General features: G+C 40.4%; 1 protein-coding gene across 1 annotated transcript; it reads left to right on the forward strand.

The window, feature by feature from the left end:
- The first annotated feature begins 1363 nt into the window (after window positions 1–1363).
- Window positions 1364–117465, forward strand: LOC126474541 (serine/threonine-protein kinase 33-like). The gene is made up of 7 exons (XM_050102014.1): window positions 1364–1564; window positions 34064–34258; window positions 53920–54024; window positions 81546–81681; window positions 93314–93484; window positions 113540–113698; window positions 117368–117465. Exons 1-7 carry the CDS (start codon window positions 1364–1366, stop codon window positions 117463–117465), a joined length of 1065 nt encoding a protein of 354 aa, XP_049957971.1.
- Window positions 117466–144179: the final 26714 nt, after the last annotated feature.

Here is a 144179-nt window from a genome sequence, read left to right on the forward strand (position 1 = left end):
ATTCACATGTTTCTGTAACAATATTTGAATTGGGACACTGTGGGATGTAAGTATCATATTTCAGGCTGAAATAGCCTCCAGCTTAAACAAAAAATCTTATTGTAATCATGAAATTACCTTTAACTGAAATAGTATTTCTTAAATGAATATCTTATTTGTAAATCCAAGGATCAACTTTCATAAGGGCTAACTAAAATATTTTCTTTGTCATTCTCAAATAATTTTTGTAGCTCTTTATGTTCTTGCACTATTGCTCTGGTGAACATTTCAAGTTTCTCTTCTCCCTGTCCATGGTTTCACTCACAATGTTTTCTATTTCTCTTTATTTTCAAGCACTGCACTACCCGTCAACATTACATTAAATGTTGCTGCACAGGCAGTTAACTGTTCAGCATCCATTTCTGAGCAATTAGGACAAAAAATTTATGATAGTGTAATGGCTCCACTAGTTGGATCAAAGATGTTTAACAAAGTCTTCAGCAAAGATTTTTTATAGTGTAATATGGGCCTAAGGATTGGAGCAGCAGTTGTGAAGATCATTGTTATAGTTAATGTGAGGAATATTACTCACAGATATGCATTATGGGAGGGTGCTTGTTGTGACAGTCTCCTACCTGGTTTGCACAACTGGCTCTTGTCAGCCATAATGTTCTTTGTAGCATAGTTCTAGCTGAAAACAGTTCATGTTGGTGGTTCTATTGATGAGCCCTACCAAGTATTAGCTTTTAAGAGGGTTCCTTCATGTTTATTGCCACTTTAAATGTTGCAGTCATGAAGTACAGGAGTCTGATTATGCAGCCTGTGAAACTCAAGTTTTTCTCCACTTCATTGTTCAAACAACACATATCAGTGACAGAATAGCACTCAGACACAGTCCTCATAGTTAGCAGTAGTATGAAAACACAAACTGAACACTCTTGGAAAACTATTAATACTATCAGGTTCAATGATGGTACTTAACAAACACTTCAAAGTTATAGTCCCAAAATTAAGAATCAATTTCCTGTTTCTATCCAAAGTTTGGGCACTAGACATTACAAATTTGATAACCAACCATGCAGACTCAGTTAATACTCTGCACAATACCTTTTAAATTTGATAACCCTGGAGAAAGCTATATGGTATTTGAGATGAACAAATATTTAATGAAGAGAGCTGAAGTGACAAACCATATCAATGTAATTGATGTAAGCAGGTTTCTTAAATGAAAAGATTTTTCATGACATGGATTTCACATGGCAAAGTTTGGCAAATTTATTGAAGCTGCTGACAAATAGTAATCCTACTATCAAATGCCTGATCCCTTCCCATCAATTTTTTTCTATCTCCTTGTGCCAATAAGTGGAAAAATAATCCAAACAAGATGGGAGCCTCAACAGTTGCTGTAAAACCAACACAAGCTGCAGAAGTTGAAATACAGGCTGCACTCTCCAAGAAGACACCACTACCACATACAGAAAAGAAGAAAGTAGCCTCAGGAAGTACAGAATCTATGTCATCTCCTGCTGAAGTGGTACCAAGTACTTCAAAACAGCGAGGTCGCATAAATTCTGCAGAAGGTCATGTAAAGCACGTGTGTCTGTGTCTCAGGCAGGCTCAAAAAATGCTCAGAGGAGTGAAGATTTTTTTATGGGCTGCATCAAGGAAGTCCAATTGCAAACTCAGTTAGGACCTACTGCCACACAGACAATTCTGTGTTCTACCCAATTTCCCCATAACACAATAAATCTTCCTTCCTGAAATAACTGTTCTGTTTTATTTTTACACTTAAATATCAGATCCTAAAATATAAGACTGATGAACTTGGTATTCTTTTGAAAGATAATAGAAGAATGACATTATGCTTAAATGAACAATGGCTGACAGAAGAAGACATAAAACTTAATGCTCCACCACATTTTCATCTAATAACAAGTTACTGTAGCCCCAGTGCAAGTTGTGGGTGTGCCTCCACACACACACACACACACACACATGAAAGTGATACAGAAATTTACTGAATGCTTAGAAAAGTTTGTTAACCATCTGCAGAAACATACCAAATACAGCATACTAATTTTTGGAGACTTAAACACTGATGTTAGAAAAAATACAGGTTAAACTGTTAGCTTAGTATAAGTAAAGATTATATAATTTTTTCTTTACAAATGATAGTCCTACAAGGCTTCAATTCTGCTTTGATAACTTCATAACAAATGTACATAAAATCAAATATGAACAAGGACTGTTTAATGTTGATCACTTATCAGACCATAAAGGTATAAGGGTGGAAATAATTACTGAGAAAATAAATGCAGATCAAAAACAAATTAAGTATCAGAATGTTAGATTATTAACTGACAATAATGCAGAGGGAGCCTTCAACAGATTCATGAATACTATCTCTAAAAGTTTTAATATCTGTTGCCCAAAGACCAAAAAACAATATAGTAATAAAGTCAGAAGACCCAGGCACCAAACCAAAACAAATGGTTTACACCTGACTTACAGAAACTAAGGCTCTTGGGAATTATTTTCTGTGAAAAAGTAAAAAGTGGTAACGTGGACAAAGCCTCATATAACAACCCCAAAGAATATTATTGATCACAAATTAGAACAGCTTAATGTAGGTCAAAACTCAAATAGATGTAAGACTGTATGGAGGATTATAAAAGCAGAGTCGATGTAAGACTGCATGTAGGATTATAAAACCAGAGTCAAGTGTAGAAATAAATTGTAAAGAAATCACAAGTACTGACAGTTTCATAGCATATTAATTTAATCAATTCTTCAACAAGGCAACAAATCCTTTTACTATCCCAACTTCTGGCTGTCATATTTTCAACTCAATGTACACCCCTAATCTAGACCCCCCTTCTGGCAATCAGTTTCTTCAAAATTGGGCAAATACTGTGTCAACTCTCACGTGGACATAAATACAAGTAGGTGACATGGTTAAATCAATAACAAAACTAGGAAAACCAAAATCTGAGGTCATTTATAGCTTATCAAATTCTGCAACTAAATAAATAGTGGACCTCATATCAAACCCTCTTTGCACACTAGTCAACTGGATCTATACTAGCGTCAATTTTCCAGAGTATCTAAAAAGAACAGTTGTCATCCCTATTCATAAAAATGGTAACAAGTTATGCACAAACAATTATCAGCCAACTGGTAGTTATTCTCTCTGGAATAATAGAATACTTCATACAATAGAATACTTGCAGACATTTATCTGAAAACAATATTCTGACTCAGTCTCAGCATGGTTCTAGGTCCAAATTATCAACAGTGAAAGCAGTTGAAGACATCATTTCTTTTACACAAACCTCATTTGAATCAGAGTTATCTGCTGAAGCCATTCTTGTAGACCTAAGCAAGGCATTTCATTTGGTGAAGCATACAATACAACTGGAGAAACTTTGGTGTTATGGACTCAGTTTTAACTCTGCCTCATATGCTCCTATCTGAGTGACAGGAAATAAGTTGTAATTTACAATAACCAAAAGTCGCAATACTTAGATGTAACTTGATGCATTCCTCAGTGTTCCAAGCTTGCTAAATAATGATAATGATTATTTACTCTAACCCAAGTTTTTATCAATATGCACTAATATCCCTACTGTCTGTGAAGAAGCTCAAGCAATGGTGCACACTATTAGAACAATGCTGTTGTTATTCTATATCACAGGTAAAGATATTGACAAGCAGACAAGACATAAATAAATTACATAGGGTTGGCAGCTTCTTCTCCAAAATGTTCAAGATATTCACTAAATATATGACCAGCTGCATTGAAAAACATTGGATTTTAGTCAGGTAAATGAACAAGTTAATTTTAGAAGTGGATATTGCATATGGTATAGCATTTTCAGATTTTGAAAGAAATGAATGCTTTTCATTCAGTTCTAACAAAATCAATACTAAACAGATCTTAGGAATCATGGGATTGATTCAAAATATTTTAATATACTGAATAGTATTAGGGTAAGCAATGCTACAGCATCAGGGTTACAGAAAATTCAAAAATGGAAGCTAAGTCTTGCAACAAAATTCCATATCTCAAACATTAGTCTCACTAGCACAAGAGGAAGTCATCAGATCCTGCAATAGGGAAAATGAAGACATATTTGACCACCTCAATTTTTCTATTACATTTTACTGTTTGCCTTTATTAGGGATAAACTTGACAAAGGGCCAGAAGAACACAAAAGAGTGAGTCTGGAGTATGGCATGAAAACCAGTTACAACAAGATTACAATAATATATAATCAATATACTCAAAAGAAGACAGTGAAAAATTAAAATCTAAATAAGTTGCTCATGAGTTTTTGTATTCAGTGATACTAAAGATAATGAGTGGATGGACAGGTAAAAAAATTGGCAGAATAGTGGATTTTGACTGGAGTGCTTCTGACAAGCTAAGTACTGATAGAGTTTACAAAACTTACCTTTTGACCAGTCTGAAATGGAAAGTTTAGTATCAGTGAATATAAGAGCAGTCTCAAATTATGGCTGTCAGAAGTAATCATTTAATCAGCTGATTGTTAAAAAAAAAAAAAGGGGACTGATCAGTAGATATGCTTGCTGGAAATTGTGGTACTAAGAGGCATAAGAAAAGAAACACATGAACCACAGAATGATGTCATACAAAAGAGAGCAATTATGACTTAAATGAAATTGAAATGGAGGAGAGTGTGACATGTAACTAGGTGGCTGGATTATGTATAGATCATGGAAGTTCTTTGTTTGATTCCAGGATATGAGGAAGGGTGGAGATGATGATGTCACAGAAAGAGAGTAGATGATGATAGAAATCAAACAGGAGAAATGCAGATCTATAGAGGGGAAGGCCATAAAAAGACAGCTAAAGATAATGATTTACACTCAAAAAATATTTTAATATCTTTGCCATTCATTGATTCCTGTTCATTATTTACCATTATCATCAGTGTTATTCTATTTATTATACTGCACTGAGTATACTGTGTTTTAGAACCAGTCAATAAGTCTTTAAAAAACATTATTGACCAAAATTTTTCTGCTGCTGCTTGTCTTAAACACCACTCATGACACTTCTATCGCCTGCAAAATGTACTATTCTGTTGATATATATATATGTTAACAGGAAAATCATTCATGTGCAAGATGACGCTGCTATGACAAAAGCAAAGGAAAGTTCAGCCATTTTGGCCAAACCTGGGGCCACTGGGACTTACTGATGGCTACATCTTAATCGGCCAATGGCCAGCACACTGCTCACCTGGCCTTTTATCATCTTTGCAGACCTTGTAGATTCTACTTCTTAAAATATGGTATCTTTTCAATTGGCATCATGAGGATGAGTTGAATCCATCCTTCTACCAAGGAAAAATTTCTGGCAACACCAGCAATTGAACCTAGGTTCCAAAATGACAGTGAGACACTCCGACCAACTAGGCCACCTCAAATATATCCACAATGAGTAAATCTAAGACAGCGCACTCCATATAGATCCAAAATGAGTAAATATGTGGAGGTGCAGCACTTTTTAAGTTATTTTGCTGAATTTTCTAATGTACATGAGAAATTCCTAATGCTTAAAGGTACTAATTTATCAACTAAATTTTTTTATGGAACGTTATATTGTGGCATTGCAAAAAGCTTTTGAAGAGGACTTCGGTGAGCAAATATTTGTGTACATTGATCAAATAATAAATAGATTAACAGTGCCACAAACCAGTCCCCTACCATCAGGAACGGTATCGAAAGTGAGTGATATTTTGACACGTAAATTAGTCTACTTTGCTTCTTTTCATTCACTTATGTCGTATGGTGTTATGTTTTGGGGTAACTCTTCCCATTCTGTAAGGATATTTGTGGCTCAGAAACGGGCGGTTCGGGCAATAAGTGGTGTGAGTTCACGAACCTCTTGTCGACCTCTTTTCACGAGTCTGAGTATTTTGACATTGGCCTCTCAATATGTATATTCCTTATTGTCGTTTCTTGTTACCAATATTAGTTTATTTCCAACAATAAGCAGCTTTCACTCGATTAATATTCAGCAGAAATCAAACCTCCTTTTGGATCGGACTTCCTTAACTCTTGTGCAAAAAGGTGTGCAGTATACTGCTGCATCCATTTTCAATAAGCTGCCACTCGAATTCAAAAATCTTAGCAGTAATCCACGCACTTTCAAATCGAAACTGAAGAGTTTCCTCATGGGTCACTCCTTCTATTCCGTCGGGGAGTTCCTTGAAAAATTAAGATGATTCTCATTGTATTGCTGATAGCGTTTGCTTAAACTTATAGACTGATTTTCTTTCAGGTTCATGAACATTTACTTTCATCTGTTATTACTTTTTATGTTGTAAGTTCATGTACTGACACGTTCCATGACCTTGGAGATTTGCTCCTCAATTTGGTCCTACGGAACTTGACATTTAAATAATTAAATAATTTTAAAAAAACAAAAAATAACAAATGTCTGTCCTATGGTGCCAAATGTAGACATACACTTAACCTACATAAAGGAACCTGTGGCAAATTGGGGTACTTAATTTTCAAAGTGATTATGAGGAACAAAAAGAATTGTATTAAGCTATTAAATTTGGTTCAGATGTCTTCAGTATAATGTTAACTTTATAAAATCACAGATATTATACTGTATTCAGTCATCTAACATCATGTTTTATTGAAAAATTTGGCCCATGGGTGAGGTGAAACAGGGAATAATTTCCCCCAGAAATTGGTCATAAATGAAAATCAACATATTATATACACTACACAGTATTTCACATTCAACAATTAGCTGCAAATGCCTTACACGCTATAAAATTTTAAGCTTCGGAAAAAGTGCATAGGCTACAGGGATAATATCCTCACTGTTGACACCCCACCGCCCTGCATATGGATTGTGAGCCCACTTGAGACACACACTACATCTGATCCAAATCTCTTCAGAATAATTTAGATAAGACAGGCGTTCATTATTTTCTTCTAATTTACCTCTGTCATTGAACAAAGTCAGCTGCTTTAGTTCTGAAGATGTTTTGGAGTTTCAACTACTCTTGTTATAGAGTTTCTGACTTTTCTGTGCTGGATGAGGGTAGCAGCCCTGATAAAGTTTCTTTCAGAGTTTGCAGCTCAATATTGATGGTTGATGATGGTAGGACATTTTCAGTTGTAAAGACATACCAGTCAACAGCCAAAATCCAGATTTTCAAAAGCCATTAACAGTATTTAGAATCACTGAGGATGGAAAATTTGCATTGCCAAACATGGTCACAATTTCAGACATTGTGATAACTTTTCTATGATTTAATCACAGCCATTTACAAATTACATCCTGATAATATTTACTGAGGGGTTTCAATAGACTAAAGCCAATTGCTCGAGCCTATGAGAGGTGTATGCTGGCAAATACAAAACTACAACCGACCAGCTATTTCTTGATAGATCAATTAGTTTTCATTTACTTTTATTTATTTATTTCATCTCTGAGCATTTTGCATGCTATTGATGTTAATAGTTTGTACAAATTGAATAGTATACAATGGAAGATATGAAAATAAAGAAAACATTTAAATCATGAAGATCTGCATACAACATACAACAAGTATAAGTTAAAATTTTAGATCTTCCTTGCACAATCAAAAAATTCCTCTATGGCATAGAAGGCTTTCTTGTTAAGCCAGTTCTGTAGAACATTTCTAAATGATTTTAATGAGGCAGTGTGTGTTTCGGGTGGCAGTGCACTGACTACTTTTTACTCTAAGGTACATATAGCTATTGTGAGACTTACTTAGACTTGTAAACGTCTGGTTAATCTTTTCTTTGTAATGTGCATTGTAACAATGAAAAGATTGCCTTAACCTGTGGCTGTCTTGGTTTTCTTTTGTGCAGATTAGGCAACTACGTATGAATATTGATGGGACTGTCATGACACATAGTTTCTTGAAAGTGGCCTACAAGATACATTGTTACTGAAAATGCCCACTAAACATCTAATAAACCTCTTCTGCCACAAAAGGGGGAAAAAAAATCACAACACTTTTTGTCCCAGTGGAGCCGCCCCAAAGCGATATGCAGTATATTACATAATAGGAGCTGAGCATCATGTTTTCATTCACACATACTCTAAGTTTATGTAACAGGTACATGAATCTTGATAATTTACTGGATATAGACTCTGTGAGGAGGTTGCAAGTTAATCTGGAATCCAAGCGTACACCAAAAAGTTTAACTGACATACAATCATTGTTGGTATTGCATAAACTAAAAATTACAATTTTGGTTTACAGTTAATTCATTGTCTTCAAAGCAGGTACTAGAAATTCTTAGGACAGCTGCACTTTGTTCCTTTTGACCATCTACGTCATTTTCAGACTGTTTCTATTTGATTAAAATACCTCTCCATTTAGCTTTCGAAGGCTTAAAGTAGGCTACATCGCGGAGCAGTGCCAAATGTGAGGAGTTCGGTGGCAGGCACACAAATTGTATATTGTGCTCTTCACACAGCTTAACAACATTGCAGCTGAGATGGGATGACAAATTATCTCCAATTACAATATGGCTTCTTGTTTCTTGAGCACAGGCAAAAGGTGGGTGATAAAGCCCAAGAGTCAAATATTGCTTGATCAATCCAACCATGCTTACTTCAGTGTACCTAGCACCACTGGTCCATTGTCTGTCTACGTAGTCCAAAGGTGTTCCGCTTTATATATTATGTATGGCAGAAGAGATGATCCAGCTGAATTACCACAAAACATGGCAGTCACATTAGTCGGTGTAGAATTTATTATCCTCTCTGGATATCTGCAACCTCAGCAGCAAATTACCTGCTTCCTACCATGGTCGTCAGACATGCTGGTTTCATTTTAATTGTAATGTTGTCTCGCGGAATGTCTTTAGTCAAAGCACTCATGTTTTCAGTCTAGTCTGTAATTACTGATTCAGTGAAGGCAGCAGTTGCTATTTTTGACTTTACCATAAATTTAAATTCTACTTCATCCACAGGGAATCTGAAATCACAAATTTTACCACTGTGACTGGTGAAGACCAGCTCCTCTTCAGTGGCCAGATGCCCAGGTTTATTCAAACATTCATTCACCATTCTCCTTTTTATTATAGATGTACTACTTTTGAAGTATGCTCAGGCCACTCTTTGGGGCATTTCTCCAGACCTTACAGCATTTAAACATTCTTGCAATTATTCTGTTGTGAAATCTGCATACATTCTGCTCCCATGATATATTTTGTAATTTTGAGTCTTTTTTTACTACAGATTTGCAAATAAATAAACATGAATAGTGTATGAATCATTTGATGAAATAAATTTACAGAAGTTAATGATATACATTGTTTTGCTGTAAAATCTAAGAATGTGTAACTGAAATACAGCGCTAGGGGCTCCTTGAATCCACTTCTGAGCTATGTCCATCTTAACCAATTTTTAGGTTATAAGCACATTATTCACCAAATATATCAATTTCAATGGGCCTTCGTTATCTATATAATTCGAACAGTTGCTATTTTGTTGGTAATTTAGATAAAATGTAAATTTCACTTTACATTGCATGTAAATGAAGTGTGGAGAACGCTGAAAGTGGAAGTTTTCTGGCAGCGACAATCGCTATTATTTAACATTAGCTGTGAGAAGATGGAAAAACAGAGACACTGTGGGGTGCATTGGACGCTAGCTAGTGCTGCCACATGTCGAGTGAATTTTTTAAACAGATGTATACGTGCATTACAGCAGATCCTGGAGTGATTTTTTGCTGTTGGGTCCAAGTTACATCCAAGGGCTCAAGTAACCTCAGCTTGTGGTATAACGGAATTCTTGATTCGAGTCACAAAATAACGGAAAATATCAATAGCGACTTTCAAGTTCACCTGAACCGATTGGCATAGGTTACTTATATTGTTCACACATACTAAAATCTTGTTCATTGCAATAATAAACTCAAAAGTTAACATTTCGTTCCAGACTGCTTCACAATCGTTAATAGTTTCGAAATCATCATTTTCCCTTTTTCGACTCATTCAAACTTTAGATGACATCATCAGATTGCAAAAGTATCGCTTTTACTGCTCCGATCCTACTTTCCAATCCTGTTTCAGATAGAGGTTATAATGTAAATTTTAATTTAGTTTGTGTAAGATCCTAACGCTTGCTTAACTTTCCAAACACCACATACACTTCTCTGATGAAGCCGAAAAATGTTTTAGCTGTTGCAGAATTGTTAGCTGCATTATCAAAAGCAAATTTCAACAATGGCATCCACATGGCATGAACAATGTTCGTGGATTAGCCTAATACTGAGTATTCTCGTTCTGATATCTTCATTAATGCCAATCATACTGACGTTGCTATCATGTCCCTGTTCTCGATAGTTTTGGATAACTAGGCCATTATTTTCTAGTCCCTTTAAAATGGCATTTGTTAAATACCCTCCCATTGTTTCTGCGAAGGCAATAAATCCAGCAAAATGTCCCTGTATCTCTCCAGTTGAGGAATTCCACAAACTCAACCCTCCATCGCTCGCGCGGATGGTACTCGTAATTCACATGACTTTCCCACTCAATTTTGTCTGACAGGGCAGGATTGAGATCGCGCCATTTTCAGTACCTTTCTGTTAACTCTCCAGCAGTTAGCTCCAATCATTGTTGGCTTTCAGTTACGAAAGATACATTGTCTATGAAACATTATTATAGTCTGGAGGACACCAGTCACACGCGCGAGCTCTGCTGCCACAATCTGAAGCAAAGTAAGTCTGTATTACTTTATTGGTTTCCTAGATTCAATCGATCTTTCATGTGCATAAATTTGGACTTACTGGAACTGACTGCAATTACCTTTCATGTTACCTAGTATTCTCTTTATTTTTAGATTGTGGAAGAAATGCCAACAGCAAAAAATCTTGAACAGAGTTTAGTAGAGATCCTAATGCATGGTTGAAATGGTTCAATGAGCTGAGCGATGAAGATGCTCACAGTGATCACACTGACTCAGAAACTGAGGACAATGTTCACGAAAGCGGTCATGATTCAGGAACAGAACAAGAAGAGCCAGAGAATGATGAATATGAGTCACAGGAAATATCCTACCATTGGTAGAAGCAGATCTTGTAATATTATTACGCATTTGCCTGGACCAAAAAGTCAAGCTCGTATGAAAAAAGAAATTCTGAATTTGTTCTTGGATGAAAACATAATAAGCATTATCGCAATATGCACTAATATATTCAGCAGTGAAGTTCGTGGTAACTTCTCTATGGAAACGGATGCTAAAGAAACAGATGCAATACAGATCAGAACTTTCATTGGTTTGTTATATCTGTGTGGATGTTTGAGATGTTCTAGGAAGAGTATATCGAAATTGTGGGATAATTCAAAGGGAAACAGACTTGAATCATGTTATTTATGCATAAGTGAAAACCGATTCGGGTTTCTGTTGAGATGTCTTAGGTTTGATAATATCTGTGATAGAGATGTCCAGAGAGTGACTGACAAGTGGGCTCCTATCAGAGAGGTACTTGATCTATTCACGAGCTGGCCTGAGTGGTCGAGCTGGTCTAGGCGCTTCGGTCTGGAACCGCGCGACCGCTACGGTCGCAGGTTAGAATCCTGCCTCGGACATGGATGTTGTGATGTCCTTAGGTTAGTTAGCTTTAAGTAGTTCTAGAGGACTGATGACAACAGCAGCTAAGTCCCATAGTACTCAGAGCCATTTGAACTATTAACGAACAGTTGCTAAAAGTATTTTTCACCTAGTGAATGTCTTACTGTTGACGAACAGCTTTTGGCATTTAGAGGAAATTGCCCATTCCACTCATGCAATATATTCCTCGCAAACCAGCGAAGTATGAGTTAAAAGTGTTTGCTTTGGTTGATGTAAAAACAGCTTACACTTTGAATTTAGAACCGTACGTCGGTAAGCAACCAGAGGGACCATGTAATTCCAGTAATTTAGCTGAAGATATTGTTCTTCGAATGGTCGAACTGTTTCAAACGTTAGAATATATTATACAGTGCATGAATATTAACTGTATTATATATATATTTAATAAAAAAACACAAAATCAGTCATAGAAACCGTTCAAAGTATACAAATAGAGCGCTTGCTTTGTGGATGACACCTGTCATCTGCGCGAGTGACCATGTCACAAATTTTCGCACGAGAACGGAGGTTTAATATTACTGATGTTTCTTCCACACAGCTTACATCTCTGGTACGGTCGAACATGAAGGCATACTATTTTGCTTGTCTGGCTCTGTTTACAATTTCGTTAATAACAGATTTGTATATTAACATAATTAACTCATTTTGGATGCCATGGCTCAGCTAATGTTGACAAAGTTGCTTTTCATCAATGCGCTGCAAGTGCTCTTTTTGTGTTACATAATATTTGGATAACAATTTAAACAAGCCTATAAAATTTCCACTGTTTCCGATATCAATCGGTTAATGGACTCTCGATGAGTGAAATGCCAGATAGTATGAGGCTAAGTAGTTGGCAATATCGATCAAACTTTCAAAGAAAATACACCAATACTTTTTTGATTTCCTAATCAGTCTCTCGTTTTCCTTGTCTATTGTTTTTCCGTATTTAATTCCTTTACAGTCATTTAATGATGCACCCCATGTTTCCTTGACTTTGTTCATGTCTTTGTAATACCCTACTCAGACTTTCCAGTTACAACATTCCTCTTTTACCTTTTGCGTCTGCAAATGTGAAAAAACTCTACATGCAAAGCAATAAATTTTACAAAGAGATATGGAATAAACTAACCATGTGCAATGTTGCTTTTCCCAGTTAGGGTAGACCAGGGCAATGCCGACACCTTAAGACATTTTTAATTTTTAAATTTTTACTGATTTAGATACGTTTTTTATTGAGGTACCTAAAGTTTAATTGGGGATTTCTACTTTCATTAAAAATATAGTTTTGTTACAGTAATTACATTTATAAAGTGAAAAACGTGTATATAGCAATGTCTACTGAATGTCGGTATTTCCCCGGTCGCCGGGGCAATTTCGACACCACTTTGGGTTAATGCCGACATTAGTGAGAAATAATAATATGAATGTATATCAATAAAATGTATATTGTTACAAAGTTATATATGATACTTATAATAGTATGTCATGACTATAGATAAAGAAATATGACAAATAAGTCTGAAAAGAAAACAAATCATTTTAAGAAGTAGAGGTAAAGTCACAAATGTAGTTTTCAGAAGAATCATAGCCACTACAGTCTGTGTGTGGCCGCTTCCCACAAAAAACACACTGATACAACAGTTCAGTTTTAATACCATATTCCCCACAGACTAAACACATTTCTCTGGTTTTGGAAAATAAATCTATTCCATCGTCCATTTCATCGTTGTCGCATAACGTTGACTCATCTATTTCTTCTTCAGAAGATGTTTCTTCAAAAGAAATCTGTCTGCTGCAACTTTTCTCCTTTTTTTTGCCTTTTGATGTGGCCTTGCATTTGGTAGTGCTTGATTTTATTTTGGGTTTACCCTTGTCTTGACCTGACTTCTTCAAAAGCCTAAGTTTAAGTTTTGGAACAATTTTTTGGATCATCAGTTACCTTTTCTAATCCACGCATAGCTTTCATATCTTTAATGACTCTTTTCATGTGTGCTTCCTCCAATACAATTTTCATGGGTGTGGGCGTCATAATAATGGAATGTTGCTTCCTGTCAACTTTTTGTTTGACACCATGGTGAGGTTGTTGTTGCTTTTGTTGCATAGGCGATTAAGCTTCTTAGGCTTCTCTGAAGTGAGTTGAATCCTGAGAGGCTTTTGGAGAAGGTGTTGTTCCAGGATCCGACCTTGATGAGCAAGCTACTGGATTAGCATAAGGTCCAGTCAAATTCAAGTTGGTGGTTTTCCAGGAATGCTATGAATTTTCAGCCCTTGCCCAATTTGTGTTTGCAGGCTCCTCAGCAACTGCATTATTCCCATCCTGAACACCATCGCCATTCGTTGGTTCGTCAACATTTTCTGGGTCAATGATGACCGAAGTTTGGATTCTGTACTCAGAGATAAAATCCAAGTCACTGAACTTTTCTGGCTTATACAGGAAGATCCCTGCTGCACCAAATCCTGATACGTCCTTCTCCATGGTTGTGATGTTCATGTAAGCTTCATTGAAGATTGAAGCAATATCATAAACTGATATCTTCTTGAAGCGATTAGCCCTTAAGAACCTGTCACACTGAATGTTGAATGCTTTCTTGAGAGGACCGTAAAAAGCCAAACCTAAAGCCTGCAATTTGTGTGACGTATGTGGTGGTATAGAAACCTTGTGAATATATTTAGCTCTACAAAACTCATAGCTATCTAGAGAGATGTGACTTCCATGGTTGTCCATAATTAATAACAAGGGGTCTTTCTTGGTTGGTTAGGCGTTCTCTTTGAAGTGCTTAAGCCAATCACTGAAAAGATCTTCATTTGACCATCCGTTACGTGAACATCTACATATGGCCCCAGCTGGCCCTCCTTTTTTCCAACTGAGGAGACATCCACTTCTGGGGATAGATGAACATGGGTGGGATGTAAATCCCAGAAGCTCTTAGTGCAGACCACCGTAATATTCCTCCCTCGTTCCCAACTTGTCGCAGAGCCTACCTGATGTTGGCCTTTAGGGGCTAAAACCTTTCCTGGCTTTTCTCTCATTCTTCCAAAGCATAATAACCTATGGTATCATTTTATGGGGAAACTCCAGTTGTGTGCATGACATCCTTCTACTGTAGAAGAAAGCTATTAGGGTAATTACAGGCTCGTCATATAAGGCACACCATAAACCTTTGTTTTCTGAGCAAAAAATTACGACTGTAGTAAACATATATATATATATATATATATACTATGTTTAATCTACACGAAAAAGAAGCTACCCAAAGCTAAACGCAGAGAAAATATACATTGCTACTACACTAGGATGAATAGATGTATTTAGACTCCATTCCACAGACTCGCAAAATCACTGAACAGTTAAGAACTAATAGGGCACAAATTATTTAATAAACTTTCACTAGCTATACAAGATTTACCAGAGCAACAATTCAAACAAGCACTGTATGACTGGTTAGTTGCCCACCCATTCTATAACATAACGAATTTCATCAATTGTAAAATTATATTGTAATGACAAACCAATTACTCTTTTGCAACAGGAATTATATAGTAATATAAGTATGAATTTGTAGGATTTCACCAATCGTAATATAACCATGTACTAGCAAACCTATTGTTCTTTTGCAACATGAATTATATTGTACTATATGTATGACCTTGTCAATTGCAATATTATACAGTAATAACAAATATATTGCTCTTTTGCAACAGGAATTAGATTGTGTTATAAGTATGTCTTAGTAGGATTTCATCAATTGGAATATTACACTGTAAAAACACACCTGCTGTTCCATTGCAACTTGAATTTTATTGTATTATATGTATGACTTTATCTATTGTCTTAATGGCCTAACGACAGTAAAATTATTCTACTCTAATCTATTCTATCCCCATAGTGGGATGTTAGCATTACCCCGGAGGGACAAGATGGTGGATACCTAACCCTACAGACTACTACACACTTTGAAATATTAAAACTACTATACCAAAATGTTTGTTAAAATATGTAATATCTAGCTGTATATGTTGTATTTTAGTGACACGAATGACTGGAGTATTATCATAACTTGTTCAGAAGTCCTTCTTTACACCAAAAACTATACAATTTTAAGATAAAATACCATAAAACTACTGACATTCGTAGAAGACAGAAACACACTGAGCGCTAGTTGTGGTGTCGTCCGCAAGGGCGCAGCACTATGCAGCGGCGCTCCGCTGTCAAAATACAACTAAAACCTATCGTGTCGGTATTGCCCCAGGTGTCGGCATTGCCCCGGTCGACCCTATGCAATTTTCTTGTAAAATGAAATTTCCTAAAATCTCATTTACTTGTTTCTTTGGGGTCATTTTCACCAGATTTCTCTAGGATTTGTTGGGGACCATTTGAATTAAGACAAGACGCTGCGAATTTGTTACTGGAAATACCCACTTCCCCAGATCTAATGACTAAAACTGACTCTCTTATATCAACAATTTGCTCTTGATTATCTAAGTCACAAATCTCTTCCTTTTTTTAACTCTTTATTCTGCTCATAATTTACGACAGGAAAATAGATAACGTTTTACAGATCAAACACAGTCAAACAAATCCATCTTTCTCACTCTTTTATAAAAGGTATAGGAAAACATACAGGAAAGTGTTGTGTGTTGCTAAGAGGGCTCACAACTCCAAACTGGTGCTGAGTGCTGAAAACAAAAACAAAGCAGTCTGGAAGATTGTAAAACAGTAAACCAGCAATAGAAAGATGAATGTGTCAAACATAAAAATAAAAAAAAGAAGGGATTCTAATAAAAGATCCAAAATATTTGGCCAACTATATAAGTAATTATTTCAGCAGTATAGGTACAAAATTACAGCAGAAATTGCAAAAAGCTCCTCAGATCGCAAATCTAAACAAAAGTGTACCACATTCAATGGTATTACTGCCCATAGCAAAGGAAGAAGTCTACAAAGTAGTCTGCAAACTGAAAAATAAAAATTCAGCTGGTTTAGATGAAGTTCCAGTTTTTCTAACTAAAGACTGTATAGAAGCCTGTTATCACCATTAGTTAATATTATAAACCAATCATTCAAGCAGGGTTACTTTCCTGACTACTTGAAATATGCTAAAGTACTGCCTCTCTTCAAGAAAGGAGACACAGGAAATATAGAAAATTATAAGCCACTCTCACTGCTCTCATGCTTTGCAAAAATAATATAAACTATTCTGAAAGACAGACTTATGAGCTACTTAAATAAGCACAACCTCCTAGCCAAGGACCAGTTTGGATTCCGAACAGGGAAAGGCACAGAAGCAGCAACAGCATATCTCACTAAATATATCCTAGAAGCACTCGATATAGGAAACTATACAACAGGTATCTTTCTAGATCTAACCAAAGCTTTTGACACAGTAGATCACAAAACACTGTTGGTTAAGCTAGATGAAGTGGGAATAAGGGGGATTGTAAAAAAAAAATGGTTCCAGTCATATCTAGAAAATAGAATACAGATGACTGAAATCGTGTAACTCCAACTGTATTGAAAACATATTTTTCTGACCACAAACATATAAATATAGGTGTACCACATGAGCATACAATATTGTTTGCAGATGACTCCAATGTGCTAATCAGTGACAAATCACATGTAGACCTAAGAGAGAAAGCTGAAGAAACACTAAAAAGTATATATGAGTGGGGAGCTAACAACAAAGTCACGCTTAATAATAAGAAAACAAGCGCTATGAACTTTTACATAAACAAAACACCATATTATAATAACCTGAAGTTAGGTACTGAACCATACAATGGGTGTAAAGCACAAAATTTCTTGGCACGCAAGTTGATAGTCAGTTGAAGTGGGAAGACCACGTAAAAATACTTTGTAACAGAATCTCTACAGCATGCTATGCCTTCAGAGATCTTACTTCAGCATGTTATATTTCATGTATTAGAACAGTATATTTTGAATATATCCATTCTGTTATTAGTTATGGGATAATATTCTGGGGAGTGAACAGGAAAAATATCGAAGCTATATTCAAATTGCACAAAAGAGCGGTATGTATAATGACCAAGAGTGGCAGCATGGCTCACTGCTTTGAACTTTTTAAAATTGCTTGAAATCTTATCTGTCCCATGTGAATATATTTTTCAGAATGTTACGTACATTTAAAAAAATATTGGACACTATGCTAGCAATGGTTCTGTACATGGTTACGAAACTAGGAATTGCAATAATTTGCAAATGGATAGAAAAAATAAAGTTAAAATGCAACAGAGTTGTCTACTGTACAATGTCATCAAATTATATAATAAATTACCGCAAAACATAAAAGACATAGAGACAATCTCCGCCTTCAAAGAAAAACTAAAAAAAATTTACAAAATAAAAGTTACTATACAGTAATGGAGTACTTGAATTAAGAAAAGTTACTTAAAATCTGAAAGTTCTGTGTTAAACTATATGGAGAAATAATAATTATATAAGACTGAAAAATGTGAATTAGATTATAATAAAATTTCACTGTCAGCTATTGTGTAAGAAACAAATTTAAACTGTTAAATTGTCTATTATTCAATGACGAAATTCATACAATGTAAATTGTTTCACGGATTAATAAAGAAATCAAATCAGATCCAATGAATACGCTAAGAAATATATATGGATACTGATTTAACCCTACAGGTATGAAATGAATCACAACACTATGATAAATGTATCAGAATATAAGTAATAACTTATTTGCAAATAATCAGTTTTTCACTTAGTAATGAATAGAAACTTACCCAGAAGTTTTGCACATGCGAGTCTCTGACACTGACTTTCGAGCGGTATTGCCATTTAGTGCGCATGCGCGGATTAGCGACAAGCGCGAGGCCGTCAGTTGTTGCCGACATCGCCGATGCCTAACGCCGACACTGTCTTTAGTCAGTCTGTTCCTGGCCACGTTAGAATAAAGTTCAATTGTTAAGAAACGAGTTAACATAACAGCCAAACTAATATTAACGTGCCTAAATCTACTTTTTATGCGCTACTTTTACAAGAAAATTGCTTTTCTGTCGACTGCATAGTGCTGGGAAATTTATAATATCATAGTGCATGGGTGGCTCTCATCATCCACATTAGAGTTGTCCAGCTCCACACCTCACGAGACAATACAACAAACTAGCATATTATTTTCAAATTATGCACAATGAAAATGTCAGTAGAATAGTGCGAGCTGCGCTGTAACGCCGCATAAAGGTAAGTCTGAAGCCCACAAACTTAGGTGACTCTGCTCAGTATGACGCTGCGTGGCACATCAGTACACAGTCAAATGCACTCACTAACGCATTCGACATTTCATTTCTCCAAATTTATACCAATATGCTAGATTCCTCATGAATACAAATTACTATCTAAGTGCAATAAATACATACTAATAACTATCACATGCAGTATACACAAAGTAATGAGTAATAGCAACCTTTGCAACTATATGGATGTAGACGTTAAATACCTCAAAATCGCGCTCATCAGCATACGTAGTACAGGCATCTGGCGCCATCAGCTTACTGTAGAACTGCGTATGGGCCCTCGTACAGGTGGAAGAACAGTGTGATCCTTTTCCTTTTGGTGTCCTGTGGGTCTACTCATTCTTAACGAGATCTCAGTCCTTCCTAGTTTTCCAGAAGTACGTTTGGAAAAACTGTTAGGAACAATATCTTGTGTCTTTAGAAAATCACCAATAAAAAAATCAGTCTACTGATTTTGCGATTTTTGAAAAGCATGCGTCACACCTTGACAGAACAAGGTCGTTATTTCGTCTTTTCTTTCAACCTAGATGGATTTTTTATTGGCCAGTTACACGCATTGAAAAGACTGAATTACCCATGACTCGTATATGATGCTTCTTCTGTAAACAAAATCTTGCAAACATTGCATTGCTTTGCTTGCTTTTATCTACACTGTTCGGAAAAGCTGTTGGAGCGAAATCTGGAAGGAATGAAATTCTCTGGAAAACAGAACTCGCAGAACACTTCTTTGGCTGATCCCACGTACACACTCAAGCTACCTTTTAGCGACATATGTTAACTGCTGCTGAGATATTCGTTGCAGTTCTACAATCAGTTTCTGTTCTGTTCCATTGGCGTATTTTGTATTTGACACATCCAATTCTTGAATTCTTAACGATGTTTGCAAAGACAGAACGTGATTGCTAGTATAGAGGAGCACAGGGGCTTCAGACACACACGTTAACACACTAACTGTGGGGAACCTGAGACAGAACGGTTGAGGCGAGGCAGAACGGGGTAATTGTGTTTTTTGCCTTGAATGTGCTGCTATCTCTCGGATATTGCTAGAATTATAACGATAGACCGACTCAAAACATTTTAACAACGCGTCGACGCCACTGCGAGCTTTATTCTTTCTTGTGAATCGATGCATTTTTGCTACACGTTTCAACCATATTCAGGTGTTAATTCACTGAGATGACAAAAGTCTTGAGATAGCCATGTCCATATACACAGATGGCGATAGTATTGTGAACACAAGGTAAAAAAGGGCAGTGCATTGGTAGAGCTGTAATTTGTACTCAGGTGATCCGTATAAAAAGGTTTCCGACGTGATTGTGGCCACATGTTGGGAATCAACGGATTTAGAACGCGGAGCTAGACCCACGGAACATTCTGCAGTATTTTGGAAATTGTAAGGGAATTCAATATTCCGAGATCCACAGTGTCAAGAGTGTGCCGAGAACACAAAATTTCGGGCATTGACTCTCACCACGGAAAATGAAGTGGCCAACGGCCTTCACTTAATGACCGGGAGCAGCGGCATCTGCGTAGAGATGTCAGTGCTAAAGAACAAGCAGCACTGCTTGAAATAACCGCAGAAATCAATGTGGGATGTACCATGAACGTATCCATTAGGACAATGGAGCGAAATTCTGTCGTTAATTGGCTATGGCTGCAGACGACCGGCGCAAGTGCCTTTGCTAACAGCGCCACATCGCCTGCAGCGCTTCTGCTGGGCTCGTGACCATTTATCGTTTGGGCTCTAGACGATTGGGAGCCCGTAGCTTGGTCAGCTGGGTTCCGATTTCACTTGGTAAGAGCTGATGGTAGGATACTGCCCTGTTCTGCCTCGTGTTCATTATTTCGGATTTTTTTATGTTTTGTACACAAATTATTTTTTTTTTTTTTTTGTTTTCTATACAGAATATTTCGAATCTATAACAGAAAAACTAAAAGGTAAAGTTGTTTCATTATATCCATGCAAAAGGCTGAAAAAGCTGTAATAACTGGAAGAATGGGCTATAAGAAAGCGGCAACTCAATTCAGCATTATTCAGATATTTGACCAAAAATGCAAGCTTGACTATTTGTATTAACAATTAATGAACTTCAAGAATTCGCCAAGGAGTAAAGTGGGTAAGAGGATTTTTGAGGTGGCGTCAAACACTGAGTTTACAGAAGCCAATAAATACATCAGGACTCAAGCTATGGGCTATAATAAACCGGCAGTTGACTGTGACTTGTTGGGCAGTGTTGTCGGCGTGCACAAGCTTACTGGGGATACAACATTTACTAGTGATGAACTGGAATGTCAATAAACCCTAAAGGCCAAACAGGACTAATTGCTCTGGAAGGGCATAAGCAAGTAGTGACTCTCACTTAATCTGAATGAGGTGATACTGTGACAATGGAGATCTGCTTTTCCACATCTGGTATGTACATCCATCAAATGCCGATTTCCCCAAGGAAAAGGATGAGGCAGGAGTTTCAGACTCCCAGACGTTCAAGAAACAGGGTGGATGACTTAAGAGCTCTTTTTAGAATGATTCAAACTGTTCGAACCATTTACAATGGTTAATGAACAAAATCCATGTCCTCTCATTCTGGTCGGACACTCGACTCACACAATAAGTTTGGTAAGTAATGGCGGCCAGTGTGAAATATTCTCAAAACAGCAAATTTTGTTAGTAAAATGAAAGCGTGTGTTAAATGAAAAAGGTAAAATATGAAACCTAAATGAACGTGTTTCTAGTTTGCAACATTGATCAGTGTATTTAAAGTGGACATAAGTAAACTTACATTAGAAAATCGTGAGCGGATGTCGAAGCAAAATATGACGAAATTCAATCAACAAAACGCGAAGTCTTCGGATATGTGGACAAATGTATATAAAAATAGCCCTCAACCCACGGGCGTGATAATAGCACGGGAAGTGATCAAGACTATAGGACGGGTGCTCTTGTGGTCTCCGACATTAGTTGGCGTAACTTCCGCGCTACGACGTTTGCGATAAGGGGATGTGCGTCATCATGAAGCAACAGCACCCCTTCTCACACCATTCCACAACGGATGTTTTCGACAGATATGCTGCTCTATACACATTCTTCATCTTCCGATGGATGTGTCCAGGTTTTTGCCCTTCATCAGTCGAGAACAGAATAACAGCACGTTGGTCTTATTTGGACGCATTTGGTGGTAACGTCGCCATAGTTCACGTTTGACTAGATTTCCTATCAGCCCAACTCGAAAAGTTCTCTGACTGAACACTATGAGAAGGAAAGATGCTTATCTTTTACTTTACATTATCTACTATCGAGGTTACTCATTTAATTACATTTTATTAAAAATTTACAACATAATTTCTACCCACAGTGGATGGCGGAAAGCATACGAGATGTTACATAATGTCAGAGATGTTAGAAAAAAATGAACCCTAATGCACTCAAAGCATAACACCCTGTCTTGCATAAGGAAGTTTCCGGGATTGCTACCACAGCGACGTACGTCGGGAACGTGGTCTTCTTGCACGCAACCAATTCGAGCCCTGTAATATATTTATCTATCCGTGGTAGTGCTGAAAAAGTTTTCATCTCCGAAGGATGCGTGACGTATTGCATGGAAATCGTCCTGTTCACCTTCATCGAAAGGGTGAAATTTGTTTAGCCTGCACGTAAGCAGAAAGAGGGACAGAAGACCATTTTAACAATCTGTCAACGGTGAGGTCATTAGCAACAGAACACAACCTCATACTGATAAAGTTAGTAGGCCATATTCATTTCAAAGAAACCATCCCGATGTTTACCTAAGAGATTTATGGAAACCAGTGATCTTTATAGCAAGAAGGGCTAACTGAATCTCGGTCTTCGTGATTTTTAAGTCCTGCATTTTAACCTGTGTGCTGTCTCCGTCGGTTCTTGTGTACGGTGAAATGGTTCAAATGACTCTGAGCACTATGGGACTTAACTTCTGAGGTCATCAGTCCCCTATATCTTAGAACTACTTAAACCTAACTAACCTAAGGACATCACACACATCCATGCCCGAGGCAGGATTCGAGCTTTCGACCGAAGCGGTCGCGCGGTTCCAGGCTGAAGCGCCTAAAACCGCTCGGCCACCACGGCCGGCCCTGTGTACGGTGACGACGATTTGATTCTTTGACTGCCGTAGAATGGTTGTCAGCATCAAAATCTCAAATACAACGATTATGTGTAAGCTAAACGAGGATAACGGAATGTAGTCAAATTAAGTCGGGTGATACTGAGGGAATTAGATTAGGAAATGAGACACTTAAAGTAGGAAAGGAGTTTTGCTATTTAGGGAGTAAAATAACCGATGATGGTCGAAGCAGAGAGGATATAAAATGTAGACTGGCAATGGCAAGGAAAGCGTTTCTCAAGAAGAGAAATTTGTTAACATCGAGTATAGATTTAAGTGTCAGGAAGTCGTTTCTGAAAGTATTTGTATGGAGTGTAGCCATGTATGGAAGTGAAACATGGACGATAACTAGTTTGGACAAGAAGAGAATAGAAACTTTCGAAATGTGGTGCTACAGAAGAATGCTGAAGATAAGGTGGGTAGATCACGTAACTAATGAGGAGCTATTGAATAGGATTGGGGAGAAGAGAAGTTTGTGGCACAACTTGACTAGAAGAAGGGATCGGTTGGTAGGACATGTTTTGAGGCATCAAGGGATCACAAATTTAGCATTGGAGGGCAGCGTGGAGGGTAAAAATCGTAGGGGGAGACCAAGAGATGAATACACTAAGCAGAATCAGAAGGATGTAGCTTGCAGTAGGTACTGGGAGATGAAGAAGCTTGCACAGGATAGAGTAGCATGGAGAGCTGCATCAAACCAGTCTCAGGACTGAAGACCACAACAACAACAACATGTGTAAGCCTATATCGTATTTATTTTGAAGCTACCAGCTGATCGCATACGACGAAAGTACCACGAAATACAATCGTATGTTTAATAAACGTAAACATGGTCCTCAGTAGGTTGTAATGTGATTTTTATTTAATCGTGCGATTAGCTAATTTCGACTATGTCTCATTGTCAGGCACCTGTAATGTAGCCCAGTTACCATGTGGTTGTAAGAAATTTGTGCAGTAATGTCTTATAACATGAGGTGCGTAAAGAGTTCTTTATACATGACGATGTATGCAGTAAGATAGTGTTTTTCCATGTTGGTGTTACAGGTGCATAACAATGACACGGAGTCTAACTTAGCTAACCGCACGATTAAATAATTAGCATTACAGCGTACTAGGGACCACGTTTATGGTTGTTTGTGGATCCCCACAAGTACAAAACCTTAACAATCGTGTGTTTGGTGGTCTTGCAACGACTGCTTCGTTTATGTCATTGTTATACTGAAAATAACTGAAAAGTGTACCGCGATTACAGTAGCTCTCCAGATCACGCATTTCCAGTCTGTTGTTGTGATGGTTTTTTCCTCTGATAAAACCAGAGTTACGTGGCAGATATTTTGAATTATCGGAGACCGTTTCGTAGGCGAAGGCCAAGCAAGGAATTACCTCAATCAATCTTGCTCTAAGTCATTTCATCAATATAATTGTTTTTCAGGCCTTTTCTAACACGCCCTTCTGGTATTCAAATACGGTTCACAATAATATCAGAGAAATTGTAAGAAGTTAAGAAAGATTTAGGGTCGTTTACTAATTTTTGGTTTTGGTCTTTAATGTGCAATGCTAATGACTAAATAAATAAATAATACGGGATCCACTTAGTTACTGGTGCAACCTTAGCGATTTGAATACTGGCCGTTCATTGCACGTAGGTCTCCATGGTTCTTTGTGAAGAAACATCATTGCTTACTGATAGATATATACATAAACATTATCGCAAAGCTATCTCTGACCAAAGTATCAGTTACTTTGGCGGCTATATTATTAGGGCAGTGTTTCTACTGTCGAATCATTCGGGCATGCTTTATAATACATTTTGTAATTTTTTTTTGAAGCACCGATTGTTTTTGTGTAATAGTACTACGCTCCATAATATATTTCGTATTTTTGAGACAACGGTTATCTTCCTGTAATAGGATTACAAAATACCTGTATCTGTTGTGGCCTTGGCAATGAGTAAATGCTTGACGTGTATTAACGGCGCGTCAGTGAACCAAGCAGTCCGTCAGTTTCATTATAATTTTTACAAACTTTACTTAATAAGTTGGGTGTCGTAATGAACACTCTTCTCTATGACAATGAAGAGGAGACGGTAAGAATCATAAATACTTTTGTATAACTTAAATTGTACTTTAGCCCTTAATACATCGTTCTATGGCACCAGGTTTATGTTTTAAGTTGTTGGTTAAATGTTCACCTAAACACAGCAAAATATTACAGTGTTTCTCGTCCACAAACGTATTTGATGCCGTTCAGAAGTGCCACTAAGCAAACAGTTCCTCGAGTTAATTTCCTTGATGTGTTAATAATAATGCAGACGTCATATGTTACAGAAAGCAAAGACCGAAAGTTGTAGTACAGTAATCAGCTTTTTCCTACTTCTTGTTGCTCTGTAAGTTCATGTCCTATCATTGCTTCCGTAATAAGAAAACTCATATCTGTGAAGTAGTTGAATTTAGAAGAGTTGTGACTCGTGGCAAGCACAGAGTGCACGGTAGCCTGATTATGAATAGACTTTTTTTACCGAAGAATTGACATATTTGTGAACGAGCTCGTCATAGTTTTGCGTACAAACATAATTCAGTTATGGCACAGTTCAGTTGCGGCATGATTAGAGTTCTTGTAAGGTTTCTCTCGATGGTTTGCTCAGTATGTCGTTCGTCAAATGTAGTCTAATCAGGGTGGCCTATACGCAAAATAAACGATTACTCTTCATGTATACGTGGGTGTAACAATTACACTTCACAATGAATTCAAGCAAAACATGTATTACTTTCGGCAGGTAGGCTGATATCGTTAATTATATCGCTTGGGTGCTGCACGGCAGGTAGGCTGATATTGTTAATTATATCGTTTGGGTGCTACAATGTACGTGTAATTTGTTGTTCAGTTTTCCGGAATAATTGCATGTAAATTTTAGTGGTGACTAATTTCGAACGCTGTCGTTCATTTTCAAACCATTAATTTAATTTCTAATACGTAACTGCAACATAATTCCAGTGTAATATTCGAAAGGTTTGTTCATACAACATATCATCATAACAGCTATTTGTTATTTTGCCCTGGTGCATGAACAAGTTTTTCGGTTGTTCCACTAGAATTATATTACAATGAAGTATTATAGATGCAGTCAATAGTTTGGGAAATGAGCGCAAGCGTTCGAAACTAGTCACCAGTAAAGTTTTTACCTGCAACTGTCACCGAAAACTAAATAAGCAGTAACTTAATTGAGTTACTGATCCTTTACGCCATGGCAGTGTTGGAATTCTGTAAGTGTAATTCTTGATACGTTCTGATTGCATCTCACATGGCAATGGAATTCAGTCTCTTTTGGAATTTGGATTCCTGTTTTTCTTCATATTTTACCATCTTAAGGTATGAGACAGTTGCGCTGCTCCTACATCATTTTATGGCCGAAAATTTTCTTGTATCAATAATTATTGTAAAAGAAGAAACCTGCAACGAGCTCGTAAATGGATAAATGTTAGAAATGCACACTGTGTATGTTAAGCTCTCAAATCTTAAGAATTGATTCAAAGCTTGAAATACTTGTGTCTTGGAAACTATTGAGAACAGTGAATACCTACATTTCTATGACGGTTTTCCTTCATAATTGTCTACTAGAGGGTTGTCCACAGTGTGGCTAGCGAGCCGCGTGCGGCTCTTGCCTCAATCTAGTCACCAGTGTCGACTGCTCAAATCGACTTTAAGCCCTGTACAAGGGCACGATGTGATGTACATGTAGAGACCAACAAATGATCACAATTTCAGAGAAATTCGATGATTTATTGAAGATAAAGAAATTCACAAATTGAGCACGTTAATAACGCATTGGTCCACCTCTAGCCATTATGCAAGCAGTTGTTCGGCTTGGCGTTGATTGATAGAGTTGTTGGATGCCCTGCTGTGAGGTACCGTGCCAAATTCTGTCCAATTGGCGGGTTAGATCGTCAAAATCCCGAACTGGTTGAAAGGCCCTTCCCATAGAGCTCCAAATGTTCTCAATTGGGGAGAGATTGGCTACCTTGCTGGCCAAGGTAGTGTTTGGCAAACACGAAGTCTAGCAGAAGAAACTCTCGCCGTGTGCGAGCAGGCTTTATCTTGTTGAAATGTAGACCTAGGATGGCTTGCCATGAAGGGAAACAAAACGAGGCGTAGAATGTCGTCAACGTACCGTTGTGTTGTAAGGGTCCCGCGGACGAAAATCAGATGGCTCCTTCTATGAAGAGAAGTGTCGCCTCAGATCATGACTCATGGTTGTCTGGCCGACAGTCAGGTTGGAATCCGACTGCTGTCCGGGGCGTCTCCTGACATGTCTTCGGCCTGGAATCTCATTGACTGGAGTAGAATTGTCTTCAGTGATGAGTCCCCTCTTCGAACTGAACACCGATGACCAGAAAAGATGTGTCTGGAGACGCCCTGGACAGCAGTGGGATACAAACCTGTCGCCTGCCATACTGCCCGACAACACGGAGTGATGAGCTAGAGCGTCATTTCTTTTCATACTAGGACTTCTTTGGTTGCCTTCTGTGGTATCCTTACAGCACAGCGTTACATCGACTGTATTCTACGCCCCATTTTGTTGCCCTTTATAGCAAGCCATCCTGGGCTTACAGTTAAGCAGGATAATGCCTGCCCTAACACGGCGACAGTTTCTAATGCTTGTCTTCGTACTTGCCAAACCCTACCTTGGGCAGGAAGGTCCCCAGAGATCTCCACAACTGAGAACGTTGGAACATTATGGGTAGGGTCCCCGACCACCTCGGTATTTTGACGATCTAAGGCGCCAATTGGACAGAATTTGGCTCGATATCCCTAAGGACGGCATCCAACAGCTTTATCAATCAGTGCTTGGAATAAATTCTTGCACAAGGGCCAGAGGTGGAACAAAGCGTTATCAATTTGCTCAGTTTGAGATGCATTTTCTCTTGAATAAACTATCGAATTTTTCTGAAATGGTAACATTTGTTTATTTGTACATGTACATTACGTCTACCGATTCCCAAATTTGAAGCCATCAAAAACTTTACATGCCGATTCCCGACCCATTCGGATAACTCCTTCGTGGTGTGTCACGTATTTTTTTCCCTTAGGGCATATTTAAAGTCTGACTTGACTGAATAAACGAATAGCAGATTTAATCATTGAACACACTTAAATCTTGCTTTACATTTCTGGATAGTCTGTTTGTGGTTGATGTAGGGAATGGTTATCCCGTTTCTCCAACATTTATAAAGGGTTCAGTATCTCTAAAGATTGAGCTACTGGAACTACAAAGAAACGAAGGACTGATAATGATGTGAGTGTTCAACTATTGAATTTTGAAAGAAATTTCCAGTAGAAAAACACCTCCTTGTGTTTGCTTCAAGACTCCCGAGTATTTGGCACCATATGTGAGTGAACCGCTGTTCTCAGCACTCAAGTTCATTTAAATATCGATCTGAACTAACTGATGAATATTTAAATAAGTTTGTGGAAACTCTGCTTGGCAGTTGACAGCCAGACAATAAACAACTCACAGCAGAAAGACTCGAAAAACCACAATAGAGAAGGAACTTATTAGCTTTCTCTTTTATTTTTTTGTAAAATGAAGTGTAGTTCGGTCACCTTACTTTAAAGGAAAAATAAATGTTTCCATCGTAATTAAATAGAAATGCTTCTGCATTAATGTTAACTATCAGGCTGCTAACAATGCGGCTCTCAACAAATCAGCTCCAATTTTTTACTCATCGCAAAACATTGATAACAGTCTCCCCAGAGGGCTTTAACTTTCTTCGCCGATTGTTGATGCAGGATCACCAGATTACACTGACTACGCTCTTAGTCTAGTCAACGATGAAAAATAGGGGGAAAATTCGTGTACTCACAAATTTTTGCACAATGGTAAGGGAGAGTGTCATGAACAACAGATTAAAAATCGTGCTGGTGGGGTGTGAGCATGATGGCATTGGGGAGGGGGTGAGGGGGGGCATTTAAAGGTACACTATTTTATTTCTTCTCGAGTACCTTGAAAACCATGACTTCTAGCGAAAACGTTTCCCAGTACAAAATTAAAAGGCATTAAATCTACAGAGAAGGTTCCATTCATTTTTTTTCTCTAGAATTAATAGTTTCCGTGGTTCAAGGGATGAAAGAACTGTAGATTATTAAAAATAGTTTTTAGAGGTATAAAATTGACGTTTATTGGTAAAAGCAGTGGATTAAGATGTGCGTACCACATCTAAGTACAGAAGAACCGTATCAAGGGTTAAAGTGTGTTGTGGCGGTGTAAAGGGTAGAAAGTTGGGAGTGGAGGTTACAAGCAGGAAGAACAGTAGGTTGCCGGATTGTGGTCAAACATTTTCATCCTTCACAGGTCTGCAAACTGAAGAGTGTGCAGCCGATGCCACACTCTCTCTATCGAGCTACACCATAAAAAGAGACCATACGGTGTTTCACAAAGCTATACTGACCCTTTTGCAACCAACCTATTGAATCACTGGGGATGCAGTGTACAGACATGCCCGGGGGTGTCTATTTCCCACAACGTGTGTTAACACTACGTGGAACACAGATAAGAGTTACAAATAATACTAATGCAAACAAACGCGTATCTACGTAAAACTCTGCACACTTTTCTACACAGCTCTAGGGGAAACTGGTTCTTAGTCAACCTGTATGGCAGCTGTAGCGATTTTTCCTGGAAAGGGAGCTCCTCCCGCCACGAACACTGCTCTCTTTCAGTTTACAGACCACTATTAATCTCCCCAGCAATTTCTGTCCAGTTCTCTCACGCGAGCAGACAAGATAACTTTACTGACCTCGTGTATATATAGGTACCTTATCCTAAGATACTAAATGAATATTTATTTGCAGCTATTAAATGAGCTATTATATAAAAAGCTTAACAGCTGGAGTTGTCAGTTGTCTACCAAATTGAAGAGCCTGCCCCAAGTGCAACATACTGTCAATATATATTTGACAATGCCGATTTCATTGCCTCTGCTATCAATAGCTGGAATACTTTTGGCAGCATGAAAGATATCAAATGCATCACTAAAGCTTCATGTCTCCCAACATCTGAAGACGATCAGACGCTTAAATTGGCTCTTTCCATAACGAGAATAGGTGACGTAAGTGTTACGGAACTTCAGATATTACATTAGTCAAGCAACGCAATACGAATTTGGACGTGATTAGTCATATTCCGTCAGACATATTGACACCCAACTTGCAACATTATACTGTTGAGAAGTGATAAGTTGCCCTACTCGGCGCAGCCAATTCTACAAGCGCGAACAATTCCTGAACTGAAGAGAGTTATGCATTCTACCAGTAACATAATTAAAGGTGATAGAAGCGCAGTAGCATTGCAAAAGAGAACTGAACAGGAAATGCTGTGGAGATGTAGTCTGTCTGTAAACTGAAAAGCGAGCAGCGCTAGTGGTAGGGGATTTGCCTTTCCGGGAAGAACGCTCACTGCCGTACAGGATGACTAAGAATTTGTTTCTCCTCTAGCTGTGTAGAACAGTGTGCAGAGATTTACGTGAAGTCTGTCCTTATGTGTTTCATAGCGTTGATATTATTAGTAAAGCATTTCTGTATTCCATGTAGTGTTAACGCACTTTGTGGAAAATAAACACTACCGGGCATGTCTGCACACTGCGTTTCCAGTGGTTCATAAGGCGAAGTACAGAAGGGTCGATATAAATTTGTGAAACTCCCTGTAGTTGCTTTTCGTGATGTAGTTGAATAAAGCTGTTCAATTTGCAGACCTCTGAAGGAGGGAAGTGCATGACCACAATCCGGCAACCCACCTTACCTCACGCTTCTAATCCCCATCCCAACTTTCCACGCTGTTACGCCCCCACCACACAGTTTACTTTTCGATATGGTTCACCTGCACTTACATGTGGTAAACAGTTTTAATATTTGTTCTTACGCCGCTTCAGTTAACAATTAAAGTCAGATTATACCATTAAAACACTATTTTTAGCTACTAGAATGACATTTTCACTCTACAGCGGAGTGTGCGCTGATACGAAACTTCCTGGAAGATTAAAACTGTGTGCAGGACCGAGACTCGAACCCCACTATTTTTAGTTACTAGAATGACATTTTCACTCTACAGCGGAGTGTGCGCTAATACGAAACTTCCTGGCAGATTAAAACTGTGTGCAGGACCGAGACTCGAACCCCACTATTTTTAGTTACTAGAATGACATTTTCACTCTACAACGGAGTGTGCGCTGATATGAAATTTCCTGGCAGATTAAAACTGTGTGCAGCACCGAGACTCGAACCCGAGTTCGACTCTCGGTCCTGCACACAGTTTTAATCTGCCAGGAAGTTTCACTATTTTTAGTTATCTTCGATTTTTCGCACTCTCCAATGCGGGAACTATTAATCCCAGCAAAAAATGAATAGGACTAATTTTGTAGGAAATTTAACGTAGTTTAATTTTGTATTGCGACACATTTTCGCTAGAAGCCGCGGTTTTCGGGATAGTCAAGACAAACAAAAAAGTGACCTTTCAACACCCCAACCACATCACCACACCCAATCCCCCAGATCACATCCCAGCGATCAGGATCTTTCGAATGTTGTTCCTGACACTTCCCCCCCCCCTCCCCCCCCTCTTCCACGGTGCAAAAATATCCGACAACACAATTTATATCTACCGTTTTTGGTCTTCTTTGACTCAGCTATTGAATGATGTTCCGTTTCTGAAGTGTATTTTCAGATAAAGTAATAAACAGACACACAAAATTAGATCGACCCGTTTTAAAAAGTTTCTGTCATAGGAGAGAAGTACGTTTTTGCATTGCATAAAGCGTTCTCACAGTTATTTTATCATGTAGTGTATCGTTTCTGAGTTAGGTCCAACCAATGGCGTCAGTCATATGATAAACGTTTAATCGTTGCTCGTCAAATTATGCGGTTTTTACACGTTATAATCTGTGGTTGCAGTTATGGAAACGCCCTTCATGTTGATGACCGGTAGGACAAGTACAGCAGAAACTTTCTTCTTAACCCAGTACATCTAGGGAAACGAGCAATCTCCATATTGTGCGAGCATGTGGTTTCATAAGGTCACTTCTCTCTGGTACGAAGGAACAGAATTAGCGTGATTGGATTGGATTGGATTGTCTGGGGGAGGAGACCAGACAGCGAGGTCAACGGCCTCATCGGATTAGGGAAGGACGGGGAGGAAAGCCGGCCGTGTCCTTTCATAGGAACCATCCCGGGATTTGCCTGGAACTATCGAGGGAAATCGCGGAAAACCTAAATCAGGATGGCCGGACGCGGGAAATTAGCTAGATTCTCTTATAATCAGTCATAATTCAAGAAAATTGGGATAAGTTATCCGATTGTTCTTGTCAGTCAATGTGGCGTTGATGCAAGGGCAATCTAGACTTGGTATCTGAATCGTGCGGTTGGTGCTTAGTAAATTATTTGTTTTCATAAAACTGACAATACATATGGACACAAAAACAAAGAGAGGAAACTACATTTTGACAATCAAATAACGAATCATCCTCTGCTTTATTACTGCCTAGGGTGACACTGGTCAGCTACTACCTCTTCTTTCGACACCATGGGGTGTTTAGGAATTAATAAGAATATTCAACAGCTACCCATGTTACGCTAGATACCATCAGTGAACTAGGGTTAGACTCGGCACAGAAAATATGTACACTGAGCATTAGAAGTAATTCTCGGAAAAAATCAAACAAGTAGCCACATTAGGAAAGGGATTGTCATTGGATAAAGTTTGTGCAGACAGAATTACGATGTTGAAGGGAACCTGGTAACCGGCGGCAGTATTACCTCATAAGCATTTGTAGTCACGGTTTTGGATGTGGCGGCTAAAACCTGGCATGTCTTCTCTGGAACAGTGCCCTCTGAAGCACGTACGTGGTAAATCGGAACCTACTGCTATTTAAAACCAACGATCGCTTCTAGTACCTTGCTGTTTCGGAGTGCTAAGGTCGATGTCCAGTACTGTGTTATCGTCTAGTGAAAACTTCCAGTGATAAAATCAAGTGAGTAGATAGGAGCCAATAGAGACTAATGAAAAAATGAGAGAAAACCAAATTACATTTGTTCTTTTATGATTTCAGTTTGGAAGGAGTGACTTAAGAACTCATCCCCTCCGCCGCCTCCTGATGGAAAAAAAGAAAAGAAAAGAAAAAGGTTCAGATGGCTCTGAGCACTATGGGGCTTAACATCTGAGGTGATCAGTCCCCTAGAACTTAGAACTACTTAAACCTAACTAACCTAAGGACATCACACACGTCCATGCCCGAGGCAGGATTCGAACCTGCGACCGTAGCGGTCGCGCGGTTCCAGACTGAAGCGCCTATAACCGCTATTTTTTTTTCATTTTTTTCGATATGGCTCGTTGCATTTGGTCTGGGCGGACGTTACAAGACATCCGTTCAAGTTGATCGTTGATTCCTTGGCTCAGTTTTTTTATTACAGAGAGCACACAGTCCTGTGACCGAACACGCTGAGCTACCGTGCCGGTTGAGATGGCACCCTAGTCGTCTTATGTTCGAGGAGGGTTGATGTCGTCTTTCTGAGGTTGGGACACACAAAGAAGAGAAATAAAATAGATCGGAGGTAATTGCTAGAGAGTCCGGTGCTATTTTCTTTGTGGAGACTGTCAGAAAATCACTCCGTGCAACGGTCGTCTTCGGCGTGCCCTGGCTCGTCCAAGAAAGACAAAGATATATTCATAATTTGTTGGCCATCCTAGTTATTTTCTTGAAAATTTTGATGTCGTATGATAAATAACCAGAAATTGGGCAGATAGTTCTCCAGTTCTTCAGAATCACAATAGTATGGCTGACTGAATTCTAATTCTTTCAACTGACTGTGAAATCATTTACGAGAATTCTTAACTAAATAATTAATAAAAAATTTAATGCAGGTGATCGATCTATCGTGGAATCATTCCTCCACACTGCAACAGTTAATTGCAGTTCTTCCTTCGTTTCCCACATTTCTGAAGGAAATGATACTTTACAGTTGTGCTCTATTTTTGTTTCAGGACAGAAGGAGCGGCGGTGGCACCCGGCTGAAGGAGCGGCCGATGCTGATCGTGAGGGTCAGCGACGACGAACAGCTGCGCCGTATCTACGATTTCGGAGACGAACTCGGCCGCGGACGATACGGGGTGGTCGTGCAGGCTCGCGCCCGCCTCACTCGCATGTCCTGGGCCATCAAGGTCATCAACAAGAGCCAGGTATGGCGAGAGCAGCTGTGGTCAGCCACGGTTTCCTGAGTGGCACATTAGCTACTGACATCGATAGTGTTCCTCACTGCTTTCTTGTGGACAAAATAGAGTTAATCCCAGAGAACTCTGGAGTTTCAGAAGACAACTGTGTGAAAACTACAAGATATATAGAAAACAGACATTCATCAATGGACAGAAGATCTCTCCAAGTTTTTAACTTCCATTATAGTTGGTCAATACGGGCAACACTGGAGATGCGGTAATGCCAGTTCGATAGTCATACTCTTGGCACATATGAAGGGCTTATTTCAATAGTGGTACAAGTCCATTTTTGTTCATTGTGAGATACAGATTTCTAAAGTTAAATGAGAGATGAGAAATCTGCAGCGAGATACCAGAAATATCCAAGCACATGACTTCTTGCTAGAGATGAACCTTTCTTTCTGTTTGTTTGGATCATTAATTGCAGAAGCATTATAGGCAGAAAAGTGGAGGTAATGGACTTGTACCACTATTGAAATAAGCCTTTCATATGTACCAAGATGTCACATTGGATATAAGAAACCGCATTTATTATCCTCACTTGCAGCTCTTCCAAACAAAGTAGCAATGGAGGCAGAAGCACATGATCTCTGGCATAACCCAATAAGAAGAAATCGTATGGAGTTAAGTCAGGTGACTGTGGGGTCAGTGTAGGAGAAGAGAGTCTTAATGGGAAGCACATGCAATCCAGTGTTGAGGCGGTTCAGTCTTGAGGTAATCACAAGCGTCAGAAAGTGTGGCGGTACACGTCTTGTTGCAAAGTGATGTTTCTACTATCTTGTTGTAATTGTGACACAAACCATAGCTACAGCACATCCAGTCACGAAACTATCCACAATTTTCTCCGCACAGAAAAATGGTCCATGATATTTTGAAGAGGGCGTGAAACAAAAGACGTCAGCTTTAGGTCAATTACTAATGTGCTCTACAACCTCGTGTTGATATTCCTTGCCCAGAACACGCACGTAATGACGCTTCACCTTTCCAGGCACGTGATACGTGGCTTCGCCATTGAAAACGAACTTCTTCCTCCAACAGGCACTGCAAAAGCCATCGATGCTCATTGTCCCGAATAGTCAGAGCATGTAATAACTGCAGTCGATATGGTTTTACACGCAGACGTTTGCGCCGAATACGCCAGACAGGTGGCTTGCTATCTGAAGCTCTCTGCTCGCAAGTGTCGTGCATTTCTTCGGTATCCTGGCGAATGATTCCCACGTTCCACCTTCTCTGCTTAAGACCCCAGCTGGCCTGCTTTCTTCTCACCACATAAGCGGCCTGTCACACGGAATGTATTGTCTTGTCTGTCGTAGTTTTTACCTTGACTTAAACTGAGGAAATACATGGTCACAAAACGCGCTCCTAGCTCCATTACACACCAAGTTCTGTCCCAATGTGGTGCGTTCTGCAACTACACAACGGAGCGTATTACGAATCGAAAATTGAAGAGATATTCCATCCACTGAAATGTGTCTATTTTCTGTATGATACCCCTGTCCATGTTTACTGTATACAAGACCAGTTGTATGTGAAACAATCCTGCTGACATATATGACATAAATTAATTGTAAATTTCAGCTCGCATATTGCATTTAATCCTAAAATACATCTAGTTTCTTACAAGTGATCGAAAACTTTTGGAGCTGGAAACTATACATTGACATGTGAACACTTAACCTGTCGCGTTGAGATTGTCCAAGATTATTGATCGAATGAGCAAAAATTCTTATTCACTGCAGACATCGTGCGGCAATTTTTTTGGAACGTTCTTAGTTCTCGAATGAAACTATATGGTTCCACAGACCTTTCCAGTTTCAAACAGCTATGATGTGTATATGCAGATCGAAGCGATGAATGAAAATTTTTACCAAGGCCGGAATTCGAACCCAGGTCTCCAGGTCACTAGGCAAATGCGGTAACCACTATGCCACCACGGCACAGTGGCTGTGTGTACCTACGCATACTACACTAGCACACATCCCTCCACAATCCAAATTCACATTCACGCCGCAGCACTCTTAGCATTTTCCCTGAACTCGAACAGCATTGCAGAAGCTCTCCAGCTGTATTGGAATAGCACCTCAGCATTGAACGGAAAGGGGGATCCTGCCTGAAACCCAGGCATACGTGCTTTAATCAAATAAAAGTATATGGTTTCAGAGACCTTACCAAGTCTCAAACATCATGCCTGGGTTTTCTCTGCACACACCGAAGAGTGCAAGCCTACCAATGCTACATGCAGTTCGTATAGCTCAGTAATTGCACTGCACGTCGCCGATTTATGTTTGCAAGGTGCAGCTCGCAGTAACGCTGTCACCTGGTGGGCATCAAATCAGAAGGACTGTCCATTATGTTACTAGATCACATGTAATACATGATTCTTCAGTTTACCCGGTGTATGTCATGAAGGAAATGTACAGGGTATTTATAAATGAATATTGGGGTGTTAACGCTTTATAATATTTATTATATTAAACTTACAGTTATAAATGATATGTCAAATGAAAGAGCAACTCAGACAGTTTTACCAAGAACCTTATAAATGTTCACTGTGAGCACCATTTGTCACAAAGCACGCATCAAGTCTACAACCGAGTTCTTCCCAAACGTTGATAAGTGTGTCTTCAGTGATTGTAGCAACAGCTGCTTCAATCCAGTTACTTAATTCAGGGAGGTCTGCTGGTAGCGGGGGCACGTATACACGACCCTTGATGAAGCCCCAAAGGGGAAAATCGCATGGCGTTAGGTCCGGTGAACGTGGAGGCCATGCAAAGCAAGCCCTGTCATTGGGCCCCTTGCGGCCTATCCAGCGCTGTCTAGAGGATTGCGGCGGTAATATTGCGCGCTGCGCATGCGCACTGGTGCCAAACACAACTGTTTAAGTTGCTCTTTCATTTGACATATCATTTATAACTGTAAGTTTAATGTAATAAATATTATAAAGCGTTAAAACCCCGATATTCATTTATAAACACCCTGTACTTTAGACAGCAACAACAAGCAAATATGCCCATACCATAGTTTGTAGGCGGGGGAGGCAAGATCTAGGAGTTGGGAGTTCGGAGTATTTTTAATATTTTAGAAGACGAATGACGACTTGTAAATAGCCATAAAAAGTTCTAGTTCCGACGACAATGTTAAAGACCTGACTACACTATATGTTTTCCTTTCACTGAGAGCTATTGTGGGGTGGGGGGGAGGGGGTTTGGCTCCAGATGTGAGTGCCCTTTACAAGTGTTGGTAGAATATGTCGTAACTGCTTCGACATTCACGACTCTAAATAACAGTAAAACGTACTCAGTTGCAAGGATACAAAAGAACCTTGACATCAAAGAGCTGCAACTGGAATGGAATTATAGTGGTGTGTGACAAATTAAAAACAAGGTCTGTCGCTTTTGTGCTCACATTTAATGAACCGAAGTTATTAGAATACACTATGTAGTGTTGCACAGCACATTTCATTTTTTTAAATGTAACAATACATGTACCTGCATCCAACGAGTTGGATTACGTGCCGACCACTGAGCCACACAACAATGGTATGTAAAAGGCAGGCGACGTGCAGAAAATCCAATTCAGCTGCCAACGACTCAAATACCCCGACTACTACTCTGTCCGTGTGTGTTAGCAGCCCAGGAAAAACACAGTTCGGAGCAGCTACTATTAGGTCTTCATTGATAAAGAAAAGGCGCTCGTGTTTATAATTACTATAATTCAACGTCTCTCGTACTTGGGAGCGGAATAGGCCTTTAAAGCCGCACAACCACCAACTTTCATAAAGTCAGTAACCTCGCTGATGAACCATGTGGCAGTTTTAGGTGGTGGGAGGGGGAGGGTAGACAGACCCCCAGCAAACTTGTACTGTGGATGTTACCGAATGCTTTGTGTATAAGGCATTGCTTTACGGTTGTGCATTCTCGTTGTTTTCTTTTCTGGAAACTTTCTGGTACATTAAAACTATGTGCCGAGACTTATGGCTTTCGCAGGTAAGTACTCCACAGACCGAGCAACACAACCACTTCTCGCGGACCTTCTTCCTCAGAGCTTTACTTCTGGCAGTACCTCGTCTCCTACCTTCCAAACTTCACAGAAGTTCTCCTTGTAAGACTAGCACTCCTGCAAGAAAGGATACTGCGGAGACATGGCTTAGCCACAGCCACTCTGTAGTGGAGGGTGCGCTGATATGAAACTTTCTGCCGAATTAAAATTGTGTGCCGAGTTCGAGTATCGGTCCGGCAAACGGTTCTAATTTGCTAAAACGGTTCACATCGATGCACACTCCACTGCAGAGCAAAAATTTCATTCTGATTTGCATTTCTAATTTGGAAATGAGTGAATAGATTAATGGTGGTCCATGACGGGTTTTGGAGTACATTTGTATCTACAGTTACATGAGTACTCTGCAGTTTACACTCTACGCCTGCGGAATGTTCATCGTGCCAGTTACATGATTACTCTGCATTCAAATTTAAGATCCTGGCAGAGGGCACGTCAAACCATCTTCACACAATTTCTCTACCGTTCCACTCCCGAACGGCGCGCGGGAATAACTAACATCTGAGTATTTTTGTATGAGTTCTGATTTTTCTTATTATATTACGATGATCATTTCTCTCCGTGTATGTGGACGTCAACAAAATATGTTCGCATTCAACGAGAAAGTTCGTGATTGAAATTTCGCAAAAAGATCTTGCTGCAACGATAAACGCCTTTGTTTCAACGATTGCCAGCCCAGATCGCCTTTCATGACTTTTCTTCTCACAATTACAGCGTAAGGGGCGGGCCTATATTTATATTTTGGCGGCCCACAACTAGTACAGGCACTGTAGAATGACAGTCAAGATGTCACAACGAACACGAGCAGCAACAATATGGAAAAATAAACTGTAGTCTCGATATGCCGTGGTCCTGATTCTGTCGATTTCCGACGTGTGCGGGTGGACTGTACTTGAGCTATAACTCGATTCTGTCATAAACAAGCCACATTCAAATGAGGATTCTGGTTGAGAAACCAGAGGAGTGAGCTTTCCCCACTCGCAGAATGTAGATAGCGTTACTCCCGCCTACACTGTGCGGCAGCGCTAAAATACTGATCATCTGCACATCCAAGCAAATAGCACTCTTCACAGTAGTTTGGTGTTTGTTGCATACTGCATTCATGGTGTTGCAATGTTAATGGCCAACAGCGCCATACTCAGCAGAAGCATTATCGAGGCAGAATGTCATTGTTAGTGCAGCAGTGCATGTTATGGGAAGCGCTGACATCAGCATCAGCAGCTTCTTATCTGCAGTGTCATGTTGCAGCTGAAACAAATGCCATGCCATATTTCGATGATAATTGCATCAGCACTTTCTTATTTCCAAGGCCATTTTTGGAATCAGATCCTCACATTATCGCATCTGGCCGTGAGCTAAGGCCATGAACGGTTAGGGGGCTGGGGGACGAAAGGGCTTCCACGACCCATGGGTCTTGTTTCACTGCTCAGCAGCCGAATACGATGAATATCTGAACTGCCTAAAATACCGAAAATTTAGTAAACTGTGTTTGCATTACGGACTTCTGAAAATTCGGTTAACGACTGACCCACCAGTCACAGTGATAAATTTTATTTTTGCAGCTACACACATCAAAAATAGTTTTCCATCACCCCAGTTCCCAGAACTCCTGAAGATAGACTTTGGCTGTGATTATTGTATCACAGACACAGTCCCTTTGACTGTTCAGAGATAAAGATGTGAACAACCATGCATAAGCAGCACCTATTAGACGGAGGGGTCCGACAGCCGATCAGTTTGTCATTCCACCAGGAAGAAGGTATATGGCTCGTGTTGCCTGTAGTTCAACCATGCCTAGGCGGTCAATACCGCGGTTCGATCGCGTCCGCGTTGTTACTTTGTGCCAGGATGGGTTCTCAACAATGGAAGGGTTCAGGTGTCTCGGAGTGAACCAAAGCGATGTTGTTCGGACATGGAGGAGATACAGAGAGACAGGAACTGTCGATGACATGCCTCGCTCAAGCCACCCAAGGGCTACTACTGCAGTGGATGACCGCTACCTACGGGTTATAGTTCAGAGGAATCCTGACAGCAACGCCACCACGTTGAATAATGCTTTTTATGCAGCCACAGGACGTCGTGCTATGACTCAAACTGTGTGAAATAGGCTGCATGATTCGCAACTTCACTCCCAGCGTCTATGGCGAGATCCATCTTTGTAACCACGACACCATGCAGTGCGGTACAGATGGGCCCAATAACATGCCGAATGGGCCCTTCAGGATTGGCATCATGTTCTCTTCACCGATGAGTGTCGCTTATGTCTTCAACCAGACAATCGTCGGAGACGTGTTTGGAAGCAACCCTGTCAGGTTTAACGCCTTAGACACTCTGTCCAGCGAGTGCAGCGAGGTGGAGATTCCCTGCTGTTTGGGGTGGAATTATGTGGGGCTGACATACGCCGCTGATGGTCATGGAAGGCGCCGTAGCCGCTGTACGATACGTGAATTCCATCCTCCGACTGATAGTGCAGCAATATCGGTAGCACGTTGGTGAGGCATTCGTCTTCATGGACGACAATTCTCTCCCCCATCGTGCACATTTTGTAGATGATTTACTTCACGAGAGGGACATCGCTCGACTAGAGTGGCCAGCATGTTCTCCAGACATGAACCCTATCAAACATGCACGGGATAGATTGAAAATGGCTGTTTATGGGCGACGTGACCCACCAACCAACTCTGAGGTATCTACACCAAATCACCGGTTTGGAGTGGGACAGTCTGGATGAACAGTGCTTGATGAACTTGTGGATAGTATACCACGACGAATACAGGCACGTATCAATGCAAAGAGACGTGCTACTGGGTATTAAAGGTTCCAGTGTGTACTGCAATCTGGACCACCATCTCTGAAGGCCTCGCTGTATAGTGGTACAACATGCAGTGTGTGGTTTTCATGAGCAATAAAAAGGGTGGAAATGATGTTTGTGTTGATCTCTGTTCCAATTTTCTATACAGGTTCCTGAATTCTCTGAACTAAGGTGACGCAAAACATTTTTTCATGTGTATATATATCGTTTGCTATGAATAATGGTGTCTGTAGATAGCATCTTGTCTATAAATGATTATAAACCAACGTTTGTTTATAAAATATAAATATTAATTAGGAAATCGAATTTGCTGGAAATGAGTTTTGCCTTAATTATTGTCTGCTACAGGCTGGGTCCTATGACTGCTGCGCAGTGAGGAAGAACCATAGAGAGCATATCAAAGCAGTTAATGTAGTCTTACGAGGTGTAGTTTCGTAAGCCAGAGTAGTATGTGAATGCCACGGCAGTATTTATGAATTAACGACGTTGGAGCATATTTTGCAAAAAAAATGGCTGTACATAATAACGTGATGGAATAATTTAATGGTAAATTCCGCGATATATGTGTGACAGAGCACCAAATCGCGTTGGACAAACCGTGCCACTGACGGTATTATTGTAGAATAATGCTTGCCCATTTTTTAACTCTTTATTTACTGCAGTTGTAAGAACTGTAAAATAAGAGTTCAAAATTATACTTTAATACTTGATAAACTGTTTTATTTCAAAAATGGTATGAAGTCACTACCGTGTATAAAGTGTTCAGACGAGTTTTAAATCCCAACAGGACTATTCAGGCAAAGTACATTATGGGACTGAGCAGTCAGAAAATAATCGTACACTGAAGATTATTGCTTCTGGTGATATGTTTCTTTCTTTCATGAACAGACAAAACTATTACTCTTTGAACACTTTAAATGGGATCTACGTGGAACCATTATACCTGAGTGAAGTTCACATCTATCTCTTGACCTGATAAATGTTGGCCAGTGAGATACTGTATTCTGAAAACGCTAGTCTTTTGGTACCAAAATGCTGTCTTCCTTGCCCTTGGAGGTGAAGAAAGAGAATTTTGATCCTTTTTGGGCCATTCCAATATTCTGGGTATTTGCATTCCAACTGTGAGTAGACCAAGTGCAGCTCTACATTTGAAATCAGTCAATGGAAGTGTCCCTTTTATATTACAAAATGAGATATAGGAATTCAAAGGATAATTTCCACCACTGCATAAAACAGACTCTATCAGTACTTTTTTGACATTATGTCTATTTCGTAAAGGGACCCTAACACATCAGCTTTATCTACGTCATCCACGCCTTCATTATAATTATGTACAAGTGTCACCACTCCTACTTTATTCTTTGTTCTCTCTTTCTGGGTTTTGGATACACTGCATAATTCATTTCCATAATAATTTGTACGAAAGTTGCTGTGGCCGCCCACTTTATACAGCGTAGCGCCTACTGCTTCGGCATCCCACTTCACGTCCAACCAACACGGGATGCCTGCATTACAGGGCGTATATTCACCAGGAAAACCTACGTCGTCTGTGTTGTGAACACAAACATTTACCGGCGGCCACAACACAACACAACACCAGGTCCCCACTAATGGACGTCAGGGACCGCTACCCGTTCGCGGAGCCTGCAGAACAGCTTTACCAGATGTCGCAGCTAGCCTGACGCACCGTTTGGCAGTAAATAGAGCTGCCGCCCCGGTAGCCACGGCCACACGCCTCTTCTGGCTGGCCAATCTCTTGCAGATGGACTTGGTATAGTCGACGAACAGCTTGACATTGCAGAATTGTTTTATTGTGATCTCTGCCCGTGAAGAATCGGGTCTTTTCTGTTATTATTTGTTATTTTATATTTGTGACGATCCGCAGTTGGGATCGAGTATGTTGTTCTTTCGGAGATTGTGTTACTGTTTCGTTTTGGCCAGTCCAATAAATTGTTTTCGGACTTGTGTTTTCCGCATTTCTATTCTGCTAGCGCAGATACTTCAAAAGCGAACTGCATGGTTGTTTGTTTGCATACGCCTGAAGAGATTTTGCTTTATTATTCCGTGGAGTGCATTTCATCTTCATTGCCTTCACTTCATTCAAATGGTGTATCAGTATCATTTTGATAATTTTCCAGTTAAGTACGAATTTCTTCGTCTGCAAGATCTCTTCTGTAGTAGGTAGCTATAGCCTGAAACAAAACAAAATTTTACTAAGTTCACTAATATTTTACCAAGTTACACATTATTCGTTTATTATGTAAAATTAAATGCCACATTGTCCTCAGCAAACAACATTTTATTTACTAAAGGTCCTGAAAGCAGAAAAAGCTGTAAACATGAAAGCAAAGCAACCAAAAGACAATGTAACCTCAACTTAGGTGAAGTCACTGCACTGGACGTGATGTGTCTGCTAAGCCCAATCATGTTTTTCGCTGTAATTGAATATTACAAATGTAGTTTGTTGATATTTTATCCAAATTAATGTTAGTTTATATAAAGAGAACTACACAGGAATTATCACTCACCATAGTTCACACATAAACCTTACATTTATTTACGCAACCTTGCAGCAAGCAGCCATTTGCAAAACAATTGTTCATATTTCAGGTTCATGTATAGGATTCGGAACGGCGTAAAGCTTGTACTGACACCCAGCGTAGGAGGCACAAACTGTACTACAGGTCTAATGGGCTATTGAGTTACATAATTCCACACAAAATATTCCGCGACACCTAAGTCCCGCTAGTAAATAGCTCTTCTGCGTCGTACTTGTCGGACTCGCAGAAGCTTATTGAAGACGTATGCACATAGGTCAATCGTTTACCTTTACGTCAGTAGACAAACAGAAAATAGTTGTTAAACACAACGCAACGGTTGTTCTGTTAGTTATTCGTTAATCGACACCACATTGAAGCAATTGGCTTAGAGCAGAATGGAGGACGTCGTAAATACTGTTTGATGGTATTATGACGTTCTTAGGTAATACAAATCTCCTTCATCATAACCAACATGGATTCCGTAAACAGAGATCATGTGAAACTCAGCTCGCCCTATTTGCCCAAGAAATTCACAGTGCCGTAGACACTGGCGAGCAGATTGATGCCGTATTCCTGGACTTCAGGAAGGCATTTGATACGGTTCCGCACTTACGTTTAGTGAAATAAATACGAGCTTACGGAATATCGGACCAGGTTTGTGATTGGATTCAGGATTTCCTAGAAGAAAGAACACAACATGTCATTCTTAACGGTTCAAAATCTGCAGATGTAGAGGTAATTTCGGGAGTACCGCAGGGAAGCGTGATAGGACCTTTATTGTTTACAATATACATAAATGACTTAGTTGACAACATCGGTAGCTCCGTGAGGCTATTTGCAGATGACACGGTTGTCTACAAGAAAGTAGCAACATCAGAAGACTCGTACGTACTCCAGGAGGACCTGCAGAGGATTAATGCATGGTGCGACAGCTGGCAGCTTTCCCTAAACGTAGATAAATGTAATATAATGCGCATACATAGGGGCAGAAATCCATTCCAGTACGATTATGCCATAGGTGGTAAATCATTGGAAGCGGTAACGACCGTAAAATACTTAGGAGTTACTATCCGGAGCGATCTGAAGTGGAATGATCACATAAAACAAATAGTGGGAAAAGCAGGCGCCAGGTTGAGATTCATAGGAAGAATTCTAAGAAAATGTGACTCATCGACGAAAGAAGTAGCTTACAAAACGCTTGTTCGTCCGATTCTTGAGTATTGCTCATCAGTATGGGACCCTTACCAGGTTGGATTAATAGAAGAGATAGACATGATCCAGCGAAAAGCAGCGCGATTCGTCATGGGGACATTTAGTCAGCGCGAGAGCGTTACGGAGATGCTGAACAAGCTCCAGTGGCGGACACTTCAAGAAAGGCGTTACGCAATACGGAGAGGTTTATTATCGAAATTACGAGAGAGCACATTCCGGGAAGAGATGGGCAACATATTACTACCGCCCACATATATCTCGCGTAATGATCACAACGAAAAGATCCGAGAAATTAGAGCAAATACGGAGACTTACAAGCAGTCGTTCTTCCCACGCACAATTCGTGAATGGAACAGGGAAGGGGGGATCAGATAGTGGTACAATAAGTACCCTCCGCCACACACCGTAAGGTGGCTCGCGGAGTATAGATGTAGATGTAGATGTAGATGGTGTTTAATACACGTAAGGAAACTTGCATAGGGTCTAAATACACGACACATCCTGTTCCCAGTTATGAGAGTCTACTATACCCTTTATTTGGATTGCGAATTCTGTGGTGTTCTATCCCAACTCATGCGAACCATAAGTAAATAACAGTATAACAACTTTTACGTAAGTTAAAAAACTGGTGGATTAAACAACTTGTAACTGTTAATTCTGAAGCGCTCCATAGCATCCTGCTGTCATATTACAATCGAGAGACTCTGTACATGCAGCAAAATGCCAGTTTTTGTGTGATGTTCTGCAGTCTGTATACTGGAGTAACAAGTCCCTAAGCTTGGTTAATGTGTTACGTTTACTAAAAAGAAAAGTCAGGAAATGAAGTCAAGAAAAGAGATATGGACACGAAAACTGATAATATGGGGTAGACGACAGTTGCGTCGATGCGTTGTCTGTAAATACTACAAAACCTGACCACTATCTGTCTTTTAAATTTTCGCACAGTAAAGCAATACTTAGAACATGAAAAAGATTAATGTAACTACTAAAGTATGGCCTTAGCTATCATTTTATATGTGAAATGTTCCCTCCAATTAAACGTTACTCCCCACATAGAAAACTTTATAGAACGACCGAAGCAAACTGTTTACGTCGGAAGTTACCATAGCATGTGCTCCCTATAGTGTATGATATCGTATTGCAATATTGTCGAAAAGATGTCGCATGGAGCAGTCAATAACACATACACAACAGTAGGTATTATACAACGCTTGATTCTATGGAAATACGTTCAACAGTATCATTGTTCAAAGATTGGAGAGATTTTGGAATATATACTATGTTTGAACTATAAGAAACAGTTTCACACATTCGAATTCACTTATTTTCAGGATAATGCAACGTATTGAGGACAAAACACAACAATGCAGACCGCCCTACACATGGCTGGTAGCAAGTTAACTCCTAGGAAGCTTTCGGGTATGAAAAGCGTGCAACCAATATTCTTTTTAGGCGTTTCAGTCAGTCAGGAACCACATGTCTAAGGTATATCTGTGACATGACCTATGTTTCAGCAAGCATATTACTGTATGAACAAGACCAGCTCTGCGTGTCAGTCCACCAATAAATTTACATTATGGTACATTACAATAGGGGATGGAGTGCCTTGCATATTGCTAAATTGTGGAGAGGTGGTCGACTGCTTTGTGGTGACTGTGGCATCGGTGTATGTGCGAGTACCGTGAAAGGCAGCTGAAACTCGAAGAAGTGCTGCATAGCAATGTCGACCAGCCTTCTGCAGAAGTCACCTCATTTTGCATTAAAAGCAGTTTTCTCCATCCTAGTTTCACAGGACAGTTATTATTAAAAAATTGCAAAGCATTCTCTCACGTTAGGGATTGTAATCGCTAGAAATTCTTGTAGGGTGTCTGTAGGTTATGCCTATTGACAGGTCATGGCGGGTTGCACTGTTCCACAGTTATAAGCATTATAAAAATAATTTTCACGTCTGTATTACTTATGAAAATGCTTGCTTACTGTAATATAAGCAACACCCTTACGAAAATTCGAGCAAAGGTAAAGTTGTATTATTTGTAAGATGTCACATAGTTTGCAAGCACAATGAGACATCAGATACACACAATGGCTAATGCTCAATACCTAAAGCTGAACGCCTAATGCCTAACGTCTAATTGGTAACGCCTAACACCTAGTACCTCACTGTAAATGTATAACGCCTAACACATAGCGTCGGATGTCTAACGCAGAACATTCTATGTAAGCACACCATTGTGTGATCAATTTTTCATTGCTATAAAACCAAACAAAAGCTACAACACGTATTGCAGTAATAAATAACAGAAAGGTGTCATGATATTTCTACTCTAAGCACACCCCCATCCTATCGATATTTGCTATAACTTCTACTGATGTTTTCTCTTCAAATACCGCCGTTTTTCCATTCTAAGATATAAGTAAACGTGTGATGTTAAATTGGGAGTAACACAGTGCGATATTTTAACAAAATAAACCAATAACACACACTAAAACAGTAATCACAGCATGATAAATAAAGTTAAATGTAACTATTTAGTCCTATCTATTTAGTTGAAATATTTAGTTAAATCTAACTAACTAACTAAACATTAAAACCATAAGACACTCCCTGGCTCTTAGGTAATATATACAGTGATACAGTACTTCAGCAGAATAAAAACATTATCTGTAGAGATAGTCATCTGCACAAATGTGCTGCAATAGCTAGTTTCTTCTTGGAAAAGCGTTAAGTTGATATGAGCAAAGGTAACCCTGAAGTTGACTCCACACAACAGATTTTAAACCTGTTCAAAATAGTTTTTCGAACCTAGGCACTGGTAACCTTCCTGTAGACTGCCCATAAACACCAAACACACACACACACACACACACCATATTACCCATGCTTACTGACTTATTACTCCAGTACACAAACTGCAGAACACCGCCCAAAAATTTGTCCTGCATACAGAAAGGCTTCCCATTCGAAAATGACAATAGACTGCTATGGAGCACTTCCGAATTGCCGTTACAAGCTGTTCTTCTGTCAGTTTTTTAAATTTTGTAAACGGTTGTTGTATTTTTATAGCCAGAACTGAACTTACAGCTCGTATGTACTGGGATAGAATACCATAGCATTCAGAATGCAAATGAAAGATACAATTGAATCTTGCACTGTGAACGGGATATGTCGTATATTTTGACCCTGTGCAAGACTCCTTTCGTGTGTTAAACATAATCAAACAGTATTTACGATGTGCTCCACTTTACTCTGTGTCAACTGCTTCCATGTCGTGTCAGTTAACAAATAACTTACTGAGTAGCTACCGTGTGGCAGTTAATAACGATTCTGCTGCTTGTCTACTGGCTTACAGGTAAACAATTAGGTAAACAATTAACATCCCTTTAATACCAGTTGCAGCAGTTTTTTAGTATTAATGACAATAGAGGGTGGTTATACACAGTCATGCATTACACGTTAGGTGTATTTGATGACTCATTGTGGTAGCTAGGTGTGCGAAATCCTACTTTTAATACTATTTTATTTTAGCTCGTATTTTCGTGGAGATCATGCTTATATTACGTTAAGCATACAGTTTAGTGAGATACACAGACAATTTAGATGTCGAAATATTTAATTTCTTTATAAGTATATTTTTCATGTGAAGTGTGAGGCGTCTCGCAGTAAATGGTAAGTAATTTCATTTACTTCCTGCCTGTTGACTCTGACATTTTGTTTGGAAATGTCACATGTCTCACACTTAACACCTTTGTTCATGTTTTTATAAACAGTTCCTTTCGTCTTGTAGTTTAAGTGATGTATCGTAACAAAGCACCTTATTCCTTCCTTCCCTAATAAGGCAATTGTCTTGCGCATGTATGTGTGACATGTAATTGATTAAAGATTTTATTACTCATATTTTCGTGAGCCATATTCCCAAAACGCAACTTCACAGATTGAATACGCACTTTACATATCTAGATACTGCTACAACATAAAGGTTAGATTTAACCATACATTTTTAGAATACTGTGACATCATATGTGCTGACTTGAGCCTTACAGCTTTTTTCATGTGTTTAACCTCAAGTAGTCCTACATAATCAGAGTAAACATCAACTTTCCGCATTATCAACGTATTTTGTAGATCTTTTAGAATATTGTGACGTCGCAATTCTGGAAAATACTACAGCTATAAAGTTTTAGAGAGCTTTGGCACTGTAGTTCTGGTTGCAAACTTCGAAGAAAGTAGGCCTATTTGTAATAATGTCAATAACTATCATTAATTATTATTGATTACATTTCTTCTATTCAAATATATGATACGTCACTTGTGTCCCTCCTAAAATTGTGCTTGAGAACAATATAAATGTGGAAATATTTAATTTGAGGATGTATTGCGTCTGACAGCAAGAGTATGCCTGATTACTTACATTCAGATTTTCATTTTGCCTGTGTGCCTATTTCTTTAGTGTAATACTTTATGTAATACCTAATACATATTTTTCTTCCGTTATAAGCCTGGTCAGAATAGTTTTATGACATTGGTTTCTTAGGCCTACCCTCTAAAATGTCAACTATGTCAACTGTTATCAGGATGGAAAGCTAGCGCTTTAGGCATTAATTTGACAAATCTGTGTACTCGTGGAAATTAACTTGGACTTTTCTTTAGATTGCAGACGTATTTTTGCAGGAATTATAGACTACTGCAACATCTTATATGCGCAAAATAATTGATATACAACTCTGTTGTTGTGTTTTTAACATGGGAGCCATCTGTTAGTGACAGTGAGACCTACTCATGCTACAACAAACAACCACTTCACGTTTCCTATAGTGCAGGCATCTGCTGACGATAGGGACAACCTCATAGAAAATCGTGGTACAAAGATCGAATTGTCCTCATTTTCTGCTGTGCAGTCATCTGCTGGTGACAGGAGCCCTAATTTTTTTTGTAGTGTAGCCATCAGCTCATGACAGGAGCAACAGGGATGTGAAACAAGACTTGATTTTATTTCAAGCTTTCAGCATTTGTGAGATACTTTTTAAGGTAGAACTGGTTTCCAACAAATTCGAATTCCTAATTCACATTTACAAACAAATGTTGGTTTATAATTATTTATAGAGAATTCAAGTATTCGATTGTGAATGATATACAGCTTCAAATGAAATTTATCAATGTGATTGATGACTCAGTCGTTAAGCGAATATTTGGAAGTCCATAATGCAAACACATATTACAAATTTTTTTGTGTTTTAGGCAATCCAGATACTTTTTTCATATTTGGCTGCAGAGCTGGGGTACAGGGGGCATGGGCTGGAGTCTCTTCTGTTTCCCCTTCCCCTGCCGCTCCATGGCCTTGACACTGGCCAGATGTAATGATCCTGATGTCATGATTCCCCGAATGGCCTCGGAGATAAGGAAGTGCTGATGCTGCTATCATCGAAATATAACATGTGCAATTGTCTCAGCCACAATATGACACCACAGATAAAAAAGCATCCATGCTTAAGTCAACACTTTTCTGTTTAGGACATACACCCCCACTCCCCCCCAACTTCTGTCGTGTCCAGTGAGCTGTTTAGACACTTAATGACATAGACAATGAGGAACGTCTGTCCAGTTAGCTAACGGTAAGACGGATAAATGAATGTTCTGAAGGAATTATGGAACTTAGTCAGGAAATATATGAACAAAAATCGAGATTAATCAACAGAAGTCTTTAAAGGCTCTCTGAGCAGAAACTCAATGGATGACTGGATGAAATTGAACTATTTCGGTCTATGATGTCCGCTCTAGGGAGATGTGTCTATGCAGCTAAATACGGACGCGAGAAGAGCCAGAGGGAAAGCTGCTCGTTCAGGCTCTGAGCCTGTCCTGCACGAAGCTCCCTCTTTTATCGACTGTCTGAACTGAACTCCTTGTCGGGCGCCACGTCCTCCGTCTTTATAATATGCGGTAGGCCACGTAGCTCTTTCACCGACGGCGTTTCTGGCCACTTCTTCCGAGCCCTTGTGTGAGACCATATATGGTCATCGCCAATGTCTTGAAAGTTCTAGCAGCTTCTTCGAGTGAGCTCCACGTCAACATTCTGCCACGCCCAACCGCGCCCTGCTGGCTCTGTTTTCTTGTACATTCTCAAAATTTTTCATGCTGGCTCCGATTCTTTGAATTTCAGGTGTGGCATTTTCTAAGTATGTGACAAGAAGGAGTTCCAGCTTCTTTGATGTTAATGATCCCTGAAATACTAAAATTTTATATATAATCAGAAAGCTAAATAATCACAAATGTGTTGTGAAGAATTGATCTGTGCAAGAATCTGCAAAAGTGCAGGAAAGCCTGCAATCATAAAGCTCCTAAAATATCTAGTCAGTTGTGGATAACAGAGAAAAATCCAGAACACTGAACCACAGAAATAATCCACAACTATTTGAAAGTTAGATAATTACAGATGTGTAACATTTCTGGACTCACATACAGAATCTTTTACCGTACAGTTTACAACAAGACCAAAAACACTCTGGAACTATGACTTGGAGAATACCAAGGAGAATCTCCCATACAGGAGCTGCCGAGACCAGTTTCTCAGCCTGAAAGTAATAATGGAATATTACAAGTACAGAAATAATCAGCTTTTCGTTTCATAGCACTCATATATACACACTTTTAAAAATCCTCAAATCTCACATTCCTCATCCCAACTTAACAATAAATCATTGAATTAACCTTAAGCAACACAGATTACAAAGTAATGTTCACACAAGAAATGTCAAACGCTTTCAGAATAAAAACTGATCATAGATAAAGTAAATGATTATCCTTACTGCTTTTCAGTGTAGCCCTGATTTACATCATAAATATTTTGCTAAAAGGAAACCCATCTCAAATCAAAATTAGTGCAAAACCCTCAGTAGAAATGAACTATATGGTTTTTGCTTGATTCAGCTATCTTAGCTCTTGACGTGGAAGCAGTTCGTGCCCAATCAATCAGCCTCCGTAAAAAACACCTTCAACATAGGATAACAATTATACTTTTAGGAAACTGAGATCAGGCTTAGCAAATCCCTGTGTATAATTAAAATCTTCATCAATAATTTAAAAATTGACATATCTCTACAGTTTAAATATCTTGGGAAAATAATCAAGCATAACTTAAAAAATGTGGATAAATAGAACAAAAAATGAAAAAAGCTCAATTTCTAACTACCTCAACTAATAATAAGAAATGTTTGTCGTTAGACATTTAGATCAAACAAAATAATACCATAACCCTCACAGAAACCACTTATTCTTGCGAACTATGGAAGAAGAACTAATCGGCTCCTCAAAACTGAACGAAGAATCATTAGAACTTACGTAAATAAATAAAAATCAGGGTGAAAGACTCTGGAGAATCGTTTGAAATGTAACTCTCTATCGAGAGATGAACCCAGCCTGAAAACAATGAAGAAGAAAAGAATCTCTTATTTCTTTCACGTCTTGAGACTGAAAGGAAAAAGGATTTTACAGCAGCTTGTGAGGAGAAATCTTAGAAAGAAGACAGTAGGACAATGTATGCAGGAAATCCAACAAGATCTTAAAACAGTTGGACTGTGTGTAGCAGAAGCAAAGAATAGAGGTTAAATTTGTACAACTCTAGTTTTGCATTGGTATCAGGATCGGCAACAAAATTTATTTATAAATAATTAGTTAAGGTTTCTGTGACAGATGCATATAATATTTTTTTGCTGGTGACTAGTTTCGAATAGTTTCTTTCATTTGGAAACCATTACCTACGACAAATAGAAAAAGTGTGAAAATGTTTAAATACGTACACAATTATATATATATAGGATGTCCCACTTAACTTTGCCACCTCATATATTTCCGAAATGACACAAAATGTGAAAAATGTAGTTGGCTAGGGATGCTCCTATGTCAACTACTCGCACAATGGGCGGAAATGTCAGATTCCCACAAGTAAACAAATATGACTTTCAACACAGAGTTACGTTGTTTTAAATAGCACATGAATGGTTTTTCTACTGAAATGAAAGCTAGACGTACAATTAGTGATGGCAGACGTAGTTTCACTTCTCTGAACCTCATACCTTCTCAAATACGTAGACTGTAATTAATGGAAACGATACCACAGCTTTTGCTGTAACGCTGTAATGCCGCAATGCGGGTGATCTGCACTGCCCCGATGCCTACAACAGGCAACACTTGGTCCATTCATTACGGCATAAACTGTGGCACGTATTTCAGAATATATGAGTCGTCATTAAGTGTATATTTAGTTTTCATTAAAAAAAAAAAAAAAAAAAAAAAAAAAAAAAAAAAAAAAAAAAAAAAGAAAGAAAGACGTACCACTTAAAAAAAAAAAGAACGTAACTTTGTACTGAAGGCGATGTTTGTTCACGTTTATGGATTGTGCATTCTTACCCATTGTGTGAGCCCCAGAGTAGATGCTTCCGTGACCAATTGCAGTTTTCACGTTTTGTTTCGTTTCGGTGTCAGAGTCAGGTGGGACACCATGTGTAGACAAATATATGTCTTATTTTTTGATACATAGTCGTGTGAACTCATTCTTCAGGCGATTTCAAGGTGCGCGCGCGCCCACACACACACACACACACACACAGTGGCACCCTACAGTGTAAATGCACGAATAAATTTTTCTCTTTCGCTGTTACTTACATTTTGAATGCTGACTGCTCTCCTTATCAATTTATCCTATGATAACGAGATGAAGAAATTTACTTTTCTTTTTTTGTTTTATTATGTTCTGGAACTAGAACTGATTCCATTTTTTAAAACACATTTTGAAAATTGTTCTCATGAAGCTTGCGCAGCTTGAGAGCAATGAAAATGACGATCACTATACGGAAAAGTAGCTTAGATTCAAGCGATGGCAGTTGCTTTACAATAATTTAATATTTTATTTCTTCCTTTTTTATTTTACATTTTATTTCTTGCCTTTCATAATTGCTATGTAGACTATTATCGTAAATTCACAGTGGCTAAAAAAAGCGCGTATCTTTCATTATAGGCCAAGTACCCTGGAATGAAGTTGGTGGATCGAGAAATTAGAATCTTGCGCCTCATTACGCATCCAAACATTATCCACTTGGAGAAGGTCTACGAATCGCCAAAGGTATTTATCAACCAAACCTAAATTTAAATTTCGTAATTGAGTAGTTACTGTAACAGCGATCCATACAGAAATTGAGCGACTGAATATATTCAGAAGTCCCTTTAACTTTGAATTTTCGTATCTCATAGATGCTTATGAATGATACTCAATTTTAAATAAGACAGTTAAAATCCCGAAATACTAATGCTATTGAGCATGCAGACAATGTTTCTTTCTTGTGACGTACGTCTCTCCGCAACAACACGATGACTGCCCGGAATGGTTCGAAAATAGAAATTATTGTGCAGTAATAAATGCAGTACACTTTTTTCTGTCGTTCCTCTTGGAAACATAATTAATAATATTCAACAGAGAAATATTTATCAATTAAGTCGTTGACTGATTTAGTACTGCGCAAAATGATACATAAAAGATTCTAAGAAGTGACTTAAATTTTAAGCATTTCTGTTTCTACCATTCAGCTAATAGAGGGTGTTCCTGTTTTGAACTGACAAATTACTTTTTCTTCATATTTAAATCAATGAACAGCGGCCACTTGCAGTCGGAGAAAAGGTCATCATTGCTTTCCCGGAGTTGGCGTGCCTATTTTTCCAATTACGCTGCTAATGTTTCGCTGGGGAGCCCTTACACATCCTCCTTCCAGTTTCGATCTCTCCCCATGTGATTTCCATATATTTCGTGCCCCGAAGAAAAACATTCGCGGCCGTCGATTTGCTTCGGAGAAAGAGGTGCAAGCCTGGGTACAATAGTGATTATGTAGGCAACCTCAAACATTTTTCCATGAAGGCATTGACCATTTTGTCTCACAGTAGGATAAACCTATTAACTTCTAAGGCGATTTTTATTTTTAAATAATAAACAGTTTACTTACTTTTTTCCATCTGTCTCATTTTCATTTAATTGCCCATATAGTTCTTAATTTTGTCATCACCCTGTTCATTTATGCTGAATGACCTTTCTACGTGGAAAGTGGAAACGGGAATGCACAGCACACATTCAGCGAGTGCCCTTAGTGCTTCATAGGCGATGTCGGCCATTAAGATAAAAGAAATAACATCAGAAGATGAATCTTCTGATTCATTACGAGCAACATATCTAAAAGAACACTAGTTTGATGTAAGAGCGAGAACTTTTTAAAGTACTAACGTGAAGCACTGTTCCTTACAGTCATTATCAGTAAATTCTTGAAATGCTTTTAAGTCTTCCTAATACGCACTTAGCTCTATCACTCACACAGCCTTGCTATTCAACCGTTAGTCTGTTTCGTTATTCATACTTTTCACAAATTTCCTTACCTTTTCATGCTTTGTTTCTTGTGCTCCGTGAACAGCTCCGTAACTTTGTTGTGTCTGTTTGTAGTTTCTTAATTCTTTTAGTGTTTCATCTTCCGCACAGTGTCCGTTCCAATCGCAAAGGCAGTCGATGTATTTTAAATGTTCCAGACTTCTCTAAACAAGTGCAGGGGGCTGTGAAATTTTCAGTGATTGTTATTGCATTACTCTGCTTAAGTTCGAGACGGCATTTAATGTATTTTGCAAAATCAGTAAATCTACAATGAAATGGCCACTCATCATTCATAAGAAGATATCTTCTTCTAAAATTACTAAATTCGCACCATCCTTGTGTATATATCCACATGCTACCATAATCGACTTGTGGCTTAGGAGTATAGGCTGAAGTGTGCGATAGGTACTCAGTCCAGCTGAGTTTAACAGCTTCTTTTATTTTTTAGAAAAGTTCTCTTAGGTACACAGAAATTATGCAATATATTTTCTCCTTTAGGAGAAGCATGAAAAAATTTGTAAATGTTCTTAACAATATGTCACGTGCGTTTTATTTTAGGGCATTAATCCTAAAGTTGGAGGCAGCAGATGACAAAACGTGAGCTCTGCAGTAAATGTATGTCAGCTCCTGTCCCTTTTTCTCTAATAACTGAGGGCGGACCCCAATGACCAAACCACTAAAACTGGCAGCACCATAAAAGAGCATATTACTGATTTGCCGTAAGAAAGTTGTCGTTTCTTTAGTTGATTATCAATTGCTGTGAATATGCATTCAGCTGTAGTACTCTTCACATCAACCAGGCTTGAAAATCTTTGTTTCACCTCAAAAGACAGAGTCGGCGCAACATAATGAACTAGCAAAGACAGTTCGCTTCGGTTGGAAACACTTGTAAATTCGTCTGCCACTAGGGAAAAGCATTTATCACGGAGAATTGTTTTATATTGATTGTCTAATTCATCATCAACGCAATTTAATAATTCTGAAGCTGTGTACACTGATGAGCCAAAACATTATGACCACTTGATAAGAAGCTTGTTTATCCGTCTTTGGAAAGAAAGACATCACTGATTCTGCTGCGTTTCAGGGATCCGACAGTTTTTTGTAGGTTTGCGGATGTCTGTGGCATTACATGTCTACGCACAGGTCTTTTAATTCGCGTAAATAACGGGCCGCTGGTATGCATACGTGAGGACGGCGTCTGATAGCTACCCATATGGATTCCAAAGGATTTACATCAGGGGAATTTGGTCACCGAGACGTCAACACGTGTTCGCTATAATGCTCCACAAACCACTTTAATATGGTTCTGTATCTGAGACACGGAAAGCTATACTGCTGAAAGATGACGTAGACGTCTGGGATGACATCAAGCATCTAGGAATGCAGGTGGTTCCGAACGGTCAGCGTGTCTTCGATTACTACCACAGGTCCCATACGAGCACAGGAGAATGACCCCCATAGCATAGTACTGCTCTCACCATCCTACGTACGTGGCGCGCTGCGCGTTTCGAGCTGCCGTTCACCTCGATGACGGCGTTTGTGGAGACGACCATCGACATACTGTAGCAAAAATATGATTCACCGAAGAGCCGACACGTTCGACGGTCGACTCTCGATGATCCCGTGCCCACTACAATCGTAACTGACGATGTAGGGTCAACATGTGAACACGTAGGGCTGATCTGCTGCGACGCTCCATGTTCAACAATGTACGATGAACGATATGTTCCGAAATAATTGTGCATGTACCAGCATGATGCTCTTTCGGCGGAGGTGCCACGGATCACCATCTATCTTACTTTACAGAACAGACAAGCCTCCGAACCCCACGTCCTGTGAACAATCATGGACGTCCAGCCATTTAACACCTAGTGGTAGTTTCACTGTCCTTCTACCTCTTTCCGTAGATGTTCACGACAGTAGCACGTGAACATTCGACTAACTTCACCGCTTTCGAGGTACTCGTTCACAGGCACTGTGTAATAATAATCTGCCCTTTGTCACAGTCGCTTATCTCAGTGGATTTCCCCATTTGTAGCCCGTATCTTCTCTACGGTGATCCTCCGTCCGTGTCTGCTCCGCTTACATCTTCCCCAACCCTATGAGGTGTTCCACGTGCCAGAGTGGCCGCGCGGTTCTGGCACTGCAGTCTGGAACCGCGAGACCGCTACAGTCGCAGGTTCGAATCCTGCCTCGGGCATGGATGTGTGTGATGTCCTTAGGTTAGTTAGGTTTAACTAGTTCTAAGTTCTAGGGGACTAATGACCTCAGCAGTTGAGTCCCATAGTGCTCAGAGCCATTTTGTTCCACGTGCCAGAACTTTGAGCACAACAGTATGGGGTGTGAAGATCAAGCTACGTTTGGTAAGTGTGCTGTGTCCGGTCACCCTGTAAGAACTGCGTATAGTTTCCTTGAACTTTGTGTCAGTTCTTCTGTCTCGCAGTCCGCTTGGAAGAGAGAGTGTATGGTGTTCAAAGAAGAAAAATTCATGAATTGAAGGTGACTAAGCGCATATCCTACGCAGATGCGAAGAAGATGAACAAATCTCTTCAACCTGCAACCTGTTCAACATCGTTTGCTGCAGCACTAACGAAGAAACCTGCAACAGTTAGTGTTTCCACCGATATGTCACTTATGGATTATGATACCAAGAAACACTGTTGCAAATGCACCTGCACCTGCTGAAGCAACAATTCAGATGAAACTGTTATTGGTACCACGCGAATTCTACTGACAAGCAGTGCTTCAGCCCCTGTCTTAGTTGCCCCTCTGAAAGGGCCATTGCTGAAATCTTGTTTGCCTCAGCCTACATCGGTGTCATCAGATCTGATGGAGAAGACTAAGGCTCAGCGTATGCCAAGAAGACGGAATCAAGCGAATGGACGGTCGGATACAGAAACATTCCGAGGACGAAGACTCTGCTATGAGCTTCGAAACCAGCCTAACTGAACCCTCGAGTCCTCCCAAATGTCTGCCTTCTGAAGCGGTTCTCTTACACGCAGAAGAGCAAGAGGAAAACATAAATATCCCAAGTAAATAGCTCCTGTGCTTCAATGGTACCTTAATGGGCACAGAACACACAGGGAGGAGCTGAAACTGTTGGCACAAGGGAGGCCGCTGCGTTTCGTTTCTTCAGGAAACGCGTTTTGAATGCAGCGACAGACTTGTACACAGGAAATTCAGCCTCCATCGATAAGATGACCTCGGTGGAGACAGATTTAAAACTGGAGAGGCTGTTTTGTGAAGGACACTTACCACTCCACTTCTGCCCATCTCCAAACAGCTATTCAGGCAGTTGCTGCCTTAGTGCACACTCCTTTCGCCGTTACAATTTTTAATGTTAATGCATATAATGTGCTATGAGAATCTAAACCATCCAGCCCCAGGGTCGAGTTGTCGAAAGCTGCATTATGTCATCAGAGTTACGCCTTCTTAAATCTGGTGGTAGCATGCATTTTAGCATTGCCATAGCGTCATTCTCGGCCGTAGACCTTGCTTTCTATCGTCCTACCTTTATAATCGCTGCCCACTGGGAAGCGGTCGATGACTTGCATTCAGGTGACACTTTCCTATCTGGATCCATATCTCACGTAGAGTTGACCCTGAAAGGAAAAAACGGCAGTGGATGCACGGCAGAGCAAACGGGACACTGTACAGCCAATTTCGTTTTTTTGAAAACCGAGATAATGTCCAAGACTGGGTGGATTGCCTTACTATTGTGATCCACCGTGCTGCTGATGCATATATCCTAAAGTCCTAAGGCAGATTTCAGAAGCGACATATTCCTTGGCGCAACGGTGACTGCCGTTCCACAGTTAAGGTTAGATGCATAGCTTTGCGACGGTTAGAATGCCAACTGTCAGCTATGAACTTTGGAGCCTTTTGGGTAGCGAGGGCAAAGGCATGAAGTGCAATCAAGGAGAGCATGAAGAGGTCTTGACAAATGTTTCCGTAGTCGATAAATAGTTCGAGTAGCTGTTGAAAGGTATGTGAAGCCATAAGGAGGATATCTGGCAAATGTCTCAGCGTCTGTAACTCGTGTGTACTGAGGCAAGGATGTGTCCAGTTTATGCCTGAGGACACCGCACAGGCAATGGATTGTACTTCAGTTTGGTCATTGGCACTGGAAATCTGGATCCAGATTTCCGCTGCCATAGAGAGTTAATGGAGTGATGTGGTCTGGATTTCCATCCACCAGCACCAAGGACTACAACTGCCGCTTCTCTATGTGGGAGTTTGAGTGTGCATTGTCTCGGGTCAAGGAGACTGCACCAGGTGGAGATCGAATCCCATACAAGAAGTTACAGTGTCTCACACGGGATGCAGAGTAAATCTTCCTGTCCCTTTTTGATAAAGTTTGGTTAACTGGCGATTTTCCTGATTCGTCGAAGGAGGCGCACATTACCCAGCAGTTACTGTTGCATTGCACGCACAAGCTGCATATGAAAGACGCTATAACACAGGATCAACCACCGTCTGACTTGGGTCCTAGGATCGCGGTATCTACTTAGTCGCTCCCAGTGTGGGTTTCAGATGTATCGTTCAACCCTCGACAACCTCGCCATGCTGGAGGCGGAAATACAAGTCTTTCCTAATTAGACTGCACTTGATTGGCATTTTCTCCGATCCTGAGATGACCTACGACACTACTTGGAAGCATCATATCCTGGGGCAGCTTCACTAATGACGCTTCTGATGACAACTACGAGTCTTCGTGTGGTCCTTCATTTCCGGATGTTGTTTTCCGCATTGTGTCGATTATGCTCATTCTGAGCGATTCGAGCAAGAGAATAATGCCCCTCAAGGATCTGCTTTAAGTGTGGCTCTGTTTGATTTTGCTGTTCAATAGTACGAGGGTCACTCCAAAAGAAATGCACACTATTTTTTTTAATCCATCTTTTATTCTACATGTTTGAAAGTTTTACAGTGTGTAGATACATCATTTAGGAACAATATTTTCATTTCTCAACATAATTTCCATCCCTCTCAACTGCCTTACGCCATTTTGGAACCAGTGTCTGTATACCTGCACGGTAAAATTCTGGACCAACCTGTTGGAGCCACTGTTTGGCAGTGTGCACAAGGGAGTCATCATCTTCAAACCTTGTTCCACGAAGAGAGTCTTTCAGTTTCCCAAAGAGATGATAGTCACATGGAGCCAGGTCATGACTGTTAGGCGGGTGTTTCAGTGTTGTCCATCTGAATTTTGTGATCGCTTCCATGGTTTTTTGACTGACATGTGTCCATGCATTGTCGTGCAACAGCAAAACATCCTGCTTTTGCCGATGTGGTTGAACACCACTCAATCGATGTTGAAATTTCTTCAGTGTCGTCACATATCCATCAGAATTTATGGTGGTTCCACTTTTAACGAAATCGTCGCTATTTCGTTAAAGAAGAATAATAAATTTTATCTTTTGCTTTTAAGTTAATTTTCTTTCGTGCGAACTTTGTTGTAGAACCACTCTCTTATTTTCGTGTGGTAATAAAAATTTTTACTTTCTTAAGAATTACGTACATTTAAAGAAAAAATAATATTTACGTGAACTCATATGAACTGGTTAAGAATATTAGGTTGAGAACTGAGTCCTTTAAATCATTCGGCCTTGGCATACACTTTCCAGATGCAGTGGGTTTTTTGTTAAATATTTTTACTGAATTTTATCCCGGCACTAGCCATAGAACACAAGATTATCTCTATCAGGAGAAAATGTTTTAATTATTGCCAAGCCGACATTTATCACTGATCAAACCTACTTCACTATGCATTTGAGTTATTTTAAAGAACCAAACTGTTTAAATTTCAATGTTAACTAACACTAACCATCTGCCTACGAATGCACAATCGTATAATTAATTCAAATTTTATCAGCCACAGGATCACTGAAAAAGAAGAACAATTTCTTAATTCACTATTGATTTTTATGCATCTGTTCCCGATTTACGGGTTTGATAATTTTTTAAATATGCCGCCTCTGCTATTGTTGGTCGCGGCACAGCCCAGCAACACCGCTAAAAAATGCTGAAAAGTTCTTAAAGAAATTTTATAGATGACGTGGGCAAGCTAATTTACATAAATAATTCACACTTTTGATAAACTCTAATATATTTAGATCAAACAACAATACAACTCACATTAATTCGTAACGCATCGTCTAATGGCGGCTAAGTCCAGACAGAGACAAAAGAAGTCTACACATTCGTAAAAAACTCTTTCACAGTGTCCTACCGCAATGACTTCTGAACAGAGAAGACCAAAGAATACATAATGCATTGTGCTTAAATAGTATTGCTGACTATTAACATTTCTTTGCAAATTGACGATATTATTCTTTTCTGGCAACATTTTATATCTCTGCTATCGCAAATACTGACGCATTTTACAATCACATAATAAATACAGAAAAATTCCTATCCTAAATACAGAGAAATATTACAACAAAAAATATAAGGAGAATAACAAATGTCTTTTACACCACATTCAGTAATATTTTTGTTCAATAATTGCGATATATACAACTTGCCCAGAGCGGCGTATATGGTACAAATAAACTCTTGTTCTTTAATAACGTGAGTTTGCCAGGGAACGTTACATTGCCCCCTGGCAGCATTTGGCAAAGAGTTTTTACACTTTGACGCAATGGTGCCAGTAACGTTCTTTACACTTGTATATTTTACGGAATGGCTCTTTTATTTAGTCCCAGGGTTATATAAGTTCATGGCTCCCCCATTTGGGCGTAGGCAAACAGGAAACCTGGGCAAAACTGTGCCGGAGCCCAGCCATCCCAGTTGGTTCATGGTCAATATTGTCTCTTTAGCAGTTATTCATTTGAATTAAATTAGCAGTTCGTCACAAACGGTTACACAATTACACAATATCACAGTCACATACAGTTCAACGGGAGTTTTTGTGCGTGACACTATTATTCTTGTGATACACTACAAGGTCACTTGTCCTAGGATATATCACTTACAGACATACATAGTAAATGTTCAATGTTTATCGAAATGAAGTCATTGACATGTTATTCAGTTTATGTGAACATAAAAAAAATCAATAATGCTGTATTTGGTGAGCGGTGCGGAGTGATTGTTGAGCGGCGCTCGGCGCGGCGCGCTGACTCCGTGTAGGTCACCGCCCCCGGCGTTGACAACTACGGCGCGGAGGGGCGTGGCTGTCTGTCTGGTCTGCTACGGGCTGCTGCGGCCGCTGCATAGCTGATGTAGCCGGATGCGCGTTGGATATCCGCTCGCCCGTGCGACGTCTTCTTGCAGTGCTCCAGGAAACATGCAACAAGTTCAGAAACAGTGTACTATCCTTATAGGCATTTTTCCTGCTGTGGGAAAGAACGCACACAGTTAGTGGCAGTTATTACTCAGTAGGCCTTCACTAGTCTGGTTTGCACAATGTTTCGTTGTCACAGTAACACGTTTCATGGGCATACAATATTTTTCACCATGTCATGACTTGTCATTAGTCACACGCAAGTTTTCACCTTAGGACAAAATGTATCTCTGTAGTCAATGTGCTTTCCTAGCGTCCCTTGACACACAAAGAGTTAAAGTTTGACACTAATTTGATCCACCGTCCGTTATCGGTTCACTGTTCGTGTCGTGCTAGTTCCTTGTCCACTTGCACACACGGCGATGATACAGTTTTTTTTTTTTTACTTATACTCAACTATTCCGTGACGTATTGCTGCAGGTTTAACAGTCACTGTCTGTCTCTGCCGCACAATACTGCACTTTTGTTTAAGTTCCTTTATTTTTATTTACAATGTCCGCTGTACAATTTTTTTTGTAACAGCACATTCGTAACTCTTTACCAAGGTGTGATATTTGCGTACATGGTAACAAAATATTAAAAATTCGTATTAGTTTGCCCAAAGTCATCTATATTCGTGTTCGAGTAGATTTTATTTGTGCATTCCAGCCGGATTCAGGCATATTGTTCAATAACTCCTTTGAACTCATGTCACACTTTACTATCAACGTCCTACGTAACTACAGTGTAGTCTCTGTAGGCAAAAATTGACTTGGACTGTATCTGGCTAGCTCTTTTTTACTGTTTGAATCTGCACATGCTTCAATTGAAGCTTCTTTGTGCGTAACTTTGCATTACATAAATTTGCAACAAGTTTGCCTCCCGTGGTGCCCTCGGGTCACTACTGGGTGCATTATTTTCTCTAATAACATTGGTTGGATAATAAAGTTCTCAGGGCCTCATATTATTGATATTATTCTGGGTTCGAATCTGTCAATCTGACAACTACACATATATACATACATACACATAATAGAAAAGATTGTGCCAAGAAATATTTCAAATTTGGGCACATAGAAAATTATGTAGTACACTAACTAATCATTACTAAAATGTTCTTTTTGATTGAACTCTGTCACAGCTTAACACTACAAATAATTGCACTAATCAGATTATCTGTGCAAACATTTAGAGCATGTTCTAGATAACACAAATTAAAAGGGTACGTAACACAAATATCCATACACATGAGAAAGTCAATCATATTCTTATAACTAAACACTTCTACACTAGTACATTATCTCTAAAGATCACACATCATTAATGTTCATTATTTACAAAAGAATGGTGTCCACATATGACTATTAGTCTTTTACTGTAGGAATGCTTTTACATCCTTACACGGATACAGTCCCCGTACTCTCCCTGAGTGGGGATCTGCTAAGAGATAGCTACACTCATGTGGCACACTTACTACTCTAAAAGGTCCCTTGTACACCAATTGCCACTTGCTATTCTGTTTCAAGGATGCCGAGGACTTAGGATGATTGCGTAAGAGTACCAAGTCCCCAACACTAAATTTTTGGTTATTCGTCACATGTCGATTATATTTTTCTTTCCTTTTCTGAGCGCATCTGGTAAGGTTGCACCCTGCCTTTCTTATCTTCTGTGCTTATATGCAATGTATAACCTGAAAAATTTATTTAACTCTCCAAATGTTCGTAAAAAAACTTTTTCCTTCTTGGGCCAAGGAATGGAGTATGAGGCTCGACAGTAAGTTTTGTGAGGCTTCACCTCGATATTGTACTGATATCCCTCAACAATTCCTGATCGTTCTGAAAATACATCTGCATAATTAGATAATAACTGTACCAAATCCTGCTGTTGCATAGAGTTCAAATTTTCGGACTGTGATACTTTGTTCACAAGTGCGTCCACATTTGCTTTTAATTGATCACCTTGTACGTCAGGATAATAGAGATTCTGTCCTAGACAATGATTGTCTAAATGTAGTATCGACTGATTCCTACACTTTATGTTAATAGCATTACAATTAGGTACAGGTACCTCTTCAGATCTGAGCATGGACAATTCTATTCTCCTACCAGCATTCATCAAGCTTAATTTTCCCCGAGAAAGGTCGATTATTGCGTCCCTTTCTCTTAAAAAAATCTACCCCCAAAATGCAGGCTACTTTTAAACCCTTTACTACCAGGAATGAGCACGCTATGGCTTCATCCCCTAAATACATCTCTACCCGCACTTGGAGTTTAATTATTTGTCGCTGTGCACTTATGGCTCCAGTGACTTTACAATTATTCACGGGAAAAGTCAGCATACGCCTTTCCTTCCCCAGTACTTTGAATAAGTCCATACTCATAACACTGACAGTAGCACCTGTATCTACGACCGCTTGCACATCAATATTATTAATTTTGACCCCTATTATCGTTTGTACTTTGTCTTTGTGCTCCTTTATGCACGTGGATGGTTCAGTTATTAATTCATCTCCCATCTGTACCCCGTCATTATACCTAAGGATACAGATGTTGTTCGGTGTTTTGTTCTGTGTCGGGCTGCTCTCACTCCAAACCTCAGCCGACGATGGAGAGCGTATCTCGGCTGCATCTAGTTTGTTGAATTATTGCTAGTGGATGGGCGTGGCTGCTCTGTGTCACTGACCTCCACTATGTGCACGTTGTGTTGCGTCGGCCGCCACGGTTGCGCAATTGGCGCATTTTGTGGTGGCGGTCGGTTATTGTCATATCTATCACTGTTTTGCCAGTCCGGACTGGGCCTCTGGTTCTGCGGCCAAGTTCGGTTTGCATCATTATAAGTATTAGTGTTGCTCGGCCCCCTGGCATTTTTCCATCTACTATTGCTTGGTGGGCCTGTTTCATACCGGTCATCGAACCTCCTTTTCCGGTCATTATTCACCGGTGGACTATTGCCGTTCCGGTCTCTACCTCTATTTCCGTTTTGTGCATACTCTTGTCTCCTATTATTACCTCCGCCGTTTCCATTACTTGGTGGAGGCGTGTTATTTCTACCATTTCTATAACCATTTCCGTTACTTCTAGCCTGTTCAGAGGCTGCCTTAACGTCCTCCTGAATCAGGTCAATTGAGTCCAGAACAGACAAGAAATGTTCCATATCATTTTCGGGCACGTGTATAAGTTTTTCCTTTACATGTATCGGCAAGTGTGATTTCAAAAGCCTGATCAAATCCCGGGATGAAATCTGTTCGTCCCAGTAACGGGTCTTATTAATGTACTTCTCGAAATATTTTCGCAAATTGCCTAGTCGTGGAGAATACGGCTCTGGATTATATACCTCCTTCCGTAATCTCTCCTGGATACATGTTGACCAATATTTGGCCAAGAATGCTTTTTCAAATTGCTCATACGTATCACAACTGTCAGCTGCTTCGGTTGCCCATAATGCAGCATCTCCTTGTATGTAAGACCTAACGAACTGTATTTTCTGGGTATGACTCCAAACGCTAGGCAAAATGTTTCTAAATCCCTTGATAAACACTACAGGGTGAACAGATTTCTTCTCCGTTGTAAAGATCTGAAACTGTCGGTTCCTAATCAAGCTTTCTTCAATCACTACTTTGGAATGACATTTATTTGTTTCGCTTACACTTGTTGCCTGTTCTGTCTCGCTGTCGCAATTTTTTACTGCAGTATTTATATGCTTATCATTGTTGGACCTGGCTGGCGTGACATACGCCTGTGCCTCGTCATGCCGCAAGCTAAGCTCCATCTCGGCGAGACGACGGTCCACACTCCGCTGCCACAGCGGAATGTCTTTGTGCACTATCTTTTTTAGATCCTGCACATCCGCACTTGAGCCCACATCTCTGGCCTCAATTGCGGCGTGCACTTTCTGATCTATTTCTTTTATGACTTCATTTTCTACTTTGTGCACTTGTTCGATCACTTTGTCCTTAATTACTTGAGTTGTGTTAATTTCCAATTGCTCGACTCTGTTAGTCAGGACACTAATTTCCTCTACGATATTGGCGTTAGCCACTTGAATACTGTCTACTCTTTCGCTTAATTCATGCACTGTTTTGGGTATGGTTTCATATTTTTGTTTCAAACTAACAAGCTCACTTTGCATAACTTCTAAAGTTTGCATCAACTGCAAGTCCCTCTCATGCAGGCGTCGGTCACGCTCTGCTTGTTTAGCATCACGTTCTTTATCACGCTCTGCTTGTTTAGCATCACGTTCTTTATCGCGTTCTGCTTGTTTGCATGCAAATTCAGCTACCAATCTCTGGTCACGCTCTGCTTGCATATGTACAAATTCAGCTTGGAAATTGAGCATGCGCTCGAACATAACTCTTAATGATTGCACTTCTGACATCACACCACTCTCTGGTCCGTGTCCAGTGCTTGCGGATGGCACAGTATTTCCGCTATCAACTGAATCACTGGGTGGCAGTGGCAACATTTCTTGTCCTTCTGCCCCCAGATTCTCACATTGTACTTCCTGAACTACGTCACTAACATTACTTTGTGTCCCACTTTCCAACTCGGTATCACTACTTACTGACTGTTGCTCATTATCCATGTTGATATCTTTCTGACTACGCAATCTAACCATAGTAAACAAAAGAAATAAAATCTGAACTAAATATCCTAACACTCAGGTTTCACTGACATAATCACACAAGAAATGGACATTAACTAATACACAGTTACTATATACTACAATGACTAACTACCTAAATGTCCTGTTATTTTAAAACAAAGTACTAACAACAAGCACACCACTAATGATCCGAGAACACTGCACTGAGGCTACTTTACTACCCACAGGACAACTACACTGTAGCTTTACCTTTTGGTGATCTATCTTGGGTGCAGCTGCCCCCTGATATTGTGGTAGGTAATTAATTTTTCGAAATATTGAGCTCTCTTCTTCAGCTTGCCTCTGGGTACATAGTGTTCTCATGCAAAAAATCATACACAGGTATTACCACACAATATTGGTTATGCAATACATACAAAAATTATTAAATGTTCTGCAACAGAGTTCGACTATATTAATTCCCTAGTTATCTCACGGGTATTTAGTGGCCACTGCATATTCGAGCCCCACGTTGGGCGCCAATTTAACGAAATCGTCGCTATTTCGTTAAAGAAGAATAATAAATTTTATCTTTTGCTTTTAAGTTAATTTTCTTTCGTGCGAACTTTGTTGTAGAACCACTCTCTTATTTTCGTGTGGTAATAAAAATTTTTACTTTCTTAAGAATTACGTACATTTAAAGAAAAAATAATATTTACGTGAACTCATATGAACTGGTTAAGAATATTAGGTTGAGAATTGAGTCCTTTAAATCATTCGGCCTTGGCATACACTTTCCAGATGCAGTGGGTTTTTTGTTAAATATTTTCACTGAATTTTATCCCGGCACTAGCCATAGAACACAAGATTATCTCTATCAGCAGAAAATGTTTTAATTATTGCCAAGCCGACATTTATCACTGATCAAACCTACTTCACTATGCATTTGAGTTATTTTAAAGAACCAAACTGTTTAAATTTCAATGTTAACTAACATTAACCATCTGCCTACGAATGCACAAACGTATAATTAATTCAAATTTTATCAGCCACAGGATCATTGAAAAAGAAGAACAATTTCTTAATTCACTATTGATTTTTATGCATCTGTTCCCGATTTACGGGTTTGATAATTTTTTAAATATGCCGCCTCTGCTATTGTTGGTCGCGGCACAGCCCAGCAACACCGCTAAAAATGCTGAAAAATTCTTAAAGAAATTTTATAGATGACGTGGGCAAGCTAATTTACATAAATAATTCACACTTTTGATAAACTCTAATATATTTAGATCAAACAACAATACAACTCACATTAATTCGTAACGCATCGTCTAATGGCGGCTAAGTCCAGACAGAGACAAAAGAAGTCTACACATTCGTAAAAAACTCTTTCACAGTGTCCTACCGCAATGACTTCTGAACAGAGAAGACCAAAGAATACATAATGCATTGTGCTTAAATAGTATTGCTGACTATTAACATTTCTTTGCAAATTGACGATATTATTCTTTTCTGGCAACATTTTATATCTCTGCTATCGCAAATACTGATACATTTTACAATCACATAATAAATACAGAAAAATTCCTATCCTAAATACAGAGAAATATTACAACAAAAAATATAAGGAGAATAACAAATGTCTTTTACACCACATTCAGTAATATTTTTGTTCAATAATTACGATATATACAACTTGCCCAGAGCAGCGTATATGGTACAAATAAACTCTTGTTCTTTAATAACGTGAGTTTGCCAGGGAACGTTACACACTTGGCATGATGTCCACAAGCAAGAGTCATTCGGAATTGAAAAACACCGTACCCATAACTTTTCCAGCAGAAGGTGTGGTTTTGAATTTTTTTTTCTTGGGTGAGTTTGCATGATGCCACTCCATTGATTGCCTCTTCGTCTCTGGTGAAAAATGATGGAGCTATGTTTCATCACCTGTCACAATTCTTCAAAGAAATTCATCTCCACCATTCTTGTACTGTTCCAAAAGTTCGCTGCATACCGTTTTTCTTGTTTCTTTGCGAGCCACCTGGCACAAACCTTTTTTAACGCTAACACTTTCAGTATTCTGCAAACACTTCCTTCCCCTATCCCAATTCGTTCACTGTGATGCGTCTGTCAGCAGTCACCAATTCGTTAACTCTCTGCACATTGTTTGGAGTGTGTGCAGTACGAGGCCTGCCGCTGCGAGGACAATCCTCAATATTGCCGTGCCTGCTGTCATCACATAACGTGCTTGCCTACCGACTAACTGTACTGCGATCGACAGCAGGATCTCCATACACATTTTTCAACCTCTTGTGGATGTTTCCCACTGTCTCGTTTTCACAGCACAGGAATTCTATGGCAGCACTTCTCACGTTGCTTCTGACGAACGTCAAGTATAGCAGCCATCTTGAAGACATGCTGTGACGGCGCCACTCACGGGAACAGGTTGAACTAAGTCTGAAATCAAACGGGAAGGATGTATCTACACACTGAAAAACTTTCACACATGCAGAATGAAAACTGTATTTTTACAAAAATAGTGTGCATTTATTTTGGAGTGACCCTCGTATTACGTCCACAGTGAAGTCTTTTGTTTGATGTTTATTATTTGTGGACTACTTTGCCATATTTTACTTCTTCTCTGAACCTTCAACTAAAGCACGTCAGTTGCAAATAACGCTACCACGGTTGGAGATGTGGGCTGATAGCACATGTTTTAAATTTTCTTCAGAGAAATGTGTTTGTGTTAATTTTAATCGTTCCTGTCGCCTATTAACCTGCCTAGTCTTAAAATGTGAGACACTGTTCTCAATTTTAAAAGTTCCGTGTGGCTTCAGGGTCTTACATTTGATGAGTGACTCACATGGTTACCACATCGTAAGTATATTGAGGTCAGGGGTTGAAAGGCATTGAATAATTTAAAATGTCTCAGCTACAGTCGCGGGAAGCAGGCCGAACATGTTGCTCCAATTTTACGAGTACAAGGCGTTTCCACGATCCCTCCTTGACTGTGGATGTACGGTTCATGGCTTCATTAGGCCGTCTTAAGGTTATCGATGCTGTTTACCTTGAGGGGATTCAGTTGGCGACGGGAACATATAGTGAAAGTCCGACCTCCAGGCTCTGTGCTGACGAACCACCGCTCGTCATCCACCGACAAATCTTTGTTGTGCGTCATATATGCAGCCCTACTCTCCACTCCCTCGATCCCCTGCATTCCATACCGTTTCTCGCCTTCCAGTGGAGCGACTATTCAGAAATAGGCCGCGAGAAACGAAGCCATTCGGAATCTACGTGCGGCAGAATTTAGGGGCTCTTAATGCGGACCATATTTCTGTGCTTCATCGAGGTTGGAGTCGTTCACTGGCGTTACTAACAAGGAGACCCAGAATTATTTTAGATTTATGAGTGTACAAATAGAATTTTACTCCAGGCTATATTTTTAATATGATATTTTACACAGTTTTGCCCGAGCACTGTGGCTGTGTGGTCGTTTACGCTGATGAGTCTAAGCTGCCAAATTCCATTGGCTGCACTAAGTTATTTCCAGAATGGGTTCTGAAGATTCACTTACCTGGTACATTCACAATGTGTGACGCTGGATTATATCGATCTGGACGGTGCTGGAGCAGAAACTGTGTCTTCCTGCTACGAAACACCTCATCCGCACAGTCTCCCAAACTGCTCTCCAAGCTATCCTTCACATGTATCCAGCACAAAAGTGTCTTCAGCTGATCAACGACACGTTTTGCCACTTACAACGGCAAGGCAATGGGGTGTCATTTTGCTGGGTACTAGGACACGTGAGCATTCATGGTAGTGAAGATTGCACAGCTAAGAAAGCGTGCTTGGAAAATATGACTTCTGACTGTACAGCCCTGTACAAGCGGTTACGTTGAGCGTTGAGGCAGAGGGTCATGCGTATGTGGGAGGAGGAATGTTTAGCGTTGAGGAACAACAATCTGCGGTCGGTTAAACCGTCGACACACCCGTAGCAATTCTCCTGTTTGCCACTGCGGCCTTCAAATAGGGCACTGTCCTGTGACGCATGGATTCCTCCTCTGGCAGGAGAATCCACCAATATGCAGTACTTGCCATATACAGGTATCTGTGCACCTCATTTTAACCGAATGTGTTTAACCTCATGAGAGCTACAACAAACTTAACCAACTGACCTGCCCTCTATTTTAGGTGTCCATTAATCGAATGTGGTCCGTGTTTTAAGACTTTGTGTGATGTCTGGTCTTCTGACTGACATCTTAGGTAGAATATTTTAATGTGTTTCTAGGTTCCTTCATCTTTTACTTTCCAGTTGTGTTGTGTACATAGTTCCGCGTAGTGCGTACACAACTTTCCCACTAGAGTGCGCCCCGCTAAGCACAACAGCGCAGGCGCAGCGCTCGTCCGTCTCCGCACTACGAGCTGGCGCTGTCATAGAGATGGACCAAATTCTGCTTCCGCCGATCCGCGTATTAATATGTAACGCAGCCAATGAGATTGCTACTAACGTAGAGCCTTTTCTCCTCGCGGATCACCCTCTCGCAGTGATACATGAACGCGCGAGGTATTAAAACGAGTGTACAGACCTCCGATTAGTCAGTCTGCATTTGTCTGCACCAGTCTTTACCAGTCTATAGTCAAGTTTCAGTCTGCGCCTAATAAGATTATCATATTCCTGTACGTAGCCATGAAGATAAATGAATAGACACGTTGTCAAGTATCAGAGATATGTGAGAATAAGATTAACGTACCAAGACCAAAGGAACTTCAGATTGTCAATTGTAATTAGCATCCAGAACCAAGTTAAGTTATTTTTATGCTTGTTATTATTTTAATAAATGTGTGTGAAAATTAATCAAGTTCTGTTTAAAGTTGGTCACCGTCAATCTGCTACTCTAAGCGTGCAAGTGGCATTTCTATCATCTGACCTAAAGGCAGAAGATAAACACGCCACGATAAGACCACGAGACATATAGCTGACACTCGCCTACTTCGTTAGAGCGACTAGTCAAATAATCTGATGGTGTGTGTACCGAAGGTCTTACAGTACGCACACCACAAGTTGCTTAACCAGAAACAGTTCCCCATTACACTACTTTAGAAGTTATGTAGTCATGGTCTCTGTATTTTAATCACATACTGCCTTGAAGCGCAAATCTTTTGGTGTTCTGTGTGGAAGAGCGAGTGTGAGTGAGGGGGAGTGTCACAGAGTGCTGCTCAACCTAAGCGGTTTTCATCAGTAGTGTCAATATACATGTTATGAGCATTTTAATAGGTAATGCAGAAAGTTTAGACGCGCTGTAAAGTGTGAGAAATCTCACCTGTAATACGAGAAATGACAAATAATGTTATTTAGCAGCAGAAAAATTTCCCAATAGGCGAATATGCTCCTGTTTAAAAGAGACTGACTGAAATTTGGGGTACTAGCTACCTCATTCTACCTTTCTCAGCACCTTTCAAAAATATTCCAAATTAATTTTGGCATTCGAACATATTCACGCTGTTTTCAACATGCAACGCACCTCTCACTCTTATTAGTTCCCTTAATTGTAACTCGCTCACACCCACTGTCCCATCACTGTTAAGTCGCTCATACCCATCCTACTTACCCATTCTCATTCGCTCATTGAATCCAACTCATTCTCAGTATAATGTTGTGTCTCTCGAACTGTCACTGTCTCCTGTCTCACAGCCACAATCTCCTTCGTTTTGTCCTACTACTACTGTCCTCTCTCACAGTCACTGTCTCCCTCTTGCTATCTCTTACTGTAAACTATCTAATTCATTCCTTCACATTGCTGCTATTTCTTCTCTCTGTCGCTATCTCTCTCTCTCTCTCTCTCTCTCTCTCTCTCTCTCTCTCTTTCTCGTTGTCATTGTCATAGACATAAACTGCCAGCAGCCATAAAAAATTTGGTTTTGAGATAAAACACAGTTTAAACAGAGATTGGAAGACTTTTTGGCAGGTAACACCTTCTACTCTTTAGGTGAATGTCTTAACAGGAACTGTTAGACCAGCTTAAGTAAAAATTTCGTTTACATATCAGTTCTGACATCACTTGGTTGTAAGTCAAGATTAAATGTTTTGTGTATGATAAATTTATTAAAAGGACTTAGCTATATTTCATCCTGACAGCGTATTTATTCAGTAAATGTTATCAGTTCCAGTTTATGGTAATGTATTCACATATTTTGATAGTCTCCTGCCATATTCCACACCCACGAGAATCATTACAGTTTTGGGTCTATGGAGCGAGGATTGAATCTAATGTAATCTCGTTATCACTGATTCTCACCAACTTCTTCTTCTCTTAATTCCTCTCCCAATGGCACTGTCTCCTTCACTCGTTTCACAGCACTGTTCTGTCAGTGTTAACTATGTTTCACTGCCACTGTGTCTCTCTCTTTATATCCCTCTCTTTATCTCACACTATCATTGTCTCCTTCGATCTTTTCCATACCAAAACCACTGCCTACTGTTTTCCGGTATCCATTACTTGCTGCGCGGTGTAGCCACGCTGTCTGCTGCGGCGCCTTGTCAACGTTCGAGCGGCTCCCCCCGCCGGGGGTTCCAACCCCCCCCCCCCATCGGGAATGGGTGTGTGTGTTGTCCTTAGCGTAAGTTAGTTTAAGTTAGAGTAAGTAGGGTGTAAGCCTTGAGACCGATGACCTCAGCAGTTTGGTCCCATAGAAACTTACCACAAATTTCTAAAAAATATACTACTATTCCGTCTCTTTCCCAGTGTCACTGTCTCCTCTTCTCTCAGCATAAAAAAGCGCAAATATGTTCACATGCTAAAATTTTTGGGAAAATTTTTTCAGTTGCTCAGGAAGGTAGAATGAGGCAGTTTGTATCCCACTTTTGCGTCAGAGTCTTCTAAACAGGAACATGTTTGCCTTTTTTGTTCCGATAGGAGCATTTTTCCGCTGGTTACCTTCTTGTCTCTGCCACAGCAGGGCATGACACTCATATAGAAAGAACTTTATAGATCTGTAAAATTTTGATAGTTTCTTTGTGTGAAACTGAAACAACGCAGAACTAATTTTACGCCTCAGACCGGATTTTACGGGCTTAAAATTTTTATATGTTCTTCAGTACTGCTAATGAGGTTCCCTCATCCCTTCTGATGATAATGGAGACACTTCACAGCATATTTCTCCTTACTACATTTTTGCTCAGACCAGCTTTTATGTGCGTATTTTGCGTGTACAGTTAAGGTAACTTAGAACCTCTGTAAATCGTAAACGGATGAAGATATAGAGAAAGTTTTCTAGTTTTTTTGAATTCTGACTCTCAGAAACACATAATAAAAATTTTAGTCATTTGTTGTGAGTAACCGTCTTGGAGCCCGCGGTTTAGTTTTGGTACGAAAAATTGTAGAAAACGTTTTAGGGTGTGGGTGTATTCTATATTTATGGAAACGGAAGCAAAGAACTTCTAGATAAATGCGTAGAAAATGTGGGGTAAAAATTCGCTGCTGTTGTTTATTATATTTCAACTCATACAGGACTTTACAAGCGTATTTTAGGTGCAAAAGTAGGGTCACTTTGAACCTCTGTAACTCGATAACGGATAAAGGCATGAAGAAAATCTTCAAAAGTGTTCGAAATCGGGATCTTAGAAATATATTGTAAAAAGTTCAGCTCTTTTGCTGTGCATACCCGTCTTGTAATCTGTGGCTCGGTTTTGGTACAGAACAATAAAAAGTAAATCTATAACCCTTTTCTTGGTGTTGCCTGAGGAACCGCCCATGAAATAAATAATGGTGCCTCCATAAGCCCCTTCACGCCCACCGTAGATCATATCAAATACAAAAAGAACCAACCGATTCGCTGCAATTTTCTAAGCAGGAGGAAGGGCACAATATTCATACTTTGGCCCTGTACTGTAGGACAGTGACACTAAGACAATCCTTCTGTTTGATATATGAATGGTCTCTAGTCCAAAGGCTACCCAAAACACTTGATTCTATCTTTTGATCACCAATAGAACCCCAGGTGTGAGCCCCGGATGAATCAAGGTTTTTATGCGCGGAGTTTTGGAACGCATTACGTGGCACATCCTGTCGCATGCGTACCCGTTTTCGAGATATCGACTCTGTCATTCTTTTTCCAGATGTTACACAACTTATTGTTACGGTCTTTGGTAGCCTCACATGAGTGTGTGTAAACAGTACGTGTCGTTTTGCAATTATTGTTATACCGTAGTAAAACATCTTATTCCTCCCTAAAATCGAATACCTTCTTTATTTTTTGAGGTCGTTTGGACATTTTTGATCACAGTCTAGACTGGGCTACATTGTAACTTGGTCTTTTATATTAATACTGGCCTCTGATTGGACGAGAGGAGACAGGGGTGGTACAATGTGCAGAGTGTGTGCGCCATTTTACGTTAATAATATGCTTTCAGAAGAGCTTACATAATTTTTTGCTGTGTATCTGGCATTTTCTAAAATTATGCTCTAAATGTTCAAAATAGGGGGTTTATAACGCATACAGTGGGTATGTTTCCATCATGTTTCAGTTTTTAATACTACGTAGTGATTGGCTGGAGATAGGGAGGGGGAGAGGAGAGAGTGATGTGACTTGATGTGCACGTCAGAAATAATGTAATTTGACACAATTTCTGCGCATCATTGTAATAACGTGCTCTGACTAGTTGGGGTTTTAAATTTTCCACTAACCCTATTGGGTTATTTTACTTAAATTTGAATTTTTAATACTGCTCTATGACTGCGCTGGAAATAGGAGAAGGGAGAGAGGGCTTTTAATTTCCCATCAACACAACTGGGGTACTTCCATGATTCTAGATTTTTTTAAATTTACCTATTTTTTTATTGATTGATTGACTAATTGATTTTATTGCTTGGTGACACTTTGAGCTCACGGTATTTGATGACATACTGCATGAACTGCAGGATCACATGCTGATCCTCTTGACAGACAGTGGATCAGGTAGTCGGTATCCCTACTACTAAGCCTAAAGCTCAGCGCATTAAAAAATTCTCCAATTTGACAATTTTGGGACAGTAAATTCATCATAGTGCTCTTAAGTGACCATCCCATTATTCATATAAAGTTATTATTATAAACTGTCGAATTCCTAAATTTGCATTTGCAATGAGAATTTGAACATGTTTCTTTCGAAGGATACTTCAGTTCCTTTGCCACTGCTACAAATGTCTCCGTAAAACAGATTAATTTATTAACAAAACAAGAATGAGGATAATCCTTATTCTAACAATCTAATTAAAATCATACAATTAAATTTTCCTCGAGACATTTAAGTCTTATCTTGTCTAAGATAATGGTGGAAGCTGAACAAATGAATTAAAATTCTGGCTGAATCCAGGACTTGAACCTAGCTCTCCTTACTTAGTAGGTAGGAATGCTGACCATTACGTCACAACAGCACTATGACCAACATTGCAGCACGGACTACACAGGTACAGTGCCTTCCTCCACAAAAACTTAATTTCATATGTTCAGCTTATTTTCCCCATAAACTGTCAGTATTGCCGGGGCTCCCCGGAACTGCAATAACACCCCAGCTTTGGACGTAATGGGGAAATCCTGTACCTCCCCATTACGTCCAACACTGTGATGCGTTCTTTTCGTGAAAGACTATTGAGATAACGTAGATAGCCGACATCTGAAGCTGACTGCAGAACGATTCTACAGCCACCAAAGTACATTTCAGGTAAAGAACAGGAAGATAAGAGAAACTAGTGTCGCCGGAAGCACATAGACTGACGTTTTTGTCTCGGTTTGCTTAAGAGTGGAACGGGAAAGGAAATGACTAGTAGCAGTACAGGGTACCATCCGCCTCGCACTATACAGTGGCTCGCGGAGTATGTATGTAGCTGCAGATGTAGGTGTAGAATATTACCGTACCATGAGTGCAATATTTCATGACTGCAGAAAAAGTGTGGGAAGACTGACACTATAAATTATCTTAAACGACACGTTAAAAAAAACCCAAATCTACTTTCATAGTATTACAGATTTAGTAAAAGCATTTGACAATGTTGAATGGAATATAGTAGTTGAGAAAGAAGCGAGACTGGGTTGTAGCCTATAACCCATGTTATTAAATCGGCAAATTTAGCAAATAGGAAAGAAAACTAAATACACGTTCAGAAAGGAAATTAAAATTCAGCTAAAGAAAATTAGAACTTCAAGGTTTGACAGTGCCATTGTAATTTTATCGGAGACGGCAAAGAACTTGCGAGGCCATTATTCAGAATGGATAGCGCCTTAAAAAAACGTCGTCAGATAATACTGACAAAAGCAAACAACAGCAAACGAATATGATCGAATTAAACCACACGATCCTTAGAAGAGAACTGAAGCTTTATGTGAAATGTGGTGCTACAGAGAAATTCTGAAAGTTAGATGGGCTAGAAAAGAGGACGCCACCTTCGTTGGTGATAGCGCACTGGCAAATTACAATTACGTTGCGCTTTAATACGCATGTAGTATTTTAAATCTCCGGTGCCTATTTGATGTAAAATAAAATCCGTGGAAGGTGCTGGAGCGCCGTTCCCACCGAAATTAAGCAGCAGATATAGTTAACATTAATTATAGAGATGAACGGACTTGCGTTAGATACTCTAGCATGGAGAGCTGCGGTAAACAAGTCTTGTGACTGAAGACCACACTAACATAATTACACTCTTGCACAGAATGTTGTGGTCTTCAGGCTGAAGACTGGTTTGGTGCAGTTCTCCACGCTAGTCCATTCTGAGCAAGCCTCTTTATCTCTGCGTTGCATGTAAGAACAGAATGGATCAGTCAGGAGAGCTCAGTGACACTGAACGTGAGCTAGTGATTGTATGTCATCTGAGTAACAAGTCCATCAGGGACTGTTGAACTCTGTTACAGATGTCCAAATCCATTATTGGTGATATGATTGTGGAGTGGAAACGCGAAGGAACAACCACAGCTAAACCAAGAGCAAGCAGACCTCATGTATTGACGAACGGGCACCGTCGAGCATTGCGAATGGTCATTGTAAAAAATCGCAAGAAATCAGCGGAAGGAATCACCCGTTGGTTCTGAAGTGCTGCCAGTTTTCCAGCTAGCACAGTGACTGTGCGTAGGGAGCTAAAAAAAAAAGGCGGTACAATGGTCGAGCAACTCCTCATAATCCACACATTTTTGTAGTCAGTGCTAAGTGAAGCTTGGGTGGTGTAAAGACCGAAGATGGAATACCTTTGGGATAAGTTAGAACGTCGATTTCGCTCCTCATGCCAGCGTCCAACATTACTAACTTCCCTGGTTCCGCCTTAAGAAAGAATGGGCCACAATTCCCCCACAAATATTCAGAAACATCATTGAAAGTGACCCGAGCAGAGTTCAGTCTGTCAACGGCGAAGAGTGAGTTCAATCTGTCAAAGGCGAAGGGTGGATGCAGTCCACTAATAGCTGTCCAGATACTTCTGATTAGATGATGATCTAAGTGTCTTGGAGGATACAAGTGTAAGCCATCTACATCTACATCCAAATGGATACTCTGCAAATCACATTTAAGCGCCTGGCAGCGGGTTCATCGAACCACCTTCACAATTCTCTCTTATTCCAATCTCGTATAGCGCGCGGAAAGAATGAACAGCTATATCTTTCCGCACGAGCTCTAATTTCCCTTTTTTTATCACAGTGATCTATGTAGGTCGGCGTCAACAAAATATTTTCGCATTCGAAGGAGAAAGTTGGTGATTGTAATTTCGTGAGAAGATTCCTTCGCAACGAAAAACGCCTTTCTTTTAATGATGTCCAGCCCGAATCCTGTATCATTTCTGTGACACTTTCTCCCATATTTCACGATAATACAAAACTTTTTCGATGCACTCTGTCAGTCCTATCTGGTAAGGATCCCACACCGCGCAACAGTATTCTAAAAGAGGACGGACAAGCGTAGTGCAGGCAGTCTCCTTAGTAGGTCTCTTACATTTTCTAAGTGTCCTGCTAATAAAACGCAGTCTTTGGTTAGCCTTCTCCACAACATTTTCTATCTGTTCCTTACAATTTAAGTTTTTCGTAATTGTAATTCGTGCATATTTAGTTTACGGCCTTTACATTTGACTGATTTATCGTGTAACCGGAGTTTAACGGATTCCTTTTAGCATTTATGTGGATACACTCACACTTTTCGTTACTTAAGGTCAACTGCCAATTTTCACGCCATTCAGATATCTTTTCTAAATCGTTTTGCAATTTGTTTTGATCTTCTGATGACTTTACGACAGCGTCATCTGCAAACAACCTAAGACGGCTGCTAAGATTGTCTCCCAAATCGTTTATATAGATAAGGAACAGCAAAGAGCCTGTAACACTACCTTGGGGAACGCCAGAAATCACTTCTGTTTTACTCGATGACTTTCCGTCAGTTACTACGAACTGTGACCTCTCTGACAGGAAATCACAAATCCAGTCACATAACTGAGACGATATTCATAAGCACGCAATTTCACTACGAGTCGCATGTGTGGTACAGTGTCAAAAGCCTTCCGGAAATCCAGAAATACGGAATCGATCTGAAATCCCTTGTCAATATCACTCAACACTTCATGTGAATAAAGAGCTAGTTGTGTTTTATAGGAACGATGTTTTCTAAACCCATGTTGACCGTGTGTCAATAGAGCGTTTTTTTTTTTTCGAGGTAATTCATAATGTTCTAACACAATATATGTCCCAAAATCCTGCTGCATATTGACGTTAACGATATGGGCCTTTAATTTAGTGGATTATTCCTACTACCTTTCTTGAATATTGGTGTGACCTGTGCAACTTTCCAGTCTTTGGGTACGGATCTTTCGTCGAGCGAACGGTTGTATATGATTTTTAAATATGAAGCTAATGCATGAGCATACTCCGAAAGGAACCTAATTGGTATACAGTCTGGACCAGAAGACTTGTTTTTATTACGCCTGATTAGGTATAAAGGCCAGATGCCATCTACAGGGTGTAAAAATTTAAGAGAGGAGCTTCAAAAAGTATCACCCCCCACCATTAGAAATGTGGCCTACCCCATGCATTGGCGTCGAAATACAGAACGCTTTTAGTGCAATATACAGTGTGATGTGTAAACAATAAAACACCCCAGTGTTTACGAAATTTAAAAGCGCATTAAAAATTATCATTAACGCTTTAAACATAGTTCACAGATGACATGTGGTTGGATCTTATGGGCCCTGACATTTGGTTGTGTTCTGGTCATTCTTGATGCGCTGATTGGGCTTTAGAGTTTTGTAATTAGTTAGTATGGACCCAACAGCTTGTGCAACAAACATGGATTTAATGTGAACATTAAATCTCATCGTTCCCCTTTATTCGGAAGGGACTCTATTTCCATTCTACCTCCCTCATCTGCTATGGAACAAGGATTAAAGTCGAACCACTTGAATACAGTACTTTTAGTTAAACTGTTGATAGTCTTTAATATTGAATGAACTATGTGTTTATTATGTTTGAGTTTCTTTGGCGATTATTCAGATAAAATTATTAAAAATTGCATTAATGAAGCTGTAATATGTCTTCCTCTTATTCCTACTACAAATTTTGCGAACTGACCAGATTGATAAAAGGTGAGTATTCTTTTCAACCAATGGCATTAAAAGAATATAATATCAAACAGTAATTACTACACATAATTATTTGCACACACACACACTTCTCTAGTAAATTCTGTAATTCACGCCATAGATAATGAAGATTAGATTAGATTAGTTTTTCGTTTCATAGATCCGTGCTGAGGAGATCCTCGTGGATGTGGAACATGTCAATTACACGCATTCGAATTCAGGAAAAATATTAGTTTAGCCTAATGACCTACCCCAAAATATTATTCCACAGGATATTAAGGAAAGATGTGAGCCAATTATAGCAGTTTTTTTTAGTTTTATATCACCTGTGTCAGGAACATAGAACTTTAAAATGATGATATATTTAGGGTTTACAGGAGTTCTGTGGTATGCCCCTCCCACACAAGATTATCGAGATTTTATCCCAATAATTTAACGTTCTCAAATTTTTGTATGTACGTATCGTCATATTGTATGCATATACTGACTTTTGCTAGTTCTAAATTACATTAAACGAATGTTTTTAATATTTAATGACATTGAATTCACTACAAACCATTTGCTAATGTCCATAAAAATTTCATAAGCGCTCCTTTCTGAAACTTAACTTGCCCCAAAATGTATCTCACTGTTTGAATCATTTGAAAAATTAATAACAGGTAATGAAATTTATGAAAGGAAAACAGTGGCCCTAAGTCGGGACCTTGGCGGCGACGTGCAACATTATACAATGTAGCGCCATTGAATGTATAGAACTTACGCATTGTTTTCCGCATGTAGTGAAAAAGAGGGACATGGTGTGGTTGCAGAAGCTGTACCTGGTGTTCGAACTTTGCTCGAGCACTCTGGCTCAGGAGTTCAGTGAGCGCCGGCAGTTCAGCGAGGCGGACGCCCGCGAGGTGATCCGCAAGCTGGCCAGCGCGGTCGCCTACCTCCACAGAAACGGTGAGCTGGCCGCTGCTTGCCTGTCCCCTACCTTCTCTTTTCTAGTACGCAGTGTGTCCGAGACAGACAGGTACTCTTAGGTCAGTATAGTATGTTGTATGTTGGCGTACTTATGTATGTGCCCAGAGGATCCATATGCCACTATTGTGCCTTACACATAGACCTATGCGTCCCTATGTTATCCTTGACACCTTGCGGAATATATCAGGAGTTGGACTTGTAAAGAAGTCCTCAACACTTATACTCAATTCTCCATTAATCTTGTACAGACGTCGAGTCACATAAGATTTGATTATTCCCTGTAATGAATTGTCTGGCGTGGTAAGGTCTGGGCTTCTTTGTGGTCATTTCATTGGAGCTGCAGCCAATGACTTGGCAATTGTTCACAAAGGAACTCATGCATGTGAATAACAAAGTCTAATGGAGCCCCATCATGCTGTAACAACATGTGATCCATGATTCCCTTGTGTCTGAGCTGAGGTACTAACCAGTGTGTCCAAATGTGAATTTCATTGATGTGCCCTTCAAAAGAATATGGCCTGAAGAGGCGTCATTATGAAATTCCGGCTTATATCATAAAATGAGGCGGGTTGCTTTTCAGTTCTTACACGTAATGGGGATTTTCCTTAAACCAAAAAACCACATTCTTCCGGTGTGGACTGGATACATCGCTCATTCATTGGAAAATAACACTCTCGAGTGAGACTCGGTACTTCAAAATTGTGTTAACAAAGCATGGCAGGCAGCAGGTCAGTGTTATATTATGTCGTTGTCAGGAAGCATCTGTCTAACACCTGTCATACAATACTGACAACAATTTTTCGTCACCTTCACAGCAGGGATACCAATAAAACAGCTATTTACTTCCCTGGTTGTACAAACTTGAGAACGATACGGGGGCCTCTGGGATATACTGTTCCACACAGGGAAATTCAAAATATTTGTCCATTGTTAGTCGATTCAAGCATCCTGGGAAAAAATTCAGACTGCCCATCCAAATTATAGGTGAAACATCGGTCACGTCCATGATTTATTTTAAACACATGAAGTCACTACAGACGCGAATGCATATGGCAACACGTACTGTGTTAGTACAATTACCATATCGAAGTGGTAGACCTTAAGCCAGTTCACACCAAGTGTTACAGTAAATTCAGATAACATCCTTAAATACAACCAAGGTATCGTAGGGGCTATCGTCCATAATGCAGTCCGGTACATAGCTTTGTGAGCGATGAACTCCAGTTAACTTCTCAGGCTATGAAAGCAACTTATAATGGCTTCATGACGCGTTTGGAAAAGCCCTCTGTTTATTTGATGTGCCCTATCCCGTCGTGGCCAGCAATGAACTGCCATCTGGTAAATTATCCTCCATCCCCCCACCCCTACCCCTTGTATGTCACTCTCTGGATAGAAATTGATACTGCTACGTGACACCAGATACCTCCCTACTGGATTTGATATATAAATTAGAGAAGATAAACTTCTTTGTCAAGATCGCTAATAACCTAGCAGTCGGGATGACAGGCATCTTATCCGAATAGCTGTAACGTATCGTGCAGCCACGTCTCGATCCCTGAGTCAACAGATGGGGACGTTTGCAAGACAACAACCATTTGCACGAACAGTTCGCCGACGTTTGCAGCAGCATGCACTATCAGCTCAGAGACCATGGCTGCTGGTACCCTCGACGCTGCATCACAGACAGGAGCGCCTGCGATCGTGTACTCAACGACGAACCTGGGTGCACGAATGGCAAAACGTCATTTTTTCGGATGAATCCAGGTTCTCTTTACAGTATCATGATGGTCGCATCCGTGTTTGGCGACATCGCGGTGAACGTACATTGGAAGCGTGTATTCGTCATCGCCATACTGGCGTATCACCCGGCGTGATGGTATGGGGTGCCATTGGTTACACGTCTCGGTCACCTCTCGTTCGCATTGACGGCTCTTTGAACAGTGGACGTTACATTTCAGATGTGTTACGACCCGTGGCCCTACCCTTCATTCGATCCCTGCGAAACCCTACATTTCAGCAGGATAATGCACGACCGCATGTTGCAGGTCCTGTACGGGCCTTCCTGGATACAGAAAATGTTCGACTGCTGCCCTGGCCAGCACATTCTCCAGATCTCTCACCAATTGGAAACGTCTGGTCAATGGTTCAGAAATGGTTCAAATGGCTCTGAGCACTATGGGACTTAACATCTGTGGTCATCAGTCCCCTAGAACTTAGAACTACTTAAACTTAACTAACCTAAGGACATCACACACATCCATGCCCGAAGCAGGATTCGAACCTGCGACCGTAGCGGTCACTCGGTTCCAGACTGAAGCGCCTAGAACCGCATGGCCACACCGGCCGGCTCTGGTCAATGGTGGCCGAGCAACTGGCTCGTCACAATACGCCAGTCACTACTCTTGATGAACAATGGTTTCGTGTTGAAGCTGCATTGGTAGCTGTACCTGTACACGCCATCCAAGCTCTGTTTGAATCAATGCCCAGGCGTATCAAGGCCGTTATTACGGCCAGAGGTGGTTGTTCTGGGTACTGATTTCTCAGGATCTATGCACCCAAATTGTGTGAAAATGAAATCACATGTCAGTTCTAGCATAATATATTTGTCCAATGAATACCCGTTTATCATCTGCATTTCATCTTGGTGTAGCAATTTTAATGGCCAGTAGTGTAGTTACCAACCTACTTACCAAAACAGCAGTAAGAATACGTAACAGACTAGAAGACTGATGCATCGGATTGTCAAAATTAAAACAACTATATACACAGGTATTCACCACATATATCTGCCTTATGTCACTGACAACAAGGCACACTATTGCAGCCACGGCGCCGCTAGATATAAAGGGTCAGAAGTGACCCTGGCGGTGTCGTCTGAGTCGCTGAGGAGGCAGAGCGGTTCCCTGGTCACCGGTGGCCTGACGCCATCTCGATGACCTCATGACGGCAGTAGGTTCTACATAGTGTCCCCATCTTCCTCATGTATCTCTCAGCCAGGTTACTTGATGGGTTGTATGCTGAAATTCAAATGTGTTTAATCTTTTTTCTTCCAATGAAGAATCTCCAAACATGTGAAATAAATTATGAGCAATTGTCAGAGAGTATAGCCTGAGGCTTTCCTATCTGTGGAATATACTTATCCTCTACAGTTGATACAGTAGCTTCACTAGTTGCTTTCCTTGCTGGGCAAAGTTTGATAAATTTAGAAAATAGATCTACGAAAACTAAATAATGGCTACACCAACCTTTTGAACTGGGTAGTGGCCCATACAGAATGGTTGCCACAAGACTTGCGGGTTTGTCAGGGATGATGTTTTACATAGCTTCTCGACTACTTTGGTTGGTTACAGTTACTCTTTCGCACTTGTCACAACTTGAAATACACTTCCTTACCTGCTTCACCTTATTGAAGAAGTAGATATTCCCTTGTGATACTGCAGAAATTTCTGTGTCCCAAAATGACCATAACTCTCATGTGTATAGCTAAGTAATTTCTCAAATGGCTCTGAGCACTATGGGACTCAACTGCTGAGGTCATTAGTCCCCTAGAACTTAGAACTAGTTAAACCTAACTAACCTCAGGACATCACAAACATCCATGCCCGAGGCAGGATTCGAACCGGCGACCGTAGCGGTCTTGCGGTTCCAGACTGCAGCGCCTTTAACCGCACGGCCACGTCGGCCGGCTTAAGTAATTTCTCAGTGAACTGCTTTGGCCAACGTAGTTCTAACAGTCAGAGTGTTCCTGAGTACGTCTGAACAAAACACCATTATAGATTTTATAAGATTTGGTAATATTTTTCTCGCCTGATTTCCCTAACAGGGTTTTTACTGACATCCAATTTTCATCGTTATTTTGATTTCTCCCCATGTCATTACAAATTGTTTCGTTGATCATCTTGCCCTTCTGCTTCAGGCACCTTTTCATTACCAGTTTTATAAAATACTCAGTCTCCTTCCTTTTCCCTTCAACATACTCCGCCATATGTGGGGTTTCCTCAACAAAAGATAAGTTATTTTCTATATACATGGTGCTTTGTTGTGAAAACTTAGCTTGTGTTTCTGTATATAAGGCTTTCTCCTTCCAGTTCACTATTTCACTGGATTTGTGCAACCAATCTATGCTGAAGACGAAATGTTTTCCGAGGTCAGGGATAATAAGAAACCCATGGTTGAGCATGGATGCACGAATTTCAAATGTTATTAACACTTGATTCTACCAATGTTTCTACCTGTAACCCTTTCAATCTTTACTATAATCACTGGGAATTCAAGATAATTTGAATCTTTCTTCTTACTGAATGTTTCTGCTGTATTCAAAGTTCGACTTCTGGAATTTATTAGGCACCATCCTTCCCATGCTCCAACTTTCTCATTAATGAAAGGATTTCCTACCAACCTATTCCTCTAACGAATCATTTTCTATATCATCGTGATTATAAATATTGGTCACTTTATCAAATAATTTCATACTTAATTAAGAATTGTGGGTATGTACCTCACACTAATCATTTTCAAACAGAGATTTCAAGTTTAACGTTTGTTGATACTGGTCACTTAAATTTTGAAACTTCCTGGCAGATTAAAACTGTGTGCTGGACCGAGACTCGAACTCAGGACCTTTGCCTTTCGTGGGCAAGTGCTTTACCAATTGAGCTACCCGAGTACGACTCACGCCTCGTCCTCACAGTCTTACTTCTGCCAGTACCTCGTGGAAACACTTAAATTTTCTTTAAAATAGTTCAAATATACACCATTATGGTTTTTCCACCCTTCAGGATTCTGTTGTTTAGTTACTGCTGTCGGTTGTTCCAAGATTTTGTACAGTTTTTATTGCATTCTTATCCTTTATAACACTTGATTACAAGCAGTGTAGGTTTTGTTTAGCACACTTATGGTCTTAGGCCCCATTACTACTTGAATCTTGAGCAGGTTTAGGCATTTTCAACTCCCTAGACTTTGCATACCTCATGTTTTCCCTATTGGTCCATAGTACACCAAACAACTCAAAAGGATCTGAGGCCTCATGTTCCTCATCTCAAAACATCCCTTCTCTCTTTAAACTTATAAAATATCTAACATCATCATATTCATCACTTCCAAGTTCAACTCTCTCAACATCATCACTTGCGGGAGTATCAGTTACCTTATTTTCTATTGCACCCTCACCCTTATGCTCAAACAAGTTTGCAAATTCAATGTCCTTGCAATCACTTCCTTCTTAGTTACCCAAATATCCTGACTGAATAACTTGTATTGATCCCCTTCTTCTAAACAAAACTCGTCACTTAATGTTTCACCATTACTTTGGCTTTGTGAACGTTCTTTTCAGCAACTACTCCAAAATTCCTCATCTACAACTTCTTTACATATTTGAAACATATTAACTACTCTGTCTTTTTTTTCTTTTTTAGAACTCTTGAGTTAAGTTCGCATCAGAAACACTGTGCCCTGTGTAATGAAAGCTTTAGTTACCCCTTTCAGGTTCCCTTTCTGCATAATAATTCATGGAATTACTGTATTTAGCTCCACTTCTTCCACAATAGTTGTTATTGTAGTTAATATTACTGTTATAACAGTTATTGTTTCTCCAATAAGGTCCCCCATAACCATACTTTGCCTATCAGTTCTTTTGAATGCCCTGTCCAACCTATCTTCATGGTTTAGGAATAGATCCACTGATTCACCAGCCCATAAGCCAACCCCCGCTGCATCCTTTTCAAGTAGTCATCTTTTGAGTTATTGATCTGCATTAATTCATCAAACGGTTGACTCAAATGTACTAATTTTTTTAACTGGTCCCTGCAAAACTCTTCTGTAGTGCCCTTTTGTTCTCAGCATCTAGGTCCATCCAGAAACCCACTCGTAATTCTAGCCTGCTCAGCTTCAGACCAAAACTTTTACAAAAAACAAAATAAACTCAATAAAGGTTAATCTATGGCAATTAAGTTGGTTTGCCCAGGGTGAAACTTCATCGTCTAAGAATCTTTTCACAAATTTAATGTTGAGGTCATTACTTATTCCATGTATAAAGTTGTCTTCACAATGCTGCTTGAAATCTATTGTTTGAAAATCTTTATTGCTATGAAAAGGCTTATTTGAACAGATAGATTACCCAGCATTGAAGAATATATTGGAACAGGTTCCTTCTTGTGATTACTGCACTTGTTATATTAAATACATTTGTATGAACTGTGATACATTGGTATCAGTTTCTTTCCCAACTTGTTCTGAGACATCTTATTATTAAGTGTATCACTGTTTCCCATGTTTCTCTGCCTACATTTGGTTTTTACAGTACCAATTTTAAATTGCACCTTCTCATTTGCGTCAGTCATTCTCTGTTCAAAAATTGTCAGCCTGGAATCTGAGTTGACAATCTTCTTTTCTACATTTCCTACTCACGCATCTAATTTCTCTACATTGCTGCAAACAGCTGTTGCATGATCACATACCTCCGCCACACACCGTTGGGTGGCTTGCGGTGTATAAATGTAGATGTAGGTGTAGATGTACCTGCTTTTTAACATCATCAATGTGACTGGTTAGCTCAGTAACTATCTCAAACTTAGCCGTTTCAATTGTAGTGTTTTCATCTTCAATTGTTTTTTTTTTTTTCGATTCTGTTGTTCAGTTGAGGTTCTGTTATTATCTTAAGAAATTTTAGTAAGTTCTGAACTAATAAGAACATTTTTGGACAGTAGCATTAATGTTACGATACATTTTTGTTAAAATGCTTTGCAAATTCCCTGTCCATTGTTTTCTCTTTGGCCTAGGTCTCCTTGATTATGATCTGCCTTGTCTAGATTTGACAGGTCAAGTGACACTCTTTCTACATTTTCTTGCAGAAACTGTACCACCTCTTCAATCTGGTTCTTGTTTTGTTTCGTCAAACAGACTCGGCATTTTGAAAAAATTGTTACTCTTTGCAAAATGTCGATACTAAAGTACATTTTAAATTATAATATTTTCCACTATCGCAACACAAACTTGAGAAATAACAGTCGTAAGTGTACTTAACTTAGGTGCCAGTTAACACTTCTGTTTCTGGAGTCTGGCGTCCACCTTTGTTTTTCCGTCCATGGTGGCATCGATCTTTAATTTGCATTTCACATGACAAGTATGTTAGCAGCAGCCATCTTGAATTTTTTGTTGTATCCTATGGCTGTATCTCACTGAAATAAAAACTCTAAATCCCTTTTCTACAACAGAAACGAACCTGTTAAAATATGCGTATTAGAATCCTGGTCGCGGCCCACGTCTAGCTTCGCTTCATTTACCTGTCCTAATACCTTTCGAGTATAACCAAATTCTAGTACTAGTCTTCTACCCTAAAGTATCTAAATTTGGACAAAGTGAAGAAGGAGTAGCTGAATCAACTGTACTTAGCTTTACGATGTTGAAGTTTTGACAATGATCTCCCAGGCTACTGCTTCTTGTTCTTGTACAAGATTGTAAAAGTAGGTTCTGTTAGCAGGTCTCTGTTTGACATTTGCTTTTCAATAAACAGTCTTGGCCATATAGTCATTTTCTACTAGACGTTCTAATTCCAGAATCTGATACACTTTCACAACTGTTTACAATATTCACGTAAATTGGTGATGACAAAGGTTTATAGAGCGACCGTTAACAGCCGTCCGATTCGTAGCATTCCTGACAACCGTAATGACAAAGGTTTATAGAGTGACCGTTGACACCCGTCCGATTCGTAGCATTCCTGACAACCAAGTGCGTCGTCAGCATCGATATGCCAAAGACCTCGTAAAACCTCCAGTTGGAGTTGATATTCTGGTTTTAGATTACGCTCTTTTGAGACAGGTTAATACCATGACAAAAACTAGAAAAATATGAAACATACAGGTTGCAATACAGCTTACAATATCTATTGGTAATTATTTATGGGACTATGATGTTTATATTGTCTTGACACTGGTATTCTCAATTTGACTTGGGCGTGTTATCTACTCTGATTGTCAAACAGGTATTTTACAGTTTTAAGTTACTTCTGTTTTATCTTCTGTATGAGGATTCACAAATAATAAAAGTGATTTTGGCGTGAACAAATTTGTAACTAAAATTTTTTTTTTTGAGTTCAAAATTACTACGAAATTTTCGTATTTCAAATTTGGCTATTTTCTGTTTGAGATAGAACTAACATAACCTACGAAGCATTTCAGTGTCTCTGTTTCCTAAATTTTTAGAAAGACATAAAGTTCGAGAAAGTAATTCAATTAATAATTAATATTATTTCACAATTTGTGTAATTTTCGTCTTCTTCTTTGTTGTTGAAATTTATATGATGTTAACGGTGAGAGATTTGTTTACATGTAATATGAATTTACGTGTTTAAAAATTTATGTTTTCTCCGTAATTGCATAATTGCAAATCTGGTTTGAAGTCTACATTGAAGATAATTTTCGATAAGCTGTAAAATCCTGATTATATTTCTTGTACATAGATCTTACAGAGAATATGTTACTTTTCGAAATATTGTGTGTATGGTTTAAACGGATTAAGTGGTAAGACTTGTATCTCCTGAAGACCGTAAAGTTGAACTAGGAAGCTTTAATGAATCTACCGGTACCATATCTATAATGTTATGACTTGAAGGGGCTGCGAGTATAGAGCTATATTGTACATGGCGTTCGTCTACCCTGAGGAGCCCTGGCAACAAGTGTCATAGCTCAGAATCTCTCATTCCTGGTCTACTCTATGCGATGCTGGGGCCAAATAAGACGTGGTGGCGCTTGGTAGCCCCTCCCATTGTTTTTATCATTTGTTGGTTCAGTGCATGGACCATCGTCTCCACCTCACTGTTGCCTTACAGATGGAACAATGCCAAGGTGACATTTAATGCAATTCCTGTTACGATAGCGACTAAATGTTTTTGATATAAATTATAGACTATTGAATGATAATATGGTACGCGCTAGGTCTTCTATTGATAATGACTCTGCGATAGTAGACATGAGGGAAAGCTATAGAAAATTGGACAGTCCACGAGCACTAACCACGTAGACCAATATGCCATTTTGATACAAAATATTGACCACAAATAATTAATATCGCTACCTCAGTATGGTTTAATGGAAATCTTGGATACTAAGAATGATTTCATTTCACAACGGGGAAAGAAACAGAAGCATGAACAAATGGTACTGTCCTAAGATGAGTGAACAGTTGCCAGAGACTCGCCTTATAGGCACATCACATGCAATGAGGACGTGCAATCTCCCACTGCAAGCCTAACTTCTACTCACGAAAGAAAAGCGAGAAACATTAGATGTCTGTAACAAGGCGGAAACAGAAACAGAATGATTAAAGCTTTGTGTTAACATTAATTTATCCATTTTACTAATTGTTCAGCTGGTTGCTATATTTCTGAAAATAAAGCCTTGTCTCCCATGGAATAGGACACGCTAACTCATGACTCTGACTGTGCAAGACTATAAGCCGCTTCACTGTAGCTTCCAAGTATCGCATAGAGAAATACCTTCACTTTACCAGCCAGCAGTCGATATCATGTGTACAGAAAACCTTGCAACATCTTAGCGCCACAGAATTCGCCTAAAATGAATATGAAACGCGACTATTTAATGAACGAATTCCAGCTTCTGTGTAGAAAAGCTAAAACAATCTGTCCGAAAATAGTGGTGGTACACACGTCCGCTTTGCAAAGGCGGAACTGCGAGATCCAGAATGGTAAATGCTTTTTACCGCATTGCACCAAGCTTCGCCTGGTAGTGGGCTCTATAAAATTTGTTTATAGAGCAAAGTGGAAGAGCTTTTGGCCCAATAGGGCACTGATCATCTCCTCGTTAACTGGTGGTCACAAAGCTCAACGAATTTATGTCTTTGCAGTTGAACTGAAGCCCAATGAGAGTCATAAAAGACCTGTATTGATACATACTGAATAGCGGGTCTATCCACCTACAGACGTTGAACTGTTGAATCATGTAAGGTCACGCTGTCGCCAATCCACTTAGTCTGAATACCGCAGTGCTTTACTAGACGTGGCCCTGTTGGAGGTGGTATGTCGTTGCCTTCCTGAATTACGTAGTTACACGGGGAACTTCAGTCTAAAGTGGACTCCCAACGGCGCTGATACTCGGCAGTTTTCACTGCCTAACTGTTTTGCCATTTGGAAATACAGGGTTTAACTGGTATAACTGCAGTTTTTTTATATGTCAAACCTTAGTTCGCACATACATCAGTGCGATTGTTGTTTTTTCTCTGCGTCGAACAGTCTTTCCACAAATACGTCACAAATCTTACGACCTGATGTTTTCTACGTGGTCGTACTGCACTAATAAGTGGACTACGCCTGTCAGCATAGAGCATTCACGTGTTCAAACTTTAGCAACTTCAGAAAGCTGCTGTTGTCACATGTACTTGGAGGTACTAACCAACCTAAATACATATGACTTGTAATAGCTATAATTATTAGTCTACAAACAACGTAAATACTGATTTAATATTCTTCATTACATCGTTACATCGTTCTTAGTCAACAGTAGCAATATCTGCACTTATGTCCATTACGCCCTGTATATTTGGAAAATAAAGTTGAAACACAAAACAAGGTTTTAGATGTCATGCTGTTAAGAATCAGAAGGGTGACTATAGTATTGTTAGTAAAAAAATTAAACAGCTGACATTTGTACAAGAATATTGCTACCCAATGATTCAAACTGCTGACTATTTACAACGAACTTAGTTTTCATTTGCAAGTTTTAATAAAATTTGATCAGTAACAGTGAATAATTGTGTCCTGAACCGCCAGTGTATCCCATTCGTAAACCTAAGAAACAATGCAACGATTTATGAGATTATGCGTTTGGCACTTGACAGCTGGAAAGTTCTTGGTAAACAGTAGAAAAATTTAATCGTAATTAATATTTGTGTTTCTCACAGAGAAGGAAGTCGGTGTTCAATATTATTTTGTTTTTAACTGGGCTCCACAGTTGTAATACTTCCAGTGCTTCAGCTTCAGGTGTCTCCTTTGCATTTCGGTTCACAAAGTGGAGCAATCTGAGGTACATTTGCTTGATGAATCTAACTTGAGCACTTTTCTTATGACAGATAGAACTGACGTGAAATATTTTCAGAGAACTTCAAAACATTTCGCCATTGTTTTGTATTCCTATTTGCACTATCATCCTATTGATTTGTAAATAGAATATAACCCAGAATATGTTGATTCAGATTTTTTTTATAATAATAATGATGGTTGTGCTGTTCAGAGTGTTCGGCTGTGTACCAAGTCATTCATAAGTTGTGTAATGTAATCATTATGTTTCCCTGAGACTTTAATTAAATATATGCATTGCCTGTGTTCTAATAAAATACCTTAACACAATGAATTAAGCAATGCATGATAATGTTTGTCAAGGTTTTGATTTTGTTATACTTATCTCGTGTCGTTGTCGATTAAGAATTCGATGCCAAGAAGGGAATAAAAGTAAATCACCTAACGTAGTTAGCTTTGTTAAAGCTTCTTTTAGTGTTTAACCCAATATCTTCGTTCTCTGAAAGGCCATTTTCATAGCTTTGCCATAAATTGGCGGAGAAGCATGCTATGATGTTTCTTTCAGCCCACGGAAATTCGCAGGCATCGTGCACAGGGACCTGAAGCTGGAGAATATCCTGCTGACAACGAACCCGGCCGACCCGGAGGACAAACTCTACATCAAGGTGACTGACTTCGGGCAGAGCGTCGTCCGAAGCGGAGTCGCCCACGACCAGATGCTGCACGAGCGCTGCGGCACCATGGCCTACATGGGCAAGTACACCCTCCCTGGCTCTCTCTACACTGTACAGACTATCAGAATAAATACCGCGTACAGATGTCGAAGCAACTTGTGTGGACGTAGACAACACTCTAGGTGACAAAAGTCGTGGGGTACCTCCCAATATCAAGTCGGACCCTCTTGGGTCGGCAGAAACTCGGCTTGGCATGACCTCAACATTTCGTTGGAAGTCCCTTGCAGATATATTGATATATTGAGCCATGTTGCCTCTATAGCCGACCATAAGAACGGAAGTGTTGCTTGCGCAGGAATCTGTGCACCAACTGACCCCTCGATTAGGTCCCATAAACGTTCGATGGAATTCATGTCGTGCTATCTGGGTGACCAAATCATTCACTCGAGTTATCCAGGATGTTCTGCAAACCAGTCGCGAACAATTGTGGCCCAGTGTCGTGGCGCATTGTCATCCATAAAAAAGTCCATTGTTGTTTGGGGAAATGAAGTCCATGAATGGCTGTAAATGATCTCCAAGTTACCGAACATAACTATTCCAATCAATGACTGAATTAGTTAGACCAGAGATCCAGTCCATTCCATTTAAACACAGCCCTCACCTTTATGTATCACCACCAGCTTGCACAGTGCCTTGTTGACAGCTTGGGTAGATGGCTTCATGGCGTCTACCCACTCTCGAATCCTACCACCATCTCTTAGCAACTGGAATCGGGAGTCATCTGACAGGGCCACGGTTTTCCAGTCGTCTAGTTTCCAACCGACATAGCCACGAGCCCAAGTGAGGTGCTACAGCCGATATCGTGTCGTTAGCAAAGGCACTCGAGTGGGTCGCTGCTGCCACAGACTATTAATGATAAATGTGCCACACTGTTCTAATGGGTACGTTCGACGAATATGTCACATTGTTTTCTGTGATATTTCACGCATTTCGTGAAAGTCAGTACCGCCATTGGACTGTTTTTTATTTGCAGTGTTGCGTTTACACGATCGTGATTTCGGCTTTACAATGCCATTATCAAGTATTTTGAATATTGACCCTTAGACAATGTGTCTAATAGTGTATTTTGAATATGACAGTATGCCATCTTAGGCACTGTATAACATTAAAACACTTGATAATGGCATTGTAAAGCCGAAATCGTGATCGTGTAAATGTAACACTGCAAATAAAAAACAGTCCAATGGCGGTACTGACTTTAAAGAAATATATTATGAAAAAAATATTATATTCACGCATTGTTGATCGTTTGTTACCACTGTCAGCTCTACGGAAACGCTTTCAGTCGTTAAGTGACGGGAATCTGCCATTGCATTGTCCGTTGTGAGACGTGAGACGCAATGCCTGAAATTAGACGCTGTGGATCTAGGGATGTCGAATTCCCTACTGATTTCTGAAATGGAAGGTCCCATGCGTCTAGCTCCAACTACTATCCCGCGTTCAAGGTCTGTTAAGTCCCGTCTTGCGGCCTTAATCACGTCGGAAACCTTTTCACATGAATCACCTGACTACAGATATCAGTTTCGCCAATGCACTGCCCTTTTACATCTTCGGTACGCTATACTCCCGGCATTTGTGTATGTGCATGTCGTTATCCCATGATTTCTGTCACAACTCGGTTTAGGACATTCATTCTACTGAGTTAGATCATGAGTCATTTGCTCTTACCTAATTGGAAGAAGACAAAAAAAGACAATGGATAAACAACAGATAATTTACATTTCAGTAAAACTTTGACATGTTCGATTTCTACATAGCATCTATAATAACTGGAAAATTGGGGCTCTCTGCTATTGGACAGAAGTGGAAAAAATTGTAATAGAGTGAGAAACATCAGGTCGTCTTCAAGGTGCTGCGTTAGGTTCGCTGCCACTTTTCCTGTAACTAAATGTCTTAGTTTCATTGTTATTAATGTAGTACACACTGATGAGCAAAATAATTATGATCGTCAACTTAATAGCTTGTTGTGCCATGTCTATAACGCAGTGTATCATCTATTCTACAGTTAGTTTGTAGATTTGAGGAGCTACGTCGCACCAGGCGTCTAAGCACGAATCATGTAACTCCCGTAATCGATAGCAGCCCAGGTGGAAACCACCGGATTCACATCAGGCGAATTTGATGACTTAGACATTAACGTGATTTCGCTATCTTACTCCTCGAACCACTGTAGCACGATTCTGACTTTGCTACTGAGAGACGAAATTATCATCAGGGAAGACATCAGACATGAAGGGATGCGGGCGGTCCGCAGCTTACACGGTGTCTTCGATTGCATCTACAGGTCCCGTGCAAATGAAATGGAAATGAGCGTATGGCATTGTTGACCGGGAGACCCCATCCGGGGAAGTCCGGTCGCCAAGTGGAAATCTTATTCCAGTCGACGCCACATTCGACGACTTGCGTGCCGATGATGAGGACAACACAACACCCAATCCAAAAGCGGAGAAAATCTTCAACCCGGCCGGAAATCGAACCCTGCGTAGGAGACAAACACATTACCACCCAGCTAAGCAGACGGACTACACGTCCCATGCAAGCGCAGGTGAGAGTTTATCATAGCATAATACAGATAACACCAGCCTGCGTTCGTGGCGCTGAGCACGTGTCGAGCAGCGGCTCGCCTGGACGACGGCATTTGTGGGGACGACCTTCAGCCTGGTGCAGTAAAAACGTGATTCAGCCGACACGTTTCCAGTGATGCACGGTCCAATCTCGATCGTTCCGAGCCCACTGCAATCGTAACTGAGATGTCGTCGGGTCAGCATGTGAACATGCAAGGGTCGTTTGCTGCGGAGCCCCTTGTTCAACAATGTGTGCTGAAGCGTGTGCTCTAAAACTCATGTCAGTCTACCGGTATTGGTGCTCTTTCGCCATAGGTGCCACAGATCGCCATCTATCTTACTTTTCAAAGCAGACAAGCCTCCAATGCTCATGCTCTGTGAAGAGACGTTCACATTGCTCACGTCTATTGTATCGTCTCCATACACCTTTAGCATGCGTCGATGGATTTCAGTCGGCGCAGTTTCTTCACCACTGAGGAATTCAGTCACACACCGCTGTTTTATAGGCTCGTCCATATCCGACTCCATTTTGGAACACTCCTCTGCTGGCGCCAGCTACCTCTGAACAACGGAACCAGCTGCAAATGAAAGAGGAAGGTTCAAGGATTAGCACTACACCAACGACATCTGGCGCGGACATCCAAAGTCGCCACAAAAAAATATAAAAAAATAAAAAAAAAGAGAGAGAGAGAGAGAGAGAGAGAGGAGGCATTACTTTGGAACGACCTTCGTATTTTTAAATAAATAAAAGTATTATCTTCGCAATAAAATTCAAATTGTGAGCTACATCCTTAATTTTTGTATATGAATTAGCGAATTTACTCATGGCACTTCTGTTGCCTACGCTTGTGGTCACTTTCAGAAATGAATGAAACCAGTGGCGTATTTAAGTTTATGAAATAATGAAAAGTTTTATTAATCCTTTTGTATCTACAACTGGCTGATAAATCTTACACAAAAATGATAAACACTGGATTGGAAGCTATACAAATTCTCCCCTGAAATAATCTGACTCTGTTTACATGAATCCACTGTGAGGCCCAGCTGCATTCAAATGGAATCTACTACGAGCAAGGACACCACAAGCGATGTTTCACGCGAGAACGAGGAGCTGTGAATACAATTTAACAGCCTTACGCCAGTTTAGCAGTATTTTATCCATTCACCTTGATTCAGGCGGCAGTAGAAAACAGCACGCTCAGGGCGAGGAGCGGGCCGCTACGGCAGCTATAATATTCTGATGCATCTACGAAAATTTGCAAACTACCCGTCTGGCGTTCTGATTATCAGGACGCGGAATACTTCCCTGCAGAGTCCTGAACTCCCGGCAGGTTCCAGTGTGAGGTGCACCCGTTCCCTGGTCTGGCCAAACCAATTAGCCTCACAGGCACGAAGGCGCGTGCTGGAATTGTCAAACGTCATACGGCCGACTCAGGATGAATTAGTTCATCCTTGTGACACAAGATACGTCTGAGATGATGTGCAGTTCCTCTGTCGGTACAGTTGGAATTTGCCGCTGGCTCATAGTGCACCACAAGATACAGACCACAAGCCTCACCCACTAAGGAAAGGCCTGAAGTTCTCCACCAGCGGAGGACCAGAATTAGCAAATACGAAACCGCCCCCACAATGCACAAACCATTCGAACTATCCTCTACTCATTGAATCTACCCTCTTGACTGTTCTGTTGGCCTGGTAGCCAATCCAGACACAGCACGAGGGTTCCCACGCTGGGGGAGCAAGCCTTCGCTTTGCATATCCTGAGAGGAGCCAATCAGCAACTCCAAATCTCTCTTGTCTGAAAAAAAAAAAGATTTTAGACTAGGGAGGCGTCGTTCTCACGGTAAGCAAGGTCATGTTTTGGCAGACATTGGAAGCGGTGTATCAATTGTGGAGGAGAGTATTTCGAAGGAAACCATGCACAATAAGTAAAAGGTAAGCTCAGAAAAGTTTTTTGAACAAAGTTCCGGAAGTTTTTGAACAGACCTCGTATGTTACAGGACTAGCATACACCACACACAGTACCCTATAGAACATAATCAAAGATATCTAAGATGGTGAAACAGCTGACTATGGACCTGGTCTTCTTCTAGCAGTCTATCAATTTGGATATGTGGCGTCCAGGTGGTACCAAACATTTGCATCTGAGCTGGAGCTCCGTCATTTTGCAGCCACGTTATTTGACGGACCCATAGTGGTAGAGTGGTTGGCATTATACTCGACCCAGTCACAAACTTTGTGAGCCCACATGTTCCCATTGACTGGTACTGGTTACTACTAATGACTTGTGCACGCCGATTTTTGTCTGCCGAAATATAATTGTTGAGCAAATTCAAAATGTTTCTCGAGTAAAGTTGCATTCGTTGGTAAATACTCCAAAAATCCACTGTTGTGGCTAGAGTTGATAGCACAGTAAATACCACTGCTGAACTCTGTGCGTACACTACTACTGCCTGGACCTTCTGCAGATGGTATGGATATACTCGTGTTAATAGGAAAAACTTTTCATTCCTTATCATGACATGTGCTCTCTTTTGCCTCCCTAGGCGAAAACACTTAAAAAAAATTCTTCATCAAAGTGTCTAAAAATGCCCTCCTCAAACGCAACTGCTCGAATCGAGCGTGGCTGGCTTCCATCAATTTTTGATATCTGGAACACGAAAGAATTGACTGTTTTGAGAAAGCCATGCACACATACGAGGGCGTGCTGAAAACTGGTACCACCGAATTTTTTATTCTGTCCTCAATATCGATTGTGATATTATATGTCATGCATATCACTCGTTCGACTTTCCCGCTTTGCTGACGCAAGTTATGGTACACCCCCTTGTCAGTAGAGGGCTCCGCAATAGCTTGTAACATGGTGGTGTGCAACATAACTGTATCGGTGCACGAGAAGCAGCGTACTGTAATCGAGATTCGAATTCAAAGAATTCGTCCACACATCGAGCACCTGCCCTTCAGCACGACAATGCCAGACCACACACTAGCGCTGCGACATCTGCAACAGTGAGACGCCTTTCGTTCACTATCATCGATCATGGTGCATACAGTCCCGACCTGGCGCTGTGCGAATTTCATCTGTTTGCAGAACTTAAAAGAACACCTTGATGTCGCCTTGATACTGGTGAAGCGGTGTAAGCAGAGATGAAGTTGTGGCTCCGTCAAAAAAGTCAAACATTCTATAATGTCAGATCAACAAACTGGCCTCTCGTCGAGAGAAATGTGTTCGTTGCTAGAGCGACTATGTTGAGAAATTAATGTGTAGATGTGAAGGATAAAAATGTAAAATGACTACTATGTTGGTTTAGTTTAAAAATCGATAAGGTTTTTCACATAAAAATTTGGGGAAATTATTTTTCAGCGTGCGCTCGTGCAGATCATTGCTCAGTATCACACAATAACTTTTAACACTCACAAATAAGACACTCTAGTGTGCTGTATATGCTACTTTTCTGGAAACACAGCAGACGCAAAATAGTGAACTTGCGGTCATTCCAAACTTCTTCAATTTTTCGATTGATTGGACGTATTTCTGTGAGTATTTTCATTTCAGGCACCACAGCTACAAATTAATTGGAGGGCTACTTCATTTTCCACCTTGCTTCTATTTACACAGCCATTAGTTACTTTCGGCTTTTTACTATTTTCAAGGGCGTACTCCTATATCCTTACCAACATAGGGGAGAACAACAACCTATATTCGTCAACGCTTTAAAATAGTTACTGCCTTAGTGGCATATGTACGTAAACATAAAACTTACTTCACTACTCGCACAGAATATCGTCCTACCCGGGTTCATTCGACGCTACTCGGTTTATACTAAACAGCTGTTAAAAGGCATATCGACAAACAGTAACGATTTCCAAGCTGATCGCACCTATTGATATATGCTGTTAACATGGTGCAGCAGTATTATATACCTTTTGTAATGTGTTTCAAAATTATTATAGTATGAGGGCAAGCTTAAAATTAATGCCTCCGAATTTTCGTGAGAAATCCCATAAAGCTTTCGTTTTTTTTCATGTCTACATGTTTATTCCTGAACATTGTCTCCCTGGTATCGAACACATGTCTCCGAACGGGAAACCATTATGTTGATACTGTCACTGTAGAAGGTTTTACTTTCTTGACGGAGCAATAACCTTAGCTCTGCTTGCACTGCTTCACCACTATCAAAGCGACATCCTCGAATGAAAATCGATGGGGCCAAGTCGATGCTGTATGGAGGATGATCGATGACAGCGAACCAAAGGCGTCGGATTATTGCAGCGCTCGTGTGTGGTCTGGTTTTTGATGCTGAAGGAGAGGGTGCTCGATGTGTGGACGAACTGTTTGATTTCGGAAGTCGGTTACAGCGTGCTGTTTCTCACGCACCGACACAGTTATGTTACGCACGCCATGTTACATACTACAATTCAGAGCCCTCTGTTAATGGAGGGCTACAAATTTGCCTACATGAAGAAAAAACATGTAGAATGTTAATAACGTTTTATTTAAGAGTTTTCACATAAAAAAACGGGAGACTTTACTTCTCAGAACTGAAAAAAATTGCACTTCTTTAAAGTTCCTTTGATTAAGTCATTACATTTATTAGTTGAGTGTTGTTTAATTTTTGTGATTTTTCATAAAGAACTTTTGAATTTCCTATCATACACAACGTGTTTCATAATTACCATTGTGTTGCTTTTATTGTTCTTTCTCGTTATTGCCTTGTTTATTTCAACTTTATCGCTAGTATCACAGGATTCTTCTTACTAAGATTAATATGTTGTCCCCATGATATTATATGTTATTTTATTATGCTCCAATAATGAGAGCTAAACCGTGCAGTTACATATTATATGTGCTCTGTCACTAAAATAGCGAAAACGAGGTAGCAAAAGAAACTACTGAAATTGGTTAATAAAAGATATGGCACTAGAGGATGTAGGACAAAATATGCTATGAACATGAATTTTAAATTCTTTACAAAGGTAGGAAACCTAACTGACACCACTTCATGAAGTCAGAGTTGGAATTATTAAATAAAGCCCTGAAATTAAACACAGAATCAAAGAACTGCTACAGTACAAAATACTGAAATAATCAAGATTCTTGATGGTCCCCAGGACATTACAAAAGGTAATATACAAGGTGGTCCATTGATAGTGACGGGGCCAAATATCTCACCAAATCAGCATCAAACGAAAAAACTACAAAGAACGAAACTCGTCTAGCTTGAAGGGGGAAACCAGATGGCGCTATGGATGGCCCGCTAGATGGCGCTGCCATTGGTCAAACGGATATCAACGGCGTTTTTTTTTTTTTAATAGGAACCCCCATATTTATTGCATATTCGTGTAGTACGTAAAGAAATATGAATGTTATAGTTGGGCCACTTTCTTCGCTTTGTGATAGATGGCGCTGTAATAGTCACAAATGTATAAGTACGTGGTATCACTAACATTCCGCCAGTGCGGACGGTATTTGCATCGTGATACATTACCCGTGTTAAAATGGACCGTTTACCAATTGCGGAAAAGGTCGATATCGTGTTGATGTATGGCTATTGTGATCAGAATGCTCAACGGCCGTGTGCTATGTGTGCTGCTCGGTATCCTGGACGGCATCATCCAAGTGTGCGGACTGATCGCCGGATAGTTACGTGTTTAAGGAAACAGGAAGTGTTCACCCACATATGAAACGTCTGTCACGACCTGCAACAAATGATGATGCCCAAGTAGGTGTTTTAGCTGCTGTCGCGGCTAGTCCGCACATCAGTAGCAGACAAATTGCCCGAGAATCGGGAATCTCAAAAACGTCGGTGTTGAGAATGCTGCATCAACATCGATTGCACCCGTACCATATTTCTATGCACCAGGAATTGCATGGCGACGACTTTGAACGTCGTGTACAGTTCTGCCACTGGGCGCAAGAGAAATTACGGGACGATGACAGATTTTTTGCATGCGTTCTATTTAGCGACGAAGCGTCATTCACCAACAACGGTTACGTAAACCGGTATAATATGCACTATTGGGTAACGGAAAATCCACGATGGCTGCCACAAGTGGAACATCAGCGACCTTGGCGGGTTAATGTATGGCGCGGCATTATGGGAGGAAGGATAATTGGCCCTCATTTTATCGATGGCTGTCTAAATGGTGCAATGTATGCTGATTTCCTACGTAATGTTCTACCGATGTTACTACAAGATGTTTCACTGCATGACAGAATGGCGATGTACTCCTAACATGATGGATGTCCGGCACATAGCTCGCGTGCGGTTGAAGCTGTATTGAATAGCATATTTCATGACAGGTGGATTGGTCGTCGAAGCACGTTCACCGGATCTGACGTCCCCGGATTTCTTTATGTGGGGAAAGTTGAAGGATATTTGCTATCGTGATCCACCGACAACGCCTGACAACATGCGTCAGCGCATTGTCAATGCATGTGCGAACATTACGGAAGGCGAACTACTCGCTGTTGAGAGGAATGTCGTTGCACGTATTGCCAAATGCACTGAGATTGACGGACATCATTTTGAGCATTTATTGCATTAATGTGGTATTTACAGGTAATCAAGGTGTAACAGCATGCGTTCTCAGAAATGATAAGTTCACAAAGGTACATGTATCACATTGGAACAACCGAAATAAAATGTTCAAACGTACCTACGTTCTGTATTTTAATTCAAAAAACCTACCTGTTACCAACTATTCGTCTAAAATTGTGAGCCATATGTTTGTGACTATTACAACGCCACATATCACAAAGCGAAAAAAGTGGTCCAACTAAAACATTCATATTTCTTTACGTACTACACGAATATGTAATAAAAGAATGGGGGATCCTATTTTTAAAAAACGCAGTTGATATCCGTTTGACCTATGGCAACGCCATCTAGCGGTCCAACCATAGCGCTATCTGGTTTCCCCCTTCAAGCTAGACAAGTTTCGTTCTTTGTAGTTTTTTCGTTTGACGCTTATTTCGTGAGATATTTGGCCCGGTCACGATCAATGGACCATCCTGTATAGATTGCCGGCAAGAAATTAATACATCCTTTTAGAGATTTCCAGTCGCTCAATAGTTACTGTTGCAACATTGCCTGTGGAGTACATAAATTTATTACATTTATAGATCAGTAACACAAGCGGCTCTTAGTTACCAGCTATTTACCCATGCTGAAACATTCATCAACGCATAAAAATCGACGTCGTCTTTCCAGGTGTATTAATTTTTTCGGCAGTGTCTGATGGCCAAAAACGGCAGAGCAAGCTCTGCAACCTTTTTGCATGCTGGCCACACTGTCGGTAAGGAGTTTTTGTGATAGGGCGTTCCATTTCTCCACCAGCGAGGTTGACAACTGTTGGACAGTTGTTGGTGCATGTGGTCGTTCTGCAGTACGTCTCCCCAGCGAATCACGTACATGCTCTGTGGTATTTAAGTGGAAAGAATGGGCAGAGCAATCCATTCGCCGAATGTCCTGTCGCTCCAAAAGCTGCTGTTCGATGTGGTCGTGCACTGTCCATAAAATGAAGTGATGGGAGGATATGCCCCTGAAAAAATCACACATGGCGAATGAGTACAGTGTCAAAATAACGTTGACCAGTGACTGTACCGTGTTCAAAGATACGGAAAGCAGTACCCATGTAATGTTAACACTCCCCACACCATAACACATGGACCACCAAAACTGTCATGTTCGACAATACTGAGCTCCCAGTTGGTGCACATCGACAGCGCAGAAAGATACGTATATAGCTTCTTTTCTGTGTTTACTTCGTAGATTCTTACTTAAATTGCGAGAGAGTTTCGTATAGGAGGTGTAATTTCGAGTTTTAGTTACTGTAATCGTAAATTCAGGCAGATCGTAGCACAGTCGTTAGGCATTTGTACAGGTTAGTTCATACGTTCTTTGCGTGTTTTCCTTGCGTTATCTAGGCACGGACTCGTGTTTCAGTAACTGTTGTTCAACATGGATTAGAATGGACAGGGACTGTGATTGCTGTGTTCGGATGAGGGCTGAGTTGGCATCCCTTTGTTCACAGCTGCAGGCGGCGCTGACTTCGGTTGCGCAGCTTGAGGCTGTTGCTAATGGGCGCCACTGTGGGGAGCCGGACTTGGGTATCATTGGGATGTCAACCTTGTCCCATCTGTCCCCAGATCGGTCTGCCGCTGTGGTTGCCCCAGTTGCTGCCCGCAGTGGGGCTGATCCCTCGCCTGTGGTTGATTGGGAGGTCGTTCCAAGGCGTGGCAGGCAGCGAAAGACGTCCCCGGAGGCTGATCAGAAAGCCTCCCCAGTGCGTCTGACAAACAGGTTTCAGGTACTGTCTCTGGCTGAGCCAGATGCAGCTGCCTGCCCTGTTTCAGAGGATGATTCTCAGCTTTCAAGGTCTGGGCAATCGCAGAGGGTGGGCTTATGGGTAGTTGGGAGCTCCAATGTTAGGCGCGTAATGGGGCCCCTTAGGGATATGGAGGCTAGGGAGGGGAAGAAATCCAGTGTGCACTCCATGTGCATTCCGGGTGGAGTCATTCCTGATGTGGAAAGGGTCCTTCCGGATGCCATGAAGAGCACAGGGTGCAGCCAGCTGCAGGTGGTGGCACATGTCTGCACTAATGACATGTGTCGCTTTGGATCTTAGGAAATTCTCTCTGGATTCCAGCGGCTATCTGATTTGGTGAAGGCTGCCGGTCTTGCTTACGAGATGAAGGCAGAGCTCACCATCTGCAGCATTGTTGACAGAACCGACTGCGGACCTTTGGTGCCGGGTGGAGGGTCTGAATCAGAGTCTCAGACGGTTTTGCGACCGTGTTGGCTGCAGATTCCTTGACTTGCGCCATAGGGTGTTGGGGTTTCGGGTTCCGCTGAATAGGTCAGAAGTTCACTACACTCAGCTGGCGGCTACACGGGTAGCGGAGGCTGTGAGGCGTGGACTGGGCGGTTTTTTAGGTTAGAAGACCTCGGGAAAGTACGGGGTGGGCTGCAATCTCAAAGGGTGCATGGCAAATACATGACGTGTTTGGATCAAGGAACAGTCGGAATTGTAGTTGTAAATTGTTGTAGTTGTGCTGGGAAAGTCCCTGAGCTTCGAGCGCTAATAGAAAGCACAGAAGCTGAAATCGTTATAGGTACAGAAAGCTGGCTAAAGCCTGAAATAAGTTCTGCAGAAATTTTTACGAAGTCTCAGACGGTGTTAAGGAAAGCTAGATTAGGCAGAATTGGTGGTGGAGTGTTTGTATCTGTCAGTAGTGGTTTATCTTGTAGTGAAGTCGAAGTAGATACTCCGTGCGAATTGGTATAGGTGGAGGTTATACTTAACAGCCGAACTAAGTTAATAATTGGCTCCTTCCACCGACCTCCAGACTCCGATAATATAGTTGCTGAACAGTTCAGAGAAAATTTTAGTCTCGTAACAAATAAATACCCCACTCATACGGTTACAGTTGGTGAAGACTTAAACCTTCCCTCGATATGTTGGCAAAAATACTTGTTCAAAACCGGTGGTAGGCAGAAAACATCTTCCGAGATTGTCCTAAATGCTTTCTCCGAAAATTATTTCGAGCAGTTAGTCCACGAACCCACGCGAATTGTAAATGGTTGCGAAAACACACTTGACCTCTTAGCCACAAACAATCCAGAGCTAATAGAGAGCATCATGACTGATACAGGGATTAGTGATCACAAGGTCGTTGTAGCTAGGCTCAATACCGTTTCTTCCAAATCCACCAGAAACAAACGCAAAATAATTTTATTTAAAAAAGCGGATAAAGTGTCACTAGAAGCCTTGCTAAGAGACAATCTCCATTCCTTCCGAACTGACTATGCAAATATAGACGAGATGTGGCTCAAATTCAAAGATATAGTAGCAGCAGCAATTGAGAGATTCATACCTCATAAATTGGTAAGAGATGGAACTGATCCCCCATAGTACACAAAACAGGTCCGAACGCTGTTGCAAAGGCAACGGAAAAAGCATGCGAAGTTCAAAAGAACGCGAAATCCCGAAGATTGGCTAAAATTTACAGACGCGTGAAATTTGGCACGGACTTCAATGCGAGATTCCTTTAATAGGTTCCACAACGAAACATTGTCTCGAAATTTGGTAGAAAATCCGAAGAAATTCTGGTTGTATGTGAAGTACACAAGCGGCAAGACGCAGTCAACACCTTCGCTGCGCAGTGCGGATGGTACTGTTACCGACGACTGTGCGGCTAAAGCGGAGTTATTGAACGCAGTTTTCCGAAATTCCTTCACCAGGGAAGACGAACGGAAGATTCCAGAATTTGAAACACGAATAACTGCTAGCATGAGTTTCTTAGAAGTAGATACCTTAGGGGTTGCGAAACAACTCAAATCGCTTGATACGGGCAAGTCTTCAGGTCCAGATTGTATACCGATTAGGTTCCTTTCAGATTACGCTGATACAATAGCTCCCTACTTAGCAATCATATACAACCGCTCGCTCACCGATAGCTCTGTACCTACAGACTGGAAAATTGCGCAGGTCGCACCAGTGTTTAAGAAGGGTAGTAGGAGTAATCCATCGAACTACAGACCTATATCATTGACGTCGGTTTGCAGTAGGGTTTTGGAGCATATACTGTATTCAAACATTATGAATCACCTCGAAGGGAACGATCTATTGATACGTAATCAGTATGGTTTCAGAAAACATCGTTCTTGTGCAACGCAGCTAGCTCTTTATTCGCACGAAGTAATGGCCGCTATCGACTGGGGATCTCAAGTTCATTCCGTATTTCTAGATTTCCGGAAAGCTTTTGACACCGTTCCTCACAAGCGACTTCTAATCAAGCTGAGGGCCTATGGGGTATCGCCTCAGTTGTGCAACTGGATTCGTGATTTCCTGTCAGAAAGGTCGCAGTTCGTAGTAATAGAAGGCAAATCATCGAGTAAAACTGAAGTGATGTCAGGTGTTCCCCAGGGAAGCGTCCTGGGACCTCTGCTGTTCCTGATCTATATAAATGACCTGGGTGACAATCTGAGCAGTTCTCGTAGGTTGTTCGCAGATGATGCTGTAATTTACCGTCTAGTAAGGTCATCCGAAGACCAGAATCAGTTGCAAAGCGATTTATAAAATATTGCTGTATGGTGTGGCAGGTGGCAGTTGACGCTAAATAACGAAAAGTGTGTGGTGATCCACATGAGTTCCAAAAGAAATCCGTTGGAATTCGATTACTCGATAAATAGTACAATTCTCAAGCCTGTCAATTCAACTAAGTACCTGGGTGTTAACATTACGAGCAACTTCAGCTGGAAAGACCACATAGATAATATTGTGGGGAAGGCGAGCCAAAGGTTGCGTTTCATTGGCAGGACACTTAGAAGATGCATTAAGTCCACTAAAGAGACAGCTTACACTACACTCGTTCGTCCTCTGTTAGAATATTGCTACGCGGTGAGGGATCCTTACCAGGTGGGATTCACGGAGGACATCGAAGGGTGCTAAAAAGGGCAGCTCGTTTTGTATTATCACGTAATAGGGGAGAGAGTGTGGCAGATATGATACGCGAGTTGGGATGGAAGTCATTAAAGCAAAGAAGTTTTTCGTCGCGGCGAGATCTATTTACGAAATTTCAGTCAAATGGTTCAAATGGCTCTGAGTACTATGGGACTTAACATCTCAGGTCATCAGTCCCCTAGAACTTAGAACTACTTAAACCTAACTAACATAAGGACATCACACACATCAATGCCCGAGGCCGGATTCGAACCTGCGACCGTAGCAGTCGCACGGTTCCGGACTGCGCGCCTAGAACCGCGAGACCACCGCGGCCGGCAATTTCAGTCACCAACTTTCTCTTCCGAATGCGAAAATATTTTGTTGAGCCCAACCTACATAGGTAGGAATGATCATCAAAATAAAATAAGAGAAATTAGAGCTCGAACAGAAAGGTTTAGGTGTTCGTTTTTCCAGCGCGCTGTTCGGGAGAGGAATGGTAGAGAGATAGTATGATTGTGGTTCGATGAACCCTCTGCCAAGCACTTAAATGTGAATTGCAGAATAATCATTAGATGTAGATGTAGGTGTAGGTGGGAACACGGAATGCATCCAGGAACATTGTCGAACATTTTAGTGGTCCAGGTGTAATGGCGTGGGGAGGCACAATATTGCGTGGGCATACATACCTCCAAATCTTTGAACACGGCACGTTCATCACTGAACGTTATTGTGACATTGTATTGGTTCTCCACGTGCATCTTTTCAGGGGTGCATTCGGTCTTCACGTGATTTTTATGCTTGACAGTGCACGACCGCATCGAAAATGCAGGGCACGTATGGGATCCGTTGGGGAGATACAGGGAATAGGTAAAATAATGCGAACAGTGGTTGTAATGGGATGGTTGTGTTTGATGGTCAACAACGCAGGTAAGGCACGTGTCGCGCTGGACTGTACGTGTTCAGTGAGGACTAGGCATCAGTCCAGGTTGTTTACAAGTAGTGCAAACTTCGTATTTGCATTCATAGACCGAGATCGACGTTAAATGAAAGACCTAACAGAGTTCCAAACAGAGCAGGTTATGGGGTCCAGATTAGCAGGAGCATCAGTGACCAAGACAGCCAACTTATTGAATGTTTCAAGAACAACTATTTCAACAGTCTTGACACTCTACACAAAACTTGGAAAGACATCACCGTCCAATAGTTGGCGCAAATCAAAACTAAATTACAGAGGTCGTCGTACTCTAACAAGAACTGTGTCAAAACAACACAAAACTACGGCGGCTAAAGTGACTGCAGAACTCAATAGCCATCTTCGAGACCCCATACCTATCAACACTGTCCGCCGAGAACATGGTGTCAGGAGCATAAATCCTGGACAGCTGAGCAGTGGAAACACGTTGTATGGACCGACGAGTCAACATTTTCATTATTTTCAGCATCGGGCCGGGTTTACGTCTGGAGAACGTCAAAAGAAGACTACAATCCTGACTGCTTGATTCCAGCAGTTAACCATGGAGGTGGAAGTGTGATGGTGTGGACTGCCATATCATGGTATTCTGCTTGTTACATAATCGCAGTCAAAAGCCGTGTTACAGCCAACAATTATGTGAACATTTTAGGTGATCAGATGCAACCCATGATTCAGATGTTGTTCCCATTATTTCAGGATGATAATGCACGCATTCACACAGCCAGGAGAACACAATAGTGGTATGAGGAGCATGTAACTAAACTGCAGAGTCTTCCCTGGCTTGCACAGTCCCCGACCTTTAACTTTATCGGACCCTTTTGCTCGGTATGTGAGTGTAGACTCCGGAGAAGATTTCCGCATCCATCGTCAATACAGGAGTTAGGAGGTGTTCTGATCGCAAAGTGGCATAACATTCCACTGGAGACTATCATTATACACCTGGATTCCAAGATGAATCGCAGCTGTATTGCGGGCGAATGGGGGTCTAACCCCTTATTAATAAATCGTTCCCAAATAAGTACAGGTGTTCGCATTATTTTGCCTCTCCCCTGTATATCGCAGCACATCCACATGCATCAGCGACCATGTAGCAGTTACCAACCGAGCTGATCAAGGAATGAACTCCTTACCAACATTGTGGCCAGCTTGGGAGCACGTTGAAGGGCATGCATTGCTGTCCGAGATGATCGCGAACCCTACTGAGAACCATGTCCGCCCTTTTCAATCTCCAAGGGACCATCATGAATCACGATAACATTGGTATGTCTTTAAATAAAGTGTCATTTATGTTCGTCTCTTTGGTCTTTATTTCTGTTCCTTTCGATATTATATTGTAGCTTATTGTCATATTCATATTTTCACGTCACAAAGACTGATCCATAAAGTTTCTGGTGTGAGGTCAAATAAATTCGACTTCTTCTTCTAACGTTTGGGCTGTATACGGTCTAGCCATATTCAGAGTGAGACGAGGTGAAGGTGCCTGACGCTCCAGCTCTTGCTCCGTCCTTTTAAACCCGCGGACCGCACCACTGCGCATGCAGCCACATATACACAAGACGCCAGATACGTTGATTGGCGGAAAAGAGGTATGACATATTCACGGAATTAGATCTATGGCTGCGCAGTCCATCCATTCGGTGATATCGATGTATCACTGCGAACTGCACCTTCGCGACGTCTTTCTGATTTTATTACAGAAATTGCCGGATTCCATGATTTTTCCAAGCTGAAGCCGCTATCTCTATTAATTGAATTCAGCCACAACCGAATTTCAGTTGCTTCCTTCACTACTGAGTCCCAGAAAGATGAGGTCGAGGCTAAAATTTCGATCTTATTGTACACCATCGAGTGCCCAGTGTCAATATGCCGCCTCACAATTTTTGGGTTGCAAGAGCCCGGTTTACCTGTAGTGCTTTTTGCATCTCTCCTGAACAGTACGTGTCGTCTGTCAGATGTATGAACGGCCGCATTCACAGGGGATCTTATAAAAACCAGGCTTCCAAAGCACCAAATCATCTTTAACAGAAACCTGGAGTGCTGCGGTTTTTGGTGGAGGGCGAAAAATCACTTTCACTTTGTGCTTACGGAGGATCAGACCTATTTTTGACGATAGGCTTCCCACGTACGGCAGAAGAGCCATGGATTTAAAACTTTTCGTGTCTTCTTCTGCTTTTCTTGTACCCACAGTGGGTTTCATTTACAGTGCCTTACATACCTGCTGTGGAGAGAAACCGTTGGCTTCAAAATCTCTTCCCAGGTGTAGAACCACATCCTCCAGACTGCTCTCGTCAGCAATGACGTGTACTTTGTGTACCAGAGTTCTGAGTACACTCATCGTCTGCGAAGGATGGTGGCAGCTATTTGCACGTAAATATAAATCCGTATGGGTCGGTTTACGATATACAGCGTGTCCCAAAGTGCCATCATCTTCGCGCCGTACCAAAACATCCAAAAATGGAAGGCATCTATCTTTTTTTAACTTGTCATCAACATGGGGCCACACTACAAACGAGTCATCAACTTACCTCCAAAACACTGTGGGCTTCAAGGTAGCAGATTCCAAGCCTTATCCTCGAAGTCCTCCATAAAAAAAGTTGGTCATCAAAGGCGACAAAGGAGTACCCAGGCCAACACCGTCAGTCTGTTTGTAAAATTCTTTGTTGATTGAAAAATACGTCGAGACCAAAACTTGTTTAAACAAAGCTGTAATCTCTTTATCGATAGTTTTTCCAATGAGAAACAATGATTCCGAAAGAGGAACCTTTGTGAGCAACGACACTACATCGAAACTGACTAACGTATCAGAATTGCTTAGACTGAGTGATTTCAGTTTGCCAATTATGTCCATAGAGTTACGTATGTGATGAGCGCATTTTCCCACCAAAGGCCTTAGTAACGACGCTAAGTGTTTGGCACAATCATAGGTTAGAGAGCCGGTGTTACTCACTATCAGACGCAGAGGAACACCATTTTTGGAAGTCCACAAAGCCTTGGAGGAACAGCACCACTTGGTTTCAATCTTTGCACAACTTCTGTTGAAAGGGGGAGGCGTTCAGAGCAGCCTTCCTTACCACCTGGTTAGTGGTGTCTTTATTGATCTTCCGGTATGTGCTGACACTCAGTAAATTGTTCATTTTATCATGATAAACGTCACGAGACATTAAAACAGTGGCATTACCTTTATCAGCTGGAAGAATCACCATCTTGGCATCTTGGCGAAGTTTACGTAGTGCAGCCCTCTCTGCCATAGGTATGTTACTCCTTTGTGGGCGAGCCTTCATAACTGCTCGACAACTTTCGCGTCTTATTTCTTCTGCTTATTGCGCAGAAAGAGGACGAACAGCTTCTTCAACGGCACTGATGAAAGCTGGTAGTGGTAAAACCTTCGGCGTGGGTGCAAAGTTCAGTCCTTTATTTAAAACCATCATCGTAGCATCGTCCAAATCTTTATCCATCATATTAATGACAGAGCGTCGAATAACAGTTTCTTGCTGCGAAGACGTCTCTAGGCGGCTAAGCTTTGCCATCTGTCTCGATGTGGCTTCCTCACAACACAGTCTGACTTGGCCTACGTTATGGCACTTTGGGACACGCAGTATATCGAAAACTGACCCATACGGATTTATATTTACGTGCAAATAGCTGCCACCATCCTTCGCAGACCATGAGTGTGCTCAGAACTCTGGTACACAAAGCACACGTCATTGCTGACGAAGGTAGTCTGGAGGATGAGCTTCTACACCTGAGAAGAGATTTTGAAGCCAACGGTTTCTCTCCACAGCAGATATGTAAGGAACTGCAAATGAAACCCACTGTGGGTACAAGAAAAGCAGAAGAAGACACGGAAAGTTTTAAATCCATGGCTCTTCTGCCGTACGTGGGAAGCCTATCGTCAAAAATAGGTCTGATCCTCCGTAATCACAAAGTGAAAGTGATTTTTCGCCCTCCACCAAAGACCGCAGCACTCTAGGGTTCTGTTAAAAATGATTTGGTGCTTCGGAAGCCTGGGGTTTATAAGATCCCCTGTGAATGCGGCCGTTCATACATCTGACAGACGACACGTACTGTCCAGGAGAGATGCACAAAACGCCACAGGTACACCCGGCTCTTACAACCCAATAAATCTGCGGTGGCAGACCACTTCATTGACACTGTGCACTCTATGGTGTACGATAACGTCGAAATTTTTAGCCTCGACTTCATCTTTCTGGGACTCAGTAGTGAAGGAAGCAACTGAAATTCGGTTGGCGTCGAATTTAATTAACAGAGATAGCGGCTTCAGGTCGGAAAAATCATGGAATCCGTCAATTTCTGTAATAAAATCACAAAGACATCGCGACGGTGCAGCTCGCAGTGATACATCGATATCACCGAATGGATGGACTGCACAGCCATAGATCTAATTCCATGCATATGTCATACCTCTTTGACGCCTATCAACGTCTCTGGCCCCTTGTGCATCTGTGGCCGCATGCGTAGTGATGCGATCCGCGGGTTTAAAAGCACGGTGCAAGTGCTGGAGCGTCAGTCACCTCGGCTCATGCTGAGGATGGCTGGACGGTATTCAGCCGAAATATTAGAAGAGGAAGGCGGATTTATGCGGTTGCACACCCTAAGTTTTATTGATTATACCGTAGCTGTTCCCTCATGTGTGCTCCAAGCTTCATCTGTCAATGCTACTAGCCAGTGATACGTCACTCTGAAGCTACTCTTGTCCTTAAGTTTCGCACACCAGTGTATATATTTGTTGCGGATATGATTGTTGTCTTAGCTGTCTGACTCTTTATACACATTAGTACAAAGTCGCACGTTGGAGTTCCATTAATACTGAGGCTCAGCTCCTGTTAATCAGGAAGTCAAGGCACCCAGTTCTAGTCAAATACAGACTTCAATATTCATAGTAAGACATAAAAAGCGGGAAGTTGGGCACATCAGTACCCAACTACGCTCTTTCATTGGTAATTTGTTTTGTCGTTAGAGTTCCTTGTAAAACTAATCGTGTCTTTTCAGACAGTCTTAGAGATAAAATAACATGTACCTGAGATGAATCGTTCTTGTCAGTCACAGCAGAGACTTGTGTGTTCAGCGCCCGAGGTGCTGGAATCGCGAATGTACTCGCACCAGTGTGACGTCTGGTCCATGGGCGTCATCACGTTTGTGCTGCTCGTCGGCGAGTTCCCATTCACCGGTGACAATCCCGACCAGCTCAAACAGCGAGTACTCAACGACGAACCTCTATTTGTCAGTAAGTTACGTCCAATAATCGTGAAATCTTGTCGATAGTTCAAACACTAAGATTTTCAAAAGTAGCAGTATCTATAAAGAATAATAAATGAAAAGCATCAGTTTGCTTTTGTTCTACAATATTGTAGAACAAAAGCAAACTGGTACTTTTCATTTATTGTTACAATGTTGTTCTATCAAGAACTGACAGAAGATTCTGTTAATATGATAAAATGTGCCACAACAGCACAATTATCCGTCTTTTATAGTAGATCTATAAAGAATGTAGATAGAAAGTATTGGTTCAGGCCGAAAGGTCATTTTTGCCAGATTTGCCCCTCCCCAATCCTCTCCCCTCTCCTTTCGCCCCTGCTCTTATGACACCATGTACCGCTGCCCGATTTCACCCCAACTGCCCATTGTATAAAGTGACAGGAGATTCAAAAAATTGGTGGGCAATCCAAAATTGTTAGGAAATTAAAAAAATAGCCGAATTGTGGTAGTGGGTTTTCTCCCCACTCCTATGACGTCACTGTGGAAATCAGGCTGCTTTCCTAATTATACATTGACAGGAAATACAAAAATTCAAGATGGTGCATTGTCATATTGGTGCATCTATGTCACTTAGGCATGCTAAATATAGAACTCAGGTAGCCAGTAGGTTTTACTCTGATATCATCTTGGAAGTATGGCAGTTGTCCTATGCATATATTAGGGGGAAATTCAAAATCTAAGATGGCGCATTTTCATTCTGGTAAAAATAGGTCACCTGTGATAAATATGGAATCCAAGATGGCAACCTTTACATGTAGGCACAGGCTCCACGACGGCAGGATCCAAGATGGCCCTTACATGATAGCTAATGGGGAATATGAGCACATCATGCGTCGTCGCGAGATTTCCAGGGTTTTCTCCTGATGTCACTCTCCCAAGACAAGGGATGTTTGTTGCCTCTGCAGGTCCAAGCTTGCCACTTATGCAAAAGATGTTTTTTCCCTGCCAGTCTGAGCCTATGGTTTTAGCACAAAGTTGACCCTCCCCTAAAAATCCCACCGCAGAAACCTTCGCGACGTGGTATACCGCACTGTTTTATGCTCCAAGACCCCGAGTATTGTTCACATGTGGTGCTCCACGCAGAGGGCGTTAAACCTCCGCTTCAAGCCCCATATTCTCGCATTTTGGCCCATGCAAGTTTCTCCAGAGACATGCACAAACAGTAGATATTCTTGTGAATGGAAAGACGGTAACTGTCTCATTGAACAGAGTAAAATCAGGATACTCGTACATCTTCCACGGCACGCCAACGCCAGTGGCCCAGCGTAGACGACGACAAGCCTCCCATCGGAACTCCACAGCACGTCCACCGTCTCGGACAGTGCAGTGTCCGTCAACCGCCGCGATACCTCCTCCGACGCGGACTACTCGCTTCAGCCACCGGGCGAGGGGGCGTCAGTGGGGGGTGGGGGGCTGATGTAGCATCCTATGTGTCAGACTATGCGCTCTAGGAAAGTGCAGTGTTGTGCAGTGACATTGCCGCGTCGTATGTGCATAACAAGTGATAGCGATTCAGTAGCTCCGCGCCTGGACATCAGGAACTCTGCGTTACGCGTGCGATTCGTTTCTGCATGTGCCCAGGTACACGTAGATTTAAAATAAGCTCTGTTCTTGTTCTATTCGGCTAACCTCTGACAACATTCTACGAAGTTTTCTAACGTCCTTTCTAATTAAAAATTATAATTCTGTTAGGAGGCTATCGCTTCAGTTACGTTATGCTTGAGTTACTACACGGAGAGTAGCGTTACGTGTTGGAATCGATACAATCTGTTCTTCCGTTCCTGAATGGAGTACGTCATTCAGGGTTGGACAGCAATTCTCTACAAGAACCTACAGTGTCAAGTGTCCTGGTAAAATCTGGAAGAAGTGCAGACGTACAACAGCTGGTTAATGTTTACTGCGATGAAAGTCCTCGGCAAAAGACAAATAACGTGATGATGAAGACAACAGTTTCGTCGTCTACGGCAAAGTTATACTTTATAACGAGACAATCGGACGTACAGAAGGAATCAAAGCAGTTCAGGAACATTAAAGCTAAACTTTATAAAAATGGAAGTGATCGTGTGGCACTGATGGCCTGGAGGCTCCATCCGGGGAAGTTCGGCCACCGGGTTGCAAGTCTTATTTCAGGCGACGCCACATTGAGCGACTTGCGTGTGGGTGATGATGATACAATGATGAGGACAACACAACACCCAGTCCACGAGCGGAGAAAAATCTCCAAACCTGCCGGGAATCGAACCCGGGTCCGCTGCATCATAGGCAAAACACATTATCCATCAGCTAAGCAGGCGGACAACTTAACAGAACCTACAATGCCACAGGCAGCAGAACAATTAATATCTCACGTAAGACTAAGGAATCGTTACTGTTGACTTGATATGTTTTGCTCAAAGTATAATTACATCGCAGGTTTCCATCTGGATTTCTAAGTCAGAGCAAAGTGGTAGAGTTTCTGCAAAAATCAGAGGAACATATGTTTACTGGTGAACAGCAAATAAGTATACATTACGGCATACATGAGACTAGAACGTTGCTAATGGCATTGATACGTTCCGAATTCGTCAAGCAAAACAGAATCCATCCTTTAAAGTGTATTATTTTCCAATAAGAGTTGCAAGAGTACTTTACGATATCAAAGAACGATGCTGCTCTAACTAAGAAAGTTTCTGCGATCGGAATTGTTTAATGGGATGTGGGACCCATATTTTAGTGCGAAGGTATGGCTTTGATGTGTTTAAATGGCAGGTGCATTCTAAAATTTTCAGAACTGTTTGACAAGCGGTTTTCTGTCTTTAGATATTACTTTACGAGAACGTAGCGGTACTGACAAAATCTCGTTACTGCCTGACACTGACTCTGAATCCCTACAGCTATGAAAAGAGAAGTTCGATTTATTTCAGACTGCATACAAGTATCGATGTGACTGAGAAGATACTTTTAGGAGTTTCGTACAGCTTTTCATTATACAGGGCTGTGAATGTCCCACTTCTCTCTCTCTCTCTCTCTCTCTCTATTAAAGAATGGTTCCAAGGTATTCATTCGATCTGTCTGGTGATTCTGAACTTTGCGGAAAAAGGACTCTCTCGAAGTTGGTGTTAAAGGCATAAACATTCATCGCGTATCGTATGTGGACACGTCTAAACTTAGAGTGACGTGAGATGGGAATCATTTAAATTTTGGACAGCTGGACTTTAGACTGAGGCAAGTGATGTGTAACGACAGGGGAAGACCCAGTACCCATCGTGAATTCTGTGCTTAGAACAATTGATCTGACAACCGTGACTGCAGGGACCTACATACCTGTGTCAATAATAGGTTTGGAAAAACAAGTTAAGTGGTTTTTATGTCACTGAAAGGTTGATACATATCGGGTGAAGAACATGTTTATGTATCCACAGGCTCAGACTGTCCCCCTTTGTCTAACAGACAGGTTTCGACCCGCAGGGGAAAACACCTTTTATCCTGAAGGTGAATAGCAGAGAAGCTTGGATCAGCATGGGGGGGAAAACGTTCTTTGTCTCAGGTGACACAACGCTCTTTATCCTATAACTGGTACAAGGGAATTGAGAGGAACATTGGGAAACAGTGCCCTTTGTCCCAGAAACAACAAGCTTAGACATCTATTGTCTAACAGGCAGGCCTGGATATGCAGGGAGAACAAACATCAGAGAAAATCCAGGAAATCTGGCTACAAGACAGGCAATGCTCATATTCCAGGTCAACATCTTGTAAATGCCATCTTGGATTCTGACCTCATAGAATCTGTGCCTGTATGCAAAGGTCGCCATCTTGGATTCTATACTTAGCACAAGTGACCTACTTCCACCTGTATGACAATGCATCATCTTGGATTCTGAATCTTCCACCAGTTTATACTTAGGAAAACTGCGCTACTTCCACATCTGTGTCATAGAAGCATAGGGGGTGAGACCCAACTAGTGTATTTGGGCTATTTTTGAATTTCCCATTAACTTTTTGAATTCCCACCAGTTAATACACAGGACAATTGGCCTACATCAGAAGGTGTGTGTGGAAGGGAAAGGGTGGAATCTGGCACCATCGCATGTTGTCATTATGGGAAGGGAAGAGGGCAGGGGGAGGAAACCCAGTAACAATGCACTTTGGGCAAAACTGGCACTGCCTACCTATTAACACTGTCTCCCAGTTTGGTTAAGGCTGGGGAACTGTGGTCAGTGCACAGAAGCTCCAAGACTGCTTTACTAAAATTTTTCACTAACCTAACGAATGAAATCTGTGTTACTCCATGAGCCTCCCAGAGGAGCAGTATTTAATCAGATTATGATACCTAATTGTCTGTCCTAAGTTGACTTTCCAGTGTTCAAAATACCTACAAACCTTCATACTTGTAAGTGAAACGTCTCTATTGGAGTTTGCTCTCGCCCTGTTTTGGTAAGCAGGTTGGTTACTAGAAAGATTATGCACATGCAACTACAACTGCAGAGTTGCATCTCCCAACTCATGATCACTACCATCTGGTACTAATTACTGCAAGCTTAACATAAAAAGTGGGAAACTGTGCTTTAACTTTTCAGTGCGTGTAGGAATTTTAACATGGTACTCGACGTACATGCCGACCATAAACTAAATGGAATCCTCAATAATAACTTCTACGACTATAGCGTGCTCATCATAAAGCTGAGTGATTTTCGTGGCTTTTAATCTTCTTAGGAACTTTTACTGCCATCATTGAGCATTTCCCTTCCGTTATGACATGCGCTGTTTGTAGGTATGTTAGCGATTATTCCTTGCACTAAGTACGGTTGCTGCACACAGATAACATCAAATCTCTGTTCGTCTAACAACTTGCGTAATCCATGTAGCACGATCGCATTGCGAATTGCATTGAGTTGTGCTGTCTGTAACGACTGTATGATGGGTGGTGAGTGTGATAGTAAAATTTCGGCCATGATTTTGTATGATGAACCACCACCCGTCCATCTTTGATTACGAATTGGTTGTAAAGTGGTTCTAAATCAGATATTACTTCTCTTCTTTTGAATAATTCTTTAATAAGTTCAGTAAGCATGTCTGCACATGTCGGAAGGTTTAGTAACTGAATTTTGTCTACTACTTTGGGAACAGGCAAAGAAATTAAATTTCCCATGGGATGTTCCACACTCATTAGACGCCGAAAGCCTGTGTTTAGAGGAACCAACTCCTTTAATAAAGACAACCTGAGCATATCCTCATATCTATCGTGCTACTGTCGAGGATATGATTGTGTATAATACTTTTGGAATGATACGATGTTATCACCTTAGGTGACAACGTCCAGCATCTGCGTTCTGTTGACAAAAGGGGATGGTACTTCAGCTGATTTGTCCGTCTGAATTGTAACATCTAACATGTCTTTCGCTGAGTAAGCGCTGGACCATTTTAGATTTTATAGCGCGCAGTTTATCTCTTAAGAAGCGGGATTTATGTGTCCTAGATTTGAAGGTAATGTTTTCTTTATCTTTATTCGTGGGTTGGCGTACTTACTGAGTCACTGTTCTTATTTATAATCTGTCCTTTCAATTTGCCTTTTCTATGACATTTGATAAGTAGGACAACTCATTCCTTTTGCAGAGCATTTTCCCCCCGCCTCCGGCATGATATACAGACTGATGGGTTCATTTTCCTCGAACAGTTACTTCTGTCATGATCTATTTCTCACAATATCTACAAATTATATTTTCTAAATCACAGAACTTATACACGTCATGATAAGCAAATCATTTGAGGTGGATAGTTAGCGACGAGCCATATTTAACAGATACTGCAAAGAACTATTGTATAGCTGGATGAAACATGGCTTTTCCTTGAGGTTCTTTCTCAAATCTGAGAGTAAATTCCTTATTAAAATTTTGTTGACTCACTTCTCTGTCAAATGTTTGCTCGTAGGTATTTGTTAAGAGCTCTTCGCTTGGCATCCTTCTGGGTACACCACCCAGTCTGAAGAGCAGGCGTCTCTTCTTCGGTAGCCTAGTTTTCACTTTCTCGTGTTCGGTAACTTTTTTTGTCATCTTCTGCAGTGGCCATACCCACTATTAAGACGTTCTTTCTCTCTCTCTCTCTCTCTCTCTCTCTCTTTCTTTGGATCCACAACTGTAGAGAAGGTCTCCCTAACTTTCGTGATATCTTTATATTTTCCTCCACAGTCTGCGGTCCTGAGACTATCGAACATTTTCCACATTCTCCATGCTGCCAACAAGCCTCCCCTCCGCCATAGTCCACCATGACAGGCTAACATTTTATCTGCTGTTATCTTCTGTCTTACGACAAATCCCTCGTCCAGGAATCGGGAAAGCTCCTTGTACCTCGCCTCATCACTCATTTTACTTGACCCAGAGGCACGTGAATTGCGCGATGCCTCAGCCTCCTTTTCCTTGTCTTTAGGGACCTTGCTGCAACAAGGGCTCCCTATGGTGGGGTGTGGGGTAGGGGCAGGGTGGAGAGTGAGTTGGAGCAACTACCCCTGGTGAGAATTACATCGGATCTGTAACCGCAGGACCTGAAAAATTATGACTCAAATGACCTATAGATAAAATGACATAAAATTATGTAAAATGTAGTTTGTAAAGTGAGCCATAAAATGAAGTAGCGTAATGAAAAACTTTATAGGAGTTTGGTAAGTGAAGAAAAGCGATAATTAATTTGAAATCACTATGTTTTTCTTTAAGAACTCTCAATTCTTTGAAGATTTACGAAAATTTTTGTATAACCATCATAGAACATTGCAGTATATGACAGTCTGCATGCAGGGGTCCACGACAGTGAGGCGACGACTGTTGTCAGACAACACGTGCTTGTTGTGTTATAAAGCCTTTAAAATTTTTTGAAACAACAGGAGTGTATACTTCGATATTTTCCTTTAGTTAAAAAACCGAATCCAAAAAAATTCGATGCATGAAGATCAATGTTTCATAAATGACATTACATTTAGTACGATAAGAACAAAAAATATTGATACTTTTGTTTTAAAGCCCATAGCTGGCGCAAGTTAACAACAACAAGTGAGCGAAAATGACAATAGGCGGATGAACTGTGGATTTATTTTCGATGTATGCCAATAAATTCTTGAGCAACGTTGTTGCATTTTTCAAGAGGCAGGGGCACAGTTCTAGCTTGCCAACATTCAAAGAATATATAAATTGTCCTGTCATAAGTAGACTTAACAAACACTTAAAAAATGAAATAAAATCTTAAAAATTACATCATCATTGGAAAACTGAATATAGTGAAGAACTCATATGACGAAAATGCAAAATTAAATTTACTTTGCTATAGCCACAATATTGCTTGTTTTAGTACCTGGGAACAATGTGTAGCTCATAAGAAAAGATAGATTACATGTCAATATACTCTGGGCTTTATAAACTAGCTGTAATAAAATATATTTTGCCATCGACTGAGTGACGAAACTACTACATGTGTTCGCGGCCCCATTCACAGGGGTATCGATGTTGAGAGTTCCGTTTCGGAAATGTTGCCTACCCAGAGAACAAAAAAGCCACCCTCCCAGTTTGCCACATCACTAGGTGCGAACGCGTTCATAAACCGCAAATGACTGTTACTGTAGCAAAACAATGGCATGACTAACTCCCCAGGGGGCTCACAACTCTTTTGTGAGCAAGTGCTTGGCTACTAAAGGTCCCCAGCCTTGCAGCACTACGTCGCTTTCTATCCTGCAGATCTCTTCTTCTATCGTTCCTTTTTTCCCTCTGCCCTTCCAGTGAATGGTTTTCCTGATGCAGACCCCTCATGGACCTGGTACATGATTTAGGACCCTACTTTTCCATTTCACTTCCAACTTCCAATCCACACTTCACCTCTTCATTAATAAATACATGGTACCCATTATTGGGTTTGATCTGCCACCACTTTTCCAAATTTTTCAGATGTGCAGATTGCGTAGGGAATATCGCCCAATCTGATGTATATTCCACCTTTGTGTCTTTCACCTTATCACCCTTCCTTTCCACTATAGGGGTAGTACACCCAAAAACCGGCATGGTAGCCATCCCATTGTGGGGGGTTCATCAAACACCTGCATGGTGGTAGCCTCCCGTCCACACAGGGATCATACTGTTGGTGCCTGAGCTGGAACCTCTCCATGTATGCCAAGGATTATGTGCCTGACTTGAGTGGGGCATGAAATCTCCGTGCAATCCCGGTGGCTGTTGCTGAGGCTGGGTGGCGCCCTTGGGAAGAGCCCCCAGCCCCATTTGGAATGGATGGCATCATGGCAGGAGACTTGCATATGAAGTGGATGAAGCTTTCTCCCCTGGTGGTCATACAGCCCCGGCAGTCTCTTGAAAAGAAAGGAACGCGTTCAACACAGAGAAATACAATCCCAAAATATTTTCTTCCCTGGCTTTGCTGTGGGAGGAACACAGGGATAAGCAACAACCAGAGAAATACTCCCCCAAGATCTGGTTTGAACAAGGAGAGATGGGGTTCCTTTTTCGGCCCTCAAGTCTTTATTCTTTGTAGAAAATATAGAGCACAAGTTTGGGGAAGTTATAGTCATCTCCAAAATTATTATTATTATTATTTCGAGTCAAAAACATTACAACAATATTTACAATATATACAATATAACAAATCAGGTCAAATCATAAAAGAACAAACTAAACAGTATTAGCCCAAAATTGTGCAACGGCAGCAGCATTGTCTGAAACATCAACAAGCTCTTGTGTGGAACATGATACAGGACATCTAGGACAGTTAATTAAATGTTTGGTTGTCTGTTCTTCTCCGCAGTCACACAAGGTGGAAGATTCCTTCATGAAGCCCCATTTAAACAGATTGTCCTTAGTTCGTCCGACGCCACTCCTGAGCCGATTTAGAGACTTCCACACTGTCCAGACTTGATTTCCACCAGGAGGAAGGGTCTCAGAAGGAGTCATCCAATCGTTACTGTCAGATTTTGCTGTCCACTGAGATAGTCTGGCTGCTCCAGTCCGACCGGTGAGGGGTGTAGTAGTTCTCATGAAGCTCCTCCTAGATTTGAGTCTACTAATTGGTAGCTGGTATCCATGTAGCAGGTGATCGGTGTTATGATCTGCTTTATGTCTCTCAAGTTTGGCTGCGACTTCACGCCTTATGTCTGGAGGAGCAATACCTGCTAGTTTATGGAGTTTATCAATAGGTGTAGCTTTGAGGCATCCCGTTACTGTCCTGCAGGTTTCGTTCAGGGCCACATCAACCTGCTTTGCATGAGATGACTTGTACCATACAGGACATGCGTATTCAGCTGCGGAATAACACAAGGCCAAGGCTGATGTTCTTAGTAGTTTGGGATCTGCACCCCAAACGCTGCCAGTGAGCTTCCGCAGGATGTTGTTACGAGCAGCAACTTTCTGCTTGGTGTTAGTGCAGTGTTTTCTGTAGGTCAACGTTCGATCTAAGGTGACACCCAGATATTTGGGGTAGAAACAATGTTCAAGCTCTTGATCTTCCCAAAACACTGTAAGTTTTCTATAGGCCTCTCGATTGCGTAGGTGGAAAGCACAAACTTGAGTTTTAGCAGGGTTCGGTCTTAAGTTATTGACTCTGTAGTACTCAGATAGGTCCTTGAGAGCAACAGTAAGCTGGTTTTCTACTGTGTCAAAATCTCTGGCTTGTGTGACTAAGGCAAGATCATCTGCATAGATGAAACTCTTTGTAAGAGAAGGTTGGGGCTGGTCATTTGTAAATATGTTGAACAATATGGGGGAAAGGACACTACCCTGAGGCAAGCCATTCCTTTGACTTCTCCATCTACTCTTTCTTCCTTGGAACTCCACATAGAATCGCCGGTTTTCCAAAAGTGTCTGCACAGTTCTGGTGAAATTAATGTCTCTAGTGATGTAGTAGACTTTGTGCAATAATTGTCGATGTTGAATGGTGTCATATGCTGCTGGGGTGAAGCTGACTCCTGCACGTGGTGCCCCTGCATAGGTACTGGACTAGATTCTCCAGTACTGAACTGAACGTCAGCATTCCAAAAGCATTGCATTATAGGTTTCACTATGAATGGAAACCAAAGGTCTTTATCTCCAAAATGAAAAGTGGGTCACAGCATCTTCTGCCCAGTCAGAGGCGTTGCTTGCTTGTAACACGCTGGGCTACATTCTGGTGACTATCACTCCTTGTAATAGTCTAAACATGGTTCGAGGCATCATTTTCCATTGTGACCTCCTCTTGCAGTCTGACGATGAGTTACCCACCAAGTTGGAGTGACGATGTGTACACTTTATACATCATATCCACATGGAGCCAAAGGACAATAGGGTTGCTACCAGACCCTTCATCTGGGCCTTTAAGGATGATTCATTACCTGAAAAGGTCAAGGTGATGGTATACCAATGTGTGTGAAACTGTGTGTCCCCTCCCCCCTCCTTTTGGTGCTTCAAAGGTATGAAATTTGGGCACATTTCTTCGAGTTGTGATGCCAGCTATGACACTGTCACCCTCTTCGATCATGGCATTCGCCAATTATGCCTCCTACAGTGAGTCCTCAGGGCAGCTCGACTGTGCCTGCCCCCCTGATGGTTGGGGGCTATCCTCATGCTGCCACCCCCACATCTACTTTGAGAGCAATGACACCCTACCTGACAAATATGTCAATCTCCACCCCCCCCCCCCACCCCCCACCCTCAGCTGGAGACACATCACCCTCGTGTGGCTTTTCAAGCCAGGAAGGAGCCCCTCGGGACACTCACCTCCAAGGTTTCTGCCAGTCTGAAACTGGCCGAAGGAGACGTGGATTGCTGGTTGTAGGGCTTTGTGTCCCTGAAACTAATTCAGGGAAGCCCTGTCAGCTATGAAAACCTGCTAAAGAGAAGTCTTCTGAGATGAAGGAGGTTCCTGTGGTCCCCACACCACCAGACCCCACACATTTCTGTCGCCAAGGTGATGAGCCCAGTGGCCCATGGGTCTCCAGGCAGCGCCACAAAATGTGTCTCAGAACCTGCGAGTTGATAGCATAATCTCTCAACCGGCGGCAGCAGGTGCCCTGGGACATAACCTGCTTCTTTGGTCCCTTCACACCTTCACAGTACACCGACAGTATGATTCTCTAGTCGAATTGTAGAGTTTTTTCCACCATCTGGCTGAGCTATGATGTCTCTTAAGCTCCTCCCCAGTTTCTGTATTGCCCTTCAGGTTACTTGGTTTCCAGTAACACTGACCGCTGCCCTTTGTGTCTGCTGGAGATATTTTAAGAATTGTGCTCACTATGTTAGGATGTAGGATGGAGTTTGCACATATGTTGTGGACTCCATATATAGCGACTTGTACCTCTTAATACAACTTTGGAGGTTTTGGTTGTTTAGGTAAGGGAATTTTAGGATTTTACCATCTATAATGTTCACCCTCCTTTCAATGGGGGAGTGGCATAGAACTTATTGTCTGAATTTGTTTCTCAGATGCCGCATCATTCCCAGTCTCAGGTGTCTTCAGTACTCATAACCCTTTGTTGAGTGGAAGCACGATCAATGGCTGTGGAAAGGACATCAAAATCTTACTGGCAGATCTTTACTTCTGTCTTGTGACTACTGATGTCATTGTAGCACGTGGAACTTACTCAGCAGCTGATCTTTTGATTTGCAGCCTTGGTCTTCTCTCATCCACCCACTGGAGGTGCACTATGATCCGTGTGGTAGTGACCACTTTCCAATCTTCCTGTTCCTCCCTCAGTGTCACTCACCTGCTTTCACCTCCACTTTGCTCTTGGTTCCCTGCTACATGGAGGCGTTGACGAGGCTGTCCAGAGTGCAAAAGCTGCCATTCACTTGGCAGCCAATTTAGTGATCCCCTGTTCTTTATTTTAACGATTGCCATCCCAACTCGCGTGTCATATCTGTGACAATCTCTCTTCTATTTCGTGATAATACAAAACGAGCTATCTTTCTTTGAACTTTATCAATGTATTCCGTCAATCTTATGTTAAAGGATCCCATACCATGCAGCAACACTCCAGGACAAAATGGTTCAAATGGCTCTGAGCACTATGGGACTTAACATCTGAGGTCATCAGTCCCCTAGAACTTAGAACTACTTAAACCTGACTAACCTAAGGACATCACATACATCCACGCCCGAGACAGGATTCGAACCTGCGACCGTTGCAGTAGTGCGGTTCCGGACTGAAGCGCCTAGAACGGCTCGGCCACCGCGGCCGGCCACTCCAGGACAAGTGTGGTGTAGGCAATGTCTTCTAAGTGTTCTGCCAATAAAACGCATTCCGATTTGCCTTCGTTACAACGTTACCTATGTCGTAGTTCCAGTTTAAGTTGTTTATAATTTCAATCCCTAGGTATTTAGTTGAATTCACAACCTTTAGATTTGTGTGATTTATCGTTTAAACGAAATTTAATGGATTAGCTTTATTACTCGTGTGGATAACCTCACACATTTCGTTATTTAGAGTCAGTTACCACTTTTCGCATAATTGAAGTATCTTGTGTAAATCATTTTGCAATGGTTTTGATGTTCTGGTGACTTTACTAGACGGTTAAATGATAGCATAATCTGCAAACAATCTTAGATTGCTTCTCGGATTGTCTCCTAAATCGTTTCTATAGAGGAGGAACAGCGGAAGGCCAATATCACTTCCTTGGAGAATGCCAGTCACTGCTTCTGGTTTACTCGATGACTTTCCGTCAATACGTAACTTTTTTTTGTAGCTCAAAACGACTGAAAACCGAAAATGCAAGTGAAGAAATAGAAAAATGTCAAAAATGTCACCTGTGATGAAATATTACAAGAAAATTGTTAGTCAAACTCAGATATCTCTGTTAAAAATCGAAGTAATTGGAGTGCTGTAGAATATATTGACTTATCCATTACATCTTCTGGCTTCAGGTATTTTGATGAAAATGGTAGTAGTCTCATGGTCAGTATTTTCCATGTTGAATATTACGTTAAAAATATATTGTAGATTTCTTAAAGTTTTAGATTGTATTGAATCCATGACAACCTCACAAAAATTACAATTTTAAGAATGCCATAGATGGTACAAAAGAACATATCGATTGAACTGGCTGTCATTATATCCACGGCTGGTTTATTTCAAAGCAGTTGAAGATGTACTTTGTAAGTTGTATATATTGTTCTGTCCAATTGTAACATATTGCAGACAGGGCGCATTTATTGGCTACCCATTCACCAATTTCAAAAAAATTCATAATCTGCAAAAGTTCATACGAACTCCGCATGGCATAAAAATACAGTTGAATAGTCAAGTACTTTTATTAATGCTATTACTAACAAACTAAAGAGTGTAGATGAACTCGTGAATGAGCATTTGCTCAATAGTACAAGGTAATCACTCTAAGTAAAAATCATTGTTTCTCGAAATTATTTTGTGCATCGCATGACTTGTCTTTTCGAGGATAAACAACTTCAAATGCTGTTTTTGATTATTTGTTGCAGTTTAGAATACGGTCATACAATGAAACATTACGGAAACATTTTGAAAGTGTCTCGAAAAATGCCACGTATATTTATCGTCTAACCAAAAATAGTTTATCTTGTGAAACAAGCTGTACTGTTTTGTGTTATGCATTATCCTACATTGTGTGTGGGTAGGAACTACACGCACTTTCCACACAAATCGATACTGATGCTTGTAGTGGTTCAAAAGTGCAAAATGTGGGAAATGTTACACATATGGAAATTTTAACGGTAGAAAAACATTTGACAGAGAGAATAGAGTTTGTGACGGGGCGTACAGAAAATAATGTAAATGGTGGGAATAAAATCTCAGAATGTAAAAACAGGTTCTATTGTAATTATACTGTTAGACTGCTTATATTCAACTCACTGTCCAAGCACTAAAAGTGCGCTGTAGAAATCAACAGGAAAAACATGAGTAGGTAACAATGTCCTCAAAATTTCTAAATTACGTTTACGGAGTTGATGTTTTGCATATTGACCTGTGGGCACCCCTGTCTCTGAAGTTGCTTAGCAACTGATGGAATGCGCTGAGCCCGATTGGAACAAATGATGCGACATGACACACGCTGACATGCTGCGTTAAGCAGGTGTGGTCGTTGTGTTCGTGGCGTGTGACGCGCTGCCTGGCTGCGTTTGCGAACCGTTGCGTCGACTCACTAGGAGACCGCCCGGCAGTCGGACTCTTGTAATTTTTGTATGTATGGTACGTTAAGTCCAGTACTCAAATATCAGACACCCAAGCAAAGCAATGCAACTCGCAAAAATTCTCGAGAAAATCAACTTTGAAGTTATCCGGGTGCCTTCAGTAGGGTCCATATTATCAACAAGGAGAGTGGTCGCCTTCCACGTACAAGTCAAGTGTTAGATTCCCGGCCGACGCAAAAATTTTAAAGAAAGGTACATGTTACACAAGCGTTTCGATGGAGCGTAAAATATATAAAAATGAAAAAAAAATTCAGCAGTATTCGTGATTAGTAATCGCTGGGTCTTTTTACGAATTTTGTTTCGGCCATTACGTTTTTCATTTTTTTTTTTTTTTTGGGTCAGTTCGAATACCTACGTCAGAAATGTAAAATTCGTCAAATATATGCTAACTGACACAGATCTAATTGTCTCTTCATGAAAATGCTTGTCTTCTTACTTCTAATTGCAAAGCACACACAAAAATCAAGTTTTTATTGCAAATACAAATTCTTGATTACCGATCTTTTTACAAAAGATTGTTAAATTTAAAAAATTACACAATTAAACTGTTTTTCATCCTTACGTATTTTACGTTTCACGGAAATGCTCGTATGGCATATATCTTAAAAATCTGTATCGGCAGGGAATCGAACTCAGAACCCTACGAATGGGTCAAGGATTCTGCCATAGAGCCACGCTGTCTATGGGAAACTGGACGTTACTTTATGGTATTAAAGATGCTCGGAACATTTCAGTGTCAGATTTTCTCGAGAATATTTGACAGTTGAGTTTAGTTGCTGTGGGATGTTGATATTTGACTTCCAAACAACCGAAAAAGTAAAAAATTACAAAAATCGCATTGCCGTGTGGTCTTCTTGTCAGCGCAAATCGAGTAGGCTGCTTACGGAACGATGCCCCCAGTAGCCACACTCGCCACAGAGAAAAACTTGTAAACTTCAAAGATTCTTCGTGTTCAGTCAAACATTTCCAGATAAGGTTGTGTCACTAACTACGAAGCTACGAAACAGTCACTAAGACAACTGTATGCATTTTTCATCACTGTCTTATTGGCTACAAATTCAAAACTTAATTAGGAGCCGAAATTACAGAATGTTTCACGCAGCAGCCATCTTGACTCCTAGAAGGCAATCGTTATGTAAGTGGTTTTCGGTATTCTGAGATACTGCCACTCCTTTTGGCCACTCCACATGCTATTGTACATTATGGCAATGTGGAGTCAGATGTGACAGATACCGCGTATACCTTCTTCTTTAAGGTCTACACGTACCACAACATGTCTGTTCTGACATGGCGCCCACGGATGATATATGATCGGTAAGCAACTCTTTCATGACGGCCGTTTACCAGACACTGTTAGGTTCACATACAGTGTGGAAGGAGGCTGCCCAGGAGCGTACTATGATTCATTATGATGATATTTGTAGGTTCTGATTGGAACTTGTGTGAGCTCCACGCCATACTCAATTCTCGAAATTGAGCTCACTTACAGTTCTGTCATTCTCTTACTATGTGATTAGTCCTTACCTACTCTTTGCTATAATGTTAGTTTCACCCACATGTAGCCGTCTTGGTGTTGCAATTTTCACAAACGGTATAGCAGTACCAACTTATCATTTCTTTTCTTTATTACACAACGTGAATGTAATGGAATACTAGTACAGTTATCAAGTGTCACATAGCATGACTTGCTTGCCTACAAACTCACACTTCACATCTTCGTCAGCAGACAACCACAAGACATTCTGTATCTGATATTATTCAAGCAACTTTATATAGGGCTTGTTAGAGTCTGCAGCTTCAGTGATGTATCCCTATGAACTAGTCAGGTTCCTCCAAGGAGCACTACATGCACTGTGCTCAGCTCATTCTGTGGTGTAGCCGCGCGGTCTCAGGCGCCTTGTCACGGTCCGTGTGGCTCCCCCACGGGAGGTTCGAATCCTCCCTCGGGCATGGGTGTGTGTGTTGTCCATAGCATAAGTTTAAGTTAGATTAAGTAGTGTGTAAGCTTAGGGACCAATGACCCCAGCAGGTCGATCCTATAAGACCTTACCACAAATTTCCAAAATTTCCAGCTCATTCTCAGTCTCTCTTCATTGTCCCTACCGACAGCCTCCCCTTCTACCTAGACTAAGATTTCTTATCCAAAGTAAAATAGCAAGAAATCCAAACAAGTTGCCAAGAAAATAGTTCTTGTGGGAAAATCTGATAATAAACTACTTGTCCTGATCTAAGATAGTGGGAACAATAACAAAATTTCGCTTGCTTTGCAATTTTCCACCTATTTTACGTTTTTTGGACTATTTAAATGTTGTGAAGAGTGCAATTGCACTTGGTGGTGTGAGTGGTGGTGGTGACAGGCTGGAGGTCTCAGTGGAAATACTGCTGACAGTAAAGACGGCGTTATTCAGCTGATGTGTGTGCTTTGTCGTGGCTCAGTGACGCGTAACACGCCACAAGTTGAGCCTGGCCGGCGCCGATGTACGGGCGGTGGCTTCTGCACTGGTAAGAGCATGCGGCGTAGACGCCCTGTTTTACTGACGGCAGGTCCATGAATGGCCGGGGACATCTGTAGGCCGAGGCCGTGTTGTCAGCGGCGCACTATTTCTCCGTTAGTGATGGTGCCTGGAGCAACCCCTCAGCTGCATATGCATCCGCCATGGCACTGTATGGAGTCAGCTGTGTGAGGGGTTTTGTTATTACAACCTTAATTTGATTTCATATTACTTGCTACAAACATGTACCACATTGTTCGATGATGTGCAGTGATCATTTCTCCCGTCCTGAAAACTTTACACCTTCCCCAGCTAATTTTGCTTCTAATTGGTAACCCATTTCAATTGGTACTTCATAATAATTATTAACAGTAATGACAGTATGAAACACGATTACAAATGTTTACTAAATGTTTTGAATGTCATTTTTATTTTACTCTTTGCATTTTATTATAATAGCCATAATCTGATTTCGTATTACTTGCCACGAACATGTACCACATTTAAAGATGATTGTCTCTCCAACGCGCATTCACGAACCCTTAGTACTTCAGTCTGACATTTATGCCATAGCAGCTGATCGATGCTAGCTCGCACGCTCGTGAGTTGTCAACGTTGGAAAACAAACAACAAAATATCCTCCCCTCTCACCTCTATTAATCCCCCACCCCCGTGCCTTCACCTCATGCCACTCTGCCCCTCAGGTAAGTGACAAACTTTACTTAGCTCAAGGGCGAATTTACTAATATAAATTAAAATTAAGCAAATGTTGCAATATCACTGTTTCTGTATTTTTGTTCGTTACTGAACACGAAAAATACACTCTTAAGAAGTTCTTAACGTTAGCTGATGTTTTTGGATTCTGCTGTTTCTTGCTAGAAACATATTATTATAAAATGCGCTTGAGAATCGAGGGCGGCACAAACATTTGTTTCGGGTCGCATGCGGTCCACGGGCCGCAGTTTGACGAACCCTGCTGTAGAAACTGTAGGTCTAGGACATTGTATACTTTACAAAAGGACGGACGTTAGGTATGACAGGTCAAATTAGTTTGCCAGAAGCGATACACAGCTCATAACAACATTACACACATTGCGTTGAAAGTATCAAAATAATTATTAAATGACAAAGAAGGCGAACTCTTTAACGTTGGTAATGAATATAACAGTCATTCGAAATGACATTGCAGTCACCAACAGTAAAACAAAAAGATGTCGCATCATTTCGAAATGGAGTATGTCATAGCACCCTATGACATACATCCAGTTCACAACACGATTCATATTAGGCAAAAAAATTTTTGCAGCTTTATTCAGTTGTCATATCGGTTCCATTAAGCCAAGAAGCTTAGTGTAACTCTCCATCTTCAGCAACATACGTGCCTACTTGGTGCTAATGAGACAGGTGCTTCGTATATTAGATTCAGCAGGTTGACAGGTGCTTTCCTTCAAGTGTTTGAAATTTTTTGTTCAATTCTTTGCTTGTTGCTGAGGTAAACGTGAGACATTATAGCTTGGTAGCTGCTCCTGTTCGCACAGTTGTTGCTCGCAAGAGGCGACGACGCCTTCACTGAGCACCTATATCATTCTCATCATACAACTATTGTATCACCTATTCGTTATGATTACAATATAATTGCTGCAGATGCTTTGACAAAAGCGAAACGCACCTAATCAATGAGATTTTCTACTTGCAGTACGCCTAAGACAGAGAGAAATTTGCAGTACACCTAAGACAGAGAGAATCCTAAATAAAGATGAGAGGTTAGTCAAACTGAGCGACGGGCGGAGCTTGTAAACAGTTCTTCGAGTTCTTGCACTTTGATCTACATTTAGTACCTGATAGATTCTTACCAACGGCTCCTTTAGGCTATCAGAATACTGGGAATTATCCAAGTGTAGTTGGTAGCACCTTCTACTACCTTAGATAGCACCCCCTTTTGCGTTGAATATGGATCGGAGAGCGACGTTAATTTGGCTTTCAGTACATCTCCGAAGACTTACTGAATGATTTCTGAACTGCTCTGACAGTTTGGTAGCCTTCCTCATGAATTTTGTAAATTATTGTGTCAGCTGCCAGTCAGTGCTAAATGCAGACATGCCCAAAGACCTTCACCACGGTAGGAGGTAACTCATCTCTGGTGCATGTTTCCCATACTGTAATTAGTAAAACAGTATAGGACTCTATCCACTGAAAAACTCAATGTTAGCACGTCCTTCAGTAAGAACCTATGAGAGATAGCATTACGCAACCGTTTTTGTCAAAACTCCCACTTGCTAAAACCAAACTTTATTAAATTGATAAGCTCAGCCAATGTAAATTAATTTCCAGCTAGAAATGAGAATACGAGTATGGTTAACACCAGTGATTGCCACATCTAACTACTATGTTTTCGTATTCATTTATTATTCTGGAGGATTGTTTAAATGTGTATCTGAGGTCGGGACCTCGATTCCGGGCTCTGAGGGAGAGCAGCCCTCCATGTAGGTTAGATGACTTAGAATTCGACAAACACTGCAGCAGCCACTCGCGGGCACGAGTAGTGCTGAGTACGGTGAGCAACTGCAGCTTTCGAGAATTTGCTTAAATGGTTCATGCGAAGATTTCCAGTTGAAGTTAGGACGTCCACATTTTTAATTAAAATAGTTTCACTAGCAATCTCGAGCTCAACAGATGTTCATGCAAGATAGTAGTTGCATGCATGATCCTTTTTTATCTGTTTCTCCTTATTTTGTGTTGACTTTGACGTATTCACCTCAGATTCATTACCCATTCCATGCCAAGGTATTGATATATTAATCACATTGTTACCTGGGTTAGTACTCAATGAATATAACACTTTCCTTTCTTTGTGCCCCTGTATTCAATTGGAAGTCTAAAAGGAGTTGTAGTGACTGTTGTTTCATTCAGTAGTTTGGTGGACACCCTACTTTTATTATTTTGAGTAACAGCGCTCGCATTTCACTTATGCTAGTGCTACCCAAGTCTAATAAATTAAATTGAATAACTTATGCGTTGTGCGACACCTGTAATTAAATCGATGTGATCCGACTGGAAGTGAGCTGTTTATCGGTAAGGTCATCGAGACAGATCTGTCTGACATCCAAAGGGGTATGTCAATGGGTCAGCCTTAACCTCACAGTAGAAATGCATAAACGGCAACATATTCTTGGTCAGAAGTATGGACGAATCATTCATTGCATTTTACAATGGTTCCAATTAAGAAGTGTAATGATGTCAACTATAGTGTGTTAGATTCAGAGAATTTCCAAATAAAACTTCCATGACCCCGTCACAATGGAGTGTTGGTGTAAAATAAAGTTAAATTTGTCCAATACAGCAGCAGTAATATTTGTACTATAGTTTCATCAAATGTGTATTGCGACGGGGCGGAAAATAAAGAAGAAGTGCGGTTGCAGTGTTCACAAGAATGTGCAAATACAAATGTTGGTTAAAAAATGTTATTGCAAATTTTGGTTCTCACGTAAGTCTCTGGGGATGATTTCCACACTTGGTGCATTAGTACACTTCCACACCCGTGTATTTGTTCTAGTTTTTGAGTTAATTATTCACTCAGACATAAGTACAGTTTATGCTAGGGAACAAAAATTAGGCGATTATTATAGCAAAATCAGATTTTTACGACACAGTTCAATCACTGTTTATTGGCGCTGTCCTTTTATTTCACACAATGGAATTAGCACTGGTGAAGCGGTTTACAGCTTTACTTTGATAATAATTTGACTCCGAGCCCCCAATAGCAGTAATGTAGGTTGCTATAAACGAATCAATTCGAACAGAACCACAAGTCCCACTGTCCTCTTTGTTCTAGCAGTTTTGGCGCGAAATCACAGATCGCCACATGTTCACTTACGCCGATGGATACCTCGTACTTCGCACTCACACAAATAATCGTAGCACTTCCAGTTCACCAAATATATGCTTGCGCACTTGCACTATTAAACAATATTCTTTGTCAAAATAAATCGGCGCGAGAAGAAATTCTCAAAGGACCACATGGGCCACCCTCAAGTGGGGCTTGCTCGCCACCCACCCTCCAAAACGACTGACCAACGACTGATCTCTGGCCACGATGGACACTCGCTTATATAGGCTCGGACGTCAACCCCCTGGTTATGCAAGTACCAATCTCACCAGTTAAGGTTACACATTTTGATACATACATCCCTCGACAGAAAAATGTAGACCATCGGAACCACGCTAAAAAGTACATCCTATTTACTATTTTACATTAATTTCTAGGGTTATTCTATCGCCTTTAAATCAAGTTTTAGTTTTTGAAAAATTTTGCCACTTAGCACAGATTTGTTTGTTGACATCTGTGCTGCAAAGTTTTAACACAGAACTGCATGTAGCACCGTTTTTAGACGTAATCTATAGCGATCTACACCTTGCTCAGAGCCATTTGAACCATTTTTTTGCGTGTCGTGACTTGAAATAAAGATCGATCTTTCAGAAGGTGCATATTGCTGACGACAATCCACTGCCGCATCGCTCTTCACCGTACGTTACATAGTTTTCGCATAATGCGCGAGAAACCAAACAATGCCCCAAGCTACGGGCCACGTGGCCGGCCTCCGGGCGGAGACATCCTCGCACTATGTAGAGCGCTCGCTCCCCACAAAACAATCCTTGCATACTAGAAATATTCATCTAGTAACAGGGGTTTTTACCGTCACGGTAGTTATAGATGGTAGGTGCAAATTTTATGAAATAACTAATTCCTGTGAATAACACTACTCAACAATGCTTGCTTCACACGTTATTTCGCGAGTTCTATTGCCGTTTTCACACGTGTAATAATTTTTCAAGCACCTCATATCGTGAAAAATATTTTTACATATTTTACATTGCTCAAAGTGCCGTTAAATTATGCACCACTGTTTGCAAAATAAACCACAAGATCAATTTGAAATGGCATCTCTTATATTTGTCATCAGTTTGAATAATCTGATTTAATCTCGAGCTTCTACTGACACAAGAATTAAAACATAGTGTATTGATGTGGTAACTACATTAATTCTGCTGATAATTGCATAACATAAATTACGATTCACTATGCAATTGAAATGACAGTGACTACACAGGTTCTATAAGTTACATTTAGTTAAATAATCAGCTTGCTGCAATATTACTTCCACTTGTCTCAATTGCAATGACCGTTAGTTATTGGAATTAACGGGCACTGCACTCTTATTCATATATATGCTGTAATTTGGCTAACAATGACCAATGTTAAAATAAAGTAGTCGTAGTTTGTCGTGATGAATCAGCAGCGTACGGATGGTCTCTGTAAATTCTAGAACTGTGTACCCATTTGTGTTGTTGCATTACACCTAGATAATTCTCATGTGAATATTCTGGTATCTCAGAGGCATCGTTCGTATGAAACCATCTGGGACTAAATTAATAACACTCTGCTCTGACTGCGAGGAGGTTACATAGCAAAATAGCACCACATTCAGGCCAGTGAACCCATTAATATTTCTGAGTCTTTCGGATTTAAGTATATTGCAAGTTTAAAAGCTCTTAATCATAGGTGCTTTTCGCTTTTATTGACAAAGTATCAGCAGAAATTATACTGAAATAGATATGAGTCGATGATACTAGTTATCCTTGCAGTATTTATAGACTGAATGTCAGTTTTGCTTAAGCCTGAGATAATCTAGATATTACTCTCAGCATTTTGTGTTCCTTCATCCCATTTTCTGACGACAACTGTTCCGCCTTTCATGTTATCAGAAGCTGGAATCGAACTTTCATTATACACAATTGCTGGTTTCATTTTGTTTACAGTATCGTGAGCCACCTATTTTGGTCGCTATGTGTGGTTTCCCTGTACAGTAAACTTTCTTGATTTGGAATTTTTGTTATTAATAAGTTACGAATTCTGTCTGTGGATCTCAAATTTTGTAATCAGTGCCGTTTTCTAATTTGTGTTCCTCTGTTTTGGAGATATTGAAATTGACAGAATTTTCAAGAAAAACATTTTCTATGCCTAGAATGCTCAAAAGATATGTTGCCTTCTCATAATGTCTTGAGGTATAATCATTCTAAAGGCTCCAAAAATATTAATTGGGTCTGGTGCACGACTTCCCAGTTTTCAGAACGCCTAAAATAAAGACAAACAAAAATTATTGTAACAGTATTCATTTACAATATTTAATTTGCAGTCGTTGCAACTAAGTATTATCAGTAACACCGATCTAATCCCTATGCCTGAAAACAGGAATAGAATAAAACTCCTTGGCTTGTACTTTCGGTATTCCAGCTTTCAACACCCTCCTCTCTAAGACGTAAGCCGTACTCGCTGTCGAGCCCTTTCAGGGAACACGTCAGCTTGAGAAACGTACTTTGTCTGCTGGTAGTATAACTGAAACTTGCCAACAAGGCAGAATATGGTTGTCAACTCTGTGACCATTGAATTACTTCCTGGGTGTACATAATTATCACGAATTTCACACATAAGTCCCTGGTAAATTCACTTGATATTTTCTTGCCATATCCACTGAGTTATCTGAAGTATGATCAGTTGAATTAGAGCATGCAGTACCACTACACCCGATTTCAAAATTTAGCCTATGGAATGCAAATGTCACACAAACGTTAAATAGTCACAATTCATCACATCTATCAGTTATTGTGACTTCCTGAATGTGGAAACTCAGTCACGCCAGAACGATTTTTTTTTTTCTATGTAAACCTCTTCTGACGAGATTTTGCTGATATATGAAAAGAGCACAGCTTAAATCAAGACCTGACATCAGTACAGTAAGTGAAGTCAAATACTTTGAAATATCAGTTACTGAATTAACAGGGATTGGCATCAAAATGTTAATTGGTTTATGATGGATCGATCACCCACTGGTAATGTGAAAACTTTTTTCAACAGATATTCTAGATAATTTCGCAAATACAAAATTCAACTTTTTTTTGCCTGGAGACATTACATAAACACAAATATCGTGAATGAAATTAGCTGTATCCTCATAAATATCCTTCGGAGTTTTCACATGTTCCTGTTGGTCAACAGTGCAATAAGGGTTATTACAATGACTGCACCAGTAATCGACCAGTGGTCACAAATATCTGTAGGGTAAGTGTGACGTACGTGTGAAATATTTTGGACTGTCAAAACATCTGTGCCAAATAATAACAGTTGGGTATCGAAAAGAAACCCTTATCTGCAGGTCTACAAAAAACATTTATCATAAATGAAAATAAAAGTTTTATAAGACAACTAGCAAATCCCAGTTGAGTATCGAAAAGAATCCCTTATCTACAGGTCTACAAAAAACATTTATCAGGAATTAAAATAAAAGATTTATAAGAAAACTAGCAAATCACAGTTGGGATAAAGTATATGGCGAAATTCTCTCAATTTTTAACATTACTTAAATTGAACTTTGAAAAGACATTTCCAGATGTACACACACAAGTATCAATATCTCCATAAAACAAATGGCGAATAGCAGGCTTTAAGAAATTCTGTTAGTCCCTTAAGCACCTCACTTCCATGAAAAATTCATAATGAACCAGAGTTCTTAGCTTTCTATCGTAGATTCAGAAAGAATTACAGGAAGATGGTGATTGCAGCAAAACACTTATTTAATGACAAAATAACACACATTGTACAAAATAAAAGTAAAAGCGGGGTGAAAGGTCATTGAAAAGGACATGGAGAGACAAACAAAGGCATAACGACACACTGATAAGCGAAAGGGATAAAGTAATAAATGATCCACACCACATAGCAATCTATGTCAATGAGCATTTTTCACATACTGCAGAGAAATTAAAACAAAAAATCCCAAATATCGAAATAATACAGGTAAGTAATTATATGCGAAGTGCAATGATGTTACTATCAACCACAGAGTATGAAATCAGTAAAACTGTACAAAACTTAAGATAAAGCCAACAGGCTTAGATTATGTATGGTTGTGTGTGGTGAAACATTTTATGCATAGTATAAAAGCTCTTTTAGCAAACATCAATCACACCAGGAAATTTCCAAAGTGTTTAAAACAAGCAAGAGTTGTAAACAAAGATAATACAGAACACAAAGAAAACGATACACCCATTTCCCAGCTATCACTGTTTTCAAAAACAGCAGAATGAATTATGAAAGACAGATTAATTAATAACCTGAATAACTATAACCATGTAAGTGAATAATAGTTTGTGAAGTGTTAGAAGTGTAGAATAAGCTGTAGTAGAATTCACAGACGTGGTACTTGGTGTTCTTAACAAAGACGAGTGTGTCACAGGTATAATCTTATATCTTTCTAAGACTTTTAAAACTATTGACACTAAGATTCTACTAAATAAGGTAGAAGCATTAAGAATAAGATGTGTAGCTATGACTAGTTCCAGTCGTATCTAGCATTTAAGGTACATAGTGTAATGTTAACGTAAACCTCAATTAATTTAAAATTTCTGTAAAATGCTTATCGTAACCAAAATACAGTGATATAAGAGTTCTTCAAGGTAGCATAACAGTGCCAGTTCTGATGATCAGGTACACCAATGACTTTCGCAGTATTCTGGTAATGGGGAAAAATTCTCTTTGCTAACAACAGCGATATTATAGTTGCTGAGAAAACAAGGGAAATCCTTGCAAAAAAGCAAATGATACCCTCATGGAAGTTTACAGTTGGTTAGCATGCAGTCAAGTAACATAGAACATAAGGAAAACCGACTCCATTAATCTCAGTTTGAAGAGGTGAAATAACTGTTAAATCATACAAAATGCAAACAACTGTGCTGTCTGTGATAATAATATTTATTCTGCTAACGGTTTCGCTCTTAACCCATCTTCAATGGCAGCTGTACAATATGCAAAACTGGACATTGTGACAAAGAGAAACGAAATAAGATGAAAACAGAAAAAACATTGAATCAATGGAAATAACCACAATAATTATCTCATATTTATCATATGTCATATATGCTTTGATATATGTTACTGATGAAACGCTTAGTTGCCAGTAAAAATGAAAAATCGTAGCAAGATTACAATATGATGGCCCACTGACAAAAGGGCAACATGTGATGTATGGCAATACAAGTCAAAAAACTTCAGAGTCAAAGATAATGGTCTTGACCAAATCCAAAGACATTGCCACTGAACACTTCTGCAATAATCAGATTTCAAGACTCAAATATTAATAATTCTACACTTATTGTCATTACATAAAAACATAAATAAAATACATATAAAGATTAACAGGACTGATGAACGTAATAATATAGAATATTTTACAATCCTGTCAAAAAAGTAAGCATGTAAAATACAAGCCATAAAGCAGTCCATGAAATTAGGATCAGTCAAGTCATATCTGACAAAAATACACCTTAAAGTAAATTGATATGAAAGAAATACAAATTTCAAGAGTGAAGGAAAACAAAAGGAATGTAGACTATGTAGATGTAAAACATGTAAAATTATATGCATATGCCACAATCTAAACTCTTTTTATGATGAAACATGATTGACATCTGAACTGTTAGACATTAGTCATAAGAATATGTCATCCAATGTCTACACAATCACAAAATTTAATTGAAGTTCCATTTATCATACAGATGAAAATTAATAAGGAAATATGGTATGGTAAAAAATCACAATAAAACAAACATGCAAGAAATAACTAAACTGCTAACATTAGTTGAAATAATATGTCATCCAATGTCTGTACAATAACAATATGTAATTGAAATTCCATTTATTATCAAGATAAAAAAGTCAAAGTAAAACGTATGTACAAAATAACCTAACATGATAGACATCAGTTAGAAGAATATGTCATCAGCATCTACGCGATCATAAAATGTAACTGAAATTTCATTTATCATATGGATAAAAATTAATAAAGAGATGTCTTATGATAAAAAGTCAAGGGGAAACATATATACAAAAAAGGCCCTGTAGGTAAAAAAACAAGAAGTGGGTAATGAGAAGGAAGAAGGGTGGCCACAGATGAAATTAAAAATGAGTGCATAATTGAGGAGCGGTCTTGTTTAAGAAGGTCCACTCAAATATTTGAAACTTTCAAAGAAATTATTTAAGAAACTTTTGTTTTTATGTTCCACTTGCTCATTAATTAAGTAAAATATGTCATCCAATATCCACACAATCTCAAAATGTAATTGGAATTCCCTTAATCACATAGATGAAAATTAATAAAGAGATATTGTATGAGAAACATATATGAAAATAAAGGTAGGTTAAGAAATGATAATATAACATTTTAGACATATTTTACACATATGTTTTACTTTGACTTTTGAATTTTTATCTCTATGATAAATGGAATTTGAATTAATTTGTGGATTGCATAGACATTGGATGACATATTCTTCTAACTAATGTGTGACAGGTTAGCTGTTTCTTACACATATGTGTTTTACTTTGGCTTTTTATCATACCATCTATCCTTATTAATTTTTTACCTCTATGATAAATGGATTTTCTGTTACGTTTTGTGATTGCATAGACATTGGATGACATACTCTTCCAACTAATGCATAACAGTTTAGATGTTCTTTACATATATGTTTTACTGTGACTTTTTATCATACTATAGCTCTTTACTAAGTTTTATGTATTTGATAAATGGCATTTCAGTTACATTTTGTGATTGTGTAGAACTGGATGTACATCTACAGCTACATGGATACTCTGCAAATCACATTTAAGTGCCAGGTAGTGAGTTCACTGAACGATCCTCACAATAATTCTCTGTTATTCCAATCTCATACAGTGCAAGGAAAAAACAAACATCTATATCTTTCCATGCAAGCTCTGGTTTCTCTTATTTTATTATGATGATCGTTTCCCCTATGTAGGTCGGCACCAACAAAATAATTTCGTATTCACAAGAGAAAACTGGTAACTGAAGATTCTTCCGCAACGAAAAACGCATTTGTTTTAATGATACCCACCCCAAATCCTGTATCAATTCAGTGAAAGTCTGTCCCCTATTTGGTGGTAATACATAACGTGCTCCCATTCGTTGAACTTTCTGGACATACTCTGTCAATCCTATCTGGTAAAAATCCCACACCACGCAGCAGTATTCTAAACGAGGATGGACAAGCACAGTGAAGCAGTCTCTATAGTAGATCTGTTACATTCCCTAAGTGTGCCAATAAAGCACAGTCTTTCATTAGCCTTCCCCACAACATTTTCTATGTGCTCCTTCCAATTTAAGCTGTTCGTAATTGTAATTCCTAGATATTTAGTTGAATTTATGGTTTTTGCGTTTGACTGATTTATCGTGTAACCGAAGTTTAACGATTCCTTTTAGCACTCATCTGGATGACCTCATTATTTTCGTTATTTAGCGTCAACTGTCAATTTTTGCACCATAGAGAGATCTTTTCTAAATCGTTTTGCAATTTTTTTCGATCTTCTGATGACTTTACTGGTGATAAACGACAGCATCATCTGCAAACAACCTAAGATGACTGTTCAGATTGTCTCCCAAATCGTTTATATAGATAAGTAACAGCACAGGGCCTATAACACTACCTTGTGGAACAACGCCAGATATCATACATGTTTTACTTGATGACTTTCCGTCATTTACGACGAACCGTGAACTCTCTGACAGGAAATCACGAATCCAGTCACATAACTGAGGCGACATTCCATAAGCACGCAATTTCACAACAAACCCTTGTGTGGAACATTGTCAAAAGCCCTCTGGAAATCTAGAAATACGGAATCAATTTGAAATACCGTATCAATTGCACTCAACACTTCATGTGACTAAAGAGCTAGTTGTGTTTCACAAAAACAACGTTTTCTAAATCCGTGCTGACTGTGTGGCAACAGACAGTTCTTTGCGAGGTAGTTCATAATGCTTGAATACAATATATGTTCCAAAATCCTGTTCATAACGACATTAATGATCTGGGTCTGTAATTTAGTGGATTATTCCTACTACCTTTCTTGGATATTGGTGTGACCTGTGCAACTGTTCCGTCTTTCGATACGGATCTTTCGTCGAGCGAACGGTTGGACATGATTGTTAAGTATGGAGCTATTGTATCATCATACTCTGAAAGGAAACTAACTAGTATACCTTTTGTTGAGTGATTTAAGTTGCTGCACTACTCCACGGATATCTACTTCTACGTTAATCATGTTGGCAGCAGTTCCTGATTCGATTCTGTAATATTTACTTCGTCTTCTTTGGTGAAGGAATCTCGGAAGGCTGTGTGTAGTAACCCTGCTTTAGCAGCACTGTCCTCTATAATATTTCAATTTCTATCACGCAGACAGAGCATTTATTATGTCTTGCCGCTAGCATACTTCACAAACGACCAGAATCTCTGGACTTTTTGTCAGGTTTCGAGTCGAAGTTTCGTTGTGGAAACTATTATAACCATCTCGCATTGAAGTACGCGCAAAATTTCGAGCTTCTGTAAAAGATCGCCAATCTTGGAGATTTTGCGTTCGTTAAATTTTGGCATTTTTCCGTGCTTCTGCAATAGTGTTCTCATCTGTTTTGCGTACCAAGGACAATCAGCTCCGTCGTTTGTTAATTTATTTTTTGTAAATCTCTCATATGCTGCCGATACTATCTCTCTTAATTCAAGCCACATGTGGTCTACACTTACGTTGTTGATTTGAAACGAGCGGAGGTCAAGTGAATTTTGGCCGCTTTTTTGAATAGGTATATTTCTCGTTTATTTTTGGAGGATTTGGGGGTTACAATATTCAATCTCGTTATGACAACCCTGTGTTCACTAATCCCTGTATCCGTTTTTAAGCTCGTTATTAGCTCAGGGTTATTTGTCGCTAAGATGTCAAGAGTATTTTCACAACCGTTTACTATTCGCGTGTGCTCATGAACTAACTGTCAGATTTTTCACAAAAATTTCTGCTGAACTTACCTCCGGCTTCAGCCAGCATTCAATGCCTTAACGATTTTAGCATAAGAGCTTTCTATTAGCGCTTGGAGCACTGGTACTTTCCCAACACAGCTACAACAGCTTACAACTTTTATACCGATGGCTCCTGTATCTACGTTCTTCCTGTGTTCGGCCTGCACCCTTTGAAACTGAAGCCCTCTTTGCGTTTTCCCAAGACTCTCTCACCTAAAACACCGCCCAGTCCACCCCACACAGCCTCTGCTATCCGTGTAGCCGACTCATGTGTGTACTGGGCTGCTGTTCTATTCAGTGGAACCTGAACCCAACCTATGGCGCAAGTCGATGAATCTGCAGAACCGTCTGAGACTCCGGTTCAGACTCTCTACTCACCTCTGTACTAAAGGTCCGCAATCGGACTGTCGACTATGCTGCAAATGGTGAGCTCTGCTTTCCTCTCGCAAGCAACACTGGCAGCCTTTACCACTTCTGTTGGTCACTCAAAACCAGAGAGAATCTCTCGTGATCCAAAGCGACACGCATCATTAGTACTGATGTGAGCCACCATCTACAGCTGCTTGCACCCTTTGCTCTTCATGGCATCTGGAAAGACCCATTCCATGTCTGGAACTGCTCCACCTGTTATCCACACAGAGTGCACATTGGCTTTCTTCCCCTTCTTGGCAGCCATGTACCTAAGGGGCCCAATAACGCGCCTTCCAGCTGCAATATTCTTGTAATTAATGTGTAACAGTTTAGACATAAATCATGTTTCTTCACAAAAACAAAAGTTTAGGCATAAAATTTTAGATGTTTTAAATCTGTATATTCTTTTGTTTTCCTTCACTACTAAAACTGTATTTCATTAATATTCCTTTACTTTAATGTGTATTTTCGTCA

Source organism: Schistocerca serialis, chromosome 4 (genome assembly GCF_023864345.2).
Source record: "Schistocerca serialis cubense isolate TAMUIC-IGC-003099 chromosome 4, iqSchSeri2.2, whole genome shotgun sequence".
NCBI classification, from domain to species: Eukaryota; Metazoa; Arthropoda; class Insecta; order Orthoptera; family Acrididae; genus Schistocerca; species Schistocerca serialis.

Excerpts from the sequence above, each read along its gene's own strand:
- LOC126474541 (XM_050102014.1), top strand. The coding sequence starts at position 1,364 with ATGGGAGCCTCAACAGTTGCTGTAAAACCAACACAAGCTGCAGAAGTT. Across the intron at positions 81,682-93,313 it reads CGCCTACCTCCACAGAAACG|GCATCGTGCACAGGGACCTG; the intron begins GTGAGCTGGCCG and ends GGAAATTCGCAG. Across the intron at positions 113,699-117,367 it reads CGACGAACCTCTATTTGTCA|GCAGGCCTGGATATGCAGGG; the intron begins GTAAGTTACGTC and ends ATTGTCTAACAG.